Source organism: Aspergillus stella-maris (assembly GCF_047715825.1).
Source record: "Aspergillus stella-maris strain CBS 113639 unplaced genomic scaffold BDV14scaffold_12, whole genome shotgun sequence".
Lineage (NCBI taxonomy): Eukaryota > Fungi > Ascomycota > Eurotiomycetes > Eurotiales > Aspergillaceae > Aspergillus > Aspergillus stella-maris.
Genome location: NW_027396806.1, coordinates 1 through 123,949, shown reverse-complemented (window position 1 = coordinate 123,949; position 123,949 = coordinate 1). Strand labels below are relative to the sequence as shown.

Here is a 123,949-nt window from a genome sequence, read left to right as displayed (position 1 = left end):
CGGTAGAGCTGAAAGAGCTGAAAATGTAGAAGTGCTGACCCATCTGACAATCCGCGGAATTACAACGTTAATAGAAAATCCTGCACTTCCCTCGCCATAGATTCCGGTGTATCGAGCGAAATAACATAAGAAACATCTGCCCGCGACTGATGGGTGTCGACCTGATTTCGTGTCTTGTCCCAGGTCCCAGCTGCAGAGTCGGAAACTGTCGAATGGCCGCTAAGCTGACGTTCCGGGCCCGCTCAACAGGATACGTAAATTCGAAGACGACTTTTTTTCCGTAGTAAACAACATAAATGACGCCCAAGCGTTGATCCGTTTGAGATGTAGCCCAATCGAATAATGCCATCCGAGGAAATGGAAAAGATTTCATACCGAGGAACATAAAGAGGAAGGGTGAAAGGGGTACAGCATTAATGACAAGGAGGAAGTTTGAAGGGGGGAAATATCAAAAGGTTAAACATAGGAAAGAGCTCGAATCGTATGCGATCCTGCCTAGGTGGAAAGGCGTTGGCTGGATATGTTGGCGAGTAATCGACCTACCTTCCGGCGTACCGATCTTCGCCACGGGGCTCGTAAGAACGGCCAGCGTAAGGATCGCGAGAAGGAGCACCATGGCCATAACTGGGAGGGTTAGCATCACGGTCATAGTAGCCACGGCGTTCGTCACCCCGACGATCATCGCGGCGTTCATCACGACCGTACCGTTCCTCACGGCCGCCGGAGGCATAGCGGTCTGCTCCACCGCGGTATCCACCACCACCACCACCACCACCACTACTACCGCCACCACTACCGCCACCAGGACCACCTGCGTAGTCGTCACGATATTCACGGCGCGGGTAGTCGCGGTATTCACGGCCGCCGTAGTCGCGGCGGTCGCTGTAAGAGTCGTAGCGGCCATAGCGGTAGTCATCGCCACCACGGCGCCAGCTGCCGCCGTAGCCGCCACGGCGGTCATCGTAGCGGTCACCACGGCCACCTCGGCGACCACCACCACCGAATTCTAATATTGGATTAGTCAGAGCTACTTGTAAGGGTGAATGAAGCGAACTTACCGCGCTTGGGAGGTCCGAAGTATTTGCCAGGAGTAGGGGTTCTAGGACGGCTGCGACGAGCCTTCTCAATGCTCAAAGTGCGGCCCTCAATAACTTCACCTTGCAAGCCCTCCTTGGCGGCATCGGCCTGCTCAGCAGTAACCATATTGACGAAGCCAAAACCACGAGACTCCTTGGTGTGAGGGTCGAGCATGATAGAGCAGTTGTCAACATCGCCGTACTTCTCGAAGAGACGCGAGATGTCAGATTCAGTGAGACGCGGGTGAATGCCAGTAACGAAGAGGTTGGAGCCGGAGTTGACAGCACCCTCCTCGTCATCAAGCTGCTTGCGGGGGTCGACGGGGCCACTTATAATAACTGTCAGCACGACATTCACCTGGCATTCTAACTTGGGTAAGGGTTTATCAACAAGCGACATACCGCTCATCAAGACGACCGTTGGGGGAACGGCTGCGAGCGCGGTCAGCGCGCGGCTCATCACGGGGAGATGCGCTGCGATCGCGGGCGAAACGCGGCTCGTCTAGCGAAAAGAAGTGTTAGTCGTAGTCCGGAGCGATCCGATACTAGTCGAGAAGTGACCAAGGCGCACATACCGTCGTAGCGACTGTTCTCGTGGTCGTATTCGGCAGACATTGTGAGTATTTTTTTATGGGAATGAGAGATGAGAAGCTGAGCGTCGACAGAGGTTAGACACCGAGATAACACGGAAGGAGCGCGCGTAACACAGCGCGGCGACGTTTGGGGTCAGGCGCAGAAACTTCCGCCACAAGCACTGGGAGCAAATACCTCAAAGTCGAAGGTCCAGGAGCAACAGAGATGGAAAGTACTGGGTTGCTGCTGGGGATGAAAGAAGAAAAGTTGGAGAAAAGAAAAAGAAGAAGAGGGAAAAGGAAGGGAGATGGAGGAAGGGATGGGTGAGAGTGATGATGAAAGGGAGGAGGAATAATAATCGGATCCGGGCAAAGAGAAGGTCGACACCTGAGGCACAAAGGCGGTGACAGCTGCAGTTCGCAGTGCGCAGAGTCCAGAACATCGCGGCTCTTGTATCATTGGTGCCAGGAAAGTAAGGCTGCCAAGTCGCCGGGTGACGGGGTTCAAAGATCAACGCGATAAAAATACTACGAAGAGTACAAAGGTCTTTCATTGAATAAGTATTGCAGTCCTTCAGAGAGCTTCCATCAATAGCCACGTAAATTCTATCACTAAAAAGATCCTAAAAGCTGAATGTCCGAAGCCCAACACCATAACCTTGTAGAATGTACTCAACATGCAAGTGGTAAATGGAAACATGAAACCGTAGGTAATAAGCAAGCATTACTTGAAGCCACGCCAACGTCGCCGAGTTTGATGCACCTTTACCCCCTGCTCCGCACCTGAGCTGTTCCGTATGCCGTTGGTGGAAGCACCGGTACCGGCACCAACACCACCAGCGCTCTCTTCCAGCTCATCATCGTCCACGAGATCGTTCAATTCCTCTTCATCCAATTCGCTTAACTCTTCGCTAAGTCCGCGCATGACCTCCCGGCCTGTCCACCTCTCCTCATGGATCGTGGTGCCCACAGGATCAAACGGCTGCATATACCATTGGATGCCTCCCTGGGATAAAAAGTGATGCTGATCACCATGAAGAGGTGGTGGCGATAATGGCACCTTTGGGTCATCATTGATTTGATCTGGAGCAGCTAGGATTCCTGCTTCTTGTTCGCCAGCCGCTTCAAATGCCTCGGGCGCTTGAGTTTCATCTGCAGGATGTGCAGGTGTAGAGGCAGCGTCGGTCGTGGCCGGGACTTCGCCTGCGTTGTCAACATCCATAGCAGGTTCCTCGGTCTCCTGGTGTTCCAACTGCTCAGTAGTCTGTACTGTATCTGCTTCGGGAACGGCCGACTCTGTTGTGTTGTCTGGAGCATCGCTTTTGACTTCTTTGCTGGTGGTAGAATCAGGATCCACGTCCATTTTATCGGTTTCGTCTCCAGAAGGTCCAGGCTTGTCATCGGTTTCGTCATCCGCCCGTTCTCCAGAGTCAATTTCGGAACCTCTTCCTGATAAGACACTATCGCCGAGCATGACATCTAGATCCTTGAGTTCCTGCTCGAAGGGCTGGCGGTTCAACTCGCTTTCCTTGCGGATGGCATCCTCCAGCGCGGGTTGAATAGCCTTGATAATCCGCTTCGCCATCTTTCTCTTCTCTCGCTGCTCTAAGCTCAGTTCGGGAGCACGCCCGCTGATCTGCATCTGAAGCTCAGCGGTATCTCCAGCTGGCTGGACGCCGATTTCCGAAGTGAAAACACTGGCTAGATGAGCGGAAAAAGATGAGACGGACGGATAGTAACGTTGCTCCAGCTTTGTGCGAATCGCAAAAAGACCGAGTCTGAAAATACCCTTGCTGTCAAGACTAGAACTGGGTTAGCAATGTATCAGAGTTGGGAGCCAGGTATGCTTACACTTGAGCCTTTTCGAAAATGGGCCACAGCAAAGGGAATATCGGAAAGTAAACATTGTCCACAATGCTTCGAAGCATTTCCGCGTCCTTAAGCTTCTCCCTCTCGCGATTCCTAGCCTCATCGCAAAGCTGTTTCAGTTGACCCAGGTCATGGAACAACCGTTCTCCAAATTCGATACGTCGCTGGAGTCGCTTGCCGCCGGTTGGGCCCATAGCAGAGTAGTCGCGCCGAGTCATTTCCATTGAAGAGAATGTTTCTAGTTGCAACTGTAGTCGCTTGAGGAGGGCTGCGCCTCGTCTAGCCTCGCGCTTGAGGGTCCAGTATTTACAAGCATCTTCTGCATACTGCTTTCTGGCCCGAACAGTGAAGCGTGATAGGGAAGAGATGACAGAGTTTAGAAGAACTTGTGGAATGACTGGAGCGCCGGATGGCAATTTCCAAATCGTTCGGGGAGCGTTGGGCCGCTTCCGCTTATTGCCTCCGACAGTGAGAGTGATGCGGGGAGTATGAGTCCGGTGTCCGTCTTCATCATCGTCATGGTGACCAAGAGGATGGGCTGGTTCCAGTGACAGGGCCGCAGCTTGACTGTCTCCCCAGCGCCGGCCTTGCATGGTATCACGGTAAAACTGGATAGCTTCAGCTGTCGCGGCGTCGGTGCCATGTTCGCGACGCCATTCCGGTGGCACATGCTTATCACAGAAAGCTTTGAGAAGGTGAGAATCGGTCACTGCTAGGTTTCCATGACCGGACTTCATTTTCAAGTAAAGCTGGGCTCTCCGCGCACATGTAACATGGAAAGCTACGAAACAATTCTTGTTGCTGCATTGAATTGATGCGCCCATGCGTTGACGGCAAATGTAGCAATTCAGCTTCCAACGGCTCCTGGGCACCTTTTCGATATCCGTGATGGGTTCCATAAGGGAAGGGTTGCCGATAGAGACTTCAGGAATCCAGATGGCGCAGAGAAGATGTGACCATTTCGAAGTAGTCGTCTGCTTGAATGCGCCCTCTGTGTTTGGACAGAAGATGCAGTTCGGTGATCCTCTTCCTATAAGCTGGCATTTGCGGCATAGCCATTGACCCTCAGGGATGAAAGGCACACCATAACACTCTTGGTGCACTGCAAGATCACACCCATCGCAGAAGACAATTGCATTCGCGTTTTCGCAATCACCGTCATCGCAAATAGCACACTTGGTATCTTGATCTTCCCCAGACCCTGTAGTCTCGCCATTGACGGCGGCCGCCGAGCTCGACCGAGGGCGATGTGTTTGCGGGGGTTTCGGATTTGGTTTCGGGATGCGCTTCTCGAGGCTGTGCCATTCCTTTTCGATCTTGGTCATGGTAATTTCGAAGACAGCCGGTTTAATCGGTTCGTATTGGTCTTCTCGCCGCTTCGCATTATAGTCCTCTAGCCACTTCTCATCCTGCTCGTCCATGTCATACTCCACCCGACCCGTGAGCGGGTTGACCTCGCCCTCGCCAGGAACCTGGTTCCCAATATCCTCGTCCTCCTGAGCGCCCTCTGGCATCCGAATCAGACGGCGGTCGTGACGGAGAAACAAGTCGCTTTCCTGGTACCCGACAGCAGCCATAGTCCGGTCTACATAGTTCTGCTGGCCGACACCGGGCTGATCATAGAAAGTAAAGGGGTCTTTCAGTCGGAACGAGGGTTTCGGCAAAGTCAGCTTCTCGCGAGGATTTGGGCCGGGCGGAGGCACGACTTTGGGCTGCGGAGTGAACACGCCGAGCGATTGCAGTATAGCTTCGGGGCGGCGCGGGGGTCGCCCTGGTCTTCGCTTAGGTGTTTGTACGCTGCCATTCGCATGCGCGCGGATCAACTCAGCTACCGGGTCGTTCTCATTGCCCTTCTCAAGACCGTTCGGAGACAAAACATTCGCGAGATGTGCGGGCGGAGGCGCGCGATCCACCTCCGTGGAGGAGAACACCGCGAAGTGGGCATCAATGTCCAGGTCCGGATGGAACTCCTCCCATCCCCGCTCTTCTCTAGGTTTATATCCATCACCCTGTTGTAAAGCCAGCGCAGCCGCCGTCGATGACCCAAATCTCCCCCGTGTCTGACTCTTCTCCCTTCGTAGACGTGTAGACGGGGGTGTGGTTGGAGCGTGAACCGGAGGTAGCGGCGGAGGCAAAAGTTGTTGCGCAGACGATTCCGACTCTTTCATCTGCTGTCGGGTTCGAGAAATGGACGAATTCCTCCGCTTCATGGGGCTCGACTTGGGTGGTTTGGGTTTCGGCTTCGGCTTCGGCTGCTTTGGTGTTTCCCTAACCTCGATTTCAATGTACCTTCCCCCACCGCCTGGACCACCCGGAACGTATTTCCGCTTCTTAATAGGAGGGCCTTCGACGACTGGAGCTTCTGAGTTTCCGGAATCTTGGAGAGGAGTCTTCGAGCCGTTCTTCAGCGGTCCGCCGCCAGGGGAGCGGTGTTTTGGAGATGAATAAGGCGCCATTTTGAAGGGAGTGTGGTTCGCGTCAGGATCTATGCGGTAATGGTAATATCAAGGACGGTAGGTAAATCACTTAGTGAAGGAAGGTGTTATGAAGCAGCCACTGCTTATCTGGGACCCGCTCAATATGGTGAATAACAACTCAAGACACGACCCAGGTTCCAGGCAAAGCCGATCATGGCTGGATGAACACAGTGAATGGTGAGCGCCAGTCACTGTTGACGGCAGAGTCACGAAAAGCGACACGCGACAGGTGCAATTTGAAGCTGTCGTTGGATTAGACTGCACGGCGTGTAGGAGGCCGTGGGTCAGTCTCGGCTTCAGATCACCTGCGCGATGTGCCTAAGGCAACAAGGCTTCCATTCCAATCTCTGTATCAATGGTTCGCGGCTCCGGTAATACAAATACCGATAAGTCATCAGCCACCGCGCTCCCCCATACAATTTGACAGCGGACTAGTCGCATTCCCCAGCTGTTCCCCTCGTTCCTCACGCTTACTCGCGAAGCTTAGTTCTACAACATGAGTGGTGCATCTGATGACCGGTACACTTACCCTGCTGATTCTATCCTGTTAATTGTCAATGCAACCGCTAATTTGCATCCAGGTGGCGCGGCGGCCGTGGATTCGACCAGAACCGCCCATCCGGACCCCGACACTCAAACCCCAGAGCCATGAGCGCACACACCGGACCCCGCGGCGGACAACAGAACTCAAATACTACAAAGACTAGCTGGGCAGATGAGGTTTCAGGATTAGACCAAGAGCAGCATGTCCCCGTGGGAGGCTTCAATGCCGACGAGGCCAAGACAGCTCTAAGGAGAGGTGTGTTATTGTTTGTCGCTTGTGGTACATACGTCGCTAACTCATGTTGTCACAAAACAGGCCCAGGAGGTATGCGCATGACCTAAAGCTTTCTCTGCGATATTATTTGAGCAGTGTACTGATCCAATCAACCTCGGCAGCGAGACCATTCTTCTACAAACCTCAAGGAAAGGACGCCGGAAACCGCGCGAGCGGACCCTGGGGTTCGAAACGTATGCCTACATTTGCCCCGGACACCAGAATTCAGAATGACCTTAACTGACTGTCAAATACATAGCCAACACAATGGCCAACGGAAAGGACTTCTTCCTCGAGCTTCGAAAGCAAGTCACAGCCTTGCGTCAGGGAGAGAACGTTGCCGGGGGTTGACTCAGGAGCTCAAAACAATAGGTCAAAAAGATGGATATACCCGGGTGGGCTACCGCCGCATGCGACACTCGATGGCTGGAGAGAAAGTCTGTTGTTCCAGAATGGCTTCAATCAGTTGCTGGTCAACTGGTATCACGATACGGGGTCACGGAATAGAAGCGGCTTGGTGATAGACAGGGCTGCTGTCCACTGGTCTTATGCCTGCAGTATTGTAGCTCTTTGAACATGAACCAATGATACCTGAATACATGATGACTTAGTACTATCTTACATTATAGCCCAAACCAAGCAATAGTCGCATCTTCTGCGCTGTTCGGCTCGCTTTCGTGTGTCGCCCAAGACAACAAGGTGAGCAGACTGCTGATGTACACCAGCTACACGCTGTCACACCTTGACAAGCCCTCATACATCGTATTAATTTGGGATTCTGCAAGATGGAACTCGTTATAAATGCAGTAAAACACAAAGTCAAGGTCATTGCGAATCAGCCATAAATATCGGTCTGCTCTGGTTCAGGAAGACTTCCAGAACAAAGGTTAAGTTGTACTCAGGTTTATTCAATTGAAACTTGAACCCACCTCATCGACGCAAAGCAGGACAAGGACCATGTAATTCTATACAGGAGACCAAATATCTAGCCAGCAAAGATAGACGCCGGAGGCGCAATGACCATTGCAATATAGATCTTCTTTCAGGTTGCTGTCCATTGCATCAACAGCCCCATCGACCTCTTCAGCATACAAGCTCAGCTCACAATGTCTCTTTATCGCGGTCCCTTCAGAACCGTTAAACCCCGTCCGGATCCTAACAGTCTCGCTTCCAAGCACCCCAGCTGCGCCTATAGACCTGTTTCTCGCGGAGCTCAATAAATATTTCTATACGACCGATCATTCTCTGCGGATACAGAGTCCCCGGAGGATAAAGGAGACTTCTGCTCGTATTCGAAGAGCCAAGAAGCCGTGGGGATCTAATCCAGATCGAAGGATATTTCGTCCAACTCTCGAAGGACAAGAACTAGAACAAAAACGCATCTCGTCGTCTTCTTGGTGGAAAAGAGCGACATTCCATATGATCTCATTTTGTACCGGAGCGGGAACAACAAGGTCAAAATTGACGGCAGGGGGTGGAAGGAAACCCGGGAATAGACAGATAGGCATAAGCTCTGTGCTCGTGAAGGGAATGCGGAATTCAATATGATGACCATGGGATGAAAGTTCAGTAGGAGTCTAAGATTGATGTTCTTGACGATGTGAGCCCGCAAGTCTCTCTGTTTCTCTCAATAATGAGTGATCTATGGCGAATGCTGGTGGTTTAAGGCAAGGCCTACTGTAGTTCGCCAACATGCGTAATATGCGTATAGATGATAGTAGCTGTCAATATATCAATAACATACAATTGATGGCTCTCGTTAAATAGTATCGGTTCTCTAACTAGATATCCTATGCGGTGCTTTGATGTCAATATGTAATGTCTCCTGTCTCAGACACTGCCTCGCGTGAGGTCTATAGCCCGCAGGTGCAAACGGAGCTGACCTTCGCACCTCTCCTAGATTCTCATCTTGTGCCATCCCCCCTTTGCAAGAAGTCATCATCATGGAGGTCTTTAACATTGCAATGGCAGCTGTCTCCTGGCTGCGCACTCTTGTGCTTGGCTGGGAGTTCCAAGCTCCAGATACTTTTCATCCTACCGCAAAGTGGGAATCCTATTCTAGCAACTCTGTTTGGGTAATTGACACCGCTCGTTGCAAGAGAAACGCCATCAAAAGGATTCTCGCTACATCAGATTCGCTTGAGCGAGATCTAGACACAATCCGTCCCCAGCCGCCCAATTCTTGCCGCATTTACTTGATCGACGGCATGGAGCAATCAGATCCTCTCAACGGGCACCTAGCCCTACTATATTCACGTATCTCTCGTGGTGGAAATAATTCGGACCAACAAACTTCATGCATACGGTCGGTTTTGGTGGGTCAGCCACGATATGGACAAAGGATTTGTCGATGGCTTGCTGTGGAGTGGGATGAGGGTCAGAATCGAGGTGCTACCGGGGGGTCGGGCATTGTGTGGGTTGTTCGCTGTGTGTTTCCTCTGCTCTTACTGACTTGCTTTTTTCAAGGCTTTGTCCATTGTGATTTCAAATTTGCTACTTACGAAAGCCTCGAGGTTAAGCACGCCCAAATGAAGATCAACCATGACCTACGGCGGATCTCGACAGCCTTACGGAACTGCGACTTCAAGTTTCAGCATCACAAATACCTGCCAAAGTCCTGATGCATCGCATTGCTCTGCTCCGTATAACTTATGCAACGATTTTGATCTGTGACAGGTCAATGGACATCCTTCGCCTCAACTTCCTAGAGCACCTTTCGCGAATGAGGAGTAGTATTCACGACATCTCTCTGCATCGCACCATGTTGATCGATATACTCTACTGGGAACAAATCGTGTATAGGCTGACGATTTTCACCTCCGACATCAAGGCCCTTCTGGATAAGCTCAGGTTCATAAAGAATACTCCGACAATAGGCCTTTCCAAGAACTTCTCATTGACCTTGAACGAATGCGATCACGAATCCTGGAGATCGGCAACCCTGTAAGCAAGTCTCTGCAGACCCGGAAGCAGTCGCTCGAGGATGCTCGGGCTTTTTCTGATTCTCTGAGCCACCGCTTTACAGGCTATCTTGCAAACATGTATTTACTGCCAGCCCTCGTCGCAGCTCTACTAAGCATGCAAATGCGGATGCGGAACCAGTTACGCCTGATTTGGGATCTCATTGGGACAGTAGCTCTGATCGACTCCACTTTGATTTTCTCGTTTCCCATTGTGTTCTACGCGAAACGCGGCCTCAACAAACTGGCTGCGAGCAAGCACAAAGACGAGATCATTTATGTCATTTCACCAAGCGTTGCATTGATTGCCTTGCATATCACGGGAACTTTTCTTTACGGTGTGATCAAAAACGAAGACCTCGCGTGGCAGATACTCCTCGGTGGCATTGGTGCAATCCCTGTGGCGGTAATCTTGGTTCGACTTCTCTGTGTGTGTCTAAAGAAGATGCTCCCGAAAAGCCCAGAAAGTGCAGACTCAAGTGTCTAATGCTGTGGGATTAGACCGGTTGTTGGGATGTTGAAGTCTGCACAGGTTATTGGATATTGAGGAGACTGGTTTCGAGACTGTTAGGGTTACGGAGTTACGTTGGATGTGTACCTACTTGAAACTCAGCGGCTCGCGTCAGGGGCAGATTTCAGCTTCACGATATTATTCCATAGTAGTACTCAGTGAGCGGCGTTTTAGATTTGATCTGCTAATGGACTTGGTTCGCCTGTACAATTTTGCATTCTTCGTCCTTTGTTTGCCTGCTCCTACAAAGGCAATGTCTATCGGAAGCGGAAAAAACATGCTGATCCGATGCTCCTATGCCTGAGTCAGCATGGGTCCCGGCACCCTCAAATTGTAGGATAGTATCCCTACACTCCAATTACTCTGTATAGATGTGTCTTCGCTCAGGTAGACTAATGACTGAAAGAGGCCTTACTACCCTTCCTTCCGAGGTCTCACAGCAGATCCTTGGCCATTTCTGCGTACACTGCCGCGAGAAACACTGGTCGCCATCACCGGATGCCTACATACGTGGCTCCCAGCAGCGGGAATATGAGCCATCTTGGTATTCATTGGATCGCCAGGCTTTATTTGATGTGAGCTTGACGTGCAGACGTCTCCGAAATGTAGCTCAGCCTATATTCACCCCTACTCACTCGAGCCTAGTGGCAATTTTGGGAACATCGTGGACTATCCTCCACCGTGCAATCTCGGACAATCTCGACCATGGGATGTAGGGCCAGACCCGCCACGGAAATACTTCATTGACGAAAGCAAGTCTCGGGACACAATCCGGGAAATTGCGTCTGCTCTAGGAATCACTAAGTCTCAGCAATGCGGGCTTTTAGGTGTTGACCTAGTTACTCTACTTATTACGTTGTTGTCCAATCTCGAGCGGTGCAGTCTTCAACTTGACTAGGGTAAAGACGAGATAGTTCGCACAGCTGGATTTCGCGCCGTCGGACAGCCACAACCGCCTATCAAGATTGTCGACATCTCACTGCACGGTAACACAAATGATGACTTCTTCATGCTTGGTCAGTGCGCATCTGCTCTTTTTGAAGTGTCGCCATTCCTCGAAACGTTCAATCTCCACATGTGTGGAGGCTTAGGTCCACCAGAACTATGTTCCCTCGTCTTCCAAATCTCAAGCATATCAATTTTACGTTCAGTCGACTGGATGAGCATAGCCTCCAAGGAATTCTCGCCTCTTGCAACAATCTTTGCAGCTTTTCTTATGAATCAGCCCATTCGTCCAATTTCTTTCGCGACGGCTACTTCGACCCGCACAATGACGGAGACCACTTCTATCTCTCTAACGCAGTGAAATACCTCAGTTACCACCGCAGAACGCTCAAATCTATACACCTTGATCTCCGAAGACGTGTCCAAGATAAAGATTGGAAGGACTCCAAGGCCAGATTCAGTTTTCGAGGCTTTCTTGCCCTCGAACACTTGTTTCTCAACCTCGATGAGTTCCACACTAGATTCTGGTTGAGGGATGACGATCATCAGCTTTTTGTTCAGGTGCTGCCCCCTAACATCGTGTCTCTGGACCTCGCGGGCTTCATCGGTAGCCAGCTCCCTCGACTAGAGCTGGCTCTGTCTGGGCTTGCCGATGCCGTCTCTGCTGGGCAATTTGCACGACTAAATCGATTGAGATGGGACCGCAACGAGAAATTTCGAGATGCGATTGAGTTCAACGTGTCCAATATCTTCTCAGAAGCCGGGGTCAGCTTGAATATGGCAGCTGGCCAGTATCTAAATCTACGCTTGGGACTTTCGAGACTAATGATTACGTGCCACCGCCGAACTATCAGAATCCGCCATTGCTGGACCCGGAATCTCCTGATTTTTGAGTTAATTTGTTATAACGGCTGTTTCATTATTTGGGCTGCTGTAAGAGGCAGTTCAAGAAGGACAGCACAGACTAGGTGGACCATCATTTCAATCCCCATGTCGAAGTGTTCAAGGCAACCACTTCTCATCGATTCTCGCTATACAAGCCCGAGACAACGTAGTAAAGTAGTGTATAAGTCCCTACGGTAACTACCACGGAACTACGTAAACATTAACAAGCCAATCATGCGTAGCACGACCACAAGTGGCCACAAAGAGCTATTTCTAGTATCTTTCTTTCCTTGGCTGGTTGAAATAATGGCCCCTATCTCGGCTGCATCCAACAGTACCTACTGAACAACCCCGTCCAATAAGGTATTTTGCACTGCGCGGTGGTCACGAGCAACCAGTTCGAATTGTAATACTCTCACAATCCCCGCTCCGACTTCCTCACTTCCATCCAACTCCTTCTCAATCTCATCCACGACTCTACCCCTTTCTCTACCCTCATCCTAACTTTGAATATTGCCTCGCCTCACCATCAGCCCAAGTCCAACCATAACAATGCCCATCAACGTCGGGATAATCGGCTACGGCTTCTCAACAAAGAATTACCATATCCCCTTCATCTCCTCGATTCCCGAATACAACATCACAGCGATCCTTCAACGCGCCGCACCCCCCGAGAACACTCCGAGCAGAACAGTTACTCCAGAACCCAACTCCCACTGCACGATTGACCACCCCGGAATCCGCCACCACCGCACCCCAGAACCCTTCTTCGCAGATAAGGACATTGATCTCGTCGTTGTTGCTACACACATTGATACCCATGCTTTCTTTGCGGAGGGCGCGTTGAGGGCCGGGAAGCATGGTGTGCTTTACTCCCTTATTTTCACTCGCCAAATCTAATGGTGATACGGACTGATTCTGGATGGAATAGTCATCGTCGACAAACCCTTCGCCCGCACAACACAAGAAGCAGATGCGTTGGTTACATTGGCGAAAGAAAAGAGTCTGACTTTGACCTGTTATCAGAATCGACGATGGGTATACTTGACCACTTCCTCCCTCCTCCCTCTTACTCCATCAACAAACCCAAAACCAAAACTAACGCAGACTTTCCCTAGGATGGCGACTTCTTAACCCTCACGCACCTGCACAAAGCCAACGCCCTGGGCAAAATCGCTGAAGCAGAATTCCACTATGACTGGGACCACCCGCCCTGGCTTGACCACCTGGACGAGAAAAAGTTTACGGCGGGGTATGGGCATATGTTTACGCTTGGTAGGCCTGGTCTCCCATTATACAATTGTCTCCGCCGATAGAGGTGGCAGTTACGTTCTTAATCACTACCACCATTACCACAAAACGCTGACATCTTGCTTTGTTTTTTGGCGGCGTTGTACTGTATAGGAGCCCATACGATCGACCAAGCGCTTACACTCTTTGGTCGACCAGCGTCTGTAACGGCCTTTTTGCGGTGTCAGCGGGGGATGCAGGAGCAGAATCAGAGTCAGAGTCAGAACGGGAACGATGTCGATGTCGATCTTGAGAGGGAAAGTGACGCCGAGGACTCGTACACGATCATTTTACAGTATAGCGGCGACCAAGAAAACCTCCTCGTCACAATCAAGTCTTGCATCATCACGCCCATGAGAAGGCAATTGAAGATGTTTGTTCGTGGGACAGAGGGATCATATGTTAAAGTTCGTCCGCATTATTCCCTTCTGCCACATTCTTCTTCTTCCCTTCCTCTTCCACCTTTTCTCCATCCTCATTATCAACGTCAACGCAAGACTAATATCTTTCTATTGATGTAGTATCAAACCCACCCAACCTGCCCACAAGAAACACAAATCTTCACCGGCGCATCTCCCCTTTCGCCCACATTTGGAAACGAGCCACCAGACGCAGCAGGCGAACTCACGACATATGATCTCTACGACGCGAAAATCCAATCCTTCGATGAAGAGAGCGGTTTGCTTACGGGTGCTTATCCGAGTATCAGGGGGCGGTGGATGGGGTTTTGGGAGAATATAGTTGGGGTTCTTAAGGGGGAGGAGGAGTTGAAAGTGCAGATGGGGACTGTTAGGGATGGAATTAGGGTTATTGAGTTGGCGAGGGTGTCGAGTGGGACGGGTGCGTCGGTGGAGTGGAGTGATTGAGTATAGGCATTGACTTGGTTTGGGGACTGGGAAGTCTGCTAGTCTGTTAGTCTGTTACGATTAATGGTTTAATGTTTGGCTGGATGTATATGATCGTACTCTACAAGGCATTGCTTGTCCTCATTTTCCGGCGCTTTTGGCGCTGGCTGAGAGATGGCTGAGAAATGGCTTCGCTGTGGCAGATGCAGGCCCCAGGTAGCATGTCATTCTTCAAAAAAGAACTGTTTTTCTTCTTATATATCGACTCCCGGATGTTGACCATGCATAATGTCGATGCCACTTTGTAAGGTAGGATTGAGGTGACAAATGAATAGTAGAGGTCAGTCCGAGAATCACTACTGCCACATGATATCCTCATAATCGCACGCACAAGCGCGCAGTAATGGAGGGCTGTACGTGGGATTACCACTTATCGCGCAGTGGCAGTAGTAGGCGACCCACCGTCTGAGCTGAAACCCATCCTGGAGAAGAATACGAGGATTGCTACCTTGAACTTAGCCGCATCGAGAGTCCTCCATATGCGCGAACTGCAAAATCCGCAATTTTGCATAGGTCAAAAGGTGACTGGTCGTAGTATAGCTTCACATCCTCCCCACCGTGAACCCTGCGCGGAAGACAGTCTCGGCACAAGCTTATTTCTGCAGGTCATGGCATGCGATGTCTGCGAAGTCGCGATCCTGTCTGATGCGGTCTGAAGTTTCACGCGATATTCCCCAACGTAGTGGCGCAGTCCTTGAGACAGGTGTTTTATTGAAGGAAGGAGAGTTTGAGGTTGAGGTTCCTGAGATTGCCCCTCACCAACCATCCATCCTTGAATCGTGTCGCCATCATCAACTAAGCGCCGGGCAACTGACAAAGAGAAGAGCTGAACAATCCAGCTCAGCCACTTGAGGGATCTGTTTTGTGAATGGATAACTGATGGACTCTGTGCTTTTCCCAGCGGGTACGACGACACTGCTGCGCCTCTCATCATTTCCCGAGCCCCTCGGAGGCTTGACCCGCTGTGCCGTGATGGTGCTTTCCCCGTTCGCGCCTCTTAAATACCTCGTCAGCCCGCCGCTCACTTAGTCTTTTTCTCCGGCTCTGTTATTCTATAGCAATAATAATTCTCTTTGCGTTATTGCTTATCGACATATCGCGTTCTATCGACGATCCGCCGAGCACTACCCCGCGATGTCTTACAACCATAATCAGTACGGCGGTCCACCCGGGCATGACCAGGGCTACTATGGAGGGCCCCAGGGATACGGAGGCCAGCCAGGATATCCTCCGCAACAGCCTCATTATGATGGGCAAGCGCAGCAGGGCTACTATCCGCCTCAGGTAAGTTCAGCTCGTTCTTAATCGCAAATACCTGCCCCATCTCTTGCGCATCCGATGTCTCCGCATGATGCCAGATGCTAATACCTATCTTGATATAGCACCAGCAGCCTTACAACCAGCCCCCGCATGATCCGTACGCCGCTGGACCCCCTCACTACCAGCAAGGTCACCAGCAATACCCCCCGCAAGAGTCTTACGGACAACCCCAGCACGGCCAATACGGCCAACACCCCGGAGCATACGGGCAGGACCCGCACCAGAACTACGGACAAGACCGCGGTCATTCTCCTTACCCTCCCCAGCAGCAACATTATCAGCAGCCCCACGGCGGCGAGAACTCTGCATACTACGGCGGCCACCAAGGAGGATACCCCCCGCAGCAGGGACACACGCCGGTGCCGGCTGGAGCTGAAGGCGAAAGAGGACTGGGTTCGACTTTGCTCGGTGGTGCCGCTGGTAGCTTCCTAGGCCACAAGATGGGCGGAGGAGCTCTGGGTACCGTTGGTGGTGCGGTCGCAGGAGCAGTGGGAATGAACGCGGCTTCTAAGATGTGAGTTGAGGCTGCTATTATACAAAAGTATGGTACTAACTATCGACTCAGGCACAAGAAACACAAGAAGCACAAGAAGCACAGCCATGGCCGCAAACGCGGAAGCAGCTCGAGCTCGTCGAGCTCTTCTAGCTCTAGCTCCAGCAGCTCTTAGATGTTTATCCTTTAGAGGCAGGACCTGTATTGCAATTCCTTTTATTGACACTATGATTATTGAATACCATATTATTTTAAGCGCGGATGCATTCCAGTTATGGATCGCCATTGCGACACGAATGTATTCTTAATGAACGATACACAAAATCTGACCAAAGTCCGCAAGACCTACGATAAATATACAAAATGCAAATTACATACCCAGTATCCCCCATAGCCATTATATGCATGAAATACATGCACACTCGTGCTTTCTACACTCCGCAGTCCGCACCTAAAGGTACCTACCTAGAGACCATGGACCAAACTCGCCACGCAGCAGCCACGAGCAATCATCTGCCACCTGCCATGCAACCCACCACCCGCCCACAAGGCGGCTGCCACACTGACCCCGTCCACGTCCCAACCACTCCCGCCGGGCAACTTACTAAGTAACTTTATCCGCAAATCACAAGCTACCTAGGTACTTTAGGTGCCAAATAGGTGGGATCTGACGGGCGATGATGAAAGCGGCGAATATGTACGCTGTGCTTTCTAGGTTCGAAGTTGTATTGCAGTATCAGAATATTCTTAAAAGCACAGAGCATTCGATTACGGCGAACGGCATAAATTGTATTCGGTCAGAGGTGTCTGTAGAGGCGCTATACTCTGTATAATAGTAGCTGTAGGGTACCTAGGTACCTAGGTATCTGGTAAGTACTTCATCACGACGTAAATGCAGTGGTGGCGACGTACCTAAGGCTGGCGACGGTCGAGACTCGGGAACTATCGTGGCCAAGTATCAAAGTACGTAGCAGGAGTTTAAGCTCTCATACAGAGTAGACGGGAGTACTTCGTACCAATTACACTGGAGGTGAAACTTGAAGGTGAAGGACTGGCTGCTGGGACTTTGGAGTGTCTACTATGTACTGTAGACCATTTCGCAATATGTTAATGGATAGGATACAGAGTCCTAGTAAAGTACGTAGGGCTGTATAGTAAGAACCCTCGATAGTATATCACAGCGCCAGTCATGATAATGGCAGTTCAATTTTCGGCGGGTAATGAGTCTATCTGGTACCACTTACTTACCTACCTAGGTGAGTAGCGCAATGTAAGTACTTTGGAGGTGTCTAATTCCCATACAATACTAGGAGGTAGGTGATAAGTGCCCCGTCAGCAAGGGATAGTCCGCTAATACTCACATGAAAGAAAAACCACCCCAAACAGACCCTAGAGATAAAAGTCAGAAATCAAATTCGGACAAGGCACGGACGCACCCGAATCAAGTCATAAGAATAAAGCATCGCTCAAGCCTCAACCAGCCACGAGGCATGATTACAAAGAAACATTATTATTCGGAATGGCCGGGAAAACTTCGCGCTGACGTTGCGGGCTAGATTAGTTTTTCTTTGGGAGGGTTGTGGTTGGCTGATAGTTTTTTCCTAGGAATCAAGGCTGGATTTTGGTTATTCTTAGATCAGATTTCTGTCTCTGCCCCTTTCTTGGGTGACCAAAAAATTTTCGGGTTACGGTACTGTCTCGAGATTGGGAAGGATTGGTGCGGCTCTGGTGTCAGGCCTGGGATGATGCGACAGTTCTGTGCCCTGTAGTTCAGCTTACAAACCCCACGATAAGGATCCAAGAAAAGAGTCGGAAAATATCGACATGTCGAAAATGCAAAAAAGGAAGGATAAGGTTCTGAAGTGGAGTTGACGCTTGGGTGGTTTTTTCTTTTTGCTGATGGATTATCGTAGCCACGGGCCCCATCCGCTGCGATTTCGCGGGGGATAAGGACGAAAATCCGGAGACAATCGATAAAGAGACGCTCCACTTTGAAAGGACTGTCAGACGGGAGCCCAGAGAGTAAGATTAATAAATTTATGGTCTTGATTTGAAGAAACCGGACGAATGATCATCCTCATAAATTCGAAAAACCGATGCGGTGAGCAGCAGGAAATAGCGGTGTTGTGTCTGTCGCTCTGTTGCCCACGGTCCAACTCAGCCCATCGTTTCAGGTGCCAGGGATTCTCGCGAGTCTGACTCCGAGATTTGTTCGCATTTTGTCTTGTCTTGCCAGGGAGATTATGAACTTAGCCGCGTCAGCAAAGGGGATTATTTCCGTATGTTTTTCCTGAATTTTCAGCCAGCCGAGACGTTATTTGATGTACCCGGCATATATCGTTCTGGATATGGCTTGGAATCGTTGCCCTGAGCTGTTAGTTTTCCTGGTTGCGGCTCTCAGTCTCTGCTTCCAACACCAGTCGACCCGCTTCAGCTATGCTGCTGACAGAGGACAGACACATCAAACAAATACAGTGCGATGGCTGATTTACCTGAGCGCGAGGCCAGGAACTGGAGGGATGCTTGACGAATAGGATTTGTTTCTCCTGGCCGACAGAAATATAAAGCAAATTATAGAAATATCACTGCGCCACCGGGTTGAGGGTTGTTGATGGTGGCGACAGGGATAGAAACATCTCCGACAGGGCGACAGGGCTGCCCGTTATCATTGGTGCTCTACATCGGAAGTAGACAAATTCTTTTCTTGGACAGAGCAGTTAACACGATGACTAGGCTGAGAACAGGTACTATCAGTCATCGGAGCTTGTTGGTGGTCAAAAAAATCAGATGAAGTCCTTGATATCTGTAGATCCGGTGTTCAACGGCGATATAGTCGCTAATGTACAGAGGGCTGGCTTGGTTATCGATTGCGGGCCAATAGCTTGAGCACAACCAGTTCGTTATCGATAAAACCCAGCGGCCTGAGGCAAATAAGCCCCCGACGAGGCTAGCGCGGGGCCTGATTAGTGTTCTGGAAGTAAAAAATCTGAGCAGAGCCAAAGTTTTCGAGCGGCAAAAGGCAGAAGTGGGAAAAAAGTCTGCAGCCCACCCACACACATCCAAGATAAATAAGTCTCACCCCTCCTTTCCCTCTCCCTCTCTCCTCCTCCTCCCTCCCATCATCCTTATCTCTTCGATAGAGGTCTGGTCCTCTTTCTTTTTTACTTCTTTTGCTTGTCTTCTCGTCCTAGACAAAAAGGGATCATAGATTTCCGCTTGGTCGGTTCCTGTGTCTTTTACCCAGGCGCAGTTTTCACCGTTCCCCTCGAGATACCCCTAATAGAACGTTCGAACGTCTTTTCTCGTTCTCGGTTCTTTGAATAATTTTCTTCACCTCGCACGTTTTCTGCAAAAGTTTAAATTCCTTCGACATTCAAAATGCCTGCTGTTGATGTTGCATCCGTTCCGGCCACCTCCGCCAAGGAGACCGCCCAGTCCGTTGCGGTTCTCGAGGACCTCTTCAAGAACCTCAACGTTTCCTCCAGCCCCGATGAGGTGAACGCTGCTACTCAGAACCTTGCTCACCTTCTTTCCGGCCCTATTCCCGAGCAGACCCTTCCCCTCAAGTAAGTCTCGCAGTGAGCCCCGCCATATCGGGCGTTACACCGTCTCCCAACATTTAAATCATCTTTGCTGACTGATTTACTCTGCAGGGCGGTTGAGCTCATTCAGAAGCAGCTCGCCAGCAAGAAGGATGGTGCCGCTCGCGTGCGTGCCCTCCACGCCATCCGTGACATCGCCTCTCACGCTACCATCGCCGCCGCTGTCGAGCCTCACCTTGTCACTCTCCTCCCTCCAGTCTTCGAGGCCGCCGGCAAGAAGGCTAGCAAGGCTGCTCCAGGTGAGGTTGACACTGCCAAGGACGCCGCTCTCGCCATCGTCAAGGCCATCAACCCCAACGCCGTGAAGGTTGTTCTCCCTACCATTCTGGAGAGTCTCGACAACGAAAAGAACCAAGGAGAGAAGCTTGCTGCGCTGGATTGCATCCTTGAGCTCGTCAGCAGCGCCCCTGTTCAGCTTTCCTACCGTGTTCCCGACTTGGTTCCCGTTCTTTCCGCCGCCATGTGGCACACAGACCCTCTTGTCACGAGACGTATTCGCGGTGTCAAGGAGGGAGACAAGGATAACCAGAAGGGTGAACCGATCCGTAAAGGTGACTTGGAGACCGTGTGCGGTCTGATTTCCAACAAGGATATTGAGAAATTCATTCCCGCGCTCGTTGATTGTATCGCTTACCCTGAGAATGTTCCCGAAACCGTCCACTTGCTCGGTGCCACTACTTTCGTCTCCGATGTCACCGGCCCTACTCTGGCCATCATGACGCCCTTGCTTGACCGTGGTCTTGGCGAGCGCGAAACCGCCATCAAGCGTAAGTGCTGTGTGATTATCGACAACATGTGTAAGCTCGTCGAAGACCCTCAGATCGTTGCTCCTTTCTTGAAGCAGCTGTTGGCAAAGCTCAAGGAGGTCAAGCTTGCGGATCCTGAGGCTGTCGGCAAGCAAAAGCAGGCTTTGGAGACACTTCGTCGTGTTGGTGATGTTGGTCCTGGTGACAAGGTTCCTGAGGTCTCCACCGCTGGTGATGTCGCGACCGTTGCTGGCATCCTGAAGGATATTCTCTCCGAGAAGTTCAAGGCTCAGGCTGACAAGTCAGAGGCTATCATCAACTACGTTGCTGCCATTGGTGGTCAACTTGTCGATGAGAAGGATGCTGAGGTCATTAGCTGGACCCAGAACGCTCTTCCCTACATCACCGCCATTGTCGGTGAGGAGGCCGCCAAGCCTATCGCCGAAACCCTCCGCAAGCGTGCCTCTCCTGACGCCGCTGCCGCTGATGAAGTGCTCTCTGACGAGGAGGAAGGTGAGGATCTTTGCAACTGTACTTTCTCGCTTGCCTATGGTGCCAAGATTCTCCTCAACCAAACCAGCCTTCGTCTGAAGCGTGGCCAGCGCTACGGTCTGCTCGGACCCAACGGTACCGGAAAGACTACCCTCATGCGTGCCATCAACAACGAGCAGCTTGAAGGTTTCCCCAAGAAGGATGAGGTCAAGACCGTCTTCGTCGAGCACGACTTGGACTCTGCCGACACTGAGCAGACCGTCATTGGCTGGACTATCAAGAAGCTTCGTGAAGTTGGTCTGGAACCCAAGCAGGACGAAGTCGAGGCTAAGCTCGAGGAGTTCGGTTTCCTCCGTGAGCAGCTTGACGGTCCTATCACTGCTCTGTCTGGTGGTTGGAAGATGAAGCTGGCTCTCTGCCGTGCCGTCTTCGAGGCTCCTGATATCCTCCTTCTCGACGAGCCCACCAACCACTTGGACGTCAAGAACGTTGCTTGGTTGGAGAACTACCTCCGCACCTCCCCCTGCACCTCCATCATTGTCTCTCACGACAGCAAGTTTTTGGATAACGTCCTCCAGCACGTCGTCCACTACGAGCGCTTCAAGCTTAAGCGTTACCGTGGTACCCTTAGCGAGTTCGTCAAGAGGGTTCCCGCTGCTCGCTCCTACTACGAGCTCGGTGCTGGTGACTTGGAGTTCAAGTTCCCCGAGCCTGGTTTCCTTGAGGGTGTCAAGACCAAGGCCAAGGCTATCATCCGTGTTACCGACATGAGCTTCCAGTATCCCAACACCACCAAGCCTCAGATCAGCGACATCACTTTCCAGGTCTCTCTGGGATCCCGTATTGCCGTCATTGGTCCCAATGGTGCCGGTAAATCCACTTTGGTCAACGTCCTGACTGGTGAACTTCTTCCCACCACTGGTGATGTCTACCAGCACGAGAACATTCGTATCGCCTATATCAAGCAGCACGCTTTCGAACACATCGACCACCACCTCGACAAGACTCCTTCTGAGTACATTCAATGGCGTTTCCAGACTGGTGAGGACCGTGAGACCATGGACCGTGCCAACAAGATCGTCACCGACGATGACGAGAAGGCCATGTTGAAGATCTACAAGATTGAAGGTTCTCCCCGTCGTGTCATTGGTGTCCACGGTCGTCGCAAGTACAAGAACACTTACGAATACGAGTGTTCGTTCTCGCTTGGTGACAACATTGGCATGAAGAGCGAGAAGTGGACCCCCATGATGACCAGCGACAACGCCTGGATTCCTCGTAACGAGATCATGGAGTCCCACTCAAAGCAGGTCGCCGAGGTTGACCAGAAGGAGGCTCTGGCCAGCGGTCAGTTCCGTCCTTTGGTCCGCAAGGAGATCGAAGCCCACTGCGCTCAGTTCGGTCTTGAGGATGAGCTTGTTTCTCACTCTCGCATGCGCGGTCTCTCTGGTGGTCAGCGTGTCAAGGTCGTCCTCGCTGCTTGCTCTTGGCAACGCCCTCACGTGATCGTCCTTGACGAGCCTACCAACTACCTCGACCGCGATTCTCTTGGTGCCCTCTCCAAGGCTATCAAGTCCTTCGAGGGTGGTGTTATCATCATTACTCACTCTGCCGAGTTCACTGCCAACCTCACTGAGGAAGTCTGGGCTGTCGTTGACGGAAAAATGACTCCTTCCGGGTAAGTTTCCCGCACCACTCCCCCCCCCCCATCCCCCAACCTCCCCCTACCTTCATCCACCACCCATCACACATCATAATGCTGACGATTCTTTTCAAGACATCACTGGGTACAGGGTCAAGGGTCGGGCGAGCGCCTCAAGGCCAAGGAAGAGCCTGACGAGATTGTTGACGCCATGGGCAACAAGGTACGTTTTCCCCCGACCACCGCCATGATTTTCCGGGATCAAATGCTAATTAAAACGCGCTACAGACCAAGGTTGAGAAGAAGGTCAAGCTGTCCTCCGGTGACAAGAGAAAGCAGCGCAAGGAGCGTCTGGCGAAGAAGAAGCGTGGTGAGGATGTTGATGACGATGATGACTTCTAAATTACTTGATACAGCCAAAAAGTCTTGGGCTTGTTTTCGTTTTTATGTCATGTCGAATAGAGGCTACGATCCTATGAATTTCATTACTTCAAGTTCAAACATTTGGCTTTTCCTCAAGCGCTAGCAATCATCTTCCCTGGTGCGAATAGTATATTCAACCACGCACGGAGCCAATATGAAGAGATGGGCCACGGCAGGGTCGGCAAGGAAAAGGGTTTGCCCGGATTGCGTCGCCGCGTGCCTTCCTGTCCGGTAGTTTCAGGACTTGATCGCTTTTGCTCCATCCTCCGATGGTGCAATCGTTTGCATACACCACCAGACCGAAAAAAACCATTAAAGGCTTTCGGTCAGGATACAGTCCATTCATGATAGCGGCCCTGGTCGAGTGTCTATCCCTGTCGAGATAGGGAGGCATCGCTTCTACCTGCTCAGAAGTGAAACTTTAATAAAGAAAAAAGATGTCCACTTTGTTGACCTATGCTAATGGCAAGTAATAAGGAGTCAGGAGTCTTGCTCGATGTGGACTGCGCTGTTCGAGAGATACCTGATTATCGGCTCTACGTTCATGGCACATGCAACATCAAGTGCAGTGTCGCCACCGCACTTGGCATTCACATTCGCCCCCTCTTCTATAAGATGCACTGCGATTTGGCGATGATCATGCCTGATGGCGGCATGGAGAGGATAGCCTCCATCAACATTTGCACCGGCCTTGATAAGCTGCTTGACTATCTTGCCATGGCCGGACCCTGCTGCTGCTGCCAGAGGGTAGCCTCCATTGATATCTGCATCATTCTTCAGGAGCAGACTGACAACTCCGCTGTGGCCAGCCCTGGCAGCTTCGAGCAATGGGAAGCCTCCATCGACATTAGCCGCCTCATCTATGAGCAGCTTAACAATCTCAACATGCCCATTGCGAGCAGCTTCCGCCATCGGAAAGCCGTCATCAACGTCAGCTCCGTTCACGGCAAGAATCTTTGCAATCCTGAGATACCCGCGACTAGCTGCTTGTAGCAATGGGCGGTCTTCATCAACGTCGGCATCCTTCTCAACGAGGAGCTTCACAATCTCAACGTGGCCGTTGCAGGTGGCGAACATCAATGGGTTTCCTTCATTGACGTTAGCTCCATGTTGGACGAGAAATCTGACAGCCTCAGCATAGCCCAGACTAGCAGCTACCGGCAAGGGATTTCCCGAGTGAACATCAGCTCCGTTCCGTAGCAAGGTCTGTACGACCTCGGGGCCACTTTCACAAAGAGCAAGGAATAGAGCACTTTGCTTGAAAATGGTCAAAGGTGCGTCAATGTCATTGACGAGTGGCGCCAGTGCTTTCACAGCATGGAGGTCATTTCTATAGCATGCATTTTTGAGGGCTTCCGAATAGTCGTGATTGCTATACAAGCCATCTTCCGCGTGCTGCAACAAAAACTCAACGAGTCGACCATGGCCGTGAACGGAAGCTGTGTTTATGGCGGTATTATACTTCCCTTGCCAAGCTTCATCCTCAGCTCCTCGCTCGAAAAGGAACTCAAGAACGTGCAAATGACCTCCCATCGCCGCGGCCTGGACGGGAGTGCCGTAGATGCCTTCTTCATCCCTTGCGTTGAGGTTGGCTCCTCTATCAACGAGGAGGCGTACGACGTCCAGGTTTCCTCCTCGGCAAGCCGACATCAGTGCGAAATCCAAGCCCGTGGCTCCTCTCTGAAGCAAAAGCGCAACAGCATCAAAGTGCCCGCCCAACGAAGCAGCCCATAGAGCTGTTCCCACATGGCTCGTCACGTAGTTGGTTTCATATCGTACGGTAACCGCATACTGAGCATAACCTATTTTGCCGCAATGGTGGTCAATGTTCGCTCCATGGTCCAATAACAGTTGTACAATGCTATCGTGTCCTTTTAGAGCAGCGACGAGCAAGGGCGTACCGTACCGTTCGCTAACGGCGTTCACGTCGGCCCCGTGACTCAACAACAGCTTAGATGCCTCGTATTGACCAGACCAAGAGCTCCATAGCAGCGCAGTTGTTCCAACTTCATCCGCTTGGGTTACGCATTCTTTCCCCTCTTCGCTGAGTCTTTTCAGGGGCTTTGTGTGTCCGTTGAAAGCCGCTGCATGGCTGGCGAACCATGGCCGAGGTATATGCTCATAAGGAACTACAGCTTCCCAGAATATGGCCCTCCATTGATCGAATCTGTCTGTGTACAACCTGTACACAGACTCATCCAATTCAGCGCGCGAAGATGCCGACATCTTTCCGAGATGCGAGGCCCAATTTTGCGATGCATATTCCTTAAGGCACTGGGACCAGCAGGACTCATCATATCGCTTGGGATCCGGATCCAGCAATAGATAGTCAATACAGACCCTGGCCCATATTTCCTCAACTTCTGTCAAGGTAAAACGAAACTTGGAATTGGATCTGGAAGAACCCTCGCGGGAGTCCTGAATGAGAAAGTCTCTCGCCGTCTGATGTGTGAGATAAATGTGATCATTGTGAACAACGACAAACAGGCCACATCTCTGTCGAATTCCCCATGCAACCTGCCTTGGGTCTGCATAGGCGTTGGCTCGTGTACGCAGCTCCTTCTTCGACTTGGTAGCAAGGCCCTCCACCAGTCCCATTTGCAGCGTGTTCAACGCGCATCTTGCACCGGCAACGAGCTTTAAGACCACGCTCACCTCTGGCGAAATATCTACAACTCTCTGGAGAATCTTGCTATAAGCATCTTCGACGGAACGCGGTAACTGCGGAATGGCCACGCCCTCTGGTCTGAAAGTACTCGCAAACGTGCTTCGGAGATCATCAATCACCAGATGTACCCAGAGATACGTACGGTTGTCCATTCGAGAAAGTTCCTCTACTATCCGCCCTCCAACCTCCTCGGGAACTCTCATATCTCTGCAAAGATTAGAGACCATGGCCTGAATGACCATATTGATCTCGTCGCTGATGATTTCGGAATTTTTTTCGTCTTCCAGGCGTATATGCGGCCACTTGACTGTCACGGCAGCGAGGCCATTCTCAATATTCTCGTATGGACGGGAGGTCACGAAGAACTTGAGCTTTGAAGTCGAGTCAAGGGAGCGAGCGTCAGTGTAGAATCTCATGAGATTGGCGAGAAGAATCGCCTGGTCCTTATCGTCGCACTCGTCGAGAGCATCAAGCACGCATATGGTACTCCGTGCCGCTGAGTCGGACGTGGTCGTTTGGAGGATTTCCCAGAGCCTGGTGACATCTCTCTTGAGGTTTTCTTGATTGATATCCCAGTGTTGCATGATGTGGCCTACCAAGTCTGGTTGCTGCTCGAACAGCTGGTGCAGGATTGCAGACAGGGCTGTGGCCAAGGAGCTGTTGTCGTCTCTTTTGAAGAAGAAATGACATACAGACAAATTGGGGCTGCCTTCTCTCAAACGGACGTCGACCAGATACCTTGACAGGACTGATTTCCCGCAACCTGGATCAGCGGAAATCCAAAGCAGATTACTGCCGTTGTCGGTCCGCCAGCGCAGGTACTGCTCGCTCTGAAGAACCCACTCGCATGTCCCTCTCACAGCCTCAGGGCTAACGTTCTTGCGTCCGGTATAGTCACACGTTGCGAGCGATGCGAGGCAGGTACTTTGGCTCTTTTTGTCTTTGATGCGCTCGAGGATCTCTACGAAACAAATGAACGGGTCAGTCGAAGAAAAAACACGGATACATTGGTTGTAAACTAAAGTTTCTTATAGGTGACCTTACTATAAACTTCTGCGACGGCCAGTTTCTCTTCTCCAATCTTTTCCACCGTCGCATACCTCAACAGCTCCTTGGCATAGGCGGCTGCGGCCAGGGCCGAATATCTCTGCCAGACGTCGTTCTTATGCGAATCTGCGTAGTCACAGATTCCTCGGATTGCCAGACAAGGGAAGTTGTTCATCAAGCCAGCCGACTCCATCTCGAAGCATAAGGCGCCCCCGACCATATCGCTATACTCCTGTCTCGCCGCCGGGCTCTTCACTACAGCATTGCCAGACGCAATCGTACCATAGTGTACCATTGGTACACAGTCATACTCCTTCTCGCGGACTGGCCTTCTCACCTCCGCGTCCGGGTCCTGTCGGCAAACGGTGCAGTTAGGCTGGTCAACCGGGTGAACAACGTCGAGTTTGAACAGCCTATCGGTCTCGGGATCGGGCCGCTTGAAGTTTCGTTTCGTCTTTTCCGAAGTCTCGATACCGGCCGTGATGTTGGCAGAAATGCGAGCGACCCCGATCTCGTCATCTTCGTTGATTTTCCCAACAGCCCGTCTCAAGGAGGCTGGCGGGATGTTCAACGATCCAAGACGCTCGAAGGCCTCTCCCGCATCGGTCTCCTTGACCTTCCTCCAGTCGTACTGGATTACCCCGGGTGAGTTGCCGCCGGGTAAGCTAACCACTATATCGCCGAGACGAACGTCGGCGAAGGCCGGGTTGCCGCCGGCAATTCCAACAACGAGACCAACGCGGATTGTCTTGCTGAACGAGCGGAGCATATCCTTGGCGGTTTCTGTCGCTGTCGTGATCCCCGGGGTTCCGTCGGGGAGAGTTGCAATGAGGACTATGTGCCTGTGGATCCTACCAACGCGATAGATGTTGTCGTCCCCAGGCTCACTGAAAGGAACGGTTCCATAATCTTCGTCCAGGACGAGTCGCACAGCAACCGCTTCGAGAGTGAGAGGGCAGATGATACCTATCTGCGCTTGTTGAGCGAGGTCTTGGATTTGTTCGTCGGTGTATGTGGCCATCGTCGGAATTTGTTGAGAGTATTGGGCAAAGAATTGCAAAGAGCTGAAAAAACGAGGGAAAGAGAAAATGAAGGGGTCTTTGCGATATCTGATTGAGAGCAGTGATTTTCGCAGTTCGTTGTATTCTTTCACAGCGAGAGCTCGAAGTTTCTATACTTTTTTTTCCCCGGTGAAGCCTTTGGAAATCGTCCATGGCCCATCTTTTCCCTCACCCACACAGCTTCAACGACCATGCAAGCGGTAAGGACTGAGTGCTCATTGGCCGGCCCCAAGCAGTTGCTCCTATCCAGCTACCTGCTAGCACGTATACATCTGGACTGCGCCAGATTTGAAAGTGAACTGTGTGTCGGATCAACCTCAACCAGTCGTCTCGCTTGGGGCAAGAATGTCAGTGGTAAGGAGAGCTTGAAGCGCCCGCTCCTTTCGCAAACATCACAGTTCTCGATGAGAGCCTGCAGCAGATATGATGACATTGTTTCAAGCGGGACTGGTACTTTTGCTCTACCCCTCTTTCAGTCCTCCGCTGTGACCCAATGCCCCTCAATTAATTGCCAATGGGTTGAAGCGTTCCTCCCTTCCCGCCCGCAACTTATGCAGGCCACGCATAGCCAAGACGCGACTCGGTCAAGCGGGCTGCCTCTGCATTGCATAGTCCGTATCTCCACCAAATCAAAAGAGCCCTGGGGCTGCCAAAGACATCCAATTAGAACAACAGCTGCGCAAACATGCTGGTGGTAGCAACGGAAAATGCACGTTCAATGTTTACCCTACTTGCGGCCCGGGCATCATTCATTAAAGCGGAATGACCTATAAAGAGCAAAAAATCTTCTTTGACAGATCAACCAGTCCGGAGACTGCCAGAAGAAGGAAACAATCGGTGTCCAAACCAACAGACTACCAGCAAACCTACAGGGTGCAGGCACAGTATGAGGACAAACCGCAAGACCGCCCCTCACCGGCGAGGAAAAAACAGTCTCCTCAATGTTTGCGCCAGCCCTCCTAGTGCAGAGATGTATATACCCGTGTGATAGTGCCTTTCTTTGTCTCGATTCTCAACGTCTCCTTTCTATCTGCCTATCCTTCCAGCTTTACGAGCTCCGCTTCCATAGAACAAACTGCAGATACGAATTCAATCACCCTGGCGACACACCTTGCCTAGGCTCGGCGCTATACCGATCAGCACCACTATGCTCTCAACCGCCGTGGTGTACGTACTGGTGCCCGACTCATCACGCTGCCTGTTTGTATTTGGACGGTCTGGGAAGGAAGATAGTAGGGATGGACTAGGCTCGACAAGCTCTTGGTCGAACTCGCAGAGATAACATTCGGATAGTGACATTGGCTCGCAATAGCCATGTCCTTGATACTTTCGCCGACCTATGTAGCGATGTAGCTGGACCTACGCGCCCTGCTCGAGTTGGAAGAGTTTTGATGTTTGATTTCTAGACAAGCTGCTTGACAGCCGCCTACCAAGGAAGTTCTCTACGCTCGAGTCTCGGTCGATGAAGCCAGCGCCGGAAGACAGCGAGCGATGCACCTGCAGCGTCTTCACTCCTGTCTTGTAGCGAGGAACCTTGCAATGCGGAATCATGCTCGCCAAGGGCTTTTTTGTCTCTTTCCCATCCTACCCTTCTCCTGCATGCGGACGAAGAGGTTGGCGGACAGGAGCTAACTTACGCTTCTGCAATATAAGAACCATGGACGGAACTGCGACTGACCGGGGCTACCTGAGTGCTTGTGTTGGAGAGCAGACTACATACTACGTCAAGGCTAACCTTTGTCTGGGGTATTGAGTTTCGGGGGTCTTACGACAACATAACGTTTCCCTGTAGCCGGGACTCTCGTCTTTGTTGGCGCCCAAGAGGTTACCCCAGGATTGCAGATCCGCGGGAAGCCGCTGGTCTAAATTACCATGGACGAGTCTAGGCGATAGACAAGGACTGGAATTCCAAGTGAAAAACAGCCATGAGCAGTCCTAGTGCTAGGACCATCCGATGCCACCTGGGGAAGGGGAGTCGAATCTCGCCGAAGCATCTGACTCACGTCCGAGTAATATAACTATGTACCGGCCAGTGTCCAGAGACTTGATTTCCATTAGAGGATCCAAGCACGTAGCAACCTACCCTCTCTTACCAGAAGACAAAACAAAAGCCAATGATTTACAACCGCAGACTGCAAACTCCAAAGTACCTAGCATGAGACCAAGCAAGGCAGTACAACTAGTCGCTCCATACATCGTTTTGGGCCCCTTTGAATAGAAAGCAAAGCCAAAATAAGCATCCAGCCGTAGATCCCAACCGCCACATCTGAGATTCGACTAGTCTACCTACTGTGTACTTTCGCAACAGCACCAGAGCCAGCACCAGCGCTCGGACCCTGGTTCATGCATGCGCTGTAGGCGGTGTTCTGCATAAGTGTCATGCAGGACAGAGCTGTAGTGGGTCGATAAGTTAAGTACTCGGTGCACCTGCAGATGCAATAAGTACAGCGTAACGTAGGATTGCTGGAGAAAGTACGATACTTCAGCCTTGGGCAGGGAGGAAAATAGGTTTATGTCCCAAATCCACAACTTATGGCTTGCTTTGTAGGGACTTGACCGCTTGACCATCTGAATATTGGTATGGCCGTGTGCCTTTCATGTCTTTTGTTTCTGGCGGCGAGACCTCGCGATTAGGGCAAGCGCACGTAGATGATATAGGACCTGGGATGATACGGATGAGGACGGGACGGGATGACCAAAGTATTCCCCGAGAGGTTTTTTGGTGTTTAATCATTCACAGTTGGTAAGCTTTCTATGACTTTCATCGTGGCGTTGCCCTGTTGCAATTGCGGAGGGGAATAGAGGCTGGCAGGGTAAGATATAAGGATAGCCTGGGTACGGGAGGAACGGAAGTATCCTCGGAAGAACTTCACATTCAAAATGACTACGTAATCATGGGGGAGAATAGAAAGGTCCAGATTAATTTGTAAGGCTAGAAACGGAGATAATAGACTGCATAATCCATGCCATTCTTTTCTGTGTTTGAAACACATTCCGGACTGCCAGACCTGTCCATCATCTCGTCTGCCGCTTTCCCATCTGCACCTCCAGAGATGCGGTGCTTTCTACCTCTGTAACTAGAGCTCAATTTTGTCCAGAATCGAAGTTCCAATCCTCCCTTTCTCCCGGATCCCAGCACTGCTCAGTCCCCGCTGCGTTTGCACGTCTGCCTCCTGAGCTTCTTGCGATTTGTAACCGCATTTTTCCTGAAGATCCGTTAGCCATTGCACATTCTATCGAACTCTCAATGAGACATAATCGTACATCCTCGCCTTTGAGCAAGCAAAGCTGCCAGTGCCATACCTGACCTATGTATCCTTGCATTGCATAGATTCACTGACTCTGTAAACTCCCTCATGAGTGCGTCCCTGACTTCAGCTCTAGATAGAGGTTCTCGGCGGGCACGTTTGCGGACATGGTCACCATCGCTGTCTTGGCTATGACTCCTCTGTCTGCTCCGCGTATCCTTGCTGCTGCTAGTGCTTGACCGGGTTGACCTTGAGCTTGACCTTGCGGCTTTAGGCCCAGGATCCTTCTTGTCGTCGTTGGGTTTCCTCTTCTTGCCATTGCCGCTGTCCTTGTCTTTGTCCTTTTTCTTATCCTTACCCTTGCCTTCGCCATCTTTGTCATTTCCTCCGTCGTCTTCATTTCCATCCAAGTCCACGATGTCTAGGCTATGTGCGAGTGTTGTGCGAGAGATTATCACTGTCGTCATAAGGTCGGGATCACGCCGGTCGATTTCGATGACGAGGCGCTCTTTGTAGCCGGGCTTCACGAGAGATTCGATTGTGTTTTCGGACATTTTACTGATATGCTATCTGGTTTCGCTCATGGTTGAAATGGCCGAGTATGCTTTGGTATTGGAGGTTTGGGGCGTGGCCTCGCGGGTGAGGGTAGTTCTTGGGGAAATGGAAGGTGGGAGATTGGTAGAGCGTAGAGAGTTGCCAAGGGGAGGTCAAGTGAAGTATAAGTGAGCTATCAACAGAATGACTGAACTCTAGATCAGATAGAAGGAATTTAAAGGTAATCAAGTTGGCTGTGTTATTCTGTTCCTTCCGTGTTGAAGCAACTATACAGCTCGATGCTGATTGGTCTGCCATATCAGGCACCAAGACTTCTTCCTCAGGCCACGACCGACCTCCGAAGTGATTCTCCGCTCAGACCCGTCCCCGTTCTGTCTGCCTCCGGCTGCCATTATTTACCACTTCCCCCTCAATTGACCCTCTCCACGTTCATGTCTCCATCTCTCCTCTAATTCCACCCCTTCTCATTCCCTCATTGATCCCCTCCTCACCCTCACACAATGTTCCGTCCCGCCTCCAGAGCGCTCCTCCGCGCACCAACTGCGCGCAGCCCTGTCGCACCTCCAGCCCGCCGATTTATAAGCAGCACACCCTCAGGAAAGTCACGGAGCTGGAAGAACACTTTTGTACGATTGGGATTGGTTGGTGGTGCTATCTACTACTATAACACGAGCAGCGCCTTCGTTGAGACCCCGTCGCGTGCGTGCCAAAATTTCTTCCTTGCTTTCTGAAGAAGTGACGCAACACATGAACCAAGGACCAGGCTAATGAATTGAGTGAACAGTCTCCTTCCGCCCCAAGCCAGCACCCAAGCCCGAAAACGAAAAGCCCCTACCGACTCTCGACTCCGTCAAGCCCAAGTCGCGCGATGAGAAGCCCAAGACCCAGCCTGCCGAGACCACATCAACGTCAGAAAATGCTGCCGCACCTGGAAACCCCGAGCAGTTGAAGTCCGCCGAAGAGCTCGAAGAGGAAGCCAGCCAGCAGGCCGCATTTAACCCGGAGACCGGCGAGATCAACTGGGACTGCCCGTGCCTCGGCGGCATGGCGTACGGCCCTTGTGGAGAGGAGTTCCGTGCTGCGTTTAGCTGTTTCGTTTACTCTGAGGAGGAGCCGAAGGGAATTGATTGCATTGATAAGTTCAAGTATGTTTCATCTTGGTTTGTTGGCTTGAGTAGTACTAACAGTTTGCAGGGGCATGCAAGATTGCTTCCGCGCGCACCCAGACGTCTACGGCGCCGAACTCGAGGACGATGATGAGGCTGCCGCTGCTCCCTCTAAGCCCGCTCCTACGGACGCTCCTGGCCAGCCCCTAGCCGCGGAGGTTGATGCCTCTGTTCCTCCCGCTGACAAGCGCGAGCTTGCCCTAGAGGCCCGCGACCAGGTCAAGTCTGCCGCGATTGAAGTCGCAGAGACAGACGAGGTCGTCCCCAAGGCCTGGCACGAGTCGGAAACCGAGAAGAAGCCTGAGCAGCAGACGGAGAAATAAGCACATGATATCCTTTTCGATGAAATGAAGTGCGGGTGGCAGAGGCTATAGGCCACCAGCTTAAGCCACTGGTTGAATTAGCCATGGTCTCAGCAGGCCGAGTCTCGACGCCTATATTTTCTCGCCAAAACCACCGCATCAAGAGAGATACACGGTCACACCACACATCAAGTGTATATCTGTGGTCAATCATCTCCCACTCTACGCAGTTCCCTATCTTCTCCTCTCTCCTTTGTCGCTTGTCTGTTTCTAGCCGTCTTATCTTGTTTTCAAACTCCTCGTTATTTTTATGTAACTACTCATGTACTCTATACTGCGCTGTAGTCTAGTGCTGTGCTGTGATTGTGATGGTTATGGTCACGCTCAAGAGATAAAATAGATTCTTTTATAGAGCTCCAGCTTGTGTGTGCGCTTTTTTGGATTGGAGACCTGTACTTCGTTGTAATGCAGAGGCATGTCCTCGGAATACTAGCTAGTAGTAGTGAGATTGGAGGTGATCTAAATACATTACTACCTATTGTAGTATCCATCGAGCTTTGGACGTAGGCAGGTAGGTACCTATAGTAGAGTCTACTATAGGGCTATGTTTTTAGTGTAAAATAGGTAAGATGTCATTCTGTGCTAAGTGCTGAGTACTAAGCATATTCCGCGTTCTCGGGCAGGTGCAAGCACGTATCTTATCTAGATACTGCAGATGAATAGGGTACGTAGATAGTCGCACGTGGTACAGCATACCTAGACATAGGTGGACTAGCCATACGGCAGCAGCGTCCAAAATAACCTGTCACCGCGAGTCCCGCTCGAAATCCGTTCCCTAGGCCTAGCTCTTGAGACGAAAAGATGGAAGATGCTTCTTCAAGGTAAGACCAATGGTGGCTTGAGATCGAGATCGGAATCAGATGATTTAGCCGGGCTTTTGAACGCGGTAGATAATTGGCTGGCTGTTCGATAGACGCTGAAGTTGAATCGAGTCCCGCCCAAAACGACGGCCAAAATCGACTGCTATGATTTCGCTTTCCTTGGCTCTTTCAACCCAAAGGCGTAAATGAAGATGGAGTCGCCCTATGGTCTCCTACCTGTGTCCTTAGAGAAAAGGTGAACTGGCAAAGGCGCAAGAAACTGCGCCTTAGACCTGTGCTTGATGCTTAGTTGCGCTGGTGCAGACTCGGAGTGATGTAATCCGTATTTATCAATCAAAGAGGCTGTTGAGATCAAGTCCGTCCGTATCATTCGATGATCAAGCCCGTTGTTTTGTGTTGTCGGTATATTGCTGAGTGAGCACTACCAGTTAACATCACTAAGTTGCAGTTTACGAGAGCGGAAAGCCGAGCGATTGGCGCCAGACTTGTCGAGCCTAGCTGGAGAACGCTTTTCAACGGTTTCTGAGTTCCAGGGTTAGCCTGCTTCTTCACTTGTCAGGATAACTATGGGGATAGCTTTGATTACCTTCGGCATTCTCAGTCTCATTAGACATCTCATAGTTCAGAACCAGGTTCTTGATGCGCTGCTGTTCCTCCCTATCCGCCTGCTGCTGGCTTCTCATAGCGACAGCAAAGGTAGAATCCGAAGGCAAATCAATAGTACGAGTCTGCTGCTTGTTGCCTTTCTTAGTCATCAGCGAGAACGCCATTGTGTTGCCGGATGGTTGAGCAGGAGCCGGGGCGGGTGTGGGCGCGGGAGGAGCATCGAGAACCGAGGGTGGAGCCAGAGTTTCAGCAGCGGTGTCACGAGCAGCGCGTCTCATGGGCAGAGGTATATCAAAGATAGCCTTGCGCTCGAATTTCCGTGACTCAACGCTCTCAGTCATCATCTTTTCGAATTCGCGGTCGAACTCGGCTTCTGCTTCGGGGTCGCGCTCTTCTTCTTGGCGGGTGACGAAGATTTGTTCCTCTTCGGACTCGCTGTCATCGTTTTGCTCGGCGTTCGGGGACACCTATTTACATTAGTATGAGTCAATCAGGGAAGTTGAGCACTTACATCGGCCTCGTCGCTTGATTCTCCCTCCTCTTCGGCTTCGGGAATCGCGTCTTCTTCAAGATCATCGTCAGAAGCGCTGTCCTCGGATTCTTCCTCGGGTTCGGGCTTCTCTTCCTGTGGCTTGAAGTTCTGGGCTACTGCTTCGCCGAAGATACGGCTGGCTTCTTCAAAGTCGGTAACTAGATTCCATTGGGGACGGGTCAGGGAGTAGGTGTCCTGAACAAGGAAATCGATATCCATCGGCAGTGGGTCTTTGGTGCAGATGTAGTACTACACAATTAGCTTGATTTCGGAACAGTTAAAGACGACCATACCTGGAAGAACTTGAGGAAGAAGTCTAGCTTCTTCTTCGCTGAGCCTCGATCGAAGCAATGGCCACAGGTGTCCAGAAGCTGGCAAATTAGACGAATGCGAAAGAAGTCGTCAGGCATATCCAGCACGTTAATCTTTCCTGGCATCGGTGTTCCACCTTCTGAAAGATGTTAGCAGAGGTCAATCTTTAGATTCATGGAGACGTACCGTGACCGAATGTGACAATCCGATACAACGTATCAAAGATTACGGGCGAATCAATCATCTTGTAGTTGTACAGCTCCGCCAGGTACTTGACCTCAGCGATCCGTTTCTGGTTGAACTTGAAGTCGTTCTGCTCGAGACCCAAAGTGATAGACTCCAGAATATTGTCGACAACTCCAATCACGAAGCCCTGGTGGTACCGGTAGAGAGCACTAATAAGAATCGCAAGAAGATGAATATTGCCGTACTTGACCTTGGCGGGCTTGCTGAAGACACGCTCGAGGATGCTGACCACCTCTAGCTCTTCCCAATGAAGCTTCCTGATTGACTTGAGAACCTTGGTATAGTTGCGCTTGTTCATGTCCAGATAGATGAGCTTGCGGATGTAAGACTCCATAGGCGTTCGCTCTTTTTGCTGGATAGCAGGGCGCTGGGGCGGATCAACATAGTAGACAGCATTTTCAATGATCATGCGTTCTTGCTGGCCAATATGCTGAACGGTCTTCTTTCTGCTGAGCGTCTCCAGGAAAGAGGCCATCCGAGGGGATGTATCTGGGTTACGGAACAGGTACCTTCCACAATTCTCCAAAAGATGGCCGATAATCTCGATGTTCATGCGTGAAAACTCATCCAGCGAGACCTTGAAGCAGTGAAAGATGATATGCTCCGGGACCACACCAAACTTAGTCAACTCCGCCAGGTAGCGAATGTTGCTCATCCGCACTTGACCGAGGAACTCCTTGGACTTTCGGCGCTGAAGACTGCGGAACTCTTCATCAAGATACGTTGTCAAACCTTGAGGGATGTCTGGCATATACTGTCCGAGCGTGGCAACAAGACGCGAGTACAGGGGCAGAAGGTCGACACGGCCTTTTGGAATTTCAGAAACAGCCTTGACAAGTCTGTTCCTAGACGCCTTGGAGTTGAGAAAGCAGAAATCCAGCGCCATCTGATCGACATGGTCTTTGGTTTGTAGGTCTGGAAGCTTCGCCAGGAGTGCATCCACCTGGGCTCCAACTGTCTTGCTTACGATCGCGGTGGATTGATCATCCTCAGCAGCCTTCTCTTCTGGAGTCTGGGCTGGAGGCTCGGTCTTTTCTGTACTTGGCTCGGCAGTCTCGCCTTCTTTCTTTTTGGCGGCTTCTCCCTCCGTCTTCTTCTTCTTGCCATCGTCCAGCAGAACGGCCGGAACTTTGCCTTTCAAATCGACAAGATTCTCGTAAAATCGCCTCTCCTCTTCATCCTCCCAGATACCAGCGCCTTCGCCTTGACCCCGGAGGTACTCCGACGTCTTGACAAGACCGATGCCCCCGCTCGCAGTGGGATCTGAAGCTTCTTGCTCAATCAAGGCAGGCATCTCCACGCCAAGAATCTCACAAAGGATCTGCGTGTTGGCAACTAACTTTTCCAACGACTTGGTTTGCCTCTCAAAGTTGGCCTGTCGGTCCTCGAAGATCTCACCACCCTTGACGTAGGCTTCCGCATTTCGTCGGCTCTGCGTAGTGAGTGCCTTCTGGTCGCGCATGACGTGTGCCTTGACGTCTTCCAGGTACCGGTTTAAAATACTCTTGAAGCGAGCCTGAGCCCTTTCCGAGGTCAGGGGTGCGTCGTCCTCGGCCATTGCGTCATCCCCTTCAACACCATTCTGAGTCTCAGTAGTTGACGTTGCTCCGTCAGCTTCAACCGTCTTCCTCCCCTCTTCAGCAATTTTCACGCCGAGGATGTCCCAGCTAAAGCTCTTGGCGAACAGCACGGCCAGCGGCAGGTTGGAGTGATCACGATCATGGCCGAGAAGATCCTTCAGAACTTCCAGTGGAAATGGTTCAGGGTCGCTTGCCGAGTTCCTTCGCGTTGCTCCGTCCGCCACTTTATTGCCGAGTCCGGCGCCGTCTTTGCCCTTTGCACCCACATCCTCCGGTCGCTCAACGTCGTCGAGGGTTCTTAATACACCCACCAGCCAGAGTTCCGTCACCACCTTCAGCAGCACCCGGTGACGAGACAGCCGCTCCTTCTCCTCCCGCTCACGCAATTCCTGGCTGAGAGCTTTTAACTGACTCTTATCCGGCGAGCTGAGTCCGCGACCCAACAGCCATCCAATCTGTCTAGTGAACTCCGCCGGACCAAATCGCTGATGAAGGGCGCTGGCAATTTCAACACCGGCTGCAATCTCCCCGGGCGATTTGAGTTTGCATAAACCTTCGTAGCAGGCCGAGATGATCTCAGAAAGGTACTTGTGAAGGGACAGCGTGCGAACGTCGGTTAACAAGGTTTGCTGTGCGGCGGCGTTGATTCCCGTACGGATGCGCTTGATAAAGGCCGTGTTCTTCTTCAGCGATGAGTCAAGAGACTTGCTAACAGGGAAGACATCTATATCAAAGGTCGAGGGTCAGACAAAGTAGTGTGCGCAGGAACAACGGGATACTGTACCGCTCTCGCCATCCCAGGCTCGCTCATTCAAACTGCGAATTTCTCCTGAGCGTAGATTCTTGTTAGAGACTGAAAATGAACTCGAACAAGAGATCAGATCTCACGCTTCCTCTGCCGATCCATCTCTTACCGCCCAGCAAGTGCGATGTAGCAATCCCCGCGGTAGAAATTCAACTGTCGAGGAGTGGTTTTGTGAAATGAAAAAGGAAATGGTGGGAGTGACTTGAACGCCACATTGGTGAGGATGAGCGAAGAATTGAGGCCAGGGCTGGACTCGCGTCAACGAGAGGTGTCCGGTCAAGGGATGTTGTACGATGCTGAAAAGCCGTGGGGAGAATTGCGGGCGACGGCGAGGGCGGCGGAGGTTAATCTTAGCGCCGCCCAATCGCCATTCTACTCCTCGTTCACCTTACTCTTCCTCTTACAACATGAAGATTCAACGTATCTGACAAATTTACGGTCCACGCTCATTCTACAGGAGAACACCAACATACGCAACTCTATTGACCATCTAGCAACTCACACCAACCCCCGCACCTCAAACATATGAGAATACCCCCCAGTCACTACCCCAGCAGTATTCGAGATCTCCGGCCGATGAAAAGCCTTCAAGGCTCCTATTATCTCCTCAGACCCAATCTTCATTCTTTCCAGAATCTCCGCAACCGCCGAATAAAGCACCGCAAGATTCCCATCCTCAATCTTAACCGCGATCCCAATCGCTCCAACAGCGCCCAAGCGCTTTGTCGCCTCAGACGCCCGAACACCAACCCCATAACACCCATCAGCACCGACCTTGCCAATAAGCGCTCCCTTAAAGGCCCGCATAAGCTCAGTGCAGAATCGGCCATGTCCGCCGACGAGTTCCGGATAGCTTGACATAGCATGGAAGACCCGACTCAGAGCTTGAGTTCTAGATGACGATGACGACAAGATCTTGGGACCGGACTCCTCGCTCTTGCTCACAGAATCTGCGGCGCCCGCAACAACCGCATATACCCTCGCCATATTATGCAACGGCATCGCCGGCGCAGGCAGATTACACCCGTCAATGCCCCATCGCACTTCGTCGCCCTCTAACCCGCTCAGCTCCTCCACGAGATTCTTAACACGCACTTGCATCAGATGGTCAGGACTGTGATATCCCTGCAACTCAGTTCCAAGAGCCCTACACCCCGCCAACATTCCCGCATGCTTCCCTGAACAATTATTGTCAATCGCGCTGGGTACATAATCCGCCCTTATCCATCCCCGATTCACAACTTCAGAAATCGAAGGATGCCCACCACAAGCCAGATCTCCCTCTCCCGCATCAATAATCTTCAACATCCCGCTCGCCCTCCCAACATGCACGCTTTCACTACTATGTGACGCACAAACAAGCGCGAGATCCCTGTCATCGAGCCCCGGGAACCGCTCAAAACACCCCGTCTCCAGAATCGCAACGCCCTGCGCTGGTTTCGCGGCGGAGCGCAGTAGCGTCACCCGGTGTGGATCTCCAACTGCTAAGAGGAGTCTCCCTGTGGAATCCGTTATCGCGGCGTGCACGAAGTGCCTGTTCTCGGTTATACCGCTTCGGTCTGTGGCTATACAGTCGGTTGTTGGCGTTGAGATTGTCATTATGGTGGGTTTGGTTTCAGTTTTGGTTATGGGGTGCAAGCTTGGGTAGGTAGGTGAGGTAGGAGGGAGTTTCTGGGCAGTTGTCAAATATACCTAGAAGGTAAAGGTAGGTCAGGGTATTTGTAGTACAATCCAGGTAAAAGACCGAGTAAGGTAGATAGTAAGTAAAGCAAGCAACGAATAACCAAAAAGCAAAATAAAATAAAATCAAGGTCAACAATCCATTGTTCCATTGACACCCAATATATACCTACCTAACCCTTATAAATCCAACCCCAAATTACCACCTCATTGCAGCTTGCAGTACAGACACCAATTAAGGTTCCATGGTCAAATTCGGCGCTATACCGAATCAGGTGCGCGAGAACGATACCAAGAGGGAGGAAACAGTCACGTGCTCTGCTTGAAAGCGAAAAGTTTATTTTGTGCAGCTCATATAAAAGGCTACGTAATTGTGTTCTGCATAAGTGAGATGGTACTTAACCCTAACCAGTTGGTTCGACCAGGGTCCAACGGTCGAACTTCAACAACCGGGTGCTGAAGTTGGTTGCTTTTGCTAGTTGAAGATATAAGAAAACAGGAATAGTTATAGAAGGTGATACTTTTATTGAGTACAGTAGCATACAGATCATAAGTGTCCAAAATAGAGGTGTAAGATACAATATGCCCATAGATGTCGAACATCGAGCATCTCGTACCTCAGTCACAGCCATCGAAATATAAGAGGAATGTTTGCAGGACCGACATCTTCCACAACAACGAAGACAGACAGACGAGACAGGCACTCTGGGCGGGAAAAATTGGAACAGAAAAAGAGTGAACAAAATCAGACCTCCATACATCATACACCTTCATAAGAACATAAAAAGTCAGACTGGGTATGCCACGCCACGCTATGCAGTCCCTAAACAGGGATCAAAGAAGGAATTGAACAAAACCCAAAACGGTACGGAAGTATGTACTGAGAACAGAATCGTATGTCGGGGTATTATTATTTTTCAACGGCTTCATATTCATTTTGGTTTGCGCCAGAAGTATTGCTGCTCAAGTCAGCACAATGTCCAAGAGTTCGGATGACGGGAAACATACCTTATGTTGCTTTCTACAGTTGCGAAGACCAGGCTTCCTGAGATCTGTGACGACAGCTTCACGGCGCATTTGGTCGTCATCGAAGTCAGGAATGTAGTAGTACTCCGCCTCGAGCGGCTTGCCGGCGGCATCCTTGCCTTCACGGGCAACCTTTCCGATGCATTTCGTTGAGTCGAGGATGGCCCGAATCTCGTTTCGTGAAGGCCCATGTCGTGAGTGGCTGTCTGCCTTCCAGAGGGAAGCAGGAAGGTTGTCAAGGATGGTAGAGAAGGGAGTCGAAGAAAGGCGAGAGAAAGCGAGCTGGTTGACAGCGTGGTTCTGGACCTGTTCGGCACCCTCATCGATGACCACCGCAGTCTGCTTCTCCTCTTCAGCCAACTCTGCACGCTTCGCAGGCTGCCTTGGAGACTGCGTTGGCTGAAGGTGAGCGCGAGGGGGATGAGGTCGAACGGGAGACTCGTCGGCAGAGAATGAAGCGAGGCGAGGAAGCAAATTCTCGCCAAAGGGACCAAAGGAATGAATGATAGGGTCGTTTTCCTCGTCGTGGTCGGAGATGTCTTCAGGCTTGCTAAGGTCACTCAGATCACTGGACTGAGAGCTCTGCAGGAGCGATGAGGACGACTTCAACGCTTCATCAGAGCTGCTGCGACGAACAGGGGAGGCATCATCTTCGAATACAACTACTGCGTTTCGAGAGCGGGTCGGAGTGAACAAGGGTGACGAAGGGGGTACCAGAGACTTTGCAGCTGGTGAAGGCGAAACAGGAGAAGCCAGGCGTTGACGTTCAGCACTTGGGCTGTCTTGTAGACTGCGGTGTGTTTGCTTTTTCCGCGTCGGTGTAGCCTCCTCCCATGTTTGCTCCGAGTCGGTCGATGCATCTTCCTTTCGGTCACCGCGAGGCCATTGAACCAAGACGCGAGTATCGTGAACATCGATCATGATATCAGCATCCTTGATATCCGACGTGAACGTCTTGCCTTTGGCCAAATCATATGTCTTTCCCTGGCAGTGAAGCTTAATCCCATTCCACCCCAAACACATTATTTCCACCCTGTCACGGTCGAACGGGTTGGGAGCGGGTTTGTAGGTAGCCTTGACGTGGACCCTCGAGATCATACGATTGGCAGCGAGCTGGTACTGGCAGGAAAGACTAGAACGACCCATCAACAAGGGCTCACCAGTCTCAGAGAGCATAAGTGTAGGAACGGCGGAGAGGGGCGTGCGTTCCGAGAAGGAGGAAGCAATGTTACGGCGTGTCGAGGAGTGAGGCAGGGCCATCCGTGGGGGCGAGGACGACATGATATGGGTGGACGATGTCGGGACAGGAGTAGGATAGGTCGAGATAGCACGGTCATCGTCGCGTGCTACACGCTTTTGAGGGCGAGGGAGGGACGGAGACGAGCTCAATGGCTCGAAAGCAGGTAGTAGAGACGCGGGACGCTTCACGCCTGCCACGGTGGTGGCCGAGATGTTCCTCGGGGGAGAAGACTCCATAATGTAAGTAAGGCACGCGTCTCGAAGACGACCGACCTTGGGGTTCCTCGAATAGCTATATAGTAAGAGTAGTAGGACTCAATTGAGGTCGCGTCGAGGGCACAGCAGGGCAGTCAGAGCTCTATTCTATCGACAGGGAAAAGACAGTTAGAAAGAGAGACAGGGCGGGAAGCTGGTTAAGGACGAAAGGAAGGAAGAGAGAGTCCTCTGTAGCTTCCGTCCCCGAGATGACGAGTAGGAGGTTGGGAGACGGGACGAGCGAATCTACAGAAAAGAACGAAAAGAGCCTTAGGAGGGAAAAGGGAGAGGATGGAGCGTGGTGGAATGAGAAATTGAGAATGCCCTGGCGGAACGGCGAGTCTCGCGGAAATGCACGCTTACCACCAAAAGTCCAGAGAGACGCGTTCGATAGGCGCCGGCCTAGCTCCACCTTTGCTCCTCGCGCTGTCCCCGGCCTGACCGTCAGGAACTATGCATACTGCTGCATATTTGATTTACGGAGAATGGAGTATGATCTCGTATAGAAACTCCCTCAAACTACACCCTATCTTCCTACTCTCCTGGTTCGTTCGTATAGGTACTCAGCAAGGCGCGTCAGTTCAGGTGCTGCGCGTCCTTCGGTACAGGTCCCGTGACTCGCGCCAGATCACGTGAGCGCGTTTCTCTTTTACATGGTCCGTGCTCAGCCATGTGCCGCAACTGAAAGACCCTGTGATTGGCTGTGGGTTTTATGCTTTGCGTTGACATCGATCTGAAGAGCTGTCTCGATCTATATTCAATTATCGCTGCGGAATATCATGTTGAAATTAACAATCAGTTGTTAGTCGACTTTGCCGTATTACTGGGGCTATAAATGCGCGTTAGTGGTCCTGTAGCCAGTCTCCATGCGTGTCGTGGTCGTCACGTAAGGCTTGTATAGAAGTTACCCGACGCGACGCGCCTGTGACCAGATTCAGGGTAACTTATTACCGGTCAAACCAACCAATTTAGAATCCGACGTCGGGTCAGAATAAGGCTGTCCATTTCAATTGTTTCCTTCCACTCTCAGCCAGTTTCTCCTCCGTCAGCTGTGTCATTCTTTCGATCTCGAATTGTCAAAGATCACATTCCTAGTGTCGTCACTTGTGCACTCAATGTGTTCATAGACCCCACTTCTCCATGCAAATTTGCTGACACTGACAGCCTCGCTAAATTGTTCTATACCAACATCTTCTATACCAACATCGATTCAAGTTGAGGCGATATATCCAGAATGTAGCTAGTTAAGAGAAGAACATGATACAAAGAGCGGGAGAGCTTACCGAGAAAATAACTGAACTAGCTTCTATACAAAACAAATCACGGGTATACACGAGAGGACATCGATTACTTAACAGCAAAGAAGGTAATTAGGCACAAATTCCTCGGCTTAGTTGACAGAGGAAGAGAAATAGAAAACGGCCGACAACCACGGTTCAAATCATATGACACAAATATACTAAGATACAAAGAATGCAAAATGAAGCATAATCAGAAGCGAGCAGGCATGAGGGGGTTTCTATTTGCAGGTTTGCCTGGCCGCGTAGAGTCGATCAATGCTGAGCACACCAGTATTGAGGTCACACCTTCAACGGATCTAGTACATCTTGAAGGTGGCATCACCAGACAGGACTTCCACCGTGCAGCCAGAGTCGTTGGAGCCAGTGTCAGAGATGAATTCACCGTTCTCGTACTTGCAAGATCCGCTGAGGTTGTCACCAACAATCTTAATGTTGAAGTCGAGCTTCTCGGTAGTGGTAGGAGAGTTCTGGAAGATCGAGAGCCACTTGCCGTTGTTCTCACCGACACCAAGGTTGATGGGGGCGAAGTTGCCGACGGGCTTGCTGCCGTCACCCCACTGGCAACCCTCCTCCTGGGAAACACCGGCGGGGTTGACGTAGTACTGAGCAGAGGTGGTCTTGCCCTCCCACTTGTAGTAGGTGGCACCGTTGGGGCAGGCGAGGTCCTTGGTCTCACCGCTGTTCAAGCTGACGGGGATGGTCTCAGACTCGGTACCTATTTGTCATTGTTAGCGAAATACTCAACACGTGTTGTCAATTACTCACCAGGATAGTCAGTACGGCAAACAGCAACGTGCTGGCCAAGGGTGTTCTCGGCCTTGACACCACCAACACCCTCAATGCAGAGCTTGTCGGAGAGGTCAGGGTTGGTCAAGTAGAGCTTGCCGAGCTTGCACTGAAGACCACCAACGGACTGGCCAGTAGAGCCCTGGGTGGCGGGCCACTGGGACTTTTGGTAACCGGGAGGGCAGGCGTAAGAGCACATAGCACCGCTTGTGCAAGAGTCACCGGTGACAGCAGTAACGATGTCGCTGATGACCTCGCCAAGGAAAGAGACGTACTGGATACCAGACCAACCGCCAAGGTCAAGGTAGTCGAGAGAGATGGCACCGTACTCGGAGGGGAAGGTACCGCAGTCGATCTCACCATCGGGGAAAGACTTGTCCAAACCAACGCCAGAGGAGGAAGAAGAGCTGGAGCTAGCGGAAGAAGTGGCAGCCGCCTGGGTGGTGGAGCTGGCGGTCGAGGTGGGGATGCTGATAGTGGTCGAAGTGGTGGTCGAGGTGGAAGAAGAGGTAGAAGCCTCAGTCTCGATGAACTTGGCCGGGGCAACGGTGGGAGTGTAAGCCTCAGTGGTGGTGGTCGAGGTCGAGGTGGCGCAAGGGTCGGAGGCAGGCTGGCCATCAGCCCATGCCAGAGTGCCGTCGGTGATACCCTGGCAAACATCCTCGGCAGTGACGACTTCGCCGTTGAGCATGTACTCAACAACAGTGGGGCCGTCAACGGTGACAACCTCGCGCTTGTTGTTGTGGAGGTGACGGTGACCGTGCTGGTGCTGGGCAGCAGCAGCGAGGGACCCGGCGGCCATGGTGAGAGCGACGGAGTACTTCATCTTGTATAAATCGCGAAAATGTTAAGATATCTGATCGATTCGCTAGTAGCCTGTCAGTAATATGTCTCCAATTGATCGCAATCCCAATATTATCCGCGATATCAGCGAGCCCTTGCGCTTCTTGTCCCAGACGAAGGAGCAACACAAGCAGTGGAGTCCGATTGTCCACGAGCGCTTGGGTCCGTAGTTTTATTGACAGGATCGCGATTGGGCGGGCACGATCATATAACTGAGAAAGGGCCGACGTACATCAAGTTCAGGCACAACGGTCGCGCGTTCGTTCGAATGTAGTGCTGTACACGAATTGAAGTCGTAGAAGACGGAAGAGACAGGTATATCCGATAAAGGCGAATACGGGGCCGATATGCGAAAGAGCGTGATTCAGAAAAGAAAGGAGGTTTCCAAAAGAATGTATTCAGAGAACGAGTCTCTTAGGTCGGAATGGAAATCTCGAAGACCGGGGTGCGAAGCGCTCTGGGGAGGGAGGAGAGGGAGGAGGGAGAAAAGAAGGAGGAAGGGGAGGTTTTAGGGAAAGGAGACGCCGAGGAGGGACACCAAAGAGGAAGAGGGAAGAGGGAAGAGGCTAGGCCAGAACTGCAGCAGAGAGTCGCCAGGGGGAAGGAGTGGGAGACGGAGAGACGGGTTAGTCTCTTGGTCTGCGCACTGGCAATTGGCAGGCTGAGGCTAGGGCGGCGTTGCCTGTGTCCACTCCAACTAACCCAGTTGATTCAGGGGTTCCACTGCAGCAATTCGAGACATGGTCTCGCTGTGCGTCCCTCGATTGCTGCTCGAATGGTTCGTTCGTTTTTAATTACTTCATACAACAAAAATGGAGGAAGACAGGCACCCACGCCCCTGACCGCCACGGCGGCTATGGAGGTGCTATCCCATGGTTATGCCAGGTACATGAACTCCTACCCAAGGTAGGCAGAACCCAAATCCTCCTCAGCAGCGCCATCCCATGGAACCATGCGCCTCTCTTTAATTATTTGCAGTTGGGGTGGGGGGCCGACGTGGCCACCATCGGCATCGACTACTATCTTCCAGCTGTTTGTTTTCGAGCCCGCGGTGCATCTTGAAAGGAACAGTCCACCGAAATCCACCAGGAGAGCTCAGTCAGGCAAACTCGTATGTCAATCATCTTGGACGCCCGGGCGAGGTCACATAGCGTCTTGGAAGCGAGAATCTGGACCATCGCATCGGCAGGCTGTCAAAAGTCAAAAGGGAGCCAGCGGTCTGTGTTTTGATTTTCTGTTCCTGAATCCGCGAGCTTGGCAGTTGCTGAAATTAGCACATGCGCCTCGGTGGCCAATCGGCGCCTGAAGCTCGCCCCCTGCAGTGGGGAATTGGCTCTTGTGCGCTCTGCATAAAAGGGGCCGGCCAATCAGCCGCTGACTCGCCACTCCAACTTTGGTGTTCCGTTCAATCTGAACCCGCGGTTCTCCAGCGATCCCCAGTGTTTTTGTGCTCGCAGCCTCGCTCTGTTGGCATGACATCAGCAAGACGTTGGCATCAAAACAACAAGGTTGAACATGCTGCATGAGTAAGACAGTGGAACATTTGCATGGTCAACACTGAGACAGACCCTTAAGCCACCAGCCTATGAGGATGAATTAAGGTTTTCAGGTCCTAAAGACTCCGCAAGTTCGGAACTCCGGATGCTCTTGACCAGTCAACAGAATTATTGAAACCTTGAAACCACTCTCAGACTGCAAGTTCGCGACGTTTTTCGGGCTTTGACTCCAGCCCTTGATGTTAAGCGTTTTCTGAAACGAAGCACTCTGTGAGGAGCCTCCGGTCTAATGCAGCTTATGTGGGCCATTGCTGTTGATTCAAAATCGGCCTGCAGGTGTATAAAACCCAGCCTCTCTTCGTCTTCGGTCCTGCAAGATGGCATTCTTCAGGTTAACAAAACTACTTTGCATCGGACACGACATGAGAGACATGAAGTGAGCCTTTCTTTCGTGGTGTTTCAGTCCTCGGGCGCACAGTACTATCAACTCGACTGACTGGACTCGGCTATATGCGCCAGCTGTTTGCTCTTCCCGTCACAGAATCGTGGTGACATGGGTAGTAGTCTCGTAAACCAGTTAGTATGTCTTGCACCCAGAATGCAAACAAGACTCGGTCAATCGAGTCTCGTGCAGGGGTTTGGACAGTCCCCAACCCCTCCGCCCAATCGTTTCATCCGACCAGTCTCCGATGTATGGTGCTGCAGTCAACGCTTGAATATCGATTTTCCTAAGTTCCCAGTCACGGAACAAACGGATTCAATACTAGACTAGCAGATACGAGGGGTAAACAGATCCGTTCAGATTTCAGCCACCCGTCGACGAACTAGATAAGCTATCGCCGCGAACCCCGCAGCACACGTATACTGCCCCCCGAAACGGCTTCGCTTCCATGACTTTCTAGTAGTCTACCCTTGTCTCGTTTTAATAAGCGTCAAATCAGTAGTCTACAACAGTCATTATCAACTAGCCCAGTAAATAGTAATATGACCGCTTCACAAACTACAGCAAAAGAACCTCAGAATCTCGACCATCCATCAAATAATTCGCAGCACATCCCCTCCACCAGATCCACAAAGCAGCCCATCATTTCCGCGCGCAGGCAGAACAGTTAAACAAGCTTTTCGACCCTGCTCGTCCGGCGTCTCATTGTCGAGATGTGTTATCGTTGGACTCCATCCTCGGCAGATTCGTCACTGTCATTCTGCTAGAACTGCAAATCTTCATACATTGACCGCGTTGGCGGAGACTAAGGTCGTTAGTTTGTGGAGATCTTACTTGGGGTTCTATGGAAGGGATTTGGAAATTTAGGCTATGGTTATGAGTCTATAAGACTACGTGATTGTGAATGGTTCATTGCAGAGTATAAAACGTGCATTTGCCGGATTCAGGCGCCTATGCCGTATGGTATGCTGCTTAACCGTTCGCTATCATATGAACCGCTGAACTCAGTATCTACAGAGTACAGATTCTCCGGTGCAGCCTAAAGAGCATGCTCCGTAGACTAGACTATAGTATTTAACTAGTTATCTAAATTTTTGGGCGCTGAATCAGCGGAATCAACCCATCGCGAAGTCGCGATACATCGGGATTGAAAGAGTCCAATTCCCTAGCTTGCGCAGCCGTAATTTCCGCGCGCTGGGAAACGGTACGTTTGTGGAAAGTATACTCCGTGATATCCGCAATAGCGCTCAATGCTTCTTTTGGTGCCAATATCGACATGATTCGTGAAGGTTCTCCAATTCGAGAGGGTGTTTTTTCCCCCGCGAGTAGTGCATCTCATTTTGTTTTACCTAGCAATGGTACTTGTGGCTATGCTATCCGACTCGGCGTAGGTTATCTTGTACGGAGTATGGTTCTTCGGCATCCGAGGGCTCCGTATGGATACTTGATTGTCTGAGTAGGACTTGGTCAGGGTGTCTATGTACTCTATGTCTCCCAAGCAACGTGACGATGCGCGTGGCGCGTTGGTTTGGGCCCGACCTAGAGTGCTTGCATGCCCTAGCTTATAGCAACCCTATTGGCGATCTGATGAGGATGTCAATATATATATTTCAGCGGCTGAACCTATTGCTCGAATCACTCAACGTGTCTACCAAGTTTTGGAGACAACAGCAACCACGCTAGGTAATAGAAGCTACTTCCACTGAACATAAATCAAAAGAGACCAATATCCATCTACAGACACTAACAAAAACGAGATCATGACTTGAGTGTTCCCGGGGTGCGGAAAAGGCACCATATCACATGACCTAATATAATGACTAAGCGATAATCAGCAGAATGCTCACCGCCTCCGCGATTCGACTTTTTTTTTTATCGGTCGATATCGCGGAGTCTGGAGGCAGTAGAAATTATCCAAAATACCCCAACACCTAATACAGCCAAAATGCCGTCCTCTACGGCTCTCACCACAAAGGTGGCCACTGGAAGTCCCTACCAGCTCGACAAGAGCCAGGTACGTCCTCTTCTGAACCCAAAACTCTACTCTAGCAGATTCTAATTTTTGTCGGCGCAGGTCTCCAGAGCATCAACCGCTCTCCTCCGACACATCAAATCGAAGCAGACGGAGCGCGAAGCCACCGCGACCAAGAAGACACTTATCGGCGACAATGACTCCGACTCCGAAGGCGACGAGACGACCCCCCTGCACAACGAAGCCGTGTGGCTCGTGCTCACGACAAAAAAGCACGTCGTTGACAAGAACCGCCTGAAGCCAGGCAAGATTGCGATCCCGCACTCGCTGAATGCCTCGCCTGCGCTGAGCATCTGCCTTATCACCGCGGACCCGCAGCGCTCTGTCAAGAACATTGTTTCGGACCCGTCGTTCCCCGAGCACCTTACCTCGCGCATTGACAAGGTGATTGGGTACTCGAAGTTGAAGGATAGATACAAGAGCTTTGAAAGCCGACGACAGCTGCTCAATGAGCATGATGTGTTTTTGGCGGATGATCGGATCGTGATGAGGCTTGTGAAGACGCTGGGCAAGGTGTTTTACGGGTCTAGCAAGAGGCCTATCCCTGTGCAGATATCGCAGATTGAGAAGGTTGATGGGAAGAGGGTGAAGAAGGATCCTAAGCAGAAGAATTTGCAGAAGAAGAGTGAGGAGGAGGAGACTGCTAGTCTGTTCGCTAGCTCGAAGATTGTCGCGAAGGAGATTGAGAAGGCGCTCAACTCTGCTTCTGTGCAGCTTGCTCCAGCTACGACTGCTGCTGTCCGGGTTGGGTCTTCTAACTTTACGCCCGAGCAATTGTCCGAGAACATCGAGGCTGTGGTCAAGGGTTTGACGGATAAGTACATTACGAAGGGGTGGCGGAATATCAAGGCTCTTCACGTCAAGGGAGCCAACACCATGGCTATGCCCATCTGGCTGGCTAGTGAGTTGTGGGTTGAGGACACTGATGTTGTGGAGGCTGTGGAGGACGGCGAGGCCGAGGGCAAGAACAAGAAGCGGAAGCAGATTGAGGGCGGTGAACAGAAGCTCGTCGAGGGCAGCAACAAGAAGTCCAAGAAGCAGAAGAACACCGAGGACGATGAGGAGGCCGCGACGCTGGCTGCTCGCAAGCAGAAGCTCGAGAAGCAAAAGGCTCAGGCACTGGAAGACGGAGAGGCCGCGGCTCTGAAGGTATCGTCTGGCCCGGCGAAGAAGAAGAAAAAGTCCCTTTCATGATTTAGTCTACGGAGTTTAGGATCTGTTTGTGCTATGTTCATATAATCAACTGTGCATTATTATGTTATATTTTCTATTACTTTACTTGTAGCATTGTAACCCTCGGCTTCTCGAGATGGCTACTAGACATCCGCCTTATAACCGAGGCCATCCGCCGATCTGCGGGAGCTTGGCGTTCCGACGATAGCCACCACTTGCTCTCCCGCTACCGGACCTCCAAACTTTCATCCCCGACCGAGGCCGAGCCCACCACTTCTCCCCTCACCCAGCATCACCACTCCTCCTCACCCTCTCCTCCCCCAACCACAAGCCACCAGAATGTCCTTTCTAGCACGAACCTCCGTCCTCCGCGCCGCCCGCGCCCAATTCACCCCATCGCGGGTATCCCTCACCTTCAACCAGTCTGCGCTCGCCCGTCTCCTCTCCACCCTTGCGGTCCTTGAACAGCGCGACGGCAAGCTCCAGAGCTCTTCTGTTTCGGCTATTTCTGCAGCACTCAAGCTAGGAGGACCAGTTACGGCCTTTGTTGCGGGCGCTGGCGTAAAAGCGACATCGGCGGCCGAGGCGGCGAAGTATAAGGGCGTGGAGAACGTTGTTGCGGTTGAGAATGAGGCTTATGAGAAGGTACATCACAGCTCCTTGTACAGTGAAAACGGGATGGGAAAGCTAATAGTTCATCCTTGGGATAGGGCCTCCCCGAGAACTACGCCCCGCTGCTCGTCGAGAACATCAAGAAGGGCGAATACACACACATTATTGCCGGCCACTCGGCCTTCGGAAAGAGCTTGCTTCCCCGCGTTGCGGCCCTCCTAGACGTCCAGCAAGTCTCAGACATCACAGCCATTGAGAGCGAAGACAGTACGGACCCCCGAGTTTTCACCTCTTTCCCACCACATCCGCCCCCGAGCTAACAAACCATCTACAGCATTCATCCGCCCCATCTACGCCGGCAACGCAATCCTAACCGTGCAATCCACGGACCCCATCAAAGTCATCACCGTCCGCGGCACAGCCTTCCAAGACGCCGAAGCCACTGGCGGCTCCGCCAGCGTCACAGACGGAACAGACCCCAACTCCCCCGCCCAAACAGAATGGGTTAGCGAAGAGCTCTCCGTCTCCGAACGCCCCGACCTCGCGACCGCCCCCCGCGTCGTCTCCGGCGGCCGCGGCCTGAAGAGCAAGGAGGAATTCGACCGCATCATGGTCCCCCTCGCTGACAGCCTTGGTGCCGCCATCGGAGCCTCACGCGCGGCTGTTGATTCGGGATTCGCAGACAACAGTTTGCAGGTCGGACAGACGGGTAAGAACGTCGCGCCGCAGCTTTACCTCTCTGTTGGAATTAGTGGAGCCATTCAGCACCTGGCTGGTATGAAGGATAGTAAGGTTATCGCGGCGATTAACAAGGATGGCGACGCGCCGATTTTCCAGGTTGCGGATGTGGGACTCGTGGGTGATTTGTTTGAGAAGGTTCCTGAGTTGACGGAGAAGGTTAAGAGTTCGTAGACAAGGGAGAGGAAGGAAGAGAGAGGTTATGAGTTTGATTTGTATACCATGAGTTTTTATTTTATATGATGTAGCTATGCTAGATTTGAATATTGATTGTCATTTACCTACTGTTTAAATTTTTTTTCTTTTGTAAGTAGTCGGGAATGGATTTTTGATTAGAGAACCTTTTTTGTGCAGAAATGTTATGCATAGGTTTTATATTAACAGCAAACAAGCAAAAGCAGAACGCTCAACAACGCAACAAACTAATCAAATGACATATACAACATACGAAGTACTTATACCAGGCTCCATTTACACCTACAACCCCCCCAACAACTCCGCCATCCCAATCGGCTTCCTAACCGCATTCGAGAACCCATCATGGTACGTAACCCATACTTTACGTCCCGCACTCTCAGCCTCCTGTACAGCTCTGGACTTCCTAGTCTCACCGTTCTCATTCTCCTTATTTTCGCCATTGCCCGATCCCGAGCTAGGTAGATCCTCAATGACCCGGCCAAAGAAATCCCGCTTCACATTCCCAGATTTGATCTTTGTGTCGGAGGGGTTATGGGCGCCGTTGGGGTTCAACTTGCTATTTGCAGATGACTTGGATTTGGGCGCGGTGTGGGATGATAGAGCTTCGGAGTTTTTGCGGATTGATTCCTTGCGGTATTCCTGGTCGAGGACTTGGCGGACGGCGTAGCGGACTGGGGCGGTTGTTGATGTGAGGCCGGGGGCTTTGGAGAATGTTACTAGGGTGTCGAGGGGTCTAGGGTAAGTTGATGGTCAGCTTTGTTGACGATTCGAGCTCTATTACTTGGGTAGTCAAGTTAGGGTTCGGCGGACTTACGGTTCCATGCGATACGCAAACCCACCATGGGCACCTTCATTCTCAATGCGGACTTTCTCGAATGTAACTCCTAGCCCGCCCATTACGCGGACAGCGGCCTGGACGAGAAGTCGTTCGCTTTCCTTTCGTACGCTTGCAACAGTGCGCTGGTCGCTGCCGGCACCGCGGACGACGACGGGTTTGACGTCAGGAGAAAGCATGCGGATGACGTTGGGGATGAGTTCTGTAGCCAGGTTGTCTGGCGAGCGGAAGAGGCGAAGGAGCGGCGGGGAAAAGGATGATTGGAGGGTAGACAAGATAGCCTGGTTCTGCTTCGTAGCTTCAAAGGCAGCGAATTCTGCACGCGGTCCGGAGAAAGGGTGTTCCTCCTCTTCTTCCTCATCGTCCTTATCTTTGTACTGCGGCTGGGTCTTGCCTTGGGCGGTTGCGAAGAGGAGGTGGAAAGCTGAGGTTGCTTGGCTGAGGTATGCGCCGAGTTCCCAGTCGTGAGCAGAGTAGACTCTTGAGGAGAGGGTATCGTGGAAGTGCAGCCAGTCGTAGGCTTCGTTGGGTTTGGAGAGGAAGGTGTCGTCTTGGTATTGCTGGAGAGGATACGAACTGAAACATTCGGTTGTACAGCGGTCATGGTCGCCGCTGGCATCGACCATCTCGCGAAGGCGGCTAATCGCGTGCCGTTTCTTGATACTCGCGACGTCTGCAGCAACATTTGCTGAGCGGTCGTAGGGGTCTTGCATGGATTCAGCGCCGATAGGTAGTTCTGGAAATCCAGCTCCCTCTGTAAAGACTCGGTCGACGATATCGCGCACTCCACCGCGGTTCATGCCTTTGAAGAACGAGCCACCGCCGGGGTTAGCGAGGACTCGCTGTTCCAGCCAGTTTCGTGTCAAACGCAGAGAATCAGGGTTTTCAGTTCTCAGCTTGTGAGCTACCCACTCGGCCGCCACAAGTACGCTACGGATGTCGCCCTCTGCTGCACCGTTATTTCTCATACCACGCTGCTTCCTCTTTGCCAAACCCCAAGAGGCTTCGCAAAGCCGTCTTACTCCATCGTTATCAGTAGGAATACCCTCGGTTGTGAAGATAGACTTCATGCGAGATACGACATTCTCCAACGGCGCTTGACGCACATGAATAATCTCCGCGATAGCAGCAGATCGAAGCGGCCGCAAGCTGGCGTGGTAGACATCATTGCAGACCAGGATAAGAGGGCGAAGGAACCGGAAGTTGTCGCCCTTTCTTTTCTTCACGCCGGGGTTTTGCTCAGATGCACGAGCGGAGTTCTTCTGATCTAGCATAACGAGGTCGGTCAACGCTTTCATAAAGCCACCTTCACCAGAGCCACCAGATCCGCTGACAACTCCGTCTACCTCGTCGACAACAACGCAGACAGGCCGTCCGGCCTTGCGAACCTTTTGCTCGCCCACCTCCACGTTCATTCCTTTGACGTTTTCTGTGTTGAGTGCATCTCTGATTCTGCCCCTGACCACGTCCCTGCTACGGTCATCACTAGCATTGATCTCAAGTACTTCGTAGCCTGCTTGTCTGGCACAAACGTGAGCTAGAGTCGTCTTTCCAAGCCCAGGTGGACCGCAAAGCAACAGCACCTTTCGGTGAGGGCGTTCCTCTTCGTTGTTGTTGGTGTTCCAGTTTGGCTTCTTTTGCTTGGAACGGGCAAGGCCTGGATAGACGATTGGATCCCATCCTCTGAGCCAGCGCATAATTGATCGATTGGTGCGTTCGTCTCCAATTAGTTCGGTATACTTACGAGCCCGATACTTCTCGGTCCACATAGCAGTGGCCATCTTTCTGCTTCGTTTGTCGCCGATAGGAGCTTCAATTGATGATTGCACAGGCGGTGCAGGAGGCGGCTTAGACTTCTCGGCCTCATCATTTGCTTTGGACTCGTTGATTAGGCCGTGAATATCAATGCCATAATAGCTTTTCTGCGCTCTTCCAGGTGCTGTAGTTGACCGACTAGCCACCATCCTTTCGTAAGAAACGCGAGCGCTGGCCTTCTTAAGCGGAACATTCAGTGTCTTCCCGGCACATGTCTTTATCTGGACCGAAATAGGTGACCTCCTTGGCGGCGAGTACTGCGTGTTCACTGCCGTGCTGGCTTCAAGTATGGGGACGACGGGTGCTGGCTTCGGAACAGGATGGGACTGAGTACTCTCAGATAAGTCGATCGATTGCTCTTGAATATCAAATTGACTCTTAAATTGCGCATCAGTGAAAGCATCCATTCCGTCTTGATCCTCGTCTTCATCGTCATCCAGAAAGCCTCCCATTATCTTCTGCCGCTTGGGCTCAGTCGACTGCGACTGCGACTGCTCGCCATTCTTCCGCTTTTGCGATTCCGGAGACGGCGCACTAGAGGCGAGCGTAGCTTGAGAGTCAATAAAAGGCATTTTGGGCGTCGGCGGCGAAGACGGAAACGCCTGTTCGCGAAGTGGGGAGAGGACGCTTCGCAAGCGGGAGTTCTTCGGTGGTCTCGTTGGTGTTTCTGCTGGTATAAGAAAACAATTTTCCTAAATAAAGACTTCACATACCAGGCCTTACGTCCTCGTCACTCCGAAAAACATCAGACAGGTTCCAGGCTCGGTGTTGGATCACGACTCTGTTGCGGGTCTTTTCTACTCGCACTAGGTTCAGCGCCTCGAGTTCGTCGGAGAAGGATTGAGAGGGGAGGTCTGGGGGTATGTCGAGTTCGGAATGTAAGAGGAGGGCGGGATCGAAGGAGGGAAGATTCAACGGTGAGGAATCCGTCATCTATAAGTAGTGCTATACCACTTGAAAGATGTTGTTGCAAGTGGCACTATCAATCAGTCCCCGACGCGTCTCCACGCGAACGCGCCCCGATAAGACATAAGAGGCATATTTAGTGTATATAAATAATTACTAAGCTGCATAAGCTGCTAGCCAACCAGATCACTGAGAACTCTATAGTCTGCAGCTTCAATACCTCGACAGGCTGTAGAATAACACCTGAATATTGATTACCAATACTTTATGTGCTGATACTCTTAAGGCTGTCATGATTACCAAGTACCTGCCTTTTTCCAAGATCTTCTTGACCCCGACGTTGATGGCCGTTCTTCGGAGTCAACGCAGCACGCTAGCCCTAAACAAGAGCCCGCATTGATCCCGGTCTGGCAGTCTGACCACCCCGGAATTTCAGGAAACAGGATAGGGAATGCTGGAACCTGATCCTTCAGGATTATATGGAGTAGAAGACATAGCGGCTAAACAGAAGTCTATGATGTCTACCTTGGAAACTCTATAAAGCACGAAAGTATATTCCGGGATAGCACCGCCATATCGGAGTTCATTAGTCTCGGAGTTGAGCGTCGGAGTAAAAGATTCATCAGCAAATCTGACAACCCAGCAAAACATCTGCGCTTTGTCCACTTCGTATACGAGCATCCAGAGTCCGCGTACCATGCCAAAAACAGGCATATCTTGATCTGTGTTTGTGGCGGTGGCTCTGGCTTTGGACTGAGTCATTCCGTCAACCAGCGGCTCAGACACGAACCATGGTGGTGACAATTTACGAGCCCGCCCAAAACGACATTCTTAACGACTCAGGGTCTTGAACGCCCAATGACAAACAGAAGCAAAAGGACGGAGGCCAAGGCATTGTATACGCTATTAATCTTGCTAGACAATGAATACGAGCGCCAAATGGGACCGCGATGTCGTGGCCTGAGTCACACACTGTTCTAAGATCCGCTTACACGCCCTTCCAGACTCCATCCTCCAGGCTTGCAGTTAGAGACCTCATCTGGTTGAACGAGCCTGGGCTAGGCGCCAGAAGGCTGAAACCCATGCATGGGTCCGATGCGCTACGCATTGTCAATCTCGGTAGTTAGTGGGGTCATGCTGCCAAATGCCCCATTGCTAAGCTTCCTCAGCCTTGAATCCAGCCTCTTGCCTGCGTCATTCGCCAACAGCCACGGTTTATAGTAGGTTCTTGGCAACTCCGATGAAGATTCGGAGTAAAAATATGGGTCACTACCTGAGATGAGATGATGACTCTAATATAAACGGAATGTGTATATATAGAGGATGAATTCCCTTGAGTTTGGTTTTCATATTCAGCAACATTCAAACAAGTCTCTCTTGAGGTTCTCATTCTCATCGAGCATCGAGCAATTCCTGATCTACGATTCTGGCCCACAGTCCACATACCATTGCATAGATCAACAAATACTTTGCAACAAGCGGTCAAAAGCTATTTCCAAACATAACCAAGAGCTTCGTCACTTCTCAAACCCTCAAACTTCTCAAAATACCACTCCGAACCATCCTCAACTCTTCCAAAACCATACCATCCACAATGCCTTTCACATTCAAGTCCTCAAAACCATCCACCAAGGCCGTCGATGATGCCTCCTCAACATATTCCACAGCCTCGACCTCAACAATCGTGAAAGAAAAGGAGGAGGCTAAGCGCAAGTGGCTGTCAAAAAGCAAGCCTGACGCGTCGAACAAGAACAAGGACGCGGCACTGCACAACGAAGCTATGGCTACCTACCTCGCTTTCAAATGATTTTTTCAGCCACTGAACCAGGCAGTAGCAGCAGCAGCAGCAGCAGCAAGCTACTAGCTTGCCTCAGGGCTTGAGATATACGGTGCCATAGCCGACATCAGGCGGCCAGGCGCATAGTTTACGGATTTATGATTGATGGGATTTTTCTATTGAACTTGTTTTAATACTGTCGTTGGCTTTCTGCATTTCTCATGTGTGGTTCTTTATGCTGTATCTAGGAGTTCGATAAAAGGATATTCTGTGTTTAATTGTACCTAATCCTACTGTCAACAAAGCCTCCATTTTCCGAGGCTATCTTGTTCTGTAGTCTCCCTCAGAGTAGTCCAGGCTGTCGTTGTAGTAGCCTAACAGGCACCTACGCTCGAGACGTGCTCTAGACTCCACAGTCAGCGCTAGCAGCTAGGCTCCTGTCTCTGTTCCTGCTCGAGATCAATCTATATCAGTAGTGCAACAAGTTCCACGTGGTTGTGCTGCTGTCCAGAAGCTTATGTATACTTGCTGCCTGGAACATAACATCGCAACACCCTAGTAAAAGCCATGCTGTAAGAACAAGCTAGGCGGCCTCAAAACAAATCCCAAGGCCTAAAGCTACCTAATAGACAGTAATATTACCTTGGAAAGGTAGGTAAGCGTCAAGCATCAATGAACCACCCCTAGCAGAGGATATGCCCCAATGATGTCACCTGCATAACCTTATGCTACACAAATACACCACTGACTCAGCGCATAAAATGCCCTTCCAAGGCGCCCACCTGCCAAAAAGAGTTATCGGTCTTACTCCGTCCCTTTTTCAACCTCGCTCTAATACATTCTAGACCTCCAAATATACCCTTAGAACTAGATCGCCTCGCCTTGCTTCATCTGGCTTGAGTGTCTTCGTCCGTGAAGGTCTCGATATACCTTGTCAAGACTAGCCTATCAATCACCATAATCAGCGCCGCTAAGATCTCCGAGGATTAACAAAGACCACATCGTCAGCATGGAATGGGATCCAACACAGTTCCTCCGTGAGGATGAGAATATCCAGCCCCATCCGTTTGCGCTTGTTGTGTTGAATCAGCCGATCAATGAGGTTGCGTTGGAGGTTTTGACAAAGCATGGTTTGTTCTGCCCTTCTATTCTTGTCTTGTTTTCAGCAGTATACATAGGCTATACGGGCTTATGTTGAGCATGCTGGAAGAGTAGTGCATCGGTGCTAGAAAATGGTTATAGCTGACACCAAACAGCCCAGTTAACCGTCTGCGCAGACGGTGGCGCAAATCGGTTCTACGAGTATGCGAAGTCTCATGGCGAGGAGAGCACCGATGTATGTACCCGTATTCCACTACCCTCACATCCAAAAACTAAAGTCATGCAGCTCCCAACAACAATAATCGGGGACCTCGACTCCATCAACCCCGAGATCCGAGCTCACTACGAGAATCTCGACGTGGAAATCATCCAAGACGAAGACCAGTACTCAACGGACTTCACAAAGAGTCTCCGCTTTATCCAGAAGAGTAGAGGCGATGGACTATCTATCCTCGTTCTAGGAGGTCTAGGAGGGAGAGTCGACCAGGCGTTCTCACAGATCCATCATCTCTGTATGGTTAGTGAGGAGCGGAAGAAGAGCCAGAGTAAAACTCAAGGAAACGATGATGGAAAGGCAAAAGGAAACCTCTACCTCATCTCCGAAGAAAGCATAACATTCATCCTGCACCCAGGAAAGAATACAATCCGTACACCGCGCACAAATCGGCCTCCACCCCCAGATACAACCTCACCCTCACCCGAAACTGAACAACCACATCTCCTCGAAGAAAACGTCGGCATAATCCCCCTCTCCGGTCCTGCGTCAATAACAACAACCGGCTTCCAGTGGGACGTCAGCAACTGGGAAACGCAAATCGGCGGACAAATCAGCACGAGTAATCACATCAGGGCGGATGTCGTTACTGTTGAGTCCAAAGTACCAGTGCTCTTCACGGTTGAGTTAGCGGGGAGGTTGAAGAGGATGAGGTGAGATGGGGAAGGGTATGGGTTATTGTTTTGGGGCGGGGTGGAATTTGAAAGGAACGACGAGGTCAAGCGGCGAAGGGAAGAGGTGTCGCGTTATATGGGCTGTGGACTTTCTCTATGATTATCATTTTGCATGACGTTGACTTTCGGCTACACATTGCATTTATTAGACTAGACGGGACCAGATGAAGATTATGTTATATTAGAGTTAGAGGAACAGAAAAGAAGAACAAAAGACAAAGACATATACACGAGGCCTGGCCCACATAATTAGAAACACGATAAATATCATGAAGATAACGATCTGATACTACACACTCGAGGCCATTCGATGGAATAGAATTGCTTCGATTCGAATCCTGTTCTGTTATGTCCTACCTGGTATAGTCTAGACCTAGAGCTTTAGGCATCGAAGTAGCAAGGCTAAGGCCAAGAGTCTGGACTATAGTAAGCACAACTTAATCGTGGCGGCAGGGGTGCTAATGTGGACCGTGGAGCACATTATCACTGCGCTTAACTGAAGAAGAACCAGCTGATAGTGGAGGTAATCATGCAAGACCATTATACAATATCTGTACTATACTGTACCTAAACCTGGGGAACAAACCATAAACCATAAACCAAAAACCAAAAACAATAAACCACGAAATACGACGTAAAGATAGATAGGTAGGTAACCATAAAACAACGAATATGTAGACATTCAAACGTAACAACTGAACCAATCCAAACAACCAATCGCCCAAAAAAACACAACCTGAAGCCAGAGCCGCAGCCAAGACCAAGACCAAGACCAAACCCATCTACTAACACTGCTTATCTTTCGAATCTTCGACTTCATATCCGCATACGCATCTGCAACCAAGAAGCATGGTATCATACCCTGACGTACTAACACGTACTCCAGACGACCAAAAGGTACCTCAATCAAATCAAAAGCACATAGACCAGACAACAATAATAACAATGATAAAGACAAGTACAAACAGAAACACAAGCAGAAGCCCAAGAAAGCACCCGGCGTATCCTCTAACCTGATTTCTGACCTATCCGTCACTGATTGATGTACATCCGCCCTCCATTTTCTAGCACGCAAAGAAACACAGCACCTTACATGATTGAAATGAAGGCACTACTTCCTCAGAATAGCCTCGTACAGAGTACCAACAGCTCCAATAGCAGTACCCGTAAGAACACCGGCATACTGGAACGGAATGGACGCATCGACCGTAAGAAGCGACTCGCTGCCCCAGATGTTCCAGAAGGTGAAGCCGTGCGCGTAGACAAGGTACGTGACGATCGCCTTGGCGATGTTGAAGCTCAGTGGGTCGAAGGTTGTCTGGTTAACGCGGTTGTTAAGGCTGCTGCGGCGAGTCTGAACGCCACTGGCGTTGGACTGAGAGACGCGCAGGCTGATGTTGAAGAAGTACGCCACACTAAGCGGCAAGAAAACGCTGGTCAGGAGCCAAAGCGAGACAGGAGCCCAGAAGGAGCTGTCGACGAGCACAAACAGATCGGGGATCTTGATCGGAAGAGCAGGGGTGTTGATGGCGTCAATGGCGGGGAAAGTAGCGAGATAGCGCAGGGGAAGGACCTGCTTGATGAGACTGAAAGCCTCAAGAAGCGTAACGATAACCTCAACGGCCTCGACGCTGCTGAGCGTCTCGCGCAGCGAGTTCGTGCGCTCTTGCACGCCAGAACCCTCCCAAGCCTCACCAATGGTCTGGGCCCACGCGGTAGTCTGGCGCTCAATAGCTTCAGTAACGACGGCAGGCGACGGGGGCAACCGGCGACTGTAATCAGCGACTTCGACGAGCGGGCCCGAGGGGGTACTTTGAGAAACAGTGCGTCTGGCGGATTCCAACAGCGGTTGCGCGGGGGTCACAGCCTCAGGAGAGCGAACAGCAACATCGATCAGCGGTTGCGAGGGAGCAGAAGCAGGTACGGCACTAAAGCACAATTAGGAAACCGGATGCACTTCAAGAAGTAGAAGATGGATACATACTCAGGTCCAGACACCTCCCTTGCCTGCGTCTGCCTCCGACGCGCCGATCGCGAAACAGTACCAACGTTCGATGAGGCAGACTCCGCCTTGACAGGCGTCTCAACGCTCGCACTCGCGCTCCCTCTACCACCCCTACTCCCCCTCTTCACCGGCGAACCTGTGCGCCGGTAGTAATCCTCTAATGATTTCTCATTGCTGAAGATGGTGCTGTTGGCTTGGAGGTGCTGGTCGAGCTTGATGGCGAGGTCGGGCTTGTTGTCGTCTTCGTAGCTAAGCGGTCGGTCGCATTAGCAGCGCGTCGCACGGAATTGGGATTGAGAGGCGCGCAATCGCGGACTTACTCTTGTAGAGCAGTGAGCTCAGCTAACTCAGCCAGGTGCGCCTTGCGCAGCTTTTGCAGATAGGGGAGGCCGGATGACATGGCGGTAGTTCAATGATGACGATGTTTAGCGATACGCGCGGACCATGCGATAGCGGACCAGACTTTGAGTCAAGAGCAAGGGGGAGGACGATCGGGAACAGTCAGAAAGGTGTTCTGGTTAAGTAGAATATATCCACGCGCAAGAGGTATGATACAATGATCGAAAGTGCAAGAGAAATAGGGAAAGTCTGCAGCGTTATATGGACAGAGGCATATAACAACAACAAATAACAAGGGAAGACCGAATTGGCAGAGTTCAGTCACGGTTTGACAGCCGAACTGCGCTCGTAGTTGCGCGTGGCCAATCAGCGTGCACCGCCCTTTGTTTACATTGCGGCCCCCCTCTTTTACCGCTTTGGGTTGGCCTGGCATTGTTATGTAATAATCCTGTACAGTTGTGCAGGCATTCTTTATGTCTGGTCTATTGGTTTCTATTGTACAATTACCTAGTAGGCTCTAGTCTATGTCAATCGTAGCCCTCCAGGTCTATATACATGATACACGCAAGGTAGGAGAGGAGGAGGGCCAAAGTCCCATCAGCTATAACAAATGGAAACGAAAAAGTGTGAAAATCCCGCAAACGCCCCTACCAACGCAAACTACCCAATGCGCTATATCTACAATCGAAAGGCAATTCCCGCATGAAAAGTATGTCGACGCGTGAAAAACCGAGAGACCCCTAGAGAGCGCTCCCTTCGTCCGTCGACCACGCTTCAAACTGCTTCAGCAGGTATTGGTACATGACCAGCATCGTTCCACTCTGAATACTGGTCCACACTCCTCTTGGCCCGACACCGCGGAACCAACCCGCGACGCCCTCCGTCTTGTAAATCAATCTGAGGGCGGTAAAGAACGATGAGGTATCAAGTCGCGTGGCAGAGGGTGCCGGGGCGGCCGCGGCCGCCGTCGTAGAAATCGACCGCGCCTGCGCTCCCACGCCTGGCTTCGCTTTCGGCGGAGGAGCCGGTGTAGGTTCTGAGTTTTGCTGCGTCTGGACACGCGTCTTCACCACATCCATCGGGCAGGTTATCACACCAGCCATTCCACCGGCCGTGGCGGCTGTGAAGATTTCCAGGCTGAGTCCAATATCTCTCGAGCCCACCCACTCTTTCGCTAACCTCTGTTCCTGCTCGTAAAACGCAAACTGTAACGCGGAAAACGGAAGATCGCGGAAGATAGTCGCCTTGTATCCGTGGAAGAGAGCAGAAAATCCCTCCTGGCGAACAATCGTACGGAAAGCATCATTAGTCGAGCGATAGTTGTATCCGGAGTTGAAGTGAGGGTTATTATAACGGCCCTGAAGCTGTAATCGGGTTTTTGCGACCTCAGTGGGGACATAAATGATAGAAGCAGCCAAGTCCGCAAAGAATCCTAAGCAGCCATATGATAAGTACAACCGCATCTCAGTTCGTTAAGACTGTCAACCCTTACCACCAGACAAATAAGCCACATTGGCATTAATCCCCGCATCCAGCATCTTCCGTTTCGTAAACTCGTAGACACCGAAGAAGATCAATGTCCCCGGGAACGAGCCGAGTAGCGCAGGCGTCACCCCACCGTATAAACCGCGTAGTAGCCCTTCTTGCTTGTATATCGTCGCGTACGTTGAGCCCATCGAGGTGTATTTCGGCGGAATATGTGGGTCGCCTTGTTGTCGTGTTTTGACGGTGTCTAGTGAGTGCATGAGCATGTCACCGCAGGTACCACCCGTACCACCAGCAAGCATGGCCTGAGAGATAGACATTAGCTGAATCCACGACGCCATGGATTCCATTCCGGAGATCGGTGTAGACATACATGGAGATACGGAGGCCTCGGCTCCTCCTCCTCAAGATCTATCGATGCATCGTACTTCTTAGCATTTGCGTCCGTCCCTGTCCTTATCGGCGCATGGGTGGCATTGCCATTGTGCGAGTCGGCCGAATATACAGGCGATGTGTTGGATTCAGCGGGCGTCTGTGTCGGCGTAAGCAAGCTGAATACGCGCTCAGTCAAGCTCATTGCAAGAACACCGCAACCCAACGAATCGTGGCGCGGGCGAAACCACGGTAAGTTGCGATGCGGCGATGTCGGGAGAGTGAAAGGGCACCGCTGAGGCGGGTGAAGGCGGAGGCCGGTGTGGGACGGAGTTCGGTAGAGGGAAAGAAAAAAGTCACTTTAAGAAAGTATCAGCATGGGTGCGGCGTTGAGAAGAAAAAGACAATTAATGCAACATTGCAGCGCTTCAAGATAGGGAGAACGTGATGCTGGACCGTGGCTAGAGGCTCCAAAATTTTGGTCGGTGTTGCGTTTTCTCCGCCGCCCGAAGAAACCTCAGGCACGGCTTGACATCACTGCCCTGAGCCAACAATATCTCGGACATTACTCGCCTTTAATGTACCAGACTTTAAGGGTGGGCCTGCTATGCGCTTCACGTATGGGAAATATTCTTGTTAACCATACACTAACGCCATTGCTCGCGCATCTGGCACCCAAGAGCAATTTCTACTTTGTCGAGACGAGGTTTCAAAAGATATTCCATATGTTTTTGGCAGTTAAAATGATGAATAGAGCGAAACAAGCAAAGAAATAAACGATACTATCAAAGAGGAAATTAATCCTCGCAGCGGTTGCTAACTCCAATTGGATAAACATACGCAAATTCATCAAAATCAACATCCACGCTACAACCCCCGTAGCCCTTGGCTATTCTTTAGTTCTGTCATGCTCATAAAGAGCACCTTCCTCGTAGACTCCCAATCTCTCAACATTGTCAAGGTGGATGGTTCATGGTTCATAAGTTCATCTGTCGTAGTCATTGTCACTAGATCTCGAGAACTAGACGATAACAGGTACTGCCAGGTATCGCCGTCAACTTCGATTTTCGATCGATACTGCGCAGCATCTCGCTAACCGTCTCAAATCATCGCCGTCATTTATTGAGGCTTCTTGGCACCGGCACCGGAGGTGAAGCGGCTGACGTCAGTCGCTTGGTAGCCCGAGCGCACAGCATCCTTGAAGGCTTCCCAGCCCTGACGCACCGGAGGAGGAGTGCTCTGGTGAGAAACGGACGCATCGACTCTGGCGGTGAAGTGACGGACGGACTGCTGGACGAAGGAGCTCTGAGTGTAGCGGGCGCGGAAGAAGGCCAGGTAGATGATCAGAAGGAGGAAGCTGCCCTTGGAGAAGGTGAGGATGCCGACTGCCAGACGGAACAGAAGGGCGATTTCCAAGCCAGCTACCAGGTCCATGCTGGCATCGTAATACTGCTTAACAAATCGACCAATGGTCTCAGCCAAGGGCGACTGCTTGACAGCAGCACGGCCGCCAGGAGAACCAGCTGGCGCACTGGGAGGCTGAAGAGTGGGAATCAGGTGAGCCCTGGTGTAAGTAGCAACATGGAAGACGGAGTAAACGCTGAATGGCAGGAGAGCGAGGGGAACCTGGCGAGAGTAGAGCCAGACCAAGGCCATGCCTAGAGTCGAGTTGTCAGCATTTCCACACCACATGTAATATCACAGATCCAAACTAACCCAAATACTGAACATTCTCATCGCCGGCAAGCTTCAATAAAACTTGAGGAAGACTTCCCTGAAGGCGACCACGTGCGATATGTCCCTTGTACACAACAATTCCGTACGTCACAGCGGCGGAGATAAACGCCAGGCGATAAGACACGAGCGCCGCACCAGAGTAGTAGTTGAAGGTCAGGTAGGAGATGAGATATCGGAAAACAGAGCCCAGCAGCGTCACATGTCTAAAATCGGCAAGTCAGCGTTGTTCTTCCCGAACATTCGATCGACGATGGAAGGGCGGCGGAAACGAGCAACCCCGCCAAAGAAGGGAAGCTCGTTTTCCACGTCACAATAACCGAATTGATTATAGCGGTACAGAAACAGGTAGCGATGAAAATCCAACGGCTGAAGAATCTAGGCACTTACCCAACGAACCAAGCAAACCTGCAGAAAGCCAAGTGGTCAGTAACGGAAGAGCACACCGCTGGAAATAGACGGAACCTACTGCAGTGTCTGAGCGAGGGCCTTGAGCCTTTCACCCAAGGGGAGAGTTGCTGGAGGAGGAGGAGCCATGGGAGACAAGTCCGCAAGAATTGACGGTCTGAAGAAGTAGTTGACGTGGAAAGTGATCGGGTGATCTCAGCGGCGGGTTGGAGCACGAAGGAGGGGAAGCTGCCCGACAATGACGAAGTCTAATCAAGGGCAGATAGCGACTCTGACAAGAAATGGAAGAGTAAAAAGAATTGAGCAGTAGAGAAGTCAGCTCTGCAAGCAGAAGATTGTAGCAAGAGTAAGGTAGTGGAGGAGGCTGGGCGGGGAGGCGGTAGACAGTAGTTCCTTAGTTTCGGCGGTTGTGCTTTTGGTGTGTGCCGGCAAACGGGGATCGAACGGGGAAGCTCTGCCTTCGAGCCTCTTGTATATAGCGGGACCCGGTGACGTCGCCCACGCCCGATGATGCAACTACTACTTGCTGCGCTTCTTATAGCCACTTTTATTATGGGGAAAAATCAAGAAGTATAGGTCTAGGCTCCTACATAGTATTTTCTGCTGCTGTTGGCTTTCCGACCGTCTTGCATCTACGGTCCAAATGCCAATCACAAGTGCTTTTGTAAACTTCAGATTCAAACTAACACAACAAAGTCACGAGAATACAGGTAAAGGAAACGTCCAGAAAGATGGTCGAGGGTGGGTGATCTCACTAAAATGTGTAGAGAGGCAAAGTGCAACGAATATAGAACGGTAGCAGCACTGGACCACAGAAGGGGAATGGGAAGCAGGCGGGAACAAGGTATAGCGTAGGCAAAAGTACATAACAAGAAGAGAATTGTGGACATGAAGCAGTAAATTCCCAACCTGAGGCGGTTTGCAGGCCGCCACCTCGTGCATCATCTTGTTTGCGTATCCAGGGCCAACTCACTCAAGTGACACTTGTGTGCTAGCTCTCTCCTGCATAAGTCCAAGGCAAAGACAACGAGGCAATCCTTTTCCTTCTTCGGTCCACTCAATTAGATTCAGTCATTACTGGAAGCAGATAAGAGAGACGGGGTTAGAGGGAGCGTGGTGAACGATGAAAAACACGAAATAGAGAAGGCGGGATGTTGTAGAGAGCGCTCGATCAATCGACAAGTCGTGGAGAATCAAACGTAGAACCACCAGTGAGCCTCCGACGACCATGCATGCTGTTAGTGGTTCTTGCATGGCTTTTTGGTGAGGGTAATTGGTGTCAGGGCTTCCGGCGAAGCGCGTGATTAACGAAGAGAGAAACCCTTCCTCTTTCCTTTCTCTTCGAGCGGTCTTCCACTCTCGAGACGGGATTTCTTGTCTTCTAACTCGCCGCGTTGGCGATCCAGTTGCTCTTTCATCTCGCGATGTCGGGCATATAGCTCGTCTTCGCTCTGTTTCAGCTTGCTTTCCTTTTCTGCGACCTTCTGTTGGAAGACCATCTTCATCTCTGCTTCCATCTTGGCAAGCTTCTGTTCGTGCAGAGCACGCTCCTCCTCTTGCTTCACAGCAGGGTTGACCTCCTTGAACACGCTGGGGTCCTGGGCAACACCCATTTGAGTAAGCTTGTCGGAACGGTAATTCTCGTAGAGGTGGTTGTTGGTGTGCTCCTTGAGCTCTTCCATGTGGGTTCGAATGAGCATCTGGCGCAGCTTGACGAAGTCGCAGTGCTCCTCGTTGTCGACCTCAATGACACCCCAGGGGTAGCTACGACCACGGACCTTGCGGCCGTCAGATGTAGAGACCTCGGAGTTGGCACCGACAACGGCAAAGGGAACCTTGGACATAATCTCCTGGTTTTCGGCGATGGTCTCCTCGTCGTCGAGTTCGTAGCGGGGACCCTCGAAGATCTGAATAGAGTGGTGCTGGATGTCGGCAAGGATCTAGATACGATCATTAGCATCAATCTCAAACCAAATTGATTTATCTTCAAACATACTCTCTTCTTGAACATGGAGATCTCGTCGTCGGTCAGAGTATCAGCCTTGGCGATCACGGGGATCAGGTTGACCTTGGTGTGCAAACGGCGCATAACCTCAATGTCGAGGGGCTTCAGAGAGTGGCCGGTGGGCTGGATGAAGTAGACGCAGGCGTGGATACGGTTGTCAATGATGTTGGTGCGGTTGACCTTGTTCTCAGCCTCGAGGTAGGCATCGTATCTCTGCTCAACGTTCTCGACAATGGAGCGCCACGAGTCGTCGTTGTTGACAAAGTCACCGAATCCGGGGGTGTCGACAACGGTCAGGCGGAGACGGACACCGTTCTCCTCAATATCAGCGCTGATAGACTGGATAGAAACGGTCTTGGGAATGATGTCGTGGCTGGGGCCGGTGCGCTCCTTGGGAGGGTAAAGGGAGGTGTTGAACAGGGTGTTGACGAGAGTAGACTTTCCGAGTCCAGATTCACCTAGCAATCGAGTCAATTTCAAAGCACATTCTCTCCGCGGTATCTATCCAACTTACCAACAACCATCACGTTGAAGTTGAAACCCTTGCGAACACTCTTGCGGTGCCATTGGTTGGGCAGGTTGGCGAAGCCAACGTAACCGGTGAGCTTGCGGCGGATAACGTTCTTCATGTCGGTGGCAGCCTGAGCAACGGCCTTGGGGTCCTTGGAGCTGACGGTTTGGGCGTTTCCGGAGCCCATTGGGTTGCTGCGTTCAACGAAAGGGGAGCCGGGCTTGCTGCTGGGCGGCGAGGCGGTGGCAGGAGTGCCATTGCTAGGAGGTGGTGAAGCTAAACGGGAGAAGATGGAGTCAGCAGTTGTAGAGGCATGGGCGTCATAGTCGGATGACAGTCGTCTGGAGCGCGTCGAAAACGAGAAACTCTTGGGCCGCGACGAATTGCCTTGTGCGCTATGCTCAATGCTAAGAGCGTCGATCTGCGAGCGGCCATGCGCGCTCTGGCGTCTGGATGGGGGCATAGTTTTGGGTCGAGGCCGAGGGGGGTGTTCCGAGTAACAGGGGCGATTTCAGGGATCAAAGAATGGGCAAACGGGCGTAGATTGATAACAAGAAAAGCTGCAGGCGCTGGGCTTACCCATTGTGGAAGTAAAAGGACGTAATATGGAAGCGAGCGTAGAGGCGTGAGGTAGCGAGCGCTGGAGAGAAAGTTCCCCTGAATAGGTTGCACCTTCTGCGTTAGCAAACCGAGTCCTTGCAGCAAGAAACCAAAGGAGAGGGGTCGAAAGCAATAGCGGCCAGCATATCGGATGGAAACACGAGTTCCGCAGATGTTCTGTAGGACAGAGAAAACGAAGACGAAAAAGAAGCCAACTTACCTTTGATGCCGTGGACTTGACGGAGGAAAAGGAGACCCGAAAGCGACTGAAATCCACGAGGGAAAGGGACTGCTCAAATGGAGATCAGGCAGGCGAAGAAAGCAGGTCCTTCAGATTGAAAATTAAGAAGAAAAAAGGACGCTGAAAGAGAGAAGAGAAAATGGGGGAGAATGAACAGGGGGAAGGGTCGAAGGACTGGACCTGCGGAGAGTTGACGGGGTGGATGAGGCAGTTGGACGGAGACTCTGAGAGTGAGAGCCAGACGGCCAGCTAACCAAAGAAAGGGGCTCCAAGCTACTACCACCAACTAACTACTGCTAGCTACGGTTGTTCCTACGCTCGATTGCGCTTTTACATGAACAGACATGTCTAATCTACCCTTCTGATTTTCTTTTCCTATTCAAATTAATTGGGTCAATGGCTTGAATCATGTCTTTCTCCTGGTGTTCCCTTCACTTTCCCCCAACCCGCAACAAACAGCCAAGCTCGGGCGACCCGAACATTGAGATGGACAGTCCCAGGAAACTGCCAACACAGCATCCAATTTCCGCCTCACCACCATCCAATGGAATTCCTAATTCCCATTTCAACATTTGTTGCGAAATACCAAATTTCATGTACCACTCGGCTCGGACATAGCTGTCCTCCAGGCTAGATCCCTGACACAGCTCGATGCTTGTGAGACGCGAGACTCCCGACCGGACGAACCTGCACTGCTCAGTCAAGCAATGGCAGGCCGTTATTCTGTAGGGCTCCTCCAAGACCTCATCGCTAAGATTTGGGGCCAGAGTCTTGGTATTCTGACTGTCACTGTCAGGGGTTAAATTACAGGACAGCCAGTTTGGCCAATCATGTGCATTAATGATTGGTGTAATGTCACATCACGGTACCAGATTACGCCTGTCGATCATGGACGCTCTTTATGCTTCATTCAAGTTCAGATTACAGTATAGGCATATTGAAAAAAAGTTCCCTCATCACTTACTCACCCATTCAAAAACTTTCTCTGTGCTGTGGAAGCTCATCAAACAAATCCACTGTCTCCCCACACCTGCATCTAGACCACACCACACCATCGCCTAACCCGTCAACATCTCAAGAACAACAGTCAAGATCAGAACTCTTCTTAGAGACAGCAAACCCGACGGCGAATCGCCACTGTGGGTTGCAGATACGTACACGCATGTTTGCGAAGCACTCTCCCGTCACGCTTTGTCCCAAGTACTTCCTACATTCTACTAATGCAGGCCAGCCCCAAACGTCCCGACGTTAGACGTTGACGTCCAACGCTAAACGACGTTGTCCTACTCTTGACTTACAGCTTAACTGCGTGTACTATGAACTCCGGCTTGGGTCAGTCCAGGGTCGAATTCACCCTTCACCGCAACTTTGGTTGATGGTGTTCGTGTGCAAAGTGCAGAGTACCTTTTGCTCTGGTCAACGCTCCGCTATGTAGGGGCAAGACCAGGAATCGGATACCAGGTAATTGACGCCTTGAATTTGAGATACAGCTTAACCAAAGGGTTTTCTCTCGAATAGACAACGCTGAATCCCTCTTTACTGTCTCTGCCCAAGACAAACGATTCCCGGTTTCGCTTGGTGCAACACACCTACCTATCTAGCTTTGAGGCTTGGGCTTATGTACTACCAGGAGACTGGAAACTGTCACCCACCCTAGTCTTCAATCCGTACAAGCGCAGCACGGTATCATCTTGAGAAGAGAGTAAAACTGGGGTTGAGTATGCTTTGGCCGGTATAGATCCCACAGGGAGGTAGTAGACCGCGGCTGCTGATTATATGTAAATATATCCCAACCCCAGCTCCACAAGCTCCATGAGAGATTAGCAGCGGTAGTATATTTGTCTCCGAGGATTAGTCCTGCGAACTGGCAGCGTTGTTGCTGACTTTAATGTTTAGTTTCCTGAAAAAAAAAAAATATGTCTTGGTGCTCATCGTCGTATGGACCCCGTGATACTAGACGGGAGTGCGGTCGAGCATACCCATTACCCACCATGAGTACTTCGCACCTAAAGCCGACCATAGCAAATCAACCCCAAAGAAACTTAGCCAGAAAACCATCCATGAAGCTAAACTGAGCCCAATGCCTTTTATGTATATTACCCTTAGATAAAATGATATGATGTGACATGCATGATATAACCCTTTACCCGCAGGGCCCAGCACAAACCCTTCCCATCCCAACCCATCTCAACCAACCAGACAAAAACCATAGAACTCTACCTTACTTCCCAACCTTACTCTTCTTCTTCGGCCTCTCATCCTCATCCATCGCATCCGCATCAGCATCACCCGCCGCATCCTCATCGCCGCCCTCATCATCACTCGCATCGTCCATCTCGGCATCACTGCCACTCCCTGAACTCTCGTGCGCGGAGTCAAATTCCTCGGCTACATCTGAGTCCGAGTCGGCGTGGAAGTCCTCGTCTACAGACTCTTCGTCTTCGTCTGCGGAGCCGCGGTCTGGGCGTGCGCCGGCTTCGTCGTCGCTGGACATCATGTCGTCGTTGTCTAGGGCTGCTGCGATCAGGGCGTTTGTCTGGAGTTTTGTTAATGGTGTTAAGAAGGTTAAGGCAGGTGGGGATTGGGAGGAAGGGTAAGTGACGTACGTCATCTGACATCTCGTTCTTGATGCGGATGTTCTTGGCTTTGAAGAATTCTTCGAGGGGTTGTTGTTCCTCGCTGTTGAAGTCATTAGTTTGGCTCTTCAGAAGGAAGAGCTCATTTCAGGGAACGCGACGTACCGGTTGATGTTACTAAACTGGTGCTCGCCCATACCAGCCTTCAAGCTAACAGTGATATCGAATGTTCTGCTGGCAGAGATGGCGCCGCCTACACGGGACATTGTGACAACAGCGACGTTCTCGATTTGAATGTATGTAGCGGGCTTGGGGACGAAGATAAGACTCTTGTCCAGGAAGTAGAGGAGCCCCTCGTTGGCTTTGATGGAGCACTTAACTCCACTGTGGCCGTGGTGGCTGCTGTTTGTTAGCATAAATGGTTTATAATTTGGATTGATGGGACTAACCTGACGAAATCTTTCGAAGGCATGATGACCTTCTTGCCTGACAAACCGCGGAAGATCTTTGTGATGACTTGGTGAATGGGTTCTTCGTAGCGTGTCTCGAGCTTATCCTTGTAGCGAGAGTTGAGGAGTTCACTATGACTGTTAGTAAATACTAGAGATTACAAGTTTTTGAGGAACGAACTCTGTCATGTTCAACTCCAGGCTGATTTCTTCATCCAACTTCAACTGCATAACAAGGAAAGGATAACGGGTTTGACCCTGACGGAGAGGAGGCTCGAGACCAAGAACAATAAGGGTGTGGGTATCGTCGTTCTTGGGCAGCAAAAAGAACTTCTTGATGGAGGAGTATTGAATCTTGTAGTCGTATGTCTTTCCGCGCAACCGGAAGGAAGCCTCGTACATATCGATGTCGAACCGACCTCTGGAGACATTGTCAGTACCGAGCCCAAGCGAATGCAGTTGTTTAATGCATACCTCGGCGTGAGATGCAGAACATCTAAGAAAGTAGCATAGGTATCGCCAGCCACATCTCCAATCTCCGCCTTCTCCATGAGGAGCTCGTAAAACAGGTTGGCGGCGTTCTGTTCCTCGCCGCCCTCTCCCTCCTCACCACCCTCCTCACCATTCTCCTTCTGCTCAGCATCCTCTTCCTTTATACTTCCATCCTCCCTCTTAACTACCGTACCAGGGATGTAGAAACGCATCTCAACCAGCTCATCAGGCCCAGCAGCGGCCTTCTGACCACGGTTCTTTGTGCTTCCAGCAGGCTTCGAGTCCGCATCGTTCCCATCATTCGAGAGCGAAAGCTCAACAGCGACTTCGTTCTTTCCCGCAAGGTTCGTGTTCGAGATCTCGGAGTAGGGGACTTCGAAGGCCGGTCGGTTCTGCACGTTGAAGGCGAGCTCGGCCTTGGTGAATTCTGCCTTGCCCCAGTTCCATCCGCGCAGGGCGTGTTCTCTGCTTTCGACGTTGATTCCGTACCAGATCTTGAATGCCTTGCTTAGTCGTTCGAAGTCCTAGATGCGAGCATGCGTCAGTGATTGCCTAAATAGATGGAGGGAGGCATGGACATGGATGAAATGCTTACCTCCTGGTCGAAACCGTCCAATTGGATAACACCCGATGAGCGCGAGAGAATCTTCAGTTCAAAGCCTTTTGCGGCTTTGCTCCATTGGGCGGCGCCGATGTTGCTGCTGTCGAGTGTGAAAGTGTCGCCGCCACCGGCAGGTCGCCAACCCAAGCCTGTCTCTGCAAGCTTGCACTTGCCGGACTGCTTTGAGAGGTCGAGGTAGATGTTGTCAAAGCTCTCCCTGGAAGTAATTAGCAATTTGAGCAAACGGCGAATCTGGCGGAGGAGCGCACATGTTGGAGAAGCCTTTGATGGTAAAGGGAGAGGTCGGAGAGGGGAGTAAAGAAAAAAGGTAGGCGGAATGTGGCAAGCGACGAAGAGGATTGAGGAATTAGAGGTAGCGAAGTGGTGTTGCTGGGGTAGATGCTGAGGCTGGCAAACGGAGCTCCGGCCGGATGAATCTGCATGGATCTCGGATTCAAAGTCGCGTTGCGGTCGCGTTGGCCACTTCCCGCCTAAAGGGGATTAGTTCATATGCCTCAGGCTGAAAATATACTTCCACTGGTCTACAACTTCACATGATTTCGAGACCATCCAGTGAGCTAGCAAGGTTTTTGCCTGAGAAGCTAATCATGATATCGTACTGCTTCAGGCTGTATCTACCTGATTATTGATGTAATTTAAACGAGTCGTTGGTACATATTCAGCTTCAAGTGCTCAAAATACAAGATCGAAACGATCTATATTTTTTCTATATTTTGAGAATTTTCTATGTACGATTACAAGCTATACACACACTTCTGCTAAAGCAAAACAAACGAACGTTGCGAGTGAGAAGGTAAAGTAAGATCACACTTAGTTGACCTGATCAGCAAAAGACATGCTAGGCTTAGCCTGGTTCCAGACAATATACTTGCTGATATAGAAGGGAACACCAGCATTGCCGCGGCCATCAACGACACCCATCCAGGTGCTGCACATGTCACCTTTGTCACCGTCACCGTTCTTCAAAGCCAGACCAGGGATGGTCACAGTGGAAGGACCGCTGGAGACATCAGAGAAGACAAAGTCAAGGTCAGGCAGGTCAGTGCCGCAGGGGTACTGCCATGAGCCAGAAGAGTTGTCCGAGCCATCAACAAGGCCGAAGTAAGCAGCAGCAATATCTTCCGAGACGGAAAGAGAAGGGGTACCGGAGTCGAAGTCCATGTCCAAGGGGTCAGCGTCGAAGAGGTCGCCGCCGGAACCGAAGCTGATTCCGAGGCTCATCCATTGGCCTTCATTGCCGGAGCTGGTGTTGGCGACGGGGACTTCGGTGATAGTACCGGTGTAAGCCTCATGGTCGACGTAGCCGAAGTTGATGAAGCCGGTGTCGTTGAGCTTGAAGGCTGTGCTGAAGATGGGTTCGGGGACGTAGGGCACCAGGGCTTCCATGAAGGTTGGTTGCGGGTTGGGGCGGATTGAGTTCAGCTGGCCGAATCCAAGGCCAACTGGACCAGCGGTGTCGCGGGTCCCGTCACTGCCGTCGCCATAGCGAAGGTCATCCGTGACTCCAAGAGCGAAGTTGGGAACAATAGCACCACCAATGTTGACAGTGTCCCTGTATACAGGACCGGAAGACCCAGATCCATCGGCGTAGGAAAGACCGTAGGTGTATCCGTCTACCTGGACGGCGGTTGAGCTGTCGTTGGGATTGTAGACTGATCCTCGGGTAACAGTCTTCTGCTGGTCCTCGGGCATCAAAGTGCTTGCAGTCCACCTATCTGGAGTTAGCTTGGATTCTCAGTTGCTCAAACAAGGATTACTGGTACTTACAGATCAGAAGAGCCGGTGTCGACGTTCAGGAAGACCTGTTGGCCCCCAACCAACACGGGCAGAATCCACCCGCCACCGTTCCAAATGTGCTGGACAGCGCCAACCTCCTTCGGCGCGTTCGGTACAGTAGTGTTGTACTTGGCAGGGCAGTGGTGAGCCGGAGCTTTGATTCCTCGCTTGACAGGAGTTTCCGCGTGAGGTAATGCTACTGCACTCGAAGCCAGTAGCAGCGAGCCAATTGTTGATAAAAGAACAACCATCCTGAACAGAACTCAAGTAGAGACAGTATTAAAGAAGACTGAAGTATATAAAACGGAAGTAAAAGAGTGTGAATGATGATACAAGTAAGAAAAATTCATAGATGTCACCGATTGCCCTTGTTTATATACAATTTCTCGTGCGGCTGAAGGTCCCCATTTGGCGGCCATGCCCGCTGACAGGGCAAAAGGGCAAAGCTTAGGCTCAACGTGAAGATGAACAATCGGGGCAGTGATTTGCACCGTTATATTGACTGACCCGCCAATTGACCTGTCGGAAATGCCGAATTGGACATTGATTTGCACAAACTGGTGGCTAGCGTGTGCACGAATCGGTCAAAACGGGGCTCTTTTGCGCCAAGTCTGCCTTGGGACGATATGGCCCCATGAAACTTCACTCCGCCTCTTCCTTCATGGTTTGACACTTCATCTGGCGTTGTATCTCAACCGCGGTTGAAGCAGGACTTGAATCATGTCCAAACGCCATGGCGTTTGTTAGTATCGGCGCTGCTACCGAGGTGAGGATGCAGGAACGAAGCGAAAGGCTCGCTGGGGTTAACGCCAAACCCCTTCAGGTCTTTTCCCGGTCGAGAAAAACCTGCTGAGGTGTGTTGGTATAGTTGAGGCTCTAAGAACATGGTCTGGATCCTCGAATAGTTGGAGTAGCATGGTTAGCAAGTGAGTTTGCCCCGTTCCCCTGCTGCCTCTCTGGAAGACATGCGAAGGAAAGTTTTGATAGCTAGATAAGTGATGATCCAGTAGATACTACGCGAAAGAATTCTTGTTGATTGGGATACGTCTATATTCTGGGATCACAATCAGTAGACATTGTCGATACACAGTGAGAGATGGGTTTGCGAGACAAAACAGCCTACTGTTGAATTAACTTGTAGGACATTGAAAGGAAGCCGACATTCAACAGTAAATTGCTCCGTAGCCTGCCTCGGACACCGATTTGGAGACGGAGCAGCTACCATGCAGTGTTGTCTTCATTGCATGACCCCAATAACGGTCCTTGCTCCATGGAGGTCACGTTGCTATATTTTCGGCATCAGTGCATGGCGCTGCGGCTGGGTGTTCACACAGATCTTGCAATTGTTACCCCATTCTTCAAGGAACTTCGACGTCAGTTATCTTGCGGGCCCGGGATATATCCAATTTGGAACTAAAGGTAGGCATGCCGAGATGAGATCGAGATTCGAGGGAGTGGTTTGCGGCTATCATGAAACATCGGCCCGTATATTATTATCACTATCTGTATCTGAGCTTCGACCGCAGAGTGACGTAAGTAGTAGGCAGCTCCTTCAATAGAGCATTGCCGTAGTGCAAAGGTTTGGGAAGCTGGGAAGCGAGGGCTCGCTTCTAAAGCCGGGCATAGCTGCAGAGTTTTGCTGCTCGCACGACAATTGGGGTTCTGATATGCATTCTGGAAGCCCGAGAGGCGGAATGTGCAGACTCGGAAATCCAAAAATAGCCTGGACTGGCCAGCCCATTATTTGAGAGTGCTATTTGAGGGGCAAAATTGGGTATGACTCTCCATATTTCACGCGTTCTTGGGCGTTTCACGACGGCAGTGTCGGCGCTGGTCGGCCAACCAGCCATCCATCCCTTGGGTTCACTCTGTAAGATGCAACCGCTGCTGTATGAGTTAGTAGGTAGTGAGGGAGAAGGCGCATAAATAGTCTGTTCAGACTCAGAGTGTAGTCTAGTCAACAGCGTTAAATGGTGAAGAACTCCGGAACAATCTTAAACTAGTTTCAGGCGTGGAACTAAACATCATCCCACTCCACTCGACACGCAAAGACCGGCCAGTCCCGTGAGCTCACGCGTGTGATTGGCACAGGCTGGATCGGCCGCAGCAAAGTTAAGCCGAACCGCGTCCACTCGGACCCAAGGAACGCTCGCTGCCTCTCCCGTCCCACGTTCCTGACTGAGTTCCGTCTAAGAGAGAAGAGAGAGAGCAGCAGGCTCAGGCTTCTCCCGCAAAACACAAGGCCCTTGCCATGTCACTCGTTTGGCCCATCCAACTTCCCACAGTCATTCGTTCTTTTTCTGGCCGGTTTTGATTCCTGCATTGCCACTCTATCCTGCCCGATCTTTTGATTCGCATTCTCTCTTTTGATTCTCGAGTTATTACTGGTTTTTCTTTTTCCACATTCCTTAATCAAGTCACTCCTTTTCTCGTATTCCTCCCCTACAATACGTCAATTCTCTCCCACGACGACATCTCGAACTCCCGCCCGGCTCGATTTGACCTTTCTTGTACCTCTCTATGCCTCGCTGGATGTCTTGAGATTTTTCTTGTCGCTCCAACTCCCCTTTGTTGAAGGATTGTGATAGTACGGGCTGTCGTCGCGATCCTGGACAATGAGGCTCCCCTCTTTGTTTGGGCCTGCGACGGCTGGCTCGTCGACAGTCCTTTATGTTTGGCTCTTGAGCCAATTGTGTTGTGTTTTTTCTTTATCTTTTGAACCTCTTGCTCAACCAGAGCTGGATCTCTCACGTCTCGGCCAGGTCGCTCTTACAGGAGACTTCGATGCCCTAACATTCTACTCGTACGAAGAACAATCAAACACGCCCTCCGCAGACGATGAAACCCAATCCATCCTTGCTCCCCTGCCGAATGGAATCACCACCAAACTTTCGACGACAGATGCCGACATTCGTGCGATGTGCGCCTTGGGAACAAACTCTGCGATCTTTATCGGTGGAAATTTTACTAGTATCGGCGACACCAAGGCCCAGGGCATTGCGCGATATGACCCGAACTCGAACAAGACGACCAGCCTCCCAGGACTTACCGGCTCAGTATCGGCTCTGCTGTGCGACCAGGAATCCAACACCGTTTACGTCGGCGGTTCCTTCAAACAAGGGAACTCTTCGAATGCGGCGGCTTGGGTTGTTGGTGAAGGCTGGAAAGATCTTACGTTCGGTGGACTCAACGGACCGGTCAATTCGATTGTTAAGAATGACGACGGAAACATTGTCTTTGGTGGTTCCTTTGACGGTATCGGTAACTCGACATCCTCCAAGAAGATTGAGCAAGTTATCAACCTCGCCAATGCGACCATTACTTCGAGCACCGAATCTACCATGAGCGGCTTCACCGACCCTAAGAATATCATCTGTCAGTCCAGCGGCGATGGAGATGCTGGAGAGACGTGGTTATTGGCAGACTATGCCCTTGGATATTGGCGGGCTGATATGCGCTACAACTTCAGCCCTTCCAAAATTCGCGTGTACAATACTCATTATGAAGGAAGGGGAACAAAGTCTTTCTTATTCAGACGACTACCCGACAATGGCATTATGAACCTGACTTATACCGACCCCGATACCGGTGACGATGTGAGCTGCGATCAATACTGCTCACTTTCTGATTCCTCAGATGAGGAATACCGTGACTTCACGTTTGTCAACAGTGTTGGTATGTCAGGATTCATGTTCGAAATTCGAGACTATTATGGCCAAGGCGCTGGCCTAAACGGCATTGAAGTGTACACCCAGGGTGAGTCCTCTTATAAAAAACCCGGCGCGTTCAAGCTAATAAGTCAGATGTGTTTACCTACGCCATCAATGATTTCAATGAGCCCACGTGTGGCGACAGTAGTGACACCTCCACCTCGACTCAAAGTGGGTCGTGGTCCGTGACGGAAGGTGACGACAGTCCTTCCGACTATCTCACGGCTCATGTGACCGACTCCAATGCTGCTAGCACATCCGTCGTTTTCGAACCAAACGTTCAGCGATCTGGAAACTACTCCATCCTTGTCTACACCCCGGGATGTGCTCAGGACGGAAGCTGTGATAGCCGCGGCATTGTGAATGTGACTGCCACTGTGCAGTCTGACTCAGATTCTCCTGATGCCGAGACTCAGCTATACCAGACGAACAATTACGAAAAGTACGACACTATCTACACCGGTCATGTGGATAAAAGCGACGATTCGTTCCGTCCTCGTGTGACCTTGAGCCCTGTCGCTGGTCAAGGTGATATCACTGTTGTTGCCTCTCGAGTCAGATTTGAGCTTCGCTCAGCCTCGAATGAGACTGGTAGTGACAGTGGTGACGGCGGTGATGATGAATTGAATGGCTTGTTCGAGTACGACCCCTCGTCAAACAATGTCACAACGGACATGTTGGATTCTGCCATCAATAGTGCGGGTACGCAGCTGGATTCAAGCGCTACTATAAAGAGCATCGTGAGCCACTCTGGCACATTATATGCCGCCGGCAACTTTTCGAGCTCAGATATTAGCAATGTTTTCTCGCTCCCACAGGACGGAAATGCCACTGCCATGCCTCAAGGAGGCTTGAACTCCGAGGTCACCACGATGTCTGTTCTCAGCAACAAGCTTTACGTCGGCGGAAATTTCACTGGGACGGCCGAACGAGACTCAGATCTCAGCTACGTTGCATCTTACTCTTTCGACTCTCAATCATGGTCTGCTCTTGGTGGCGGAGTCAATGGACATGTCAAGCACATACTTGCAGTTCCCCTTAATGTTTCGACCGATCTAAATGAAACGATTATTGCTGTCAGCGGTGATTTCGATGAACTTCTGGCTTTCGACGATTATCCTGCAGTGGCTGTTTCCGGTTTCGCTGCGTGGGTTCCGTCGCGCAACAACTGGGTACAGAATCTCAACGTCAGCCAAACGCAGTTCGGAGGCTGTCTGTCGGGCTTCGCCAAATTCAATGGTACGGCAATCCTTGGTGGAACACTTACCTCGGGAGGACTTGCTGCCGGTGGAGCGGTGGCATTGCTTCAGGAGGACGAGCTTGAATTCCGCCCTCTTCTGAATAGCGCCGAGTCTACCGGTCAAACAATGACCGGCATCTACGATACAAGCTCCGGCCGAAACGTTACTATCCTTGGTGGCCATTTCAACGTCACAGTCAATGGATCTACAGTCCACAATCTGGCCTTCTTGGATGGTGACAGTGGTGCTATCACTGGTCTTGGTAGCGACGTTAACAGTAATTCCACATTCCAATCCTTTGCTATAGCGGACGACGTCCTGTACGCCGGTGGCAGAGTCACTGGGTCAGTGGGCAACATTCAACTAGGTGGCTTGGTCATGTATGACCTTGAGAACTCAACACTAGTACAAGAGCAGCCTACTAGGCTAGCTGGTGACGATGTGACCGTGTACTCAATCGCCCCTCGCCCAGATTCGTCAGAAGTCTATGTTGGAGGTACTTTTGATCTTGCTGGAGCTCTTCCTTGCCCAGGTGTTTGTTACTACGACATCGATGATGGGAGCTGGACTCGACCGGGAGCAGAGCTCGAAGGAAGCATATTGTCTCTTAAATGGCTCGACAAAAACACCCTGCTGGCCATTGGCAACCTGACCGTGTCGGGCAATGAAGTCGCTGTCGCGACCTACTCCGTCAAAGATAAGTCCTGGACAGTCTTTGACGGAGCTTCGACCTCGTCTATTCCGGGTTTCGTGACTGCTTTCAGCCCTGCCAGTGGAGATGTATCTACGTTCTGGCTAGCTGGACAGTCGGACGATGGTACCAACTACGTCGTCAACTATGATGGTTCCGCATTCCTGGATCGTCAAGAGATCTTTGATGAAGGGACTGTGATCCGTGGACTCGATGTCCTTCCTCTGGCTAGTGACCACGATGACACTGATCTTCTCCACAACGACCTGGCTCTCCTGGTCACGGGTGATATCCTGATTCCCGATTTTGGCCCTGCGTCGGCTGCGCTGTTCAACGGCACCGCGTTGACTCCGTTTATTCTCTCTTCCACGTCCAGCGGCCAACCTGGCCGTATGTCGCGTATGTTCTATGAGAACAGTAACCCTTACGCTAGAGAGAGTGAGTGTTCCCTCTGCTCTTGATAACACTGTCAGCACTAACATTCAAACCAGAAAACCATCACTCTAATGGAATTGTTGTTTTGGTGGCCTTTTGCTGCGCGCTTGGCTGCGTTTTCCTGATCGTCATCGCTGGTGTCATTTTCAATAAGATCCAGCGTCGTCGCCAGGGCTACATGGCTGCCCCCCAGACGACAGGAACGGACCGACCGACATCAATGCGCCGGCTCCCCCCCGAGTATCTTTTTAATTCTCTGAAGCAGCCTAACCCAGGGGCACCCGCTATATGATCGGTACATGACATCTAGACGACACGTTTCTTCATCTATTGAGACAGTTGGCACATACTTCACTTCTAATTCTCTGTGGTATCTCAGAGCGGCGTTTCAGGGACAACCCGTCTTATACCCATATATTAATCTTGCGCTTTTTACAATTTCGTCGTTATTATTTCTCCCGTGTTGACATGTCTGGAGAGCGCTCTGCATTGCCCTCTATTTTGTGTGTATTATACCTACTTTGGCTTTGGGCGAGACGCGTTGTTACTAGCTATTGGAATGTACATACATAGCATGCGCTAGACCGTGGCCATGATGAGCTTAAAGATAATCAGTAACAGTAGTTCTAAGTACTGAGTATTGAGGACCCTGAGGTTAGTCATGTGGAATACCTGCCTCAGGAACAACATGACTAAGGCGCTCAGTGCTCACGCGGTCACTGCGCCTCCGCTCCCCGCTTCCCCTTCCTCCCTCCACTCATTGTCCCATTGTCCCATTCATTCTTGTCTTCCATTCCGTGTCCACCGCCGAGCCTCCGCAAATCTCACGCCCATTTCGCGGAGTCCGCCCAACACTCCTCTTTAATACCTCTCTTCTTCACACCCTAGGCATCGATGGCTGCGTTATCTATTCATCATCTGTACATTCTTCTTCTCCTTCTTTAATTGAGTTCTTACCTCTCGGAACGGTCTCGATCCTGGATGGTGTCGCTCCGAGGTCGGCGTTCCCGTACGGTATGCGATCCCGCACAGGCTGGTACGTGTACCCCGGTTCTTGAGCTCTTCCACTCTCGTCTGCTTGGCTTGCGGCTGCATAAACCATAAGCTTTGACAGACCTTGTGCGACACTGCTTGATATTATATACATGGGTTGGAACTGCAAGCTGACTTGCGTTGGATGCTTGTTGCATCCTTGCTCTGGATAGTTTAACGTGTCGCACCCGGAAACTGAAATGTGAGTGCTTCCAACCCTTCCACTACCTTATCCACCTACTGCGACCTGGCTTTGTATACAGAGAGAGATGGAACTAAGATTGTCCTGCGCTATCTAGGTGACGAAGCGAAACCTGTGTGCACCCAGTGCCAGAAGGGGGGAAGGGAGTGTCGCCCGAGCGAAGGGGTGGTCTTCCGTCATCAACAAAATGCATCCATGAATGAGGGGTCATCCGACGGGTGTGGAGGGCTGCGAGGGTTCTACTCGTACAAGAACACGTTTGACAAGGATAGTGTCTGGCTGGAAATCCCGAAACATGGTATGATCTCCGACGAGTTGAGCTGTACTGGGTCTGTGGAATAAACGACTGACATGGCATTATTTATGCTTAGTTGTCTTCGTCGATAATTCGGATCCCTATGCGCAAGACCTCGAGTCTGCTCTGTCAGAGTCCGAGGCTGCGATTCTAGCCGCGAACTCGCAAAACGCAGGGTGGGATGCTCCGCAAATACCTCCGCCGGAGAGGGGAGAAACGCAGGGTCTCGAGACGCTTTCAACCATCGCAACACACGATCGTCTTCCGTACTCGGGGATGGTAGTTGATCAACCTTCTGTTCCGACAACCGACAGCGTCACCACTCCGTTCAACCCTATCCCTCCTACGGTGCCCGGCCCTCATCTAAACGGACCAAATCAGATGCCCCGGCCAATGCCCGCCCAGATATCTCCTCCCATCTCGATACATTCGGACAATGGTAGCAACACCAACATCCATTTCCTCCTAAACCCGTCGCAATCGATATCGCCGCCAGTTGACCCAACCATTCAACGTACCCCAGACTCGAGCGGATCTCCACTGGCTGTTAGGTCGTCTGATCTCAGCATGGATGGGCATGCCGAGACAGACTACGAGGTGACTTTCTTGCTCAGACACTTCTCAGAGGTTCTTGGACCTTGGTGAGTCCCATGCCCCACGTTTGATGAATCATCCACTGATAGGTTTAGGATGGACTTGTACGATTTCGGGACACATTTTGCATCGCATGTCCCTGTTCAGGCATTGCGAAATCCTTTACTGAAGTATGCCGCTTGCGCACAGGCTGCAAAGCAAATCGGCCACGTCAGTGTAGCCAGACCTGTCGGTGTTCGCCTCAGTCGAGCTTTCCCTGGGGCGCAGAACGATGCAACCAAGATCGACTGGTGCTGGAAAGGAGCCAAGTACTACGAGAAAGCTATTCAACTTCTGATGAAAGAGCTGCAGCCCGGGCGAAACCAAGGAAACAAGATAAATGAGGAGAATGACCCCCAGCGTGCACGAAGTTACACCGAGTACAGGCTCTCACATGGGGTTCGGTCGGATGAGATCCTCGCAGCGACCGCTATCCTGTCTGTATATGAGTTGCTCGATGCCACTGGCCCAGCATGGAACCGACACTTGAGTGGGTTCAAGTCATTGTTGGATCTGGCTGAGGCAGGGATGCGGCCACTGCAGCGTCCGCCACCTGGTGATCTCTCTTTGCAGCCTAAGAGGCCTAGTCTTTCCAAGGCTAGAAAGGCGACATTCTGGAATTTTGCTCGGCAAGATTATCTCGCTGCCTGTAAGTCTCACATTCTTTACCCATCAATGAGCTCCACTGACCATGTTAGTTATCAATGGGAGTCGCACAAGATTACATACCGAGGACTTGGCGCTGTGGACAGAAGCTGGTCTTCAGGTCGACACTCTAGGTTTTGTTCGCGCCAATGCAAATGCACCCGGTGATGTTGCTATGAAAGAAGACGCTATCTCAAACGCGCTAGTCTGGATCATTTCGAAGATCATCAATTTCATCAGTCCCAGCAGCAATGCGCAGATAAGCCCAACCACTGTCAACGCGGGGTCCCTGAGCCTTCCTCAACAAGTCCTGTTAGAGCGGTGGTACCGTCTTGCATCCGAGCTTGACGCGTGGTACAAAGGCCTTCCAGAGACGTTCCAGCCATGTGCTCGTATCGGACTGCCTGAGGGTGCTAGCCCAGGTGAAACCGACGACGCACCGTCCCTGTCTGAAATATGGTATAGCATACCGATGTGTTCGTCTGCAATGCAGCATTACCATATGGGCCGCATACTGCTCCATATTCACAAGCCGCCTCAGCCAAGTGGTCCGACGACAATTTCCAGCCAGTTCAGTACGACCGACATTCAGTTTCACAGTCGTGAGATTGTCGGCATTGCCATGGCTTGTCCCGCCGGTTCTGTACGGATAAACTCGCTCCAACCGTTGTTTGTCAGCGGCCAATGTCTGACAGACCCCAACGAGCGGCGGATGGTGCTACGGCTACTGCAAGATATCGAGACAGACCTAGGCTGGGCAACCGAATATCGTGTCAAGCAATTGCTCAGAGAATGGGGCTGGGACGAGAATATGGAAATTCCAGGGGTTCCTTGATACCTCACGACCTGTTGGCATTTACATCCTTCCAACAGCCATGATCTTGCTATATGGGCCTGCCGTTGCTCGGTCTCACATGCCGATTTTCTCGACTTGTTGTTGTCTCGCAGGCTGCAACACTTGTGCGCCCTGCCAAACAAGGGAAACAGCATCAGATTTCCAGACACATAAGACTCACACTTCAGATCGGAGGCTGTGAAGTTTTCTGTCGAATAATCCCGCCAGTCTCAAAAAGGTGTTGACACAACGTCCGCACACCTTAACGTTGTCTTACCTTGGAGACAAATCCTATATGATACCATGAATTTGTCTCTTCTGTAACCACATCCTATGCATCTACTTTCATTGACCTCACTGCTTGCATTAGCGTGGCGCTCGGTTACGATGACTTTTTGGAGTATTTAGTACTTGGACGTGATCCGCGAACCCAAGTATTTCTTTTTTCTTGTTGGCAATGTACAGAAGAACACTTAGCGAGTAAACGAATCACTGATTTTTCACTCAGTAAATTATCTTCGTAGAGTTGAAAGTTCGCAGTAGTTATCTAGGTAGAGTAGCTGGATAGGAAGCACGTGCCCATCCAGCGAGTCATGCCCGCCCGCCTGGATCAACGGTTCCTGCTCGTTGCCAATCCCTTCTTGAATCGTGCATTACAGTCTGCACCCCAGCTCAAATTAATTAAATGCGCCCGAACACTTGGAGTCGAAGCAGTTCTTGCTCCAGCATGATTCCAAAGAATACAGAAAGGCCACTTGCGTCAGGGAAACAAGCAGCCAAAGGCAGTAAGGCACCAACCTCATATCTTCTACCAACCCCAAAACCACCTACGGTCTTTATCTTTCCGTATTATTATTATTGATTCATCATCAATCAAAACCACGCCACAATCTCAATTCCAATCTCGGCAAATACTGGTTCGTCGCTGGTTCGTGGATAAGTTATCCTAGTCGCAGGCCCTTTTCCCTTGTTGGGTTTAGTAGGCCAAATAGTCCAGTGGCTAACGGTGTATTTTTTTAGATCGTCTCCCGTCTGTCATATCTGTCACCTCGGGACCTCGGCTGGGCATCCTTCCCTTGCGCTGGGACTGGCCGGCGGCCATTGGATTTGATGTGTCCTGCAGAACTTCAGACGATGGGTGAATTATCCATGACGAATTATGGGCGTCAATCTATGCTTGATGCCTGATGCGGCCGCTGGTGCGGGCCCGGTAAAACGGTTCGACGTTGACGTGCCCCTGGCAGCCTGGCAGCTGTCGGCGGATTGGCTGAGCGGAGTTTACACTTGCAGGCTGAAGTTTTGCGGGTCGCACGCTTTTAATTGCGATTGGACTTGACCACTGGTGCTTGATGATTGATTGATCATCACCCTGGAATCTGGATCATCGAACCACCCTGTTGGACTGTCAGACACGGGGTAGGGGTACAGAAAGAGATGTGGCGGCCGGCTTCTTAACAGGTTATTTCTCTACGTTTCTACCTGGCTAGATTCTAGAAGGCGGCTAGATCCAGCTCTGTTGTAAGACCTGGGAGCTGGAACTCAGCAGGGGAACGTTTTGTTCCTGACTTTTCCCGTCGGCTCCTTACCCAGCTTAACCTAATCTAACCCAACTTACCCGCGTCGCATCGCATCGCATTGCATCGCATTATTGCAACGCTTTCTCGCGCATAATTTCGCGACAATGCTGGTCGATACTGACGTCTTGATTATCGGCGCAGGCTTGTCAGGCGTGGGCTTTGCGATCCGTCTGCAGCAAAAATACCCGCGGGCGACTTTTGAGCTTTATGAAAAGGCCGAGGAATTGGGCGGGACGTGGTGGGCTAATACTTATCCTGGGTGTGCTTGCGATGTAAGTTGCGCCGCCTTCCATCTTTCTGGCTCACAATGCAACTAAATTTGACATTTACTTTAAACGAATAGTACTGACAAGCGCAGGTCCCATCGCACCTCTACTCCTACTCCTTTGCGCTGAACCCCGAATGGAGCGCGCAATTTGCGCCACAGGCTGAGATCGGTGCTTACTGTCGCTCTGTTGCGGAGAAGTTTGGTGTCCGGCGGCATATCACGTTCCGATCAACTGTTCACGTCGCGACGTTCGATGAGGCAAGTGGGACGTGGCTTGTCCGCATCCTGGACCAGGCGACGGGCCAGGTGTATGAGCGGCGCTCTCGCATTCTGATCTCAGCCGTCGGATTACTCTCTGAGCCTAATGATTGCGAGCTGCCTGGTGTCGAGGAGTATCGAGGGATGCTGTTCCACAGCGCGAGGTGGGATCACTCTTTTGAGTGGGAGGGAAAGGATGTTGTTGTTATTGGTGCGTGAACAAACCCTCTAGCCGTCCTGCCCCCCGAAATATCATGATATCTAACAAGACGGACAGGCAACGGCTGTAGCGCAACCCAGTTCGTCCCCATTCTGACCGACACACCTGGGTCTGCCAAAAAAGTGACCCAATTCGTCCGCCAACCACACTGGCTTGAAGAACGTCCAAACCCCAAATATGGCCCGATAGCCCGCTGGATATTCCGCAATATCCCATTTGCCATGCGCCTTTTCCGGTGCGCAATCTTCCTCTTTCTTGAAAGCTACTTCAAGACCTTTAGGCTTGTATCTGGGAAAAAGGTCCGTGAACAGAAAACGAAGGAGCAGACAGCTTACATCAAGAGAATGGCGCCCGAACGGTACCATGGTATCCTCGTTCCGAAATTCGAGATGGGGTGCAAGCGGCGCGTTATGGATACGGGGTACCTGGCATGTCTGCATAGGGAGAATATGGAGCTTATCCATGATGACCCGGTTAAGAGCTTGGCAAGTAATGGTGTCATTACGGATTCTGGACGGGAGATTCCTGCAGATGCAGTTGTTCTCGCAACGGGATTCAAGACGACGCAGCCCCTCTTTCCGATGGACGTTCACGGTGTTGGTGGTGTCAGTTTAACTGAGCATGTTAGTCTCCGTCCTTACATCCAGGCCCTAACTCAAATTGAGTGAACGGAGCTAACATGCAAAAAGTGGGAAAACACCCCCTCCCACACCCCATCAGCATACTACGGCACCGCAATATCTTCCTTCCCAAACATGTTCATCCTGATCGGCCCAAACACAGCAACAGGACACACCTCTGCCCTCTTCACATCAGAGTGCCAAATCGAGTTCGCATTGAAAGTTCTACACCCGATCCTTAACCCCCTCCACCCACAGCCACGCACACTCCTCTCTCGGCTCCTAATACCCTTAACCCTCCCATTCGCCCTCCTCAAATCACCAAACCCAGGACCGGCGCCTCACACGGTAGCACTGACAAAACAGGCCGAAGACAAAGAAAGTGCCTGGATTGATGAAGCTAGTAAAGGGTTTGTCTGGACGAGCGGCTGCGCAAGCTGGTATTTGCATCCTAGTGGGCGGAATACGGGGATTTATCCTGCTAGTCAGATTGCGTTTTGGGGGAGGAGTTGGTGGGGACCTAGGAAGGGGGAGTTTGAATATAAGAGAATTAGGCATGAGGATGTTGGTGGTGGTCTGAGGAAGGGGAAAGGGGAGTAAGTTGAGGCGTACTGGGGGTTAGGTTTGGGATTGAGCCGGAACACGTGCTTGGATTAAGATATGGATGTTTGAATGAAGAGGGGAGGTTTAAGGGGCTTGGGTGATTTTGCGAAGAAATATTGGGAAGGTTTGTCGCTGCATCTGTCGTTTTACTTCTTACTTTTGTTCGGATACCTACACTTTTTGCCTTTCTCCTTTCAAGGTATCATTCTTCCACATCCTGCCTTGTTTTTCTTCTCGGTCGATAAACATTCAACATCAGACCTAGGAGCATGGCTCGAATATCGTTTCGAAGCCATGGAATATGCATTGGCAATCAGTCCATGTTGTCTTCAAGATTATCAACCGACAAGCCCTGCCGATGAGACATTCTGCCACTTGCCCAAATTGCCCCAGTGACTTGCTGTGCGATGTACGCTTTTTGCAGACGTCTATGGTCAGACAACGATGATGAGCCTCTTTATCTTTGCCGCTTTGCCACCGTGGGTGACCGAGGCCTGCGGTGTCCTCGATTCGCTTGTCCGAACCCGCTTACAACGCTCCGTGTCATATATATAACCCCTGGACTTGCCCCGCTGAAATCTGTTACTCTGTGTTACTTCTAACCTCATAAGAAACTCTAGACTACTGTATAATGACGGTGCCTACCCGAGTGAAGTAATCTTTGAATGAGTATAAAGCTGGGCTGCACGGCGAAGAGTAGTATATATATTCGTTGAGACAGTGACGGAGATGTCTCACGGAAGGTTCTCCTGCCGTGTAGTCTATCTCAAGGATCCATCGACAGTGTCATGACACAAGTTTATCCACCTACCATAATCATGTCCGTACTCGTATTCCAGCCCTACATTGACAACTCCAGTATACAGTGACCCACCTCGTGCTGGATGACCCGCCAGAGTTTAGCGCCCAGCCTTGATCTGAGGACAAGATCGACTCAATCAGGATGAGATCTAAGACATTCCATGTGAAATAGTAGAATAGACGAATCCGAGTATAAATATTTAGAATGCCCTGCTCAGACTGTTCAGTGTAGAGCAATGCCAAGCCGGTGGGGGAGGGATGTCGAGGGCCAGGCAGACGATTATTGCTCAAGAGGCTGCCCCAATTACGACGACTTCGCGCCGTCCACCATCCCGGGCCTGGCCTCACCTTGCTTGCCTCGACCTCGACCTCCTCCATCCTACGGTCGCTCACTGCGCTGCTGCAATACGAATCTCCCTCCTTATCGTTGCTCTTCCTCGATTACACGCTCTCTCCGACCTCCGTCCCTTACCTCCGGTCGGCCCGCCGCTCGTTACCACGTTCGGAACACGCCTGGGGGAACCTAGGAATTTTTCCATCATCAACGACAAAGAACAATACTGAGCTTGGGGGTTTCCTGCCACCCCTGTCTCGTCCAATTGCTCTGCGGAATCGGTCAGCCTGTCTCGAGTTGTCTCCAGGTCCAGAGCGCAAGCGCATTCCTCTCCTTTCCCCTGATCCCCTTGCCGCATCCGTCAGGAACCGCCAACCACGACGCAATCGGCTGCAACCTCCAATTTCCCCGATCGGCCCCCTGCGTGCTGGATGAGTACGGGCTTTGCCTCTTCCAATGCACAGACGTTCGTCTGGCTCGCCTGCCGAGGACGACGCCGAAGACCCCTTGGTTTCTCAAACCACCGACTACAACCATGGCCCTGACCTTCCAGAGAAGCCGCGCCCTGAGGTAGCTAGAACCGGGACCAGTATCGACCTTCGTCGAGATACAAACGGCAACTCAACGCCGCGGTCGAGGAATTCGAGCACGTGGAGATCCCTTTCTTCTTCGACCACTGCGATTTGGACATCCAACGACTCCCGGTATTCGCCCGCGATGCCGTTGACGCCGCAGCGCCTTCCCATCGAGGCGTCGCCCGACTCACCACATCGCTCACGGCTCTCTCGCCTTCGCAGCCCTTGGCCGTGCTCAATTCTGACCGCGTTTACTACGATAATCGCTTGCATCTTCCTCTTCTCGATCTTCCGTTCGTTCTCCGCCCTACAAACAGGAAGCGATGGCTGTGGGGTACCGGTGATGAGTCCGACCTTTCTCCGCATGGTGGGATTTGATACGGAGCATACGCGATTTGCCAGCAAATACAACCTATTTTTATATAGGGAAGAAGGAGTAGACCCGTATAACCAGGAGAATTTGGGGGTAAGTCGCGTCCTCGTGCCTCGCTATGTGCTTGATGGCTAACTTTAGCTTTCTATAGTTAAACGGCGCGCCCGTTCTATTCCTCCCCGGAAATGCAGGAAGCTATCGCCAGGTCCGATCGTTAGCCGCCGAAGCCTCGAGACATTACGCCCAAGTGGTTCAACACGATCAGGAACGACTGAGAACCGGAACACGGAGCTTGGACTTTTTCATGATCGACTTCAACGAAGATATGGCGGCCTTTCACGGACAGACCCTACTTGACCAGGCCGAATACGTGAATGAAGCCGTGGCATACATACTATCGCTATACCATGATCCGCGGCGGACACGAAGAGACTCGGATCTCCCAGATCCCAGCTCGGTCATACTTATCGGACACTCAATGGGAGGAATCGTCGCGCGTACCTCGTTGACAATGGCGAACTACCAGGAGAACTCGGTAAACACTATCGTTACCATGTCCGCACCGCATGCCAAAGCTCCCGTCTCGTTCGATTCAGATATCGTCCACACCTACAAGCAGATCAATGACTACTGGCGCGAGGCATACTCACAGACATGGGCTAATAACAACCCGCTGTGGCATGTAACGCTTATTTCCATTGCTGGTGGTTCTCGAGATACCGTCGTTCCCTCCGATTACGCCAGTATCTCGTCGCTCGTTCCAGAGACCCACGGCTTCACGGTGTTCACTTCGACAATGCCTGATGTCTGGATTGGAGTGGATCACCTTTCTATTACATGGTGTGACCAGTTCCGGAAGGCTATAATCAAATCCCTATTTGAAGTCGTGGATGTGCGACGCGCCAGTCAGACGAAACCCAGGGCGGAGCGGATGCGGATCTTCAGGAAATGGTATTTGACGGGATTGGAGTCTGTTTCCGAGCGGATGCTCGCGCGGATTGGTAATTATTCAACTCGACCTTGGCTTGTCAACGATGCTAACAACTTTTAGAACCGAGCAGTACGATAACGTTGGAAGAACAATCCAATACAATCCTAGCACAGGGCCAGCGGCTTGTCCTCCGAGAACTTGGTCACCACACAGGTCCCAGTACACATCTGTTGCCGGTACCGCCTCAAGGAGTTTCAGGCAAAAAGTTCACTCTTCTCACCGATCAGCGCCTAGACAGAACCGGGGAGCAAGGAAGCTTGGAAGTCTTCTTCTGCAGTGTCCATCCTCCCCATAATGGAAAGGATTCGTCAGTTTTTGCATTTAGTTTGGATCTGTCAGACAACGGTGGCTCGACGCGTCTTGCATGCAGGAACGCTGCGGTTGACGAAATCCACCTTCCTGCGTCCACCCGCACGTCCAAGAATGCATATGATCGCGTGAGACCGTTCTCTTACCTCCAGTACGACCTGGAAGATCTCGCAGAGCACCAATTTGTGGCAGTCGTTGATAAAGCTCGCGTACCCACTAAAGGATGGGTGGTTGCGGAGTTTTCAGACAGTTCTGATGCCCTGATCAAAGCGCGAATTGGGCTGGGTGGACTGTTGAGTGCTGGACTCAAAGTACGCTTGCCGGCCAACCGCCCGATGCTTACTGAGGTCAAGATACCGGCTCTCTATTCGAGTCTTTTGGACTACAAGCTCCGTGTTATCCGCCACCGCCAGGCGGGCAAACCGCAAGAACTCTTTTCTCCTCTCTTGCGCCAGTCTATCCCGGATCCGCACGAGTCCAAGTTCTTTGTCAATGTGGACGAAGTCAATGTGAATTTGCACGGACTCGCACCGTATATGCCACCTCCGCTGCGAGCAACAAGCCACAACGGCGTTTCGTTCCAGCTGTGGACTGATCCGACGTGCGACTCTACTGTCGATATCACCTTGACAGTCGACGTTCTCAGCAGTCTGGGTGAGTTGGTCATGCGATACAGGACAGTCTTTGCTGCATTTCCTCTTTTGGTGGTCGCCTTGACTATGCGGAAGCAATTCCAAGTGTACGACCAGACTGGCTTCTTTATTACCTTTGCCGAGGGACTCGACAGCGCTCTGCGCTCATCCATGCCGGTCTTGTTGCTGGCAATGTCACTTCTCGCGTCGTCTCTTGCCACTTCGACTTCCCTTCCCAATGGCGACGATCCGTTTCACTGGGCAACAAATGCAACCGAGACGCCTATAGATTTCACCAAGAACGATCTTTTGCTTGGCTCGCAGGACGCATTTTTCTGGTTTCTAGTGCCGCTGTTTGGGCTCATTTGCGTTGGAGTCTGTGTTATGCTCAACTATATCTCTCTCCTGATCCTCCATATCTTTACCTTTGTGTACGGACTTTGGAACAGCAAATCCGGCTATATCAGACGTGATGATAAAGGGTGAGTTAGCTCGTCTTGAAATGCGAATTTTGCTAACTAATTAGATATCTTCCCATTTTTCCTGCGCCTTCTCCTAGGAAGCGATTGATTAAAATGGGTGTGCTCTTGATTGTCGTATCGACGGCAATCCCTTACCAGTTTGCCTATCTGGTGGCCTGTATCGTGCAGCTAGCGACTTGTGTGCGAGCGCAATGGCATGCAAAAGAGACGGTATGTACCAACTTCACTATCCAGTGGAAGCACTAACAACCAACAGAGATCTACTGCTCATTACAACTTTGCCAACTACGCACACTCGATATTCATTCTAATGCTCTGGATCCTTCCGATCAATATCCTTGTTCTTCTGGTGTGGGCACATAACCTTGTCGTGCATTGGTGGATGCCATTCTCGTCGCACCACAACGTGCTGTCCATCATGCCTTTTATAATTCTCGTGGAAACCATGACCACTGGCTCTATGGTTCCCAGGGTCACCACCCGTGTACGACATTTCACCTCTGTTCTTTTCTTCAGCATTGCAGTCTATTCAGCAGTTTATGGAGTATCTTACGCCTACCTACTACACCACCTCGTCAATGTGCTGGCAGGGTGGCTGGTCACTATCTACCTCTTCCGCAGCGAATTCTCCATTCGACGGTTCTGGAAAATGGTGGAGGGCGATGAAACAGCGAGCGCACCCGAATCCGGAAGCCACACGAAGAAGAAGCCATGACAATGATGTTGCACAGTTTTTGCTTTAGCTTTTCAGTTTCGTTCCAATTTCCAGCAATTATATGGAGTTACGGAGCATTTTGTTGCTATGCTATTGCACTTGCACAATTGCGTTGTTGTTTCGCGGCTGTACAGACGATGATTGGCAGGAGCATAGATTCGTCTGGACAGGGGTAATGGGCATGAATGTATATAATGTTGGATCTGGATATAGATAGGCTACTGATGGTAGAGCGTGCATAACTAATTACATAATATTCCAAGTTCTCATCTGAACCATGGTTCACTCAATGTAACCTCGGCCGATTGCACTACTCCCGAATAGGCAGGACCGAGCCTCCTCGGAGATAAGCAGTGGGTGTTGGCCTGGAGGAAAAGTCAGATGATGCTGAATGGAGCTGGAAGGGTTCAGAACATATGGAGATGCTTGTAGTTAAACGCCAGGGTATGGCTCAAACTATCTCCGACTCAGTGTTGTACTCCCTATCACGAGTTTCATCTACGACGTGACTTGTGCTGCCCTTTAGGCGAAGCTTTGCGACGTTCTTGGCCGGCGAGCCAAGCTGCGACAAGGCGGCTGGGCGTCGCTTACTTGAACTCGGTCCTTGACTCTTGATTCTACCTACAATTTTTAGGCTCGCATGATAATGGGACTGCTTGGGGGGCCTGTCTTAAAGAGGAAACCTAAACGATGTACCTTATGGTCAAGACAGAGTTTTCTTGTCGTATTGTTCTGTGGATGGAATGGACAGTGCTTGTGGGCGACCCACCCCCAGTCGAGTGCGAGCGTGGGGAAGCGGAGTCTGGAGAAGAAGTGTAAGCCCAACTCTGGAAGCGCACCGGAGGTTGAATTCCGCTGGTGAAAGAATTATTCTTTGTAGTTGAGTAGAAATTAGAGAGTAATAGTATTAACTGACTCCTTGCATATCCGAGTACTGTCTAATCTAATAATACCGTCCCGGTCAAGTGAACCTCTCAGACCTAGTTCAATCTCCGGGCTCTGCCAACTCAAAAAAACCTGCCGGAGAGCCATCGCGTTCTCTTCAGGAATCGATCGGCAGTTGCGAGCGCCACCAACCATTGTATCTGCTCCAACTGGCTGTCCCAGCTTATCTGGAGGGCACTATATAAGCCAGCTCTTCTCAGCCCTCGGTTCCTTCACACCCCGCATTTCCTTCTTTTCCTCCTCTCCATCTTCCTCTTCCCCTCTATCACTCTCGAAACAATGGCGGACCTCGACTCCCCAGACAAGGCCCCAGTTGGGCATTTCGAATCCTCCCAAGCGCAACCAGCGCCCTCGCACAACACTTCTGGCTTCAAGTCCATCATGCAGTACTTGAAAACCCGAGTCCCCACCCTCAAACCACCCATGCGCAAGGCCCCCAACCCAGTCAAAGCCCTCACCCTACTCAACAGACAGCAATGGCTCTTCTTCTCCGTCGCCTTCCTAGGCTGGACGCTCGACGCGCTCGACTTCTTCACAGTCTCTTTGACCACGTCCGAACTGGCCGCGGAATTCGATAAGGAAATCAGCGACATTACGTGGGGAATCACACTCGTCCTCATGCTCCGTAGCGTCGGCGCAATTACCTTCGGTATTGCCTCGGACCGCTGGGGCCGCAAGTGGCCGTTTGTCATCAACAATTTGCTCTTCATCGCGCTTGAAATCGGGACCGGGTTCACGCAGACATACCAGCAGTTCCTGGCTGTGCGGGCGCTCTTCGGTATTGCGATGGGTGGACTTTACGGCAATGTTGCTGCCACCGCGCTAGAGGACTGTCCTAAGGAGGCGCGCGGTATTATCTCGGGGCTGTTGCAGCAGGGTTATGCGTTTGGGTACCTTCTTGCGACGGCTTTTGCGCGCGCGCTTGTGGGCACGACATCGCATGGCTGGAGACCTTTTTACTGGTTTGCGGGATGCTTGCCTGTGCTGGCTATTGCGTTCAGACTTTGTTTGCCGGAGACGAATGCTTATCGGGAGAGACAGGCGCTTAGAGCTGAGATGCCGGGGAATGTTACGTCGACGTTTATTTCTGAGGGGAAGGTTGCGCTGAAGAGGCATTGGTTGTTGCTTGTTTACCTTGTGCTGCTTATGGCTGGGTTTAACTTCATGGTACGTCTCTTTCCTCCCAGCTCTAATATGGTCATACTAATGATGATTTCCAGTCCCACGGCTCCCAAGACCTCTACCCCACCCTCATAGAACGCCAATTCGGCTTCTCCCGCAACGCAGTAACAGTAACCCAAGTCGTCGCAAACCTCGGCGCCCTAACAGGCGGCACAATTTGCGGCTGGGCCTCTCAAATCTTCGGCCGGCGCTTCTCCATCATAATCATCAGCATAGTCGGCGGCGCCCTTCTATACCCATACACCTTCGTCTCCAACAAACGCATCATGGCCGCCGCCTTCTTCGAGCAATTCTGCGTGCAGGGCGCATGGGGCGTTATCCCCATTCATCTCATGGAGTTATCGCCCGGCTCGATCCGAACATTCACTGTTGGAACAGCTTATCAGCTTGGTAACCTCGTGAGCTCGGCGAGTTCAACGATTGAATCGACTATTGGCGAGCGGTTTCCGCTTGAGCCGACGGAGGGGGGACAGGAGAGGTATGATTATGGCAAGGTAATTTGTATTTTCATGGGGTGTGTTTTTGCGTATACGATTTTGGTTACGTTTTTTGGGCCTGAGAGGTTGGGGAGGGATTTTGATGTTGAGAATGATGAGGATGTTGGGGAGGTTAGGGCTGAGAGGGGGGGTGATGTTGAGAAGGTGTAGGCTGGATTTAGTTGGATTTAGAACGAGTCTGAGAGGTTTGGAGAGGACTGCTGGCCGGCTATGTGATTCTGTTATGTGTTCTGATGACTTATGGCATGATGTTGATGGTGATGATTTGGACTGGATATCACCTTGGATATACTTATGGATATACTTATGATTATGGATATACTGGATACCTGGGTATATAACGAGTGCCCGCTGTACCTAACAAATGAAGCTATCTTAGTATATAATATAGCCTCCTAAGTAGTACAGTGCTCTTAGACCCTGGAGGCCCCTGCCTCACTCGCCACAGCCTGTCTCCGCAAGATCCAGCAACAGGCATGATATATGGCCCGGGGGACAACATACATAGAGACTAAATTGAACTTGCAAGGCGCTCGCAAGTATCGACCATGAGAACCCCGGAAAAGGGGTTTTCATGGTCGATGACTGACTGGGTAGCATCGAAGCGAAGCGGAGAGATCTAGGTCTACTGGACCTTCTATATATCCGGGCTTGCTAAAGCAGTAGGAAGACGCCTAGTTCCATGCCATATAGGAGTCAGTATCATATGCTCCTTTCCCCCTCCTGGACTGTGTTAGTTAGCCTTTCAATAGTCGAACCTCCAAACAGCGGAAGGCCTGCGTTGGTAAGGACGGCATCATGTGCGTGCTTTTCTTCTAAGAAAGTTCCCTCAGAACCCAGAAGAAGCTACGAGATGAGTGCAGATTGTTGGAATATCGTCTGTACTGCCTCTTTGCGTCTTCACCGCCGTGCTTGTCTTTATAATCCCCTCTTCTTCTTCCCTCACCTTCCTCCATCCTCCATCCTCACCTCTCTACGTTCTTCAAGGCAGCTCCTCTTATCTGCCGTAACTTTGTCTCCTCACTCACCAGGACAGGTCTCTTTTCTCTGTCCCTCTCACCACTGATTGCAAGCATCAGTTAAAAAACGCTTGATCCCGGTACTTCGGTATGGTATTTACCCTCGTCTTCGTGCTTTTATAATCATTCCATCCTTTCATGTTATTCTCGCGAAGCTCCTTTATCTGATCATCCTCATCACTGATTGCAAGCCTCGGTTATAAAAGCTTGTTCCCAGTATTCCGTTGTTTACTGTCGTCTTCTACCTTTTCTAGCCATTTAATCTTCTCCCGGTACCCCGTCGATTACTCTTCATTCCCCTCTTCATGACAATTATGATTCTCATAAGCATTCAATCAGCTCATCTCGTTGACCATGGACGACTGAGTTTCAGAATACGATTCTTCTCAATGTTGTCTTACTTCCTCTCACCTACCTTACTCTACACCTTCTACCCTTCCACCTCTTTTTGTGTTCATACATCTCCATTCTTCCTCTATCTTCTTCTCTCAAGAACTCTTCCTCCATTTCATACGTTTGTTCGTACCTCGCCTAGCCTCGAGAAAGGTATGTGTTCCGGGCATGATTCTCGTGATACCGGACTGATTTCTTCCAGAAACTTGTGTTATCATCTTCTTACCATCCTCCAACTCTACCATATCTTCAAAGTCAGTAAGTTGATCTCTTGTCTTTGCCTTCGACATCACTCGGATAGAAGCTGACCAGAGCTATAGATAGCTATTCTCTTTCAGCCGTTGCATCTCCAGCATTAAAGAAAGACCCGCCAGGCCGGTAGGTCATACACAGCGTATATCCCGCATAAAAAAAGGTGGGCGGATACTTGACCCCATGCGCATGAATGCCAGGCAAGAGCTTGAACGCGTGACATCAGTTGAGTCACGGCCCGGTCAAGCTCCCCAATGCAAGGGTTCCTTCAGACCCGGCCGGTGTAGAATGCCTGACTGACGAGGGCACTGGCCACAGCTGGAACGATAACCATCCTGCGTTGTTCAACGAACATTGTGGATGAAGGGCTGTTCATCATAGGGCGTGCGAGTAAAATGGTGCCCCAGCCTGATGAACCCAAAGAATGGGTTACAGATGGCAGATTGGACATTGTAAAACCAAATGGCTTCAGCTGGTGGTGACCTCCGACGAGAAGGAGACCCATGCGCTGTGGTGGGACTCAGGTACTCAGCCAGTACAGGCCAGAGATCAGGCTCGATAAATTTGCCAGCTTCATTCACGCTGATTGTGGTTGCAATAACGATGCGAGACAAATCGGGGTGCAGCTTGCACCAAACGCGGTGTATACTATAAACGCAACTTCTGCTCGCTGCAGCATGTCATCTCCAGTCCGGATATCCTTGATACACTCTGCAGTATTCCGAGAATCACTATAACAGTCGGCTTCCCTTCAAAAGGTGTTCTGGAAAACAGACCGGGAATTTAGTAGGTCTTCGGATCGGAGAAGTATACTATTCCCCCAGTGTCCTGAGACACGCCTTACGATGGCGCTGGTTAGCTCTGGGACCCATTTGCCCTCCAAGTAATTCTGAAACGCAGAACAGAAAGTTCATACTTCTGGAGACCAGAAAAGAGAGCTGAATGGCTCGCGAAAGCTGCAACATGCGGTAAGACAAACTGAGTTGTACTTGCTTGAAACGGTGGTCGGACACGCTTGAGGCACATTATACGCGGTCAGTATCTGGTCTATTGTCCACCTCATTATTATTTCCTCCCTTGTCCCATTCCCGAGAGTGGTGAGCGAGCGTTGCTGGCAGGAGCATGATTGCATTCAGCGCGTTGCGAAATAGGCATCTTCTTCAGTTGTCATCGCATGATAGTGGACAACAAGAACTGGCTTGCCAGGATACGCCTCATGGATAGAGTCATCCATCTCCAGGTTTATCGCTAGCTCATCCGCAACAGCATTGCCACGCCCAATCAGCATGACTCACTTGCGATCTTTAAGATACGTTAGTTGATGTACAAAGTAAGGAGCACGATTTAACAGCTCAATGCTGTGGGACAATTGATCCGTAGGATCGAGTCCCTCGACACGAAACCTAGTGTTTGCTCAGCATTCAAGTCAACCGATTGGCAGTAATGACTGGGAAGATTAAACCACTGAGACATATTGCTGGTTTGCAGGGACAGGCACAGGGAACATTTTTGAGAAGAAAGCTTCGGTGTGGATGTTTTGTCGTCAGCTATATTATAGGGTCCATCGAGGTTGCATATAGGAGACCCGGGCGCATCGGAATCTATAAGCTTCACTTTGATGTTTGTCCCTTCTCGACGATAAATGCCTTGCGCGCTTATATGGGACTCCCCAACAGCGATATGGTTGGAGTCCATCCACTTTTTACCATTTATTCCAACGCCGCGTCAGAAGAGGCATAGTAAACCCACGCGGGGTGAATGATAGCGAAGAGACAACGGTTGCCGACCATGAAATTTTGTCGAACTCGCGAACTAAAAGAATCTTGGATCACTTGGATCTCGGCTCTCGCTACGTCCCTTTCTTCCATAAATTCGCATATGGTCCACCCAGAGATTTATCGCGATCACGAAGGAGGAACTCGAAAGAGGTCACAAAAATTCCAAAAGGACCATCGTACCAACGATGGTTGATTCACACCGACCGCTCTACAGGACATCCGCACCCTCAGCCAATTCCTGCCCCCCCGGATAGCAGAGTCTTCATCACTCCTCCATACCACTGACTTTTGAGATATGGTTCTATCGACGGCTCCTCCAGTGGATACGATTCCGCTTGATGGTTGAAGTCCTGTGCCTGGTGATCGGAGACGACAGAAACATACAGGGAAGGAAATAGAGTCTTTGAGATCATGGTCAGACCAATATGGATGAGGCTCGGAATGCATCAAGGAAGACGCCATGGCATAAAGGGAACAGATTAATGCATAAAGACGGAGGTATAACCAAGGCATATATGACTAAGAAGTCATACCGGAGGCATAGTCAGCCTACCTCAGACTTTCTGTCTGAGGAGAAAAGACCTCGAGAGGCCGAGAAAGGTGGATGGGCCGAGAAAGGTGGATGAGGAAGAAAGAAGAAGTCGACTGGAAGGGGGGAGGACCGGGTTTATATAGACGAGCGGCCGGGGGCGAAAGTGACGACGCCAGAGCGTACTTCAAGCAGTCAACGCAAACAGGATTGATGTTGTGACTTGATCGTTGCTTGAATAGAGATTCTTCTCGCTGAGACAGCGCCGCCGATGCCGCTTCTCACTATTGCAATCCTTCGACGCCTGGAAGTGCGAGGCAGGCTCTCACCAAGTTTGGCACACGAGTTGGGAGGCCAAGACCGGAGCTATCAGAGCGATTGTAGAAATATGGCTCTATTCTCAAAGGTAGCGTCATAGGGAGGCTGATTCAGTATACTCCCACCTTGCGCGAAGGCTTTGGAACCAGCGGTCCTCGAACAGGCGTCGCTCGATACCGATTTCTTGATGGGACATTCACTTGCTTCAACCGGTCATGGTCCAGCCCATGGATACGCCTGAGATACGTACATCGCTTGACCACAACTTTCATGTCTTTTTTGGTCATAGAAATTACGAGGTCGGAAACCGCAGGGATTGTTCTTCTGCTCGTCGCCCTACAGTACAAATTGCTTGTCCGTCTACGGCGAGCTGTCGCGGTTAGTCTGAAAATTATACACCATCGCATCGGTCTTACGATTAGCTTCGGACCCCAGTCATATTGCTAAATGGCCACAGTCTTTAAGGAGATTCCGTGGGACCAAGAACAATTCTTGAGCCTACTCGCTCGTCTCCTTGAGGGACTGGCGAGCTAGGGCAAGGGCCGAGAGGGATGACGTCACGGTCACCCCTCTCTTGCTGGTCTCAATAATCAACATCCATCAGCTATTGTGCTGCACCAAGCAACAACCCAGAGCAAGACGCGAGACCCGAGAAATGCCTCGCTGGAGCTGGAAAGATGAGGGTCCAATTGACAACACCTCAGGGTCTACCCCAGGAACTCCTGATACCCGCCAAGTCCAAGATAGCCTAGCTGCTCTATCACTGTCAACAGATGACAGCGCGTCTAAGAAAGAGAAGGAACAAGAAAACACCAAGCCAAACGAATCTCCTCAATCAAATCAACAGGAGAAACCAAAAGATACCTCAGCCCCCAACTCCGAGGACTCGGACTCAGACCCAGACTTTCAACCAAGACCCCACAGATACAAAATCCATACCCTCCGACAGGGCTCAGACGAACCAGATCGTTTTATCTCAGACGATGATGAAGAAGGAGCAGCAGATGAAGACGGTAGCAGGGACGTCGATCCCGATGAGCTGCTCAAGCACCTCTTTACCTTTGATGCGCCGCGCGAGATTGATTTGAAGGTCAAGATTAAGGGGGATTTCTGCGTTACAGTCTTGTAAGCTCTGAAGAGGTTGAAAGGTTGAAAGGGTAAAAGGATGAATTGGCTAACGTGTTCATAGGCTTGATTGATTACTCTGCTGCAAGGCATGGGTTGGAGTTTTGGTGTTGGTTTGCTGGGCTTGAGGTTCTTTTGGGCGATGGGATGAGTCGATGAAATTTCGGACCGACTATGCATATCTGTACATGGCGACAAAGATATATCAGGACCTGATTATACGTACACCTACTAGGTATTCTAGTGCTTGACCTCTGCATAGTCTGCTCTCTAGACGCCTTAACGATCGCGGCCTTGATCCTCAGGCTATGAATTTGGCCTCAGGCAGAAAGCCTGGCTTGTACGTAAGCACCAGATTAGGCTAGCGGGCTTGGCGCGAGGTCGCGAGGAAGCGTCAAAGTCTCAACGCCATCAGATCGTCTAGATCGTTCTCCAGTAATCCGCCTGCAAGCCCAATCCGCGCGTCTTGAACTCCAGTTTCCTTCGTTCCAAGTCGCATACGTCCCAACTTTATCAGCGCTACACGCGCCGCCGTCCGTTTTGCTCGCCGACAGCAAAAGACCCCAGGACCCTTGCTCGCTCGTGCTCGCGACGTGAACCCGTCTCGAGATCATCAATCGCCAACCATGGATGAGAACTCGATTATGGCGGGGACTGCTGCTGACGATGCTCAAGTAGCTTCTGGCCAGGATGCCCCTGGCGATGTCGTCAATGCCTCTGGTGAGTTGTTCTTGTCGACTTTCTGTCCCCTGATCTAGGGAAACATGCTGGCGCATGCCTCCCCCTCGCAATCACGATGCCACCAGAATCGCGAATACATCGACAAGTATTGAAACATATACAGAGCATACTTTGGGCACTAACAACCCGCTAGATGCCCCCGCGTCTCCCAAGCCCAGAAACACCGGAGAGGAGGACGAGGAGATGGGCGGCACCGAGAACGAGACGAAGAAGGAAAGCGAGGGTAGCGAGGAGCTAGCGGATGTTGCTGCACAGTCGGGTGCGGAGGGTGGCTCTGAGGAACAGACTGCGCAGGCCAAGTCATCGCTTGAAGCTTCGGCGCGCTCGCACCTTGTCTCGCAAACACATGCTATCATCCTCCCTAGTTATTCGACGTGGTTCGACATGCACACCATCCACCCAATTGAGAAGAAGGCTTTGGCCGAGTTCTTCAACGGCAGGAATCGCAGCAAGACGCCTGCTGTTTACAAGGATTACAGAGACTTTATGATTAACACGTACCGATTGAACCCCATTGAGTATCTCACTGTCACAGCCTGTCGCCGTAACCTGGCTGGAGATGTTTGTGCTATCATGCGGGTTCACTCTTTCCTCGAGCAATGGGGTTTGATCAACTACCAAGTGAGTTGCCGCTAGCGTCGCGAGTGACCTTTTACTGATACCGCATTCTTTAGGTCGACCCCCAAACACGACCCTCCAACATCGGACCCCCCTTCACCGGTCACTTCCGAGTTGTCGCCGATACACCGCGGGGTCTCCAACCATTCCAGCCTGGCCCGAACTCCTTCGTCAAGCCCGGCAAGCCTCTACCAGCCACCGACCGCGCTGCTTCTGCCACACCCGCGACCAAGGCTGATCTGAATCTCGAGATCCGCCGCAACATCTACGATGACAAGGGCAAGGAGGTCACACCGGCGCCCGAGGAGAAGGAGAAGCAGGCAAACGGAGAGTCTGGTGCTAATGGAACTGGAGAAGCTTCAAAGTCATTGGAATCTGCATCGCAAGAGCCGCGCAAGAAGTTCCAATGCTTCTCTTGTGGTATCGACTGCACGCGCCTTCGCTTCCACTATGCCAAATCTACATCAGCTGCTGGTGCTAGTGGTCCGGACTCAAAGTACGACCTCTGCCCCAACTGTTTCTTGCAGGGCCGGATGCCCTCAACCCACAACGCCTCGGACTTTGTCAAGCTTGAGGACAACTCTTACTCAAGAGTTCCCGATAAGGATGCTCCATGGTCGGATTCAGAGCTTGTGCTGCTTCTTGAGGGACTTGAGAACTTTGATGACAACTGGGAGCAGATTGCCTCTCATGTTGGCACAAGAACACGGGAAGAGTGTGTGATGAAGTTCCTTCAGCTTGAAATCGAAGACCAATACCTCGCGGACGGCCCTGAGGTACGAGCCGGTCCAGGCCGTGACCCCGTTAGCCACGTCGAGAACCCAGTCCTTTCTGTCGTTGCATTCCTAGCTCAAATGGCAGAGCCCTCAGTGGCCGCTGCCGCCGCTGGCCGATCAGTTGATGAGATCCGAAAGGAGCTCAAGAAGCAGCTCGAGAAGGCCCCTACTTCAGACAAGTCCCAAGACAAGGGCAAGGAGAAGGAAGGCACCGCCGTCAAGAGCGAAGACTCTATGGACGTCGACACCACCCGTGAAGAACAATCCACAGAACCCTCCGACAAGCAACCCAAGGCCTCCCTCGCAACCGTCGCCCTCGGCGCAGCCGCAGCCCGCGCCGGCGCCCTAGCCTCGCACGAAGAACGCGAAATGACCCGCCTCGTCTCCGCAGCCGTCAACGTCAACCTCCAGAAATTCGAAATCAAGCTCCAGCAGTTCAACGAGATGGAAGAGATCATCGAAGCCGAGCGCCGCGAGCTCGAACTCGCCCGCCAGCAACTCTTCCTCGACCGTCTTGCTTTCAAGAAGCGCGTAAAGGAGGTCCAGGACTCTCTTCAGAACGTCAGCCTACGCGGCCCCAACGGCAACAATGACCCGATTGTTGACGCCGCGACGGCGGGAATCAACAACCGGTATAACTTCCAGTCTGGCGTTAATGCCGCCGGTGCTCCGCAGCCCCTGAGCGCGGCGGGAGGTGCAGACTTTAAGACTCTGGATCTGTGAGATCGTTTTTAGTCTTTTGCGTTCAATGGATTTGATCTCTTTTCGATATCTTGGGATGTCAACATCTCTCCGGATTCAACCTCTTTAATCTATCTGTTTTGTACAACATTTCTGGCTAGGCGAGGCTAGACTCGGCGCGGTAGACAGTCAGCGGGGTCTAGAAGCAACGGGCCTTGAAGAAAAGAAAGAGCTGGTCTGGTATTTGTGGGTGTGGCAGTAGTGACGAAGGAACGGAACGGTCGGTCGCAGCCAGGCGTGACTTGGTAATTCTTTATTTATGGATCCTCAGGGGAAAAGGGCGCTTTTATCTCTTTATATCTCATTTCATCTTATTTTGTTCCTTCTTATTGGGAGTTTGTGTGTTTTTCGTTGCTCGCTATACAATTACATTAAATTTCACGGATTCTAGGAACCTTTATCCTGCTCGCTGAATTTACCATAGTCGCGGGTCGGAGCACTTACAGAGTAGAGCTCGTGCTTGGAAGCTGGAAGCTGGAATAACCTACCTAATCAACATCGTCCGGTCTGATGCTTGATTCCCGTCAGGAGTTGCAGAGGAATACAGTAGAATGATTTCGTAAGGTGATATGATATAATATCCATTCAATTCGACTCAAGATGATAATACACTTATCCCGAGATCGCTAACGCCGTAAATGCAATAGACATACACAAATACAGTATACACATCTTCATCCGCATATACGGGATTGTCTTCACTTAGACGCACCAATCTCAACCGCTGATGGCCTTTCAATGACGAGATTCCCCTTCTGGAGTATTGGACGTGCTGTGCCTGTTTCACAACCGCGTCTCATTCATCGGTTGGAGACGGGTAGGTCTTGTTTTGTTCGAGGACTTAATCGTCGTCGTCGTTGTCGTCGTCCTCCTCCTCCTCCTCGTTATCTTCTTCGTCTTCGTCCTCGTAATCGTCACCATCCTCGGCTTCTGGGGGTAGATCATTGACGTTATCATCATCTTCAGCACCATCAGAGCCAGAGCCAGAGCCAGAATCAGACACAGCACGATCAACGTCCATATCAACATCGAAATCGAGATCCGGGAACGGTTGCGGCGCGTAAGACACGGGTGTCCGTTTGCGAGAGCTTGTTCGGGAGATAGGGTTCAGTCTAGACTTTTTCTTTCCCTTTGTTTTTGATTCTGGGCGGAATTCGGGGTCTGAGTCTAGGTCTGTGGGATCTTCTTGCGGGTGGTAGAGGTGTTTGAGGTTTGTTATTGGGTTTAGGTTGGTTTTGGTTTTTGTCGATGGGGGGGTTGTGGTTGCTGTTGGATACATTTCTTCTTCTGCTGCTGCTGCTTCGGAGTCCGAATCCGAGTCTGAGCTTGAGTTTGAAGGTGACTCTGATCTTTCTTTCGGTTCTTGGCTCCCATCATCCAGGTCTTCTCCGGATATTGGACGAAGCGACGTCAATCGCGGTCGTTTACGCTGGTTCTGAAACGCATCTTCTAGACTTTCAGCTTCGTAGCCGAATTCCTCCCATTCACTTCGGCATAGTGTCCTGTCTCGCCAGTCGACGAGCTCTTCTGCTGTTTTGCGTTTGCCTAGTGGCCTTTGTGGTATTTGATCGGACGATATATGGCTGGTTGAGAAATTCGGAGGTTTCAGTCCAAGCGTAGTCCAGCAATGCAATTTCTCGACAGCACTCTGCTGCTGATCAACTGCTTCAGCGTGTTCATCTTCAGAGTCCGTCGAGTCCTCGTCTAGCGGGTCTAATGACGCATCGCTTCCGATACTACTAGAGCGTGTTCTCGGGATCGCACTTGGTATTCTCTCGTATGGTTCTTTCGGTAATGACTCCTGGGAAAGTAAAATTTCGACTTCATCGTGGGTTAACTGGACCAGATTCCAGCCCTTTCTGTGTCTTCTGTCTTCGACGTCGAGGCTGCATCGTCGCGCTAGTCCGACCCAGAAATCCGAGCTGTCGCTTTTCATGTTGAGGGTGCGTGCTGCGCTTCTGACGTCCGATGCTTTGATGACTGTTGCCGTGGGTCGACTGGATTTGCTGTTCTTTCGGACTCTTGACGAGGCAAAGAAGTGTGTTGCGTGGACTAGGCGGCGGGTGAGGTTGAGGGCCATTTCGTAGAATTCGGTGACGACATCGGCGGTCATTGAGGGTGTCTCGCCTTTGAAGGCTACATTGTTCCAGTTGTCCTCGAGCTTTTGGCCGCCGAAGTTCATGAAGAGACGTTCTGAGAGGAGGATCCATGTTGGGAGCTTGAAGAATTGAACTGCAGAGGCGACGTCGATTGGTGATGGGAACGTTGTATCCATTGCTTCGTTCGCCTGCACTAACAATTCCTTATCGGCCTCGCCTGCGTAGTACTCATCGACAGTATTTGTCTCTAGCTTCTCTGCGACGTCTCCGTTGATGAACCATAGACCGTCGTGCTTGACGCTACCAGCTATCTGCTCCTCCCTCTGCTCTTCCAAACAAAGAAATTCAGCATACTTATCGAGTAACTCGCAACATTCGTCACTTATCTCAGCGGCAGCCGAGATATCTCCCAGAATCGCTGTCCTAGAATGACTATCATTGAGGTTCTGCCGCCGCACACCCTTCTGAAGAAGCCTGATATATTCCTGGACCTCAAGCTCGGATTTGGACGTAATCACAGCAGCAATTTCTCGAATCCCATTTTTTCCCTTCCGATCCAACACTTCGAATAGTGTGCGCTTCTCCTGCGGCGTCCAAATCACGACCCCATCTTGCGTTGTGTTGAAATTGGTCTCCTTCGGATCGGGCTTGCCTTCGAATGTCTCGTGGAGGAGCTCTTCATATGCTTCGACTGAATATTGCGGTAATGATGCGCGAAGATTCTTCAGTGCTTTGGTGCGCGTGCCTCTTTCGGCCCTTGGTGTTATAACAGGAGAATCCGATAATTCGTCATCGTCGTCCGACTCGTAGACGTCAGAGCTGCTCATGGTCGAGCTATCGGAGGTCGGAAGAAGTGAAATGGCGGCTCAGACATGAGTTTGCAATCACTAGGCCGACCATGGTCCATCCAATGGCACGATATCCAAAACTTGAAACAGAACTCCTCATGGGAACAAGCGCAAGAGGACCTACGAATGTCGCGGGATTTGGGATCCGAGAAAAAGTTGTTATCGCGATAAGACCCTGTTTGCACCGTTTGTCTTCTTATCGTCCGCTGGTTTTCGGAGGCAAGACTCGCGCTGTCTTGACATTCACAAGTCTACGGATTCTGGATGGAATATATTATCTTCCGGAGACTGGGATTGAGCCTGGCGCGCGGGTGCCTTGCGCGCTTTGCTCGGCCTTCTTGGGTGCAAGGAACCAGGTTTATACGACCCCCGCGACGATGGAGCTCCGCGGTAGCTACGACTGCTTCTCCCCTTGAACCACCCGCTATTCAACTTCGCGATTACCAAGAAGAATGTATTCAGGCGGTAATAGATCACGTTGGAGAGGGTCACAAGCGCTTGGGTGTCTCTTTGGCCACGGGTGCCGGTAAAACGGTCAGTATTCTTCTCTTCTTCCCAGACATCGCTAACAGTTGGCGGGTTGTAGGTCATATTTACCCAGCTCATTGGAAGAATCCCTACGCGAAATACCATCGGAGACAAGTCGCTGATCATTGTACATCGGCGCGAATTAGTCGAGCAAGCATACCGGCATTGTCGCCTCGCATATCCCAACCTTACCGTGGAGGTTGAGATGGGAAACCGCGTCGCCTCGGGGACCGGTGATATCATTATTGCTTCTGTGAGGAGTCTTACGTCCGGTGATAGAATGGCGAAGTTTGATCCCTCACGGTTTAAACTGGTCTTGGTGGATGAGGCGCATCATATTGTCGCCCCGTCATACCGTACGGCACTTGGATACTTTGGGCTCAACGAGAAGTCACCGGAATCGCCTATTCTGGTTGGAGTTTCCGCTACATTCTCGCGCTTTGATGGGCTTAAGTTGGGTGCGGCCATTGATCAGATCGTGTACCACAAGGATTATACAGATATGATCAACGACAATTGGCTCGCTAACGCCATGTTTACAACCGTGCAATCGAAAGCGAACCTTTCGCGCGTCAAGAAAGACAAGTTTGGTGACTTCGCCCTTGGTTCATTGTCCAAAGCCGTCAATACTCTCCAAACCAACGATATCACGGTTCGGGCCTGGATGACTAGCGCAGCGGAGAGGAAATCGACCCTGGTATTCTGCGTCGATATCGCACACACAAAGCAGTTGACTGAGACATTCAGACGACACGGCATTGATGCTCGGTATATTACAGGTAATACGCTAAAAGCAATAAGAGATGGCGAGCTAGACAAATTCAGAGCAAGGGAATTTCCGGTCCTACTGAACTGCGGCTTGTTCACGGAGGGCACAGACATACCGAACATCGACTGCATACTGCTCGCGCGGCCGACGCGGTCCCGTAATCTTCTTATTCAGATGATTGGGCGTGGCCTCCGGTTATATCCCGGCAAGAAGGACTGTCATATCATTGATATGGTAGCTACCTTAGATACAGGCGTCATTTCCACCCCTACGCTTTTCGGTCTACATCCCGATGAAGTCGTCAATAATGAAACTGCAGAAGATATGAGAAAGATGAAGGAATCTGCTGAACAACGGAGTCAAGAGTCAGAAGAGCTCCCGCTTTCTGATATGGAGATGGAGCCATCCGATAATATTAACCTCACATTCACTAAATATGATACTATTTACGACCTGATCCAGGACATGAAATCCGAAAAGCACATCCGCTCCCTCAGCCACTATGCCTGGGTTAGGGTCGGCGAAGGTAGATACCTCCTCTCCGGTGGCTCGGGGTGGTTGACGATTGAGAAGCAAGAGGATTCGGAACCGTCACAGTACAGCGTCCACCATGTCATGTCTTTCAATTCGACCGAAGGCACCAAGAAATACACCCGTCCACGGCGCGTCGCCAACACGCAGGACTTTGAATCTGCCGTCCGCGCAGCCGATACATATGCAGCGACGCATTTTGAAGACCGCTATATCTCTACACGCCAGCGATGGCGGAGCTATGCAGCGTCTCCATCACAGGTACAGTTCTTGAATGCGGCGAAGATTCGAGAGGGCGAGATTCAGCCTGGTGACCTCACGCGCGGTCAAGCAGGGGACTTGATCACGAAGCTGCGGTTCGGCTCGAAGAAGAGGTTTGCGGCGAAACGGAAGCGGCGTGCGAAGCAGGAGGAGAAAATTCGTGATTTTGAAGCTTTACGGAGACGAGGTGAGGTTCGGGTTGGGCCTGTTGAAGCTTGATCCTGCGGTGTTCATCCGACTGTATTATAGATTGTATCATGGCTTGGGCGTTGGGTATGTGGTTATATAAATACATAGAGGGTATCTGCACGGTGATTGGCGCTCAAGAATATTTCGATCATCACGACACGGGATTTATGGCGGTCTGGTGTCTCTTTCGTTTATTTTGCTGTGGTGTGTGAAGACCAGTGAAAATCTCTTGCGCGCTTTCTTCCTTGGCAGAAACAGCAAGTTGCGGCTGTGACATGGAATCCCAGTTGAATGTCCATTTCTTGAATTCGGCATCCCAATGCTGGCGTGGGACCAAGCATGAAATTCGCCGCCAAAGTCGAATCATATACCGCCTTGTGATGTTGTGAGGACGTCCATCAACGTAGGGACCGAAGGTCCCCTCCTTTTGCGGTCCGTCAGTCAGGACTTGTCGTATCGCCTCACCTCTCGGGTCTTTATCGCTGGCCTCTTGCACCTCCGAGCGTGGCCTCGCTCTCCTCTTGGGCAGACTCCACGGGATCTCGCCAGCGATCAAGCCATCCAAGACTTGCAGCTCGGCGTCAGGCAAAGGAGGAAGCAGGGCACCGAGGACGTCATTGTACCACCGGATACGTATATTTCTTTTACGTACCATGGGCATATGCCGACCCCAAGAGTTCTTCACATCAACAGGTGGCTCGCTGCGTTTGACAAGACGGCGCTCGTTAATCTGATTGACGAACGGATTGTTCCTTTGCGAATTCATCAACTCCACTACCACTTTCGGCGGCTCCCACCCTTCTTCGAACATGGCCGGTCTGTTGACAAGCGAATCAACAGCTTCCGAGTCCTGTGGAGCATCGAGCGCGAGTAGTTTATTGAGAAATTCTGTCCTCCGTCTCCCTGTGCGTCCGTAGGCTAGCTTCAGCACTTTTTCTAGCGACTTTAGGTATCCCTCATTTGCGCGTTGGAGGAGGTAAAGTGTTTTTCTGGATTCTCGGTGTAGATTCTTTAATCTTTCGGTGTCCTCTTTTATGTGATCTCTTTTGTCTTCGTGGAATCGGCGAAATCGTCGGAGGATTTGGTCCTGGGAGGCGCCTCGGGCGACGGGGTCAGGGAGGTAGGAGGATTCGCGGAGGAGGCTGCGGAGAATACTGCGCCATTGTTCTGGTGAGTGTTTCCCTAGTATCGTATATGAACCAAAGTCTTTGCCCATCCTTGACTGCGCGCAATGTTTTGCGGGTTGTAGATAGCTCCGACGAAATAGTTGCGGAACAACTACCACCGGCGGCCTTCCGAGGCCTGACGCCGACAGCGCCCAAAGCGGCAAGATTTACCGGGACGCGAAAATACGCCAAAACGCGACTTCCGCAGGTACATGATTACTCCGTCGCTACGGCTCTTGAGCTTCGCTTTTCGTCCCGTGTGGATTCCTGCATGAGAAAGACTTCAAAGTATCCGAGGCTGTACACGATCTGTTGTTTTGATCACCAGTACTCTTCTGTGGCCTGGATGGTTTAGCATCATTGTCGTTCTCTCCCCCCGGTCGATACGCGCCACAGTCGCGACTCAATCCAATTTAATCTCGAGCGTCCGGCCGCTGGGCGGTTGATCCTCAAGGTGCATTTCCCCACATGCCCTTCGCTCTCTGTTACTCGTCTTTTTCTCTCGCGGTGTTACCTATCAATATCATACGCTATTTGCTATTGCAATAGGCCATGCCATTGTTGACTATCGACCATCTCCTCAAGTCCCGCTAATCGTTAGGCAGCTTCCCGACTATACTACCCATAGCGCGATCCCGGCTGGATGAGCTCTCAATAGGATGACCAGCAATCACCACCCACCACGCCCTAGCCTTTCCATGTCCTACTCTCAAGGTAGCATGGGCTCGGCTAATGGCATGTCGTTTTCGCAATCTCAACTGGGTTCTTTCAACGCCTCGCAGTCTGTCGCTTCTACACCGCGCGCTACTCCTCCCCCGAAGAACTCGCAGCAGTCGGCCATGTCGTTTAATTATGTCAACGGTCTTCCGAATGGCACGCGGGCTAGTTTCAATGGGTTCGAAGACATGAATGGCTACGGGACAATGATTTACCACGAGGAATTCAAGCCTCAAATTTATAGAGTCTGTCATCCCTTCGTTCTTTCTCCAGCACATCGCCATGCTAATTATATTGTCGCATGCATTATAGGCCGTCTATTCCAATGTTTCAGTCTACGAAATGGAAGTCAATGGAGTCGCTGTCATGAAGCGACGCTCCGATGCCTGGCTAAATGCAACCCAAATTCTCAAAGTCGCCGGTGTGGTCAAGGCGCGAAGAACAAAGACTTTGGAAAAGGAAATCGCGGCAGGTGAACACGAGAAAGTGCAAGGAGGCTATGGCAAATACCAAGGAACATGGGTCAATTATCAAAGAGGGCTGGACTTATGTCGGGAATACCATGTTGAAGAGCTGCTGCGACCCCTTCTGGAATACGACATGAATCCGAACGGCACGGCGGCTTCTGGCCAAGACTCCCTGGACACCCCGACCAAGGAGCAGGCAATGGCAGCGCAGAGGAAACGACTATACAGCGGCATGGAGAATCGAAGTATGTCTCAACCCCAGCAGGGCACTTTCTTCCAGAACATCTCTCGCACCGCTGCTACCGCAGTCAATGCCATGAGCAAGGCCCGCTTCGAGTCACCTGCAGCAAGGGGCGGTGATAGCAGACGGTCGAGTGTTATACGAAAACCGTCGCAGCAATTAGGAAGCCAAGAGGTGCCACCCACTTTTGGAAGCCAGCAAAGTATGTACAGTGTTGCTTCCGATAGCGGGTTTGGGAGCAATAATCAAGCAAACGGCCGCTTCCCGCCGCCAGATTTCATGAGCTTCGAGCAGGAAGATCCAATTGAGCCACCACGCAAGCGCATCCGTTCTTCGCAGGCGTTTAGTTTTCCTGTTGACGCTTCAATGGCCATGTCCATGAACGAACCTACACCCACAGAACCAAATGACTCCTTCTATCAGGACATGGAGCCTTTGGACCCTGTTATGGATGAGAGTAGACATGGTCTGGATCCTCTCCCCTCGGCCACCACGCCCGAAAGGTTCCAAAAGATGAAACTCATCATGACACTCTTTCTGGATAAGATGACAAAGGACTTTTCGACACATCCGGCGTTGATGCAGCTGTCAGGCGAAGACCTGGAAGTCCCGCTGGATGAATATCGGAATAATGCCTTGCACTGGGCGGCCATGCTTGCTCGCATGCCCCTGGTCTATGCCCTTGTCAAGAAGGGTGTCAGTATCTCTCGTCTCAATGGAGCGGGTGAAACAGCCTTACAGAAAGCGGTTGGCACACGGAACAACCTTGACTACAGGAGTTTTCCTCGCCTATTACAGGTTTTGGCTCCCACTATTGACGTCGTTGACCGAAGCGGACGGACAATCCTGCATCACATTGCAGTGATGGCGGCTACCGGCCACGGAGGTCACGTCTCCGCAAAACACTACCTCGAGGCCTTGCTCGAGTTTATTGTCCGTCATGGCGGTACAACTCTACATCAACAGGTCCCAAACGGTGCTACCAGTCAACCGGGCACGCCGCTCTCCACTGAGATCATCACTCTGGGTCGGTTTATATCAGAAGTTGTCAACCTTCGGGATGACCAAGGAGATACTGCGCTCAACTTGGCAGGACGTGCACGCTCTGTCCTCGTACCGCAGCTGTTGGAAGTCGGAGCAGACCCACACATCCCTAATCACACAGGTCTCCGTCCGGCAGACTATGGCGTCGGCGTGGATATGGCAGACGGTAGCTCACAGCAGGTCGGGAGTCGAAATGACACGTTCGCCGACCAATTAGAGAAGACACGAAAAGAAATCCTTGACTGTAAGTTGTGTCGCGACGCCTACAAATTCCGGTTTACTAATTTGATCTAGCAACTATGGCTCAAGTCACGGCTATTATTCAAGAGACATTAGGGTCGTTCGACAAAGACCTCGCCTCTAACCTAACGACAAAGCAAGAGAAATTCGATCACTGGCATGCAAAAATTCGAGAGTCTGCCAAGTCTCGACAAATAGAGCAGAAGCAACTGGATGCGCTGAAACAGAAGTCTACAGAGAAGACAGAGACAAGTCGACGTTTGAAGAACCTGGAGAAATCCTCAACGGAGCTTCTTTTGCTTCTCAAGTCGATGCCGGCTGGTTCTGTCGACGCGACAAAATCAGTATCACTTGGTGACGCTGATAAAGTATCTGGTGTCGAGATTAGCGATTTCGATTCTCTCTTTCCGGAAACGTTTGACCCTGCGGCTGGTTTCTCCGAAGCGCAGGCTGCGTACCTGCGAAAGCTACCGTCTCCTGAAGTTCTTCAACAAAGGGTTGACTGTTACCGCACATTCAACAAGGAATCTATAGACGAAGTCGACGCTCTCAAATCCAAGAACGTCGTACTCGGTCAGAATTACCGTCGGATGGTCATGGCTTGCACAGGATGGTCGGCTGAACAAGTGGACGAAGCCGCTGAAGGCTTAACGCAATGCGTCAAGGAACTCAACGATAACCCAGTCCCAGAAGACGAGGCCATTGAGATCCTTATGAGAGATCGCGGCCAGGACTGGTAAGGTACCACTACTAGGTACCTTGCGCATCCATGAAACGCGGATGCACGAGCACATACACAAGTACATACGATCTGCCTGCGGGCCACTGCCTCCCCATCGATAACAGTAACATGGCCCCAGTCAGTACATTCTGTTCAATACTCATCTACGACCTCTATGAAGCGTTCTTCTCCGTTCCCCTCCGGACAAGGTGTTTTGGTTTGCTTGTTTGTTTGGCTTGGTTGTTTCAGCCTCATCTTCCCTGTTCATGTATCTTGTCGGTATTTACTGGATACCCTGACGGCACTTGTGATTTTTAATTGTGGACACTTAACTACCTAGATACTAGTAATGTCAAGTGTTCTTGATCATTATTTCTTGTTATAAATCTGCTTTCGGGGCTTATAAAATGATTTCATTACTTGTTAGCAGACTTTGCGACATTGTATTTACTCATGGTATATTTGGCTCCCAGCAAGTCATCATGTGCATTTTCCCTTTCGCCCTCAAAATCCTTTCTATTCAATGTGTTAGTAGCCTCAATGTGGCCTACCTGTCAGCTACCATATGGTACTTGTCAAATGGGTGCTCGACGAAATCGTCCTCGCGTTAGTCAATACTCTAAGCCTGACTTTTCAAAAAGTCAGCTGTTCAGCGAGGTCTAATGTCGGCTCGAGGCCAATTTTGGATACCTCAGCTAAAAGGCTGACTGGCCAGTCGAGAGCAACCAATAGCCGGTTGGCGAAGAGAGTAAATGGGCCTTAGGCTAATGGGTGCTACTAGTGGCTAAACATCCCTGCAGTGAGGCCAGGACTGGAAGTCTTCTTGGCTCGAAGGCCTTGTTGGGGAATGTTATTTAAGGCTGGTTCATTTCTCTTACCTTCCATTGGAACGCACTTCTCTTACCGTTCTCAAGTTGGCTGCCGCCTACCTAGGAACAGCTGAAGTATCGCTACTTATTTTTATTAGAGCTTCGACCCGCTCGAGTCGTGGGTAAGAATAGATACTTGTCTTCGCATCCGTGGGTTTATGCTGAGGTGTCCAAGCTCAGCTTGGTTCCCAATCTTACAGCTCCGTGGGATATCGCGCCTGATCCATTCAACAACAGTGCAATGTGCATGATCTTGATCTTGAAGGTCTTGTTCTTGGCTACCAAGAACAAGACCTAGATCAAGTTCCCGGAATGGAACCAAATTTCGACCTAGCTTTTTCCTCTCAGAACTACTGGGCGTGGGAGCCACTGTCTTTGGGCTCTCTGGTTGACGCGACATATTTGCCCTATGTACCACTGTATGATCCAGTATTTCCGAGTTCGCAGTACAGTCTGGGCACCAGTTGGGATGAACATTATTGCGCCAGGCCTTAGGTCCAGATGGGACAGCTGTCTTCCCTTCTGACATCGCCAATGAGGGTACATTGTTCTGGTCTGGCGTCTCCGACCAGTGCCCACATTCAGATCTCTTGGAAAAAGCATCGCCATTTGAGTTTGCATGCTTGCCTGTGACGAAACCACATGCGGCTCAGTCGATCCCTCAGATAGAAGGAGAATTATGTACACTGAGCGAACTGCTTCCTAACAGTCCACCAGCACAAAGCTAGGTGCACTTTTTTTACCCGGCAGCTTGACTTCTGGCCCCTCGATAGCATCGCTTGGTCTGGCTGGTATTGATGTAGCAGATTCAATCGAGGCTTCTGGAACTGCGGATCGGCAAGCCTATCTCAATAGCCGGCAATGCTCAAGTGACATTGGGGCACAGTTGCTTGGTGTTGATGTCGATTCTCTTGGTTCAACGTCGAAGACTTCCTTGTGTTCGTCTCACATAAACATCAGTCTTCCGTCTCGATGCAGCCCCTTGTCTGAGAGATCGCCGACCACAAGCGACACCCCGGGCGCACCTTCCTCTTGCCGCAGAATACTACCCCGCTGGGAGAAACAACACATTTACCACGCGGATCATCAAGCGGCCTCTCCGTCTTTTCCTAGTGAATGCTGTGCAGATGAGCCATCTGTCCCGTAAGCCACACCATCCTAGTCTCAGCATCATGTCATTGATATAACAGCCAGCTGCAACAAGGGGCATCAATACAAGTACCGTTGTGAGCTTGGATGCATTGATAAGGTCATTCAACCAGCTCGCGATAGATGCAGACACTACGGTTCCAAAGCGCAAGAGAGGAGTCACTTCTGGTATCACTGCGGTGGCTGTGGAAGACAGTTTCAGGGCGAACGTCGTGACAATTATCTGCGGCACTTGAGGAGCTGTACGGAGCGGAATGGTCGATCCTATTTCTGCGGTCGTTGCTCTGAACGCGATATGGAGAAGGACAGACATGTCAACCATGTGCAAAGGTGTAAGGTGGTTTGCGGGGAGGAGGCCAAAGTCGCGTAGGGTCCAGGGATGCTAAGCCGATGAATCTCGGTCTCAGGGTGTTCGGATATTTTTGAAGTCGAGGAAAAGCGCTTATTGCGAGACTTGGGGTTTCCCGGTCGAGTCGCGGAGGTTGAGCCACCAATAGCCCTAGCCGACTAAGGCAAGAACAAAAGCTAATATATGGATTAATAGGATTGGGCTCTTGTCCGATATGCTTCAAAGTTTCGGAAACATAGTCCATTATGTCGAGGCTCACCTTGTGCTTGTTTAAGACAGCAGGTAAACGCAATCAAGCCCCAAGCAGCTGGCCGACTTGGCTCAAGGCATCTCCCATCAGATCAAGCGAGGTACCACATCGAACCATTGGAAATGCGTCGTTCGATAAAGGATATTCTTTGCAACTGCATTTATTACGCTGGTTACTCACTGTACCCAGCTTTCATTGTTTTGGCATGGGTGTGTTGGGCCGTTGACGAGGTCTTTCAGTACGTGAGGCCCCGCAACATCTCCAAACGGCGTCATGAACGACCAACGCGGGCACCAGTCGCTCTCCCTCGTCGTCGCCGCGCTCTATCAATACCCTTGCCAACGCCGCGCAGTTACAAGGAGGTTCGGGGCCAGCGGACTTTTAGCCAGCGGAATTCTCTATTCTTCAGGCTGCCGACCGAGCTGCGGGATATAATGTATCGCGACTTCCTAGAGTTTCCTGTTCATTTCCATGTTTGGCGGACTCACAAGAGACTGTGTAGTATCTCTTGCACGCACGGGTATTGTTTCGTGGATCAAAAACCGGCCTGTGGTACATTTGTCAGTTGTCGACCGCCGCTCGCTCAGGATGGCAGTGGACAGCGTGTGAGCGTTGGGAGGAAAGCGAGGGAACGATTCTTGCCTTTGCTCACTAGTTGTCGGCGGATGTCAGTTTCCGCTGCTTGTCCTAGCTGAAGATATTAGAGCTGATCGCTTTCTAGATACTCTGAAATCATCTACCTCTTATACACCAAAAACAACCTCATCTTCGACGACAACCACACCATACAATTGTTCCCAACCGTCGTTCCATCTCACCGACTAAGCGCAATTCGATACTTGTATATCCGCTTCTACGCCTTTAAGCATGAGCAGATCGATACCACGTCAGAGGCAATATGGAAACAGCTATGCATAATGCTAAAAGAGTTGAAGCACCTCGATACTCTCACAATCCTCTTGACCTGCCATACCAGAGATATCAACATCAACCATGCTGGATACAAGCTTCCAATCGTGCCCTTTCTAAACCCACTGACCAAAGTGAAAGCCAAAACGTTCCGTGTTTGGATTCCTCCGGGGTGCGACCTGACCGAGGCCATTGGGGGCGACGAGCAGACCTTTTCTATTCATGTCGAAAATCGCCAGCGTCGCGCGATTTGTCCATGCTGTGTTGCCAAGCGCAGGAGGTATTCTGCTCTGCCCTTCCCTCCTTCCTGGGGGTGATAACGAGTCTTGTTAGTTGGAAGTTTCAGCGTATCCTGAATTCCTGATGTATTTATTGTGCGTGTATGTAATGGATGTAGAGTCCTTTTAGCGGGAAGACTGATAATGCCACGATCCGGCCACGCGGCTTCTTGTTCTGCCTTATCGATAAGGCCGCTAGAAAAGTTGGAGCCGAAAAAATGACGGCGGGGTTGATGATCATTCATTATTCCCCCAGTCTGCCCTTCGCTCACTCTTTCGTTGCTGGCTTTGGCCATTCTTGTTCTGTTTCACCAGTGTTCTCGGTGACTTTCTTTTAAATCGGCTCTTTCAGCGCGGTATGACTGCGTGACTGTCTTTTCGATTGAATCTGAATCTCGTTTACCCCTCTCTGCAACGGTACATATCCCACTGTCTTGCGTTGTCCAGGTTTCTTCTTAATACCTTATGCTGATACCAATAAAGCCCCAATAGGCGTTGAACCTTTCACGATGGTCGATTCCACAGCCCCGAATTATCCGGCCTGCCTGGACACCCTGTTCAGCGAACCCTCCTTCAAAGACCAATATGACCCGGTCCACCTCGAAGACAGCCAAATCGCACCCCTCCTCGCGCTGCCCCTCGCCAAAACCGTCTTCGGTCACTCCGATGACCAGGCATCTCTCGATTGCATATCCAGCGGCTCGATTTCATACACGCAATACGTAACGGAGAAAACCAAAGCGGTCGTCGCAACCCCGCTCGAAGGACTCACCGCGGAGCAACAAAAGTCGCAGCTGCTACACATCGGTCTTGCAGCGCTCTTTGCCTTCCTGCAAACGAATGTCACTGGTCCGCCGCTGGAATTCAAGTCTGCGGATGTCATTGTTCCTCAGGGACTCCGCTCGAACCCGGCTACCCTCCGTGCCGTCCGCGATAAAGTCATTCGGGAACTTTCGGTTGATGGTGAGGCGGCGTATAAGTTGACGCCTTGTGTTGAGCTCTTTGCTGTTGCCAAGGCTGTTCTTGTTGATGCGGATGTCCTTGTTGAGAATGGTCCGCTATTTGCTAGAACTACCCGGATGCGCGTGAACTTTTTGCACCAGAAGATGCTTTCTGAGGTTACGGGGACGCTGCAGGATGTCCTTTACAGTGACTTGGATATGCTCAGCAAGAGCGTGCTAGATGAACAGGCCTCTGGTCAGGACAAGGGCAAGTTCTTGCTTGAGCGCGCTACCGTGCATGTGCACCATGGTTTCGACGGCAAGGCACGAACGGACCTTGAGAAGGCTGCTGAGGTGCGCAAGTTCGAATTTGCACTTACCGGTCGTCTCGGAAAGCGAACGAAGTTCCAGAACCGGGACATCAGTCAGCTTGTCATTCTTGCGAAGAGTGCTGAGGATACCAGCAGCGCTGAGAAGACCGAGACCACGGAAGCACAGAATGGCGATGCGCCCGCTCCTAAGAAGTTGGACCTCAACGATGATACCCTGCTCGAGGCTATCTCTTTCACCAAGCCCGAGGAGAAGGAGTCCCAGGGCAAAGCCGTCACCGTGCAGCAGGAGTCTGAACTCCCGCCTGCATTGGCATCTCTTGACCCAGGAGCCCAACCCATGCTCGACCCCGTCGACTCTGCAATCCTTCTCTCCTTCGCGGCAGCCATTACAAACACCCGCCCCGAAGACGGTCTCACCCGCGAAGAGACAGCCCCCTACGCAACCCGTGTCCTCGACGGCGGCAGCTCGAACTGGCAAATCTACACCCAAGGTCTCCTTCTCCGCAGTCGTATCGAAGGGTACAGATCGCGTACTGTCGAACGTTCCGTCCTGCAAATGCAAGCGCTCGTCGACCAGGTCCTAGCCGACACAGCTACATCCGATACCCAGACAACCGAAACCCAGCAAGAGCCTTCTACTTTCCTGCCGCGGCCCGAGAAAGACGAGTCTGCCTCTGCGTCCGACAGACTGAAGTACATCTGGCTCCTGAGCTTCTCGACACGCTGGGACCTAGAGTCCGAACTCGCAAACCGCTGGGTGAACCTCGGTGGTCTCCGTACAGCACTGGACATCTACGAGCGCTTGCAAATGTGGGCTGAAGTCGCGCTCTGCTACGCCGCAACCGACAAAGAAGATAAAGCGCGCGTTACAGTCCGGCGCCAGCTTTACGAGCCCACGGGCTCCGACCCCGATAGTGAAAACGAGCAGTTTGAGGGTCCGGAACTCTCGCCCCTCCCCGCTGATGCTCCCCGCCTCTTCTGTATCCTCGGTGACATCCAGAGTGATCCGAAGATGTACGACCGTGCCTGGGAGGTGTCGAACTGCCGGTATGCGCGTGCGCAGCGCTCGCTAGCTCGTCATTTCCTCACGCTGAAGCCGCCTGCCCTTGAGCCGGCCGCTGAAGCGTACAAGAAGAGTTTACACATCAACCGACTCAACCACGGCGCTTGGTTCGCGCTTGGATGCGTGCAGCTCGAGCTACATCGCTGGGACGAAGCAATCGAGTCCTTCACCCGCACCGTTCAACTAGAAGACACAGACGCCGAAGCATGGAGTAACCTTGCCGCCGCGATGCTGCGAACATCCCAGCCCGCCGAAACAGCCGAGGCCGAAGCCGCTGCCGAACAAGAAGCAGCGCAAGCAGCATTCCAGCAACCAACCGAACAACCAGCAGAACAACTAGCAGACGACGAAGAACCCTCTTTCGAACCAAGCAAACCCATGATAGACCCCTATAAACGCAAACGCGAAGCCATCGCCGCCCTGCACCGCGCCGCGCAACTCAAGAACACAGACTCCCGCATCTGGGATAACCTCCTCACAGTGGCAGCCTCCATCCCGCCGCCCTCAACGCCCTACAGAGACGTCATCGCCGCGCAACGAAAAGTCATCGAACTTCTCGGTCCCAAACAAGGCGAGAAGGCCATCGACGTTCCGATCCTAGGAATGCTAGTCGACCACCTCGTTACGGCGTACGAGTACGAGACTCTCCTCATTGAAGTTCCTGAGCGCGATGAATCAGGAACTGAAACGGGCAAGATCAACAAGGTTGTCCGCAGCGGAACATTACCGGGCTCTATCCTCTCTCTCCTCGAAACACAAATCATTCCGCTTATAACACACTCCGCGCCGCTCTGGCTCCTCGTTGCATCAGTTGAGCGGTTTCGGGGCCGTCCCTCTTTAGCGCTCGAAGCGCACGAAAAGGCATGGCGCGCGACCGTTGCGTCTGCTACGCAAGGCGCATTCCAGATGGGCGATGAGAAGAGGTGGAATGAGGTTGTTGGTGCTACGGAGCGGCTTGTGCGTGGTGGGTATGCGAAGTATGGGCCGTTGGATAAGGAGGGGAGTGCTGCTGCTGAGGGGGAGGAGGCGGAGATAGTTGCTAAGGACTGGCGATTTAAGGCGCGGAGTGCGATAAGGGGGATTTTGGGCAAGGGGAAGGAGTTTTGGGAGGGGAGTGAGGGGTGGGAACGGTTGAGGGAGTTGCAGGGGGAGGTTTCGGGGGGGAAGTAGATGTTTTCAAGAACCTATTTATAATGAAGGTGTCTCACGTCCGTGATGTTTATATTTGCGTTGTGTTTGCCTGGTTTAGAGAAAAAATTTACATACACTGCACTGCACTGCATGAATACCATGAACAGCCTGTTGTCTTTATACTTATCCGCACCTTTCACTGGCTATCGGCCTTCTATCTTCCTCTTCAGCATTCCGCAAAAACTCTCAAAAAGGACAGAGTCCGTCCCCTTAAGCCAGCGGACAGTAAGTATGACATCCTTATCCTCGACAGGATCCACCTTCAACTGAACCTTGAAGCCAAAGGCGGCCTTGTCCACATCGATCTCCGGCCTGTCTTCCGTTCCAGACGTCTTTATCTTCCGTCTATATTGCCGAGACCAGACGTTTTCTGACGCGAAGCCGATGCCTGATGCGAGGTTTGGAGCCCATGTCCAGTTTATATGCAATGAGGAGATCTCGGTGTCGACACTTTTTCCCACGGCGTCGATGGAGGTGTTAGGGAGGTCGAAGATGTATTCTGATGGGAAAGGAAGGAGGTGTTTCGGGAAGTTGGGGATGCCGCGAGCGATGCTCTATAGAAATCAGAGGTCTAGAAGTTCATTGTCAATAGGAAAAATGCTTACCACAGCAGGTCGCCGATCAGCCCATGACCAAGCTATTGCCCATCTCCGCGTCTTGTTTCCTTGTACAAACTCTGTTACAGCATAATTGTTGTTCCCCAGCTCGATGAGTTCCTCGACAAGTACCGATACGCTGCTGAGCTTTCCTAGCATTGATGTATACCAGAAGACGCGGTCTTTGAGATCGATGCTGTCAGCGATCATGCGAGACACAAATGACACCTCTCCTCCGGATGTGACCATTTCAACCTCTGCACCCGTACACGCCTGCCTCTGTCATTTAGCCGATGATCATTTGTCCGTTGTCTGGGCTCATACCGAAAATGGAGGCCTTTCCTTCTCTTTGGCGGAAGCTATCATTTCATTTTGTGAAGTGTAGAATGGAGGATTGCACATCGTGAAGTCGAGCCTTGGAATATTAGTCGCGAATAGACGCACAGAGAAACAAAGTTACCTTTCGACGCCGAAAGTCTGAAGCGAAATGAGGGCATCATCTGGGCTAGTCTTCACGATTTGGATGCGCGAGTCGAGTTGATTGGCTTCAATGATCTGTGAAGAGGTCTTGATGTTCTCATCATCGATGTCTTCAGGCCATTAGCTAAGACTGGAACAATGATTGTTTCATCATACCTGATGCGATGAAATTCCACTTGGGTCTCATTGAGGTCCCTAACAGAGGATAAATGCTGCAACATCCTATGCCACTAATACAGTTAGACACTTCCAACCAAGTCTCATGCGACGTACATATCAAGTCCGGTGACGGTTCTGTCAGGATTATAGCTATCCCGATATTCATCGCTAGTAGTGTCTAATAAGTCTTGCAGCCAAAGAATGTAGTTCAACCTGCTGCGGTGAGTAGGGAACGACTTGAGATACGATGATCAACTCACCTATTCGGAACCTGAATACGATCCAATTAGTCTCTGCGATCCCAATCAATAAATTCTCCACATACCGGCGGGCACAATCGAGCCTCTGGGATCTGGACTTTCAGACCAAAGTCTCGTTGGAGCAGACTCACTGTCAGTTGCCTGATGCGAGAGTCAGCCAAGGACCGATAACGCTGTCCGTTATCATTTACCTAACAGCGTCGGGATCTGTAAAGTCCAATTGGTTGTTTGGTTTCAGGCTGTTCTAAATTAAGTCACGACTGGTTGGACCGTCCGACGAGGGTGTACAAACAACTTAGCGAAATCGGCGGACTGAAGCGCGAGAGCTGCAAAGTCCACACCATCTCTATACAGATCGCGATCCTTTGCCATGGTACCGGATATGATTGAACAATGAACAGCGCAGCAACGCAGGGACTCGAGGGGTCGCGTGAATCGGCGATGAACTGGGACAGCGAGGTGGGGTTTGTGAGTGGAGGTTGCCAGGCACGGCACAGTCGCCAATCGGTTTGCAATGTCAACAGCAGCCCTATGAACGGACCTCACCCATCCAGGAAATGGTGCCAAGATGGAAGGGGAAACGAAGGGCGATCGTCGAATGAGCTGACGCGTGCGCGATTCAGTGACGTTGTTGGAGATTGCGAATTAGCGGGAGTGTCGGAGAAGAATGGAAGAGAGTGAAAGCTGAGACGGTGTATACATGTCACGCGACCTCGCTGATATGCCAAGACGTCCTCTTGGCCGTCATGTGACGCTCTAGCGAGTCACCCGACCTCCACCCCACAACAGTATTTCGATTTCATATTGATTTCAAACTCCACTATCAATCATACTACCATGTCGTTGCTATCCAAAAATGTTAGTATTTTCATTACAAAAAGTAACCAGAAACTAATATTATATGTTGTTAGAGCGCGTACACCCGCTACCTTGCAGAGGTCGAGAATAGCGGCCTGGAGCTGCCTGAATACACCACGGTAAGTCAAGATTTTCGCGCCTGCTGTGTTCCTAAGGATTTTTTGTTTATTCTAGGTACGATTTGCTAATGGGTTTCAAATG

At 51.2% G+C, this 123,949-nt stretch overlaps 41 protein-coding genes across 41 annotated transcripts; 23 read left to right on the top strand and 18 right to left on the bottom strand.

The window, feature by feature from the left end:
* Positions 1–741: 741 nt before the first annotated feature.
* Positions 742–1,979, bottom strand: BDV14DRAFT_20763 (RNA recognition motif domain-containing protein). Its single transcript, XM_073775180.1, has 4 exons — positions 1,845–1,979; positions 1,652–1,727; positions 1,479–1,578; positions 742–1,405 (listed from the first exon to the last, which is right to left on the bottom strand). The coding sequence occupies exons 2-4, from the start codon at positions 1,689–1,691 to the stop codon at positions 1,018–1,020; spliced, it is 528 nt and encodes a 175-aa protein (XP_073630617.1). The 5' UTR covers positions 1,692–1,727; positions 1,845–1,979; the 3' UTR covers positions 742–1,017.
* A 216-nt stretch (positions 1,980–2,195) lies between these two features.
* BDV14DRAFT_20734 (putative PHD finger domain protein) lies at positions 2,196–6,243 on the bottom strand. The gene is made up of 2 exons (XM_073775117.1): positions 3,500–6,243; positions 2,196–3,450 (listed from the first exon to the last, which is right to left on the bottom strand). The coding sequence occupies exons 1-2, from the start codon at positions 5,971–5,973 to the stop codon at positions 2,373–2,375; spliced, it is 3,552 nt and encodes a 1,183-aa protein (XP_073630616.1). The 5' UTR covers positions 5,974–6,243; the 3' UTR covers positions 2,196–2,372.
* A 185-nt stretch (positions 6,244–6,428) lies between these two features.
* Positions 6,429–7,417, top strand: BDV14DRAFT_168956 (uncharacterized protein). The gene is made up of 5 exons (XM_073767951.1): positions 6,429–6,513; positions 6,576–6,793; positions 6,854–6,862; positions 6,934–7,005; positions 7,071–7,417. The coding sequence occupies exons 1-5, from the start codon at positions 6,491–6,493 to the stop codon at positions 7,160–7,162; spliced, it is 414 nt and encodes a 137-aa protein (XP_073630615.1). The 5' UTR covers positions 6,429–6,490; the 3' UTR covers positions 7,163–7,417.
* A 3,969-nt stretch (positions 7,418–11,386) lies between these two features.
* On the top strand, positions 11,387–12,120 carry BDV14DRAFT_197665 (uncharacterized protein; the record flags this gene model as incomplete). Its single annotated transcript, XM_073772737.1, has 2 exons — positions 11,387–11,992; positions 12,082–12,120. 2 exons carry the CDS (start codon positions 11,387–11,389, stop codon positions 12,118–12,120), a joined length of 645 nt encoding a protein of 214 aa, XP_073630614.1.
* Positions 12,121–12,582: 462 nt separating this feature from the next.
* Positions 12,583–14,268, top strand: BDV14DRAFT_207200 (uncharacterized protein; the record flags this gene model as incomplete). The annotated part of the gene is made up of 5 exons (XM_073775090.1): positions 12,583–12,974; positions 13,044–13,150; positions 13,231–13,387; positions 13,517–13,809; positions 13,924–14,268. Exons 1-5 carry the CDS (start codon positions 12,665–12,667, stop codon positions 14,266–14,268), a joined length of 1,212 nt encoding a protein of 403 aa, XP_073630613.1. The 5' UTR covers positions 12,583–12,664.
* Positions 14,269–15,285: 1,017 nt separating this feature from the next.
* BDV14DRAFT_168949 (putative glutamine-serine rich protein MS8) lies at positions 15,286–16,487 on the top strand. Its single transcript, XM_073767950.1, has 2 exons — positions 15,286–15,591; positions 15,690–16,487. The coding sequence occupies exons 1-2, from the start codon at positions 15,442–15,444 to the stop codon at positions 16,143–16,145; spliced, it is 606 nt and encodes a 201-aa protein (XP_073630612.1). The 5' UTR covers positions 15,286–15,441; the 3' UTR covers positions 16,146–16,487.
* A 2,926-nt stretch (positions 16,488–19,413) lies between these two features.
* On the top strand, positions 19,414–23,061 carry BDV14DRAFT_20651 (putative translation elongation factor eEF-3). Its single transcript, XM_073774921.1, has 4 exons — positions 19,414–19,686; positions 19,774–22,638; positions 22,738–22,825; positions 22,891–23,061. The coding sequence occupies exons 1-4, from the start codon at positions 19,499–19,501 to the stop codon at positions 23,002–23,004; spliced, it is 3,255 nt and encodes a 1,084-aa protein (XP_073630611.1). The 5' UTR covers positions 19,414–19,498; the 3' UTR covers positions 23,005–23,061.
* Positions 23,062–23,505: 444 nt separating this feature from the next.
* On the bottom strand, positions 23,506–27,761 carry BDV14DRAFT_197661 (ankyrin repeat-containing domain protein; the record flags this gene model as incomplete). The annotated part of the gene is made up of 2 exons (XM_073772736.1): positions 23,506–26,654; positions 26,738–27,761. The coding sequence occupies 2 exons, from the start codon at positions 27,759–27,761 to the stop codon at positions 23,506–23,508; spliced, it is 4,173 nt and encodes a 1,390-aa protein (XP_073630610.1).
* Positions 27,762–27,876: 115 nt separating this feature from the next.
* Positions 27,877–28,620, top strand: BDV14DRAFT_20642 (uncharacterized protein). The gene has a single exon (XM_073774912.1). The coding sequence runs from the start codon at positions 27,993–27,995 to the stop codon at positions 28,497–28,499; it is 507 nt and encodes a 168-aa protein (XP_073630609.1). The 5' UTR covers positions 27,877–27,992; the 3' UTR covers positions 28,500–28,620.
* Positions 28,621–30,878: 2,258 nt separating this feature from the next.
* On the bottom strand, positions 30,879–31,603 carry BDV14DRAFT_197660 (uncharacterized protein; the record flags this gene model as incomplete). The annotated part of the gene is made up of 2 exons (XM_073772735.1): positions 30,879–31,007; positions 31,139–31,603. 2 exons carry the CDS (start codon positions 31,601–31,603, stop codon positions 30,879–30,881), a joined length of 594 nt encoding a protein of 197 aa, XP_073630608.1.
* Positions 31,604–31,968: 365 nt separating this feature from the next.
* Positions 31,969–33,492, top strand: BDV14DRAFT_168942 (uncharacterized protein). Its single transcript, XM_073767949.1, has 3 exons — positions 31,969–32,303; positions 32,389–32,749; positions 32,799–33,492. Exons 1-3 carry the CDS (start codon positions 32,105–32,107, stop codon positions 33,091–33,093), a joined length of 855 nt encoding a protein of 284 aa, XP_073630607.1. The 5' UTR covers positions 31,969–32,104; the 3' UTR covers positions 33,094–33,492.
* Positions 33,493–34,374: 882 nt separating this feature from the next.
* Positions 34,375–38,136, bottom strand: BDV14DRAFT_197658 (regulator of nonsense transcripts 2; the record flags this gene model as incomplete). Its single annotated transcript, XM_073772734.1, has 7 exons — positions 34,375–34,475; positions 34,540–35,026; positions 35,071–35,340; positions 35,385–35,542; positions 35,590–37,953; positions 38,014–38,058; positions 38,118–38,136. 7 exons carry the CDS (start codon positions 38,134–38,136, stop codon positions 34,375–34,377), a joined length of 3,444 nt encoding a protein of 1,147 aa, XP_073630606.1.
* Positions 38,137–38,436: 300 nt separating this feature from the next.
* BDV14DRAFT_168940 (asparaginase) lies at positions 38,437–39,846 on the bottom strand. Its single transcript, XM_073767948.1, has one exon. It carries the CDS (start codon positions 39,631–39,633, stop codon positions 38,533–38,535), a length of 1,101 nt encoding a protein of 366 aa, XP_073630605.1. The 5' UTR covers positions 39,634–39,846; the 3' UTR covers positions 38,437–38,532.
* Positions 39,847–40,234: 388 nt separating this feature from the next.
* On the bottom strand, positions 40,235–42,551 carry fhdA (putative transcription factor Tos4). The gene is made up of 2 exons (XM_073767947.1): positions 40,723–42,551; positions 40,235–40,673 (listed from the first exon to the last, which is right to left on the bottom strand). The coding sequence occupies exons 1-2, from the start codon at positions 42,214–42,216 to the stop codon at positions 40,647–40,649; spliced, it is 1,521 nt and encodes a 506-aa protein (XP_073630604.1). The 5' UTR covers positions 42,217–42,551; the 3' UTR covers positions 40,235–40,646.
* A 1,280-nt stretch (positions 42,552–43,831) lies between these two features.
* On the bottom strand, positions 43,832–45,123 carry sun1 (SUN family protein UTH1; the record flags this gene model as incomplete). Its single annotated transcript, XM_073772733.1, has 2 exons — positions 43,832–44,250; positions 44,301–45,123. The coding sequence occupies 2 exons, from the start codon at positions 45,121–45,123 to the stop codon at positions 43,832–43,834; spliced, it is 1,242 nt and encodes a 413-aa protein (XP_073630603.1).
* Positions 45,124–45,166: 43 nt separating this feature from the next.
* On the top strand, positions 45,167–46,087 carry BDV14DRAFT_168936 (uncharacterized protein). Its single transcript, XM_073767946.1, has one exon. It carries the CDS (start codon positions 45,589–45,591, stop codon positions 46,072–46,074), a length of 486 nt encoding a protein of 161 aa, XP_073630602.1. The 5' UTR covers positions 45,167–45,588; the 3' UTR covers positions 46,075–46,087.
* Positions 46,088–49,047: 2,960 nt separating this feature from the next.
* On the top strand, positions 49,048–51,831 carry BDV14DRAFT_188139 (ribosomal protein L1p/L10e family-domain-containing protein; the record flags this gene model as incomplete). The annotated part of the gene is made up of 5 exons (XM_073771026.1): positions 49,048–49,116; positions 49,177–50,288; positions 50,646–50,952; positions 51,018–51,186; positions 51,254–51,831. 5 exons carry the CDS (start codon positions 49,048–49,050, stop codon positions 51,829–51,831), a joined length of 2,235 nt encoding a protein of 744 aa, XP_073630601.1.
* Positions 51,832–52,134: 303 nt separating this feature from the next.
* BDV14DRAFT_197652 (putative sister chromatid cohesion factor (Chl12)) lies at positions 52,135–55,438 on the bottom strand (the record flags this gene model as incomplete). The annotated part of the gene is made up of 3 exons (XM_073772732.1): positions 52,135–52,588; positions 52,691–55,172; positions 55,219–55,438. The coding sequence occupies 3 exons, from the start codon at positions 55,436–55,438 to the stop codon at positions 52,135–52,137; spliced, it is 3,156 nt and encodes a 1,051-aa protein (XP_073630600.1).
* A 1,318-nt stretch (positions 55,439–56,756) lies between these two features.
* On the top strand, positions 56,757–57,483 carry BDV14DRAFT_168927 (uncharacterized protein). The gene has a single exon (XM_073767945.1). The coding sequence runs from the start codon at positions 57,006–57,008 to the stop codon at positions 57,216–57,218; it is 213 nt and encodes a 70-aa protein (XP_073630599.1). The 5' UTR covers positions 56,757–57,005; the 3' UTR covers positions 57,219–57,483.
* Positions 57,484–58,021: 538 nt separating this feature from the next.
* Positions 58,022–59,265, top strand: BDV14DRAFT_168926 (thiamine diphosphokinase; the record flags this gene model as incomplete). The annotated part of the gene is made up of 3 exons (XM_073767944.1): positions 58,022–58,318; positions 58,445–58,524; positions 58,576–59,265. Coding segments are annotated over exons 1-3 (841 nt in total), but the record flags the coding sequence as incomplete, so codon positions are not given.
* Positions 59,266–59,756: 491 nt separating this feature from the next.
* BDV14DRAFT_168925 (uncharacterized protein) lies at positions 59,757–61,867 on the bottom strand. The gene is made up of 3 exons (XM_073767943.1): positions 61,563–61,867; positions 61,222–61,491; positions 59,757–61,165 (listed from the first exon to the last, which is right to left on the bottom strand). The coding sequence occupies exons 1-3, from the start codon at positions 61,640–61,642 to the stop codon at positions 60,349–60,351; spliced, it is 1,167 nt and encodes a 388-aa protein (XP_073630597.1). The 5' UTR covers positions 61,643–61,867; the 3' UTR covers positions 59,757–60,348.
* A 128-nt stretch (positions 61,868–61,995) lies between these two features.
* Positions 61,996–63,906, bottom strand: BDV14DRAFT_20467 (putative mitochondrial carrier protein). Its single transcript, XM_073774568.1, has 3 exons — positions 63,440–63,906; positions 63,074–63,371; positions 61,996–63,013 (listed from the first exon to the last, which is right to left on the bottom strand). Exons 1-3 carry the CDS (start codon positions 63,641–63,643, stop codon positions 62,322–62,324), a joined length of 1,194 nt encoding a protein of 397 aa, XP_073630596.1. The 5' UTR covers positions 63,644–63,906; the 3' UTR covers positions 61,996–62,321.
* Positions 63,907–64,156: 250 nt separating this feature from the next.
* BDV14DRAFT_168919 (uncharacterized protein) lies at positions 64,157–66,078 on the bottom strand. The gene is made up of 4 exons (XM_073767942.1): positions 65,642–66,078; positions 65,563–65,580; positions 65,155–65,378; positions 64,157–65,096 (listed from the first exon to the last, which is right to left on the bottom strand). Exons 1-4 carry the CDS (start codon positions 65,707–65,709, stop codon positions 64,558–64,560), a joined length of 849 nt encoding a protein of 282 aa, XP_073630595.1. The 5' UTR covers positions 65,710–66,078; the 3' UTR covers positions 64,157–64,557.
* A 626-nt stretch (positions 66,079–66,704) lies between these two features.
* On the bottom strand, positions 66,705–68,717 carry aspB (septin AspB). Its single transcript, XM_073774395.1, has 3 exons — positions 68,100–68,717; positions 67,577–68,043; positions 66,705–67,520 (listed from the first exon to the last, which is right to left on the bottom strand). The coding sequence occupies exons 1-3, from the start codon at positions 68,557–68,559 to the stop codon at positions 66,885–66,887; spliced, it is 1,563 nt and encodes a 520-aa protein (XP_073630594.1). The 5' UTR covers positions 68,560–68,717; the 3' UTR covers positions 66,705–66,884.
* Positions 68,718–69,263: 546 nt separating this feature from the next.
* On the top strand, positions 69,264–69,891 carry BDV14DRAFT_168916 (uncharacterized protein). The gene has a single exon (XM_073767941.1). It carries the CDS (start codon positions 69,346–69,348, stop codon positions 69,553–69,555), a length of 210 nt encoding a protein of 69 aa, XP_073630593.1. The 5' UTR covers positions 69,264–69,345; the 3' UTR covers positions 69,556–69,891.
* Positions 69,892–71,045: 1,154 nt separating this feature from the next.
* On the bottom strand, positions 71,046–73,492 carry BDV14DRAFT_168915 (FACT complex subunit POB3). Its single transcript, XM_073767940.1, has 8 exons — positions 73,325–73,492; positions 73,050–73,272; positions 72,437–72,978; positions 72,144–72,383; positions 71,963–72,094; positions 71,679–71,912; positions 71,544–71,616; positions 71,046–71,473 (listed from the first exon to the last, which is right to left on the bottom strand). Coding segments are annotated over exons 1-8 (1,761 nt in total). The 5' UTR covers positions 73,327–73,492; the 3' UTR covers positions 71,046–71,158.
* A 311-nt stretch (positions 73,493–73,803) lies between these two features.
* BDV14DRAFT_20341 (aspartic peptidase domain-containing protein) lies at positions 73,804–75,241 on the bottom strand. The gene is made up of 2 exons (XM_073774278.1): positions 74,844–75,241; positions 73,804–74,787 (listed from the first exon to the last, which is right to left on the bottom strand). Exons 1-2 carry the CDS (start codon positions 75,101–75,103, stop codon positions 73,887–73,889), a joined length of 1,161 nt encoding a protein of 386 aa, XP_073630591.1. The 5' UTR covers positions 75,104–75,241; the 3' UTR covers positions 73,804–73,886.
* A 1,742-nt stretch (positions 75,242–76,983) lies between these two features.
* Positions 76,984–81,530, top strand: BDV14DRAFT_168911 (putative cellular morphogenesis protein (Rax2)). Its single transcript, XM_073767939.1, has 3 exons — positions 76,984–78,608; positions 78,656–80,932; positions 80,986–81,530. The coding sequence occupies exons 1-3, from the start codon at positions 77,468–77,470 to the stop codon at positions 81,219–81,221; spliced, it is 3,654 nt and encodes a 1,217-aa protein (XP_073630590.1). The 5' UTR covers positions 76,984–77,467; the 3' UTR covers positions 81,222–81,530.
* A 177-nt stretch (positions 81,531–81,707) lies between these two features.
* Positions 81,708–85,078, top strand: BDV14DRAFT_168908 (uncharacterized protein). Its single transcript, XM_073767938.1, has 6 exons — positions 81,708–81,965; positions 82,135–82,163; positions 82,261–82,461; positions 82,535–83,099; positions 83,148–83,740; positions 83,790–85,078. The coding sequence occupies exons 1-6, from the start codon at positions 81,946–81,948 to the stop codon at positions 84,569–84,571; spliced, it is 2,190 nt and encodes a 729-aa protein (XP_073630589.1). The 5' UTR covers positions 81,708–81,945; the 3' UTR covers positions 84,572–85,078.
* A 969-nt stretch (positions 85,079–86,047) lies between these two features.
* Positions 86,048–88,739, top strand: BDV14DRAFT_168905 (flavin-containing monooxygenase). The gene is made up of 4 exons (XM_073767937.1): positions 86,048–86,420; positions 86,507–86,885; positions 86,952–87,517; positions 87,584–88,739. Exons 1-4 carry the CDS (start codon positions 86,253–86,255, stop codon positions 88,112–88,114), a joined length of 1,644 nt encoding a protein of 547 aa, XP_073630588.1. The 5' UTR covers positions 86,048–86,252; the 3' UTR covers positions 88,115–88,739.
* A 363-nt stretch (positions 88,740–89,102) lies between these two features.
* Positions 89,103–93,579, top strand: BDV14DRAFT_168903 (GPI inositol-deacylase). The gene is made up of 5 exons (XM_073767936.1): positions 89,103–90,293; positions 90,352–91,201; positions 91,252–92,614; positions 92,659–92,824; positions 92,871–93,579. Exons 1-5 carry the CDS (start codon positions 89,709–89,711, stop codon positions 93,327–93,329), a joined length of 3,423 nt encoding a protein of 1,140 aa, XP_073630587.1. The 5' UTR covers positions 89,103–89,708; the 3' UTR covers positions 93,330–93,579.
* A 751-nt stretch (positions 93,580–94,330) lies between these two features.
* On the top strand, positions 94,331–96,315 carry BDV14DRAFT_168899 (sugar transporter family protein). The gene is made up of 2 exons (XM_073767935.1): positions 94,331–95,441; positions 95,495–96,315. The coding sequence occupies exons 1-2, from the start codon at positions 94,554–94,556 to the stop codon at positions 96,101–96,103; spliced, it is 1,497 nt and encodes a 498-aa protein (XP_073630586.1). The 5' UTR covers positions 94,331–94,553; the 3' UTR covers positions 96,104–96,315.
* Positions 96,316–100,843: 4,528 nt separating this feature from the next.
* Positions 100,844–101,723, top strand: BDV14DRAFT_168897 (uncharacterized protein; the record flags this gene model as incomplete). The annotated part of the gene is made up of 2 exons (XM_073767934.1): positions 100,844–101,367; positions 101,432–101,723. Coding segments are annotated over exons 1-2 (476 nt in total), but the record flags the coding sequence as incomplete, so codon positions are not given.
* Positions 101,724–104,638, top strand: rscE (putative RSC complex subunit (RSC8)). The gene is made up of 3 exons (XM_073767933.1): positions 101,724–102,087; positions 102,242–102,729; positions 102,783–104,638. Exons 1-3 carry the CDS (start codon positions 101,994–101,996, stop codon positions 104,223–104,225), a joined length of 2,025 nt encoding a protein of 674 aa, XP_073630584.1. The 5' UTR covers positions 101,724–101,993; the 3' UTR covers positions 104,226–104,638.
* Positions 104,639–104,788: 150 nt separating this feature from the next.
* On the bottom strand, positions 104,789–107,300 carry BDV14DRAFT_168894 (uncharacterized protein). Its single transcript, XM_073767932.1, has one exon. The coding sequence runs from the start codon at positions 107,167–107,169 to the stop codon at positions 105,085–105,087; it is 2,085 nt and encodes a 694-aa protein (XP_073630583.1). The 5' UTR covers positions 107,170–107,300; the 3' UTR covers positions 104,789–105,084.
* Positions 107,301–107,444: 144 nt separating this feature from the next.
* Positions 107,445–109,559, top strand: BDV14DRAFT_20248 (DEAD/DEAH box helicase). Its single transcript, XM_073774047.1, has 2 exons — positions 107,445–107,724; positions 107,777–109,559. Exons 1-2 carry the CDS (start codon positions 107,455–107,457, stop codon positions 109,496–109,498), a joined length of 1,992 nt encoding a protein of 663 aa, XP_073630582.1. The 5' UTR covers positions 107,445–107,454; the 3' UTR covers positions 109,499–109,559.
* Positions 109,560–109,619: 60 nt separating this feature from the next.
* BDV14DRAFT_188121 (uncharacterized protein) lies at positions 109,620–110,848 on the bottom strand (the record flags this gene model as incomplete). The annotated part of the gene is made up of 2 exons (XM_073771025.1): positions 109,620–110,635; positions 110,806–110,848. 2 exons carry the CDS (start codon positions 110,846–110,848, stop codon positions 109,620–109,622), a joined length of 1,059 nt encoding a protein of 352 aa, XP_073630581.1.
* Positions 110,849–110,865: 17 nt separating this feature from the next.
* BDV14DRAFT_168892 (putative APSES transcription factor (MbpA)) lies at positions 110,866–114,547 on the top strand. The gene is made up of 3 exons (XM_073767931.1): positions 110,866–111,596; positions 111,664–113,347; positions 113,398–114,547. Exons 1-3 carry the CDS (start codon positions 111,294–111,296, stop codon positions 114,081–114,083), a joined length of 2,673 nt encoding a protein of 890 aa, XP_073630580.1. The 5' UTR covers positions 110,866–111,293; the 3' UTR covers positions 114,084–114,547.
* A 2,088-nt stretch (positions 114,548–116,635) lies between these two features.
* On the top strand, positions 116,636–118,110 carry BDV14DRAFT_20225 (uncharacterized protein). Its single transcript, XM_073773964.1, has 2 exons — positions 116,636–117,348; positions 117,403–118,110. Exons 1-2 carry the CDS (start codon positions 116,804–116,806, stop codon positions 117,905–117,907), a joined length of 1,050 nt encoding a protein of 349 aa, XP_073630579.1. The 5' UTR covers positions 116,636–116,803; the 3' UTR covers positions 117,908–118,110.
* Position 118,111: 1 nt separating this feature from the next.
* On the top strand, positions 118,112–121,374 carry BDV14DRAFT_207191 (tetratricopeptide repeat protein; the record flags this gene model as incomplete). Its single annotated transcript, XM_073775089.1, has 1 exon — positions 118,112–121,374. The coding sequence occupies exon 1, from the start codon at positions 118,378–118,380 to the stop codon at positions 121,372–121,374; it is 2,997 nt and encodes a 998-aa protein (XP_073630578.1). The 5' UTR covers positions 118,112–118,377.
* A 164-nt stretch (positions 121,375–121,538) lies between these two features.
* BDV14DRAFT_197633 (DUF890 domain protein) lies at positions 121,539–123,262 on the bottom strand (the record flags this gene model as incomplete). Its single annotated transcript, XM_073772731.1, has 10 exons — positions 121,539–121,949; positions 122,001–122,264; positions 122,316–122,406; positions 122,452–122,581; positions 122,628–122,701; positions 122,745–122,843; positions 122,891–122,901; positions 122,956–123,031; positions 123,082–123,129; positions 123,183–123,262. The coding sequence occupies 10 exons, from the start codon at positions 123,260–123,262 to the stop codon at positions 121,539–121,541; spliced, it is 1,284 nt and encodes a 427-aa protein (XP_073630577.1).
* Between the last annotated feature and the right edge of the window lie 687 nt (positions 123,263–123,949).

What these genes read in the sequence shown, in the direction of transcription:
- BDV14DRAFT_20467 (XM_073774568.1), bottom strand. Translation starts at nt 63,643, where the DNA reads ATGAGCTTGACTGAGCGCGTATTCAGCTTGCTTACGCCGACACAGACG. An exon ending in CGAGGCCTCCGTATCTCCAT is followed by an intron (nt 63,372 to 63,439) that starts GTATGTCTACAC and finishes TCTATCTCTCAG; the next exon opens with GCCATGCTTGCTGGTGGTAC. An exon ending in TGTGGCTTATTTGTCTGGTG is followed by an intron (nt 63,014 to 63,073) that starts GTAAGGGTTGAC and finishes ATGGCTGCTTAG; the next exon opens with GATTCTTTGCGGACTTGGCT.
- BDV14DRAFT_20642 (XM_073774912.1), top strand. Translation starts at nt 27,993, where the DNA reads ATGCAAGCGGTAAGGACTGAGTGCTCATTGGCCGGCCCCAAGCAGTTG.
- BDV14DRAFT_168949 (XM_073767950.1), top strand. Translation starts at nt 15,442, where the DNA reads ATGTCTTACAACCATAATCAGTACGGCGGTCCACCCGGGCATGACCAG. An exon ending in AGGGCTACTATCCGCCTCAG is followed by an intron (nt 15,592 to 15,689) that starts GTAAGTTCAGCT and finishes ATCTTGATATAG; the next exon opens with CACCAGCAGCCTTACAACCA.
- BDV14DRAFT_168925 (XM_073767943.1), bottom strand. Translation starts at nt 61,642, where the DNA reads ATGTCATCCGGCCTCCCCTATCTGCAAAAGCTGCGCAAGGCGCACCTG. An exon ending in GAGCTCACTGCTCTACAAGA is followed by an intron (nt 61,492 to 61,562) that starts GTAAGTCCGCGA and finishes CCGACCGCTTAG; the next exon opens with CTACGAAGACGACAACAAGC. An exon ending in AGGGAGGTGTCTGGACCTGA is followed by an intron (nt 61,166 to 61,221) that starts GTATGTATCCAT and finishes ATTGTGCTTTAG; the next exon opens with TGCCGTACCTGCTTCTGCTC.
- BDV14DRAFT_168940 (XM_073767948.1), bottom strand. Translation starts at nt 39,633, where the DNA reads ATGACAATCTCAACGCCAACAACCGACTGTATAGCCACAGACCGAAGC.
- BDV14DRAFT_168894 (XM_073767932.1), bottom strand. Translation starts at nt 107,169, where the DNA reads ATGAGCAGCTCTGACGTCTACGAGTCGGACGACGATGACGAATTATCG.
- BDV14DRAFT_168915 (XM_073767940.1), bottom strand. An exon ending in GTTCTGCATCTCACGCCGAG is followed by an intron (nt 72,384 to 72,436) that starts GTATGCATTAAA and finishes CAATGTCTCCAG; the next exon opens with AGGTCGGTTCGACATCGATA. An exon ending in CAGTTTAGTAACATCAACCG is followed by an intron (nt 71,617 to 71,678) that starts GTACGTCGCGTT and finishes TGACTTCAACAG; the next exon opens with CGAGGAACAACAACCCCTCG.
- BDV14DRAFT_168908 (XM_073767938.1), top strand. Translation starts at nt 81,946, where the DNA reads ATGCGATCCCGCACAGGCTG. An exon ending in ATGCGATCCCGCACAGGCTG is followed by an intron (nt 81,966 to 82,134) that starts GTACGTGTACCC and finishes TGCTCTGGATAG; the next exon opens with TTTAACGTGTCGCACCCGGA. An exon ending in GCTGGAAATCCCGAAACATG is followed by an intron (nt 82,462 to 82,534) that starts GTATGATCTCCG and finishes ATTTATGCTTAG; the next exon opens with TTGTCTTCGTCGATAATTCG.
- BDV14DRAFT_20651 (XM_073774921.1), top strand. Translation starts at nt 19,499, where the DNA reads ATGCCTGCTGTTGATGTTGCATCCGTTCCGGCCACCTCCGCCAAGGAG. An exon ending in GAGCAGACCCTTCCCCTCAA is followed by an intron (nt 19,687 to 19,773) that starts GTAAGTCTCGCA and finishes TTTACTCTGCAG; the next exon opens with GGCGGTTGAGCTCATTCAGA. An exon ending in TTGACGCCATGGGCAACAAG is followed by an intron (nt 22,826 to 22,890) that starts GTACGTTTTCCC and finishes AACGCGCTACAG; the next exon opens with ACCAAGGTTGAGAAGAAGGT.
- BDV14DRAFT_168927 (XM_073767945.1), top strand. Translation starts at nt 57,006, where the DNA reads ATGCCTTTCACATTCAAGTCCTCAAAACCATCCACCAAGGCCGTCGAT.
- BDV14DRAFT_168911 (XM_073767939.1), top strand. Translation starts at nt 77,468, where the DNA reads ATGAGGCTCCCCTCTTTGTTTGGGCCTGCGACGGCTGGCTCGTCGACA. An exon ending in CATTGAAGTGTACACCCAGG is followed by an intron (nt 78,609 to 78,655) that starts GTGAGTCCTCTT and finishes CTAATAAGTCAG; the next exon opens with ATGTGTTTACCTACGCCATC. An exon ending in TAACCCTTACGCTAGAGAGA is followed by an intron (nt 80,933 to 80,985) that starts GTGAGTGTTCCC and finishes CATTCAAACCAG; the next exon opens with AAAACCATCACTCTAATGGA.
- BDV14DRAFT_168892 (XM_073767931.1), top strand. Translation starts at nt 111,294, where the DNA reads ATGACCAGCAATCACCACCCACCACGCCCTAGCCTTTCCATGTCCTAC. An exon ending in TCAAGCCTCAAATTTATAGA is followed by an intron (nt 111,597 to 111,663) that starts GTCTGTCATCCC and finishes CATGCATTATAG; the next exon opens with GCCGTCTATTCCAATGTTTC. An exon ending in ACGAAAAGAAATCCTTGACT is followed by an intron (nt 113,348 to 113,397) that starts GTAAGTTGTGTC and finishes AATTTGATCTAG; the next exon opens with CAACTATGGCTCAAGTCACG.
- BDV14DRAFT_168956 (XM_073767951.1), top strand. Translation starts at nt 6,491, where the DNA reads ATGAGTGGTGCATCTGATGACCG. An exon ending in AGTGGTGCATCTGATGACCG is followed by an intron (nt 6,514 to 6,575) that starts GTACACTTACCC and finishes ATTTGCATCCAG; the next exon opens with GTGGCGCGGCGGCCGTGGAT. An exon ending in CGGACCCTGGGGTTCGAAAC is followed by an intron (nt 7,006 to 7,070) that starts GTATGCCTACAT and finishes TCAAATACATAG; the next exon opens with CCAACACAATGGCCAACGGA.
- BDV14DRAFT_168903 (XM_073767936.1), top strand. Translation starts at nt 89,709, where the DNA reads ATGCACAGACGTTCGTCTGGCTCGCCTGCCGAGGACGACGCCGAAGAC. An exon ending in GCGGATGCTCGCGCGGATTG is followed by an intron (nt 91,202 to 91,251) that starts GTAATTATTCAA and finishes AACAACTTTTAG; the next exon opens with AACCGAGCAGTACGATAACG. An exon ending in ATCAGACGTGATGATAAAGG is followed by an intron (nt 92,615 to 92,658) that starts GTGAGTTAGCTC and finishes CTAACTAATTAG; the next exon opens with ATATCTTCCCATTTTTCCTG.
- BDV14DRAFT_168919 (XM_073767942.1), bottom strand. Translation starts at nt 65,709, where the DNA reads ATGGCTCCTCCTCCTCCAGCAACTCTCCCCTTGGGTGAAAGGCTCAAG. An exon ending in TGAGAATGTTCAGTATTTGG is followed by an intron (nt 65,097 to 65,154) that starts GTTAGTTTGGAT and finishes ACTCGACTCTAG; the next exon opens with GCATGGCCTTGGTCTGGCTC.
- BDV14DRAFT_20225 (XM_073773964.1), top strand. Translation starts at nt 116,804, where the DNA reads ATGCGTCGTTCGATAAAGGATATTCTTTGCAACTGCATTTATTACGCT. An exon ending in CTCACTAGTTGTCGGCGGAT is followed by an intron (nt 117,349 to 117,402) that starts GTCAGTTTCCGC and finishes ATCGCTTTCTAG; the next exon opens with ATACTCTGAAATCATCTACC.
- fhdA (XM_073767947.1), bottom strand. Translation starts at nt 42,216, where the DNA reads ATGGAGTCTTCTCCCCCGAGGAACATCTCGGCCACCACCGTGGCAGGC. An exon ending in ACTGTAGAAAGCAACATAAG is followed by an intron (nt 40,674 to 40,722) that starts GTATGTTTCCCG and finishes TGACTTGAGCAG; the next exon opens with CAATACTTCTGGCGCAAACC.
- BDV14DRAFT_168905 (XM_073767937.1), top strand. Translation starts at nt 86,253, where the DNA reads ATGCTGGTCGATACTGACGTCTTGATTATCGGCGCAGGCTTGTCAGGC. An exon ending in ATCCTGGGTGTGCTTGCGAT is followed by an intron (nt 86,421 to 86,506) that starts GTAAGTTGCGCC and finishes TGACAAGCGCAG; the next exon opens with GTCCCATCGCACCTCTACTC. An exon ending in AAAGGATGTTGTTGTTATTG is followed by an intron (nt 86,886 to 86,951) that starts GTGCGTGAACAA and finishes CAAGACGGACAG; the next exon opens with GCAACGGCTGTAGCGCAACC.
- BDV14DRAFT_20248 (XM_073774047.1), top strand. Translation starts at nt 107,455, where the DNA reads ATGGAATATATTATCTTCCGGAGACTGGGATTGAGCCTGGCGCGCGGG. An exon ending in CCACGGGTGCCGGTAAAACG is followed by an intron (nt 107,725 to 107,776) that starts GTCAGTATTCTT and finishes GGCGGGTTGTAG; the next exon opens with GTCATATTTACCCAGCTCAT.
- BDV14DRAFT_168899 (XM_073767935.1), top strand. Translation starts at nt 94,554, where the DNA reads ATGGCGGACCTCGACTCCCCAGACAAGGCCCCAGTTGGGCATTTCGAA. An exon ending in TGGCTGGGTTTAACTTCATG is followed by an intron (nt 95,442 to 95,494) that starts GTACGTCTCTTT and finishes GATGATTTCCAG; the next exon opens with TCCCACGGCTCCCAAGACCT.
- BDV14DRAFT_20763 (XM_073775180.1), bottom strand. Translation starts at nt 1,691, where the DNA reads ATGTCTGCCGAATACGACCACGAGAACAGTCGCTACGACG. An exon ending in CGAGAACAGTCGCTACGACG is followed by an intron (nt 1,579 to 1,651) that starts GTATGTGCGCCT and finishes TCTTTTCGCTAG; the next exon opens with ACGAGCCGCGTTTCGCCCGC. An exon ending in AACGGTCGTCTTGATGAGCG is followed by an intron (nt 1,406 to 1,478) that starts GTATGTCGCTTG and finishes AGTTATTATAAG; the next exon opens with TGGCCCCGTCGACCCCCGCA.
- BDV14DRAFT_20341 (XM_073774278.1), bottom strand. Translation starts at nt 75,103, where the DNA reads ATGGTTGTTCTTTTATCAACAATTGGCTCGCTGCTACTGGCTTCGAGT. An exon ending in GACACCGGCTCTTCTGATCT is followed by an intron (nt 74,788 to 74,843) that starts GTAAGTACCAGT and finishes AACTCCAGATAG; the next exon opens with GTGGACTGCAAGCACTTTGA.
- rscE (XM_073767933.1), top strand. Translation starts at nt 101,994, where the DNA reads ATGGATGAGAACTCGATTATGGCGGGGACTGCTGCTGACGATGCTCAA. An exon ending in CGATGTCGTCAATGCCTCTG is followed by an intron (nt 102,088 to 102,241) that starts GTGAGTTGTTCT and finishes ACAACCCGCTAG; the next exon opens with ATGCCCCCGCGTCTCCCAAG. An exon ending in GGGGTTTGATCAACTACCAA is followed by an intron (nt 102,730 to 102,782) that starts GTGAGTTGCCGC and finishes CGCATTCTTTAG; the next exon opens with GTCGACCCCCAAACACGACC.
- BDV14DRAFT_168936 (XM_073767946.1), top strand. Translation starts at nt 45,589, where the DNA reads ATGGAAATCTCGAAGACCGGGGTGCGAAGCGCTCTGGGGAGGGAGGAG.
- BDV14DRAFT_168942 (XM_073767949.1), top strand. Translation starts at nt 32,105, where the DNA reads ATGTTCCGTCCCGCCTCCAGAGCGCTCCTCCGCGCACCAACTGCGCGC. An exon ending in CTTCGTTGAGACCCCGTCGC is followed by an intron (nt 32,304 to 32,388) that starts GTGCGTGCCAAA and finishes TTGAGTGAACAG; the next exon opens with TCTCCTTCCGCCCCAAGCCA. An exon ending in GATTGCATTGATAAGTTCAA is followed by an intron (nt 32,750 to 32,798) that starts GTATGTTTCATC and finishes AACAGTTTGCAG; the next exon opens with GGGCATGCAAGATTGCTTCC.
- BDV14DRAFT_168916 (XM_073767941.1), top strand. Translation starts at nt 69,346, where the DNA reads ATGTCTTTCTCCTGGTGTTCCCTTCACTTTCCCCCAACCCGCAACAAA.
- BDV14DRAFT_20734 (XM_073775117.1), bottom strand. Translation starts at nt 5,973, where the DNA reads ATGGCGCCTTATTCATCTCCAAAACACCGCTCCCCTGGCGGCGGACCG. An exon ending in ATTTTCGAAAAGGCTCAAGT is followed by an intron (nt 3,451 to 3,499) that starts GTAAGCATACCT and finishes ACCCAGTTCTAG; the next exon opens with TCTTGACAGCAAGGGTATTT.
- aspB (XM_073774395.1), bottom strand. Translation starts at nt 68,559, where the DNA reads ATGCCCCCATCCAGACGCCAGAGCGCGCATGGCCGCTCGCAGATCGAC. An exon ending in CTTCAACGTGATGGTTGTTG is followed by an intron (nt 68,044 to 68,099) that starts GTAAGTTGGATA and finishes CTCGATTGCTAG; the next exon opens with GTGAATCTGGACTCGGAAAG. An exon ending in TCTCCATGTTCAAGAAGAGA is followed by an intron (nt 67,521 to 67,576) that starts GTATGTTTGAAG and finishes GATCGTATCTAG; the next exon opens with ATCCTTGCCGACATCCAGCA.